Source organism: Anabrus simplex, chromosome 3, assembly GCF_040414725.1.
Source record: "Anabrus simplex isolate iqAnaSimp1 chromosome 3, ASM4041472v1, whole genome shotgun sequence".
Lineage (NCBI taxonomy): Eukaryota > Metazoa > Arthropoda > Insecta > Orthoptera > Tettigoniidae > Anabrus > Anabrus simplex.
In genome coordinates, this window is record NC_090267.1 from 342,224,028 (window position 1) to 342,368,206 (window position 144,179).

The 144,179-nt window shown below is 40.3% G+C and overlaps 1 protein-coding gene and 1 long non-coding RNA gene across 2 annotated transcripts; both read right to left on the reverse strand.

Moving 5' to 3' along the window:
- Positions 1–34,203: 34,203 nt before the first annotated feature.
- On the reverse strand, positions 34,204–81,565 carry LOC136867314 (uncharacterized). The gene is made up of 8 exons (XM_068226702.1): positions 81,518–81,565; positions 78,320–78,401; positions 62,324–62,376; positions 57,833–57,914; positions 49,260–49,312; positions 41,891–42,047; positions 39,180–39,247; positions 34,204–34,383 (listed from the first exon to the last, which is right to left on the reverse strand). The coding sequence occupies exons 1-8, from the start codon at positions 81,554–81,556 to the stop codon at positions 34,336–34,338; spliced, it is 582 nt and encodes a 193-aa protein (XP_068082803.1). The 5' UTR covers positions 81,557–81,565; the 3' UTR covers positions 34,204–34,335.
- A 6,033-nt stretch (positions 81,566–87,598) lies between these two features.
- Positions 87,599–99,934, reverse strand: LOC137498913 (uncharacterized). The gene is made up of 3 exons (XR_011017933.1): positions 99,853–99,934; positions 90,742–90,794; positions 87,599–87,680 (listed from the first exon to the last, which is right to left on the reverse strand). It is a non-coding gene; the product is annotated as an uncharacterized lncRNA (long non-coding RNA).
- Between the last annotated feature and the right edge of the window lie 44,245 nt (positions 99,935–144,179).

Consider the following 144,179-nt stretch of genomic DNA (forward strand, 5'->3'; position numbering starts at 1 on the left):
AAGATGTAGATACACTCATTTTAAAAATCACCCCCCTTTTCACACCCCCCATATTTGGATTTTCCAAAAAAGAAAAAAAAAATCTTGTTTATTTTTAAAGCAGATCCCAAATACCAACTTTCAGGGCTGTAATATCTTCAGGTTCTGAAATAAAAGTAGCCTCATTAAAGGCATTCAACACATTTTTCACCCTTTTCCACCCTTGTTACAGTATAAGGATTTTCCGAAAACAAAAAGGTACGTTTATCTTTATTTCTGAGGGAGATTCTAAATACCAATTTTTACACCTATAAGCTTTAAAGGTTTTGAGATATAGATACACTCATTTTAAAAATTCACCCCCTTTTCACCCCCCCCCCCCCCATTAATTGGATTTTCCGAAAACAAAAAATACGTGTTTCTTTATTTTTAAAGGAGATCCCAAACACCAATTTTCAGGTCTATAATATCTTAAGTTTCTGAGATATAAGTATCCTCTTGAAAGGCATTCAACCCGTTTTTCCCCCGTTTTCACCCCTCCTAATGGGATTTTCTGAAAACAAAAAAATACGCGTTTCTTTATTTTTAATGAAGATTCTAAATACCAATTTTTACATCTGTAAACTTTCAAAGTTTTGAGATATAGATACACTCATTTTAAAAATTAACCCCCTTTTCACCCTCCCATTAATCGGATTTTCCAAAAATAAAAAAATACGTGTTTCTTTATTTTTAGAAGAGATCAAAAGTACAAATTTTCAGGTCTGTAATATGTTCAGTTTCTGAGATATACTTGTAAGTACCGGTATCCTGATTAAAGGCATTCAACCCTTTTATCACCTTTTTTCACCCCTCCTATTGGGATTTTCTGAAAACAAAAAAATACGTGTTTCCTTATTTTTAAAGACGGTTTTAAATACTAATGTTTACGTCTGTAAACTATTAAAGTTTTGAGATATAGATTCAATCATTTTAAAATTTCACCCCCCTTTTCACCCCCTTAGCGATGGAATATCCAAAAATCCTCTCTTAGCGAGCACCTACATCTTAATATGAATGTATCCCCAAAATTTCATTTCATTTTGTCCAGTAGTTTTGGCTCGGCGATGATGAATCAGTCAGTCAGTCAGTCAGTCAGTCAGTCAGGACAAGTTATTTTATATATATAGATGAGTTAAATTTAACTCGAGCATGACGCGCATGTGGAATGAGAGAGATTTGAAGGAGGGTCGACGAAATAAAGTGAATGATTGATGTGCGATATCATTGGAGAATAATTCATTGGGAGTTGTACATTGAATGATATGATGCAATCTTCGAAAAAGTCCCGATGATATATTATTGAGGTAATAGTATTGATGCTCGTCATGCATGCGGATTTAATGGCGGTGATGATAGAACAATAACTTAGGCATTGTTAGGTGATCTTCTTGATGATGTTTTCGAAAAATACTGAGATTAACAATGTGATAGTCGTCAAATACGATAACCTAGGACTTAATGTTAGCGAGTTATACGCAGATGTGAAGGGGTGGAATAGAATCTTCGATACTGAATGACACCATGCAGAAGTGAACCATGTCGCAGTTGAAATGGGTAAATCTTATTTAACGCAATGCGTAGCTTGATTTCCTGCTAATGATATTCTTATAGTAGCCCACAGAATTGGTAGTTAGCATTAGACGTAGATTTTTAACGATTCTCATAGGGGACACTAGAGGTTGCGGAGTCATTGGAATTCTTGACAATTTATTATTCTTGATGACATCATTTTAGAAAGTGTATTGGCTAGATGCAGCTCTTACAGACTTCCAGATGATGCTGGTTACTAATATCACTACGTAATCTTAATATTTAAAGATCGACCACAGTTTATTTATGTTTCTTTGATCGTACGGTTGGTATAAGAGACAACGTTGTAAGCATGTCATTGGAGCACTCAAGTTGTTTTATTAGATTTTACTGAATCATGTGATGATTTCAAGAAATGACGTAATATTGAAAGGCATGAATTTTTGGGGGTCAACGAATAAAAGGGCCAAAGAATAAATACTTCAAATATTATTTGTTAACCAGCAAGTAAATGATATAAATAATGGAATCTGTAACATTAAATTTAAGCTTTCAGCAATTTTTATGTTGGTTTCCTTATCTTTTGATGGAATCGTTGGATCTTTGAATTTAATGTTAATAATATTGCCAACATATTTTGATTGTATTTTGAAAGCTTTTTATTATGATTCATCGTAACCAAACACATTAATTTGGCTATTTACAGTCAATGATCATGTTCAATTTTAACTAGCTGTCCAGTCATGTTGCTATTTCTATTGTTTTTCAATAAAGTTTCGTTAAAAATGACATTCATTAAAACGGAATATCCTTCCAGAGTAAAAATAATTCTCGGAATTCTTATTTATAGGCTAAGTTCAGTATAATAGTATGGCATAGACTTAAGTAGTTGTAGGATATGCGGTCTCGTACGTCAATAACATATCAAAGTTTAACGGTGTGAAAATGTCGAACTTGCACGTCCCTTGAGTAGAGTTTCTTGCATCTCCGCATGACACCAACCGTGGCATAGTATGATAACTTGAACCCTAAATCAGAAATTCATGAAAGGTCACAATACAGAGATGGGTCCATTAGGACTGCCTTGGTTGTAAGGACTATTAAAAGGGATATGGAAGAAAAAGAATCTCCCAAATGATCGAAGGTGTCTAATAATCTCATTATACGAGACAGGTAATAACAAGGAATGTAACAACTACAGATAAATACACACTTCATATTTAATCAAGTTATTCGACAGTACATTGCAAGGAAGACTGAGGATGGAAGTATATAAGAAAATGGAGCACAAATCTCACAGGGAGTAACCGGGAATTGAACCACGGAAGCCTGCGGTGAGAGGCCCGGGCGCTACCACCTGAGCCACGGAAGCTTCTTTTCTCAAAACAACTATTCACTAATTCACTTGATACTCCTTAACACTGCGACTGCGAATATCCAGTTTCGCGCAAGTAAGATGTCTTAAATGAAATTACAGTTCACTGGTCTTTAAAACTTAAGATGTGTATCTGATATTGATGTAGATCTAGAACCAAAGTTCTGATCATATTCACACTTCTTCACAGCATGCACACTATATGACGGTGCACCCTCCTCATCTCATTCTCACAACAATTTTATTATTGTTCAATGAAAGCCAATCAGTTTTTAAAAAGTATTCATGTCTCCCATCATTACCACTTCCTTGCCCTCTATGCACCGATCTAGTTCCTCCAAAACACTCCTAAACACTCTTCTTCTAATGTGCGTACTTCTTCCTCTTTATCTGTTTAACCCCCAGGGTCGGTTTTTCCCTCGGACTTAGCGAGGGATCCCACCTCTACCGCCTCAAGGACAGTGTCCTGAAGCTTGAGACTTGAATTATTGGGTCGGGGGATACAACTGAGGAGGATGACCAGAACCTCGTCCAGGCTGCCTCACCTGCTATGCTGAACAGGGGCCTTGTGGGGGATGGGAAGACTGGAAGGGATAGACAAGGAAGTGGGAAGGAAGCGGCCGTGGCCTTAACTTAGGTACCATCCCGGCATTTGCCTGGAGGAGAAGTGGGAAACCACGGAAAACCACTTCCAGGATGGCTGAGGTGGGAATAGAACCAACCCCTACTCAGTTGACCTCTCGAGGCTGATTGGACCCCGTTCCAGTCCTCGTACCAATTTTCAAATTTCGTGGCAGAGCCGGTTTTCGAACCCGGGCCTCCGGGGATGGCAGCTAATCATACTAACCACTACACCACAGAGGGCAGACCATAGATTAGTTACGTGTTCATTCCAGGTCAGATTCTCATTGATGCAGATTCCAAGATTAGTTACATTTTTAAGCCGGTAGAGCAATGCCATTGATGATGATTGGAGGAGGTTTGATACTGCTTATTACATGTAATAATTTAGAGTTCCCTATGATAACAGTTTGCGTTTAACGAGGATTTAGGATTAAGTGGTTTTTTTAGAATACGAGGTAAGCCTTTCAATATCTGAATTAATATGCTGAACTATTTCATGTAAATTATTTGTGGTGGTGTGTTTGTATATCTGCAGATCTTCAGCATATAAGTGGTAGTTACAATACTGAAGTGTGGAGGATATGTGATTAATATGCAAGACGAACAATAGGGGCCCTATAACAGACCCTTGAAGGACACCGGATGATTTTGCAGCCTATTGGAATCATTGATTTTTTACCACTACGCACTGGCGACGATTTCAAGGTACGACTTAAAAAAAATTAGAGCTATCGGGCCGATATGCAGAGAGCGGAGCTTGGATAATTTGCCGTGTCAAACGCACTACTACAGTCAAGAAGTGTATTCCAGCTACCTATTCTGGATCGGTCAAAACTGGCTACAAACTGCCAGGGGCTGAATCCGGGCCTCTTAGACTAGAGAACAAAGTGTAAAAACATGCCCCCAAAGCAGAGAGACAATAACGTAGAGCTGAAATCAATTTAAATTAATTAGGTTTATTAACATAAACTTGGAGAGAAAAGGTTTTAATATAGGCATAAAACAAATGAATGGGGAATAGAGGAAGTCAAATCCTCACATACATGTTTTGTAAAGATACTCCAATCACAATCAAACCGCTTGACTTATTAACCTGAAACTTATAGAATATTACACCGTCGCAGCTGAGGTATCATATACTGTGATACAATTACTTTTATTTATTACCGGACAGTGGCAATTAAAACGCGATCCAAAGTATTCCTTTCCTAACGATCATTTGGAATCATGAGGTGAAAGTGACAGCTTTCACACAATAAAATTAACTCAGCTCCCCAAACGAGGTCAAGGTTTTTTTTTTTTTGTCAAAAAAGGAAACATGGCTCCCAATAATCTCCAATGAGATTGCATCCCCAGAAATCAAAGACGCCAGTGAACCAAGGCTGGCAGGAAAGAAAACAAATATGGAACGCAAGGAGGTAAGAAAGGAGTTGCCATAGTTACGGAAACAAATAAACATGAGTCAATAAAGTAAGTAAAAGGAGAGCAAAATCCCGAAATAAACATATTAATCGGCTGAGGAGGCCGGAAACAATAACGAGATACGAAAAGAATAATGACAAAGCAAATACCATGAAATAATGAAAAGTAACACAGGTCCGATAACCACTCCACAACCATTCACACTCAGAGATCAAACATGCGAAGGAGGATGGATAAAAAAATATAATACCAAGACACGTTTCGACAAGAATCGTAATAGCATGACATCAATCAGTCAACGGCTCATGAGCTCGATCCGAGAGCACAGATCAGATACCTGGGTCGCCGCAAAGAGGCCTGGCTCACCCAGTCAAAACACATAACAAATAACTTAACACGCCGCGTGTCACGCATTCATATCGCACACATCACAGCGAACATGATTCGTACAGTATCAGCGTTAAACCATAATGCAGAACATAAGCTCGAGCCAAACGTCGAAGACGTAGAGAAATAGACGGTCTCCAATCAAAAACTAGAAACAAACTCATCACACACACGTATAGTCGGATCGGCGCTACCTTTCGCTCTATGTAGGAACGATTACATAACAAGCAGACATGAAGAGAAAGGAAGGACAGTGAGATAAGTCTGCAGTAGGGATGGCAACGATATATCGGTTTTTACGAAATACCGATATTTTCCTTTCGATTTATCGGTATATCGATACCGATATTTTGATTCAATTTATCGCATAGTATGTCGGTTTTTCCATAAATGTATCGTTTTTCTTCGAATTATTATTTTCATAAATACATCCGCACTAGAGAACGCCGATAATTCTTCAAGAGATGGTGCTAGTGAAGGTGGAATTGCAACCTGGAAATATCCAATTTAATCAATACCTTGCTCTGAGCCTCTGATAGGCTGGACTATAATTCGAATAAAAACGATGGAATATGTAACACCGTTGCCTACGTGGTTAGGCCTACTCATGGCAGTTTACACAGCGCGAAATACGTTCTAGTTCCAGAGTCGCCGCTAGACTTCGTGTTAGCCCTCCATTGTTTAACAACACAGACGTATAAGGAAAGTGTGGAGCAAAAAGGTAAGTTAGTGAGTTTTTAGGTGAGATAAGCCGTAAAATTAATTATAAGAGGCGTTGATTTGTGTATTCAGCTTGGGGTAAGTATATGGTTTATATTTAAACGTAAGATTAAGAAAATAGAAGCCTCCGTGACTCAGGTAGCAGCGCGCCAGCCTCACACCGCTGGGTTTCGTGGTTCAAGTCCCGATCACTCCATGTGAGATTTGTGCTGGACAAAGCAGAGGCAGGACAGGTTTCTCTCCGGATACTCCGGTTTCCCTGTCATCTTTCATTCCAGCAACACTCTCCACTATCCTTTCATTTCATCTGTCAGTCATTAATCATTGCCCCAGAGAAGTGCGACAGGCTTCGGCAGCCGACACAGTTCCCATCCTCACCGCTAGTTGGAGCCTCATTCGTTCCAATCCTGACCCGGTCAAATGACTAAACAAGCTGAGGATTTAAATTAAGAGAATATTTTATACTTATTGATAAATATACAAGAGCCGAGAGAGAGTTTATTGTCAACATTATATTCGCATGATGTTTATTGCGCGTGATAAACAATGGTTTATTGCTGTGTACCATTCTCTCAAAGTAAACTTCAGAAAGGTAGTGGCATTTCTTTCCACGAGCAAATGTAGAACTACGAGAAAAATGGGTCAAAGTTATATCATGTCGGGGTGACGAGAAGAATAGCATGTGGCAACCTTCCTCGAAGTCTGTAGTATGTAGTGAATATTTTGAAAGCACATGCTTTAACATTTCTACTAAAACTAGCCGCAATCAATGCTAACACTTTTTTCAGGGCATCCATCGTATTTGTATGGCAAGACTAGGCTATGTACTACTACTAAACTGTTCTCATTCCTCACTTGAAGGAGGAGGTGGGCCTCTTAGACGGTGACGCCGTCTCTCAGGCCGGGAGATTTGTCACGTTGAAGGAGATGCTCGGAGAATGTGAGGGGGTTGGTGGCCGTGGCCTATACTAGGAATTGTTCCGGCATTCGCCTTAGTGGCCACTTGTGGACCGAGACGCACTCTGCATTCATCGACGTAGGTTATGTGAATACTGCAGTGTTTTAAAATATACTATGGAGTATTTTAATTTTTATTAGGACGTGAACTTTCCGGTTGCAATTATACTACCTGATTCGTAATACCTCATTTTGAATTACTGGGTGATACATTTATATTCCTTCATTAAACGTCATAGAAATATCACTTTCCTACTCAAAACGCAATGTTTATATTTGTAATGTGCTTTTATGTGCAAGTTATTCTGATAATGCAAATTGGAATCGTGCTGAGGAATGGAGGAAAAACCTGGCATCCAGCGGCGCTTTGAACTGCTGCTTCTCTGCCAATTTAGTACTTGAAGAGACCGTGCATGCAGGGGCCTTTACTTATCTCGTAGGCAACGATAACACCTAGGGACGTTCCGATATACCGTACTAAAATATCGATATGTCCTTTGATATCGACATACCGGTATTATCCTACCAGGACGAATAGAAATGAATAGTGTGACGACTCCCTCTGAATCACATGTTAACAGACACGGTGTACATGTTCTCCGCCACCTGCAGCGCTGCTGTCGGTAAAAGGGCCAAGTACGCGCGCTTTTCGTCGGCTTACTGTGGAAGTGTGCAAACAGTTTGTGGTCTTTTTCAGTAGTTTTATACATTCTCCAGTAAGTGCAAAATAGCTGGCATTAACTTTTCATGAACTGAAAAGTGAGAAGTAGGATGTATACTTTGACATATGCTTCAATTTAATACCGCATGTAAATATGCCTACAACTTGCAATGTCCCGGGTTGTAATTCGGGTTACAATAAACATTCGAATGATAAGAGTCATTTTTGTTTCACCCCCAAAAGATCCCACCCTGTTCTCAAAGTGGTCGAAGGCTATCCCACGTCAACATCTGCCTTAAAGTGATAGTAGCTGGTTGTCAAAGAGAATGCCAAAATCACAAGTACATCTCAGGAAAAAAAATTACAGCACGCTTACCTTTGATCAGCCACAATTATCTTTTTTTTTTTTTTGCTAGTTGCTCTACGTCGCACCGACACAGATAGGTCTTATAGCAACGATAGGATAGGAAAGGCCTAGGAGTTGGAAGGAAGCAGCCGTGGCCTTAATTAAGGTACAGCCCCAGAATTTGCCTGGTGTGAAAATGGGAAACCACGGAAAACCATCTTCAGGGCTGCCGACAGTGGGATTCGAAGCCACTATCTCCCAGATGCAAGCTCACAGCCGCGTGCCCCTAACCGCACAGCCAACTAGCTCGGTCCACCATTATCAAGTTGGGAAGATGAACAAATAGCTCCTTTCACCAGTTCAAAAATTAATGTCATTCATCAGTTCTGTAGGTATATTGTTAAACATGCAAGCGAAGTGATAGGCTGTACAACATGTATTGGTTCTATGCAAAACAATACAGAGGAGGACCTAACAAGTCTAAAATAATACTTTAACGCATCCAACTATCTAATTTATCCATCGAGTGAATTATTATTGACGTTTTCTCATGTAGAGGAAGTTGTTGTGAGAAATATTAGTGTATAAGAAGCATATGGGGTGAAATATTTCAAGAATGCCTGGATAGTTTACCTTCAATTACTGTTTCTTATAGACTTGGGTGCTGTACTAAGCATGCTCAGGACTTGGTACCAAAATTAATTTTTCATTACATACGATGCCGATTTTATTTCCGAACAAAAGAAGAACGGAAAGAAATGCAAGCTTGTACGACCACAAAACATACCCGGAAAATGTCCAAGGTGTCCAGTTAACTGACTGATGGGGTGAAGTGCTGATAAGATTCATTAATTTGAGCATGTTAATATATAATTTAACTTAAATAGTTATGTAGGAATTACATATGCATGACATAACGGTACGTAACATAATTTGGGTGCCTGCAGAGTTTTAATATGCTTATATTACGTAGCATGTACACTAACAGTTGAACATGTGTATTTTTAAGGTTATAATTAATAATTGCAACTGAGTTTGATTTCGTGGTGAATTCATGAAATATGACTTAGCTCTGTGCACACATACCCGTTTGAGATATTCGTTAAGACACTGACGAACCAATTTCAGAAGTAATGTCATTAAATCATTACTAAATGTAAAATATTTCCTCCGAATTTGTCACATATTACTTTCAAAACAAGGAACACTATAATCCTAATTTGCACGAAACACAGATCGCACATAAACACAGTCAACGGTGAGTAAAGAGAATGCACATTCCTGAAACATAACAATAATAAATACACGGTTTTAAATAATGTATTTAAACGATAAATTCCGAATTAAGTCACATCAGATCTTCTTCTTCTTCTTCTTCTTGAAAGGTGTGGTTGGACTCATGTGTTATCGTCCAGTCACGAAAACATTAATTACTTAACACTGACACATGTATCACTCGTATTGTACTTTAAAAAGTAATTGATAGAAAAAAAAAAGGAAAAAAAAAACATTCTATAGGAGTCACACAAGAAACGATGATAACATATAGACAGAGGGTAAAGAGATTTATATCCTACCAAAATTATGATAAACATTTTGCAATGGAAGAGAGAGCATAAAGAGACTGTCAGAGGATTATAATATAATATGTGCTTCATCAAGAAACTGATTTATGCTGTTCACAAGAGTAGGAGTTAGAGAGGATAATAAACACGAAATACTTGTGGGGAAGGGGATGCCCATGTTAAGCAAAGAGGATAGGAAGCGCTGGCGGGGAACATCAAAAGCAGGACATTGTAACAGAAGATGATTACTGTCAGTATCAGACAAGCCACAAGCACAGGAAGTTGGGGGAGGAAGATGAAAACGATTTTTATATTGGGGAGTAAGGGCATGATTAAAACGTAGACGTATAATAGATGTGATATGGCGTCGAGAGTACGTACCATAATAAAACCACGGTTTAAGAGGAATAACAGGTTGTAATTGATGATAAAAACATCCCTTTTCTCGTGACGTTTCATTCCAATCGGACTGCCAATGTTGATATGCTATATCCCGCACTTCATGAATGAGATCAGAAGGGGGGATCGCAAGAAAAAGAGAGGGGGATTGTTGTGATGCTCGTTTAGCTGCCTGATCAGCAGTCTCATTCCCCATGATACCAGAGTGACTGGGAACCCAAACTAGAGTTATATAAACACCAGAACGAGTAAGGATATATAAGAGATACTTAACGCTATATAAGTACCAATTAGGGGAAGAGAGAGGCGAGCATAAGGCATGCAGAACATTTTGTGCATCCGTGAAAATCGTAACCTTATCATAAGCATGTGACCTGATGGTAATGAGGGCTTGTCGAATAGCAAACAATTCGGCGGTAAAAACAGAAAAGGCAGAAGGGAGGGAAAACTCAGAGAGAGTATATGGTTGGGGGATATAAAAGGCTGCTCCAACGCCGTGTGCTGATTTTGATCCGTCAGTAAAAATGCTTACTTCCCTTATGTAGAGGGAAAGTCGCATACGTTTAGTTGCAAGAGGGGAAAGAGGAGTAGAATGTGTTAGACAAGAAAATGATTCAGAAGAAGATATAATTACTTGAGGACAAAAGGACTGACTGTCATAAGGGATAGAGTATAAAGGCAATGTGGGTAAACGGAGGAGCTCATCTTCTCATGGTATAAGAGAACGAAATGCGGTATATAAAGCAGGGACACGGTTTCCACGGGGAGATTTGGAAGAATAATAAGAATGTAAAAGTCGTAGCTTGGGGATAAGCTGAGACCGGGTGACAGTAAAATGTTTGAGGACATACTTAGCGGCTATAGTCTGTCGCCGAATCTTTAAAGGCTGTTCACCGGCTTCTATTAATAAGGCATTGGTTGGTGTAGTTTTAAGTGCTCCTAAACAGACACGTAGTGCGCGGTATTGTATTGTATTTAAACGTGCAAGGGTAGTAGCAGAAGCGGTGTCGATAAAAAGAGCACAATAATCTAGCAAGGATCGAATAGTTGCTCTGTAAAGGAGAATAGCTGTAACGGGGTCAGCGCCCCAACTTCGACGGGTGATCGTACGTAAAATAGAAATAAAACGATCAGTTTTACGTTGAAGAGAGACCACATAAGGAGACCATGATAATTTGTGGTCCAATATGACTCCAAGGTAGGGATGCTGATTAACAAAGGGGATAGTAAGACGATCAAGAAGGAGAGGAGAACGGTTAGGTGCGCGAGTATGGGTAAATAGGATTGCAGCACATTTGGAAGGCGAGAGTGAGAAACCATGTTCATGTAACCAGAGAGCAACCTCATGAAGGACACATTCTATTTTTCTCCTACACACATCAACACTATCATGTGATACGTATAAAACATAGTCGTCTGCGTAAGCTAAAACTCGTGCGTTCTTTGTAATTATACGTTCTAAATCTCGCATATAAAGCGCAAAGAGGATACCGCTTAGTATATCACCCTGTGGGACTCCATGCGAAACGTGTCTTCCTGGAAACGGGGGGAAGGGGGATTTGAGAATGAGAGTGCGAGAAGTATATAGGCGTTCTAATAGAGAAATAAAAGCAGAGGGAAAGCCAAGCGAATCAAGGCACGACCATAATAGATGTAAAGGAACGGAATCATAAGCGCCTTGAATATCAAGAAAAACAGTAATAGTGCTATGTTTACGATGTCTAGCTAGTAGGAGATCAGTCAACAAAATATTGAGTGGATCTTGTGTGCTACGTCCTTTAAAAAAGGCATACTGATATTTAGGAAGGATCTGATGTTTCTCCATAACCCAGAGAAGACGCCGTAGTAGAATTTTTTGAAAGAGTTTCCTAACACAGGAACTTAAAACAATGCCATGATAACTTAAAGGAGAAGAGGGATCTTTTCCAGGTTTAAGAATTGGGACTAAATGAAAGTTGTTCCACTGTGCCGGTACCTGTAAGGTGAGAAGGATATTATTAAAAAGAGAAAGTAAGACAAGAAGACCGGTATGGGGTAAAAGTCGGAGCATAGTGTAAGTGATACTATCAGGACCAGGAGATGAACTACGAACTACTTGTAAAACGGACTGTAATTCGGACAGTTGGATGGGTTGAAGTAAAACAGAAAATTGGGGGGATATGGGACGGAAAGAAGAAAAGGGAGGCGGAATTGTGAAGTCAGGTGTTATAGTATATAGAAAAGAAAGAAGGACATTAGGCAGAATAATCGAATGCGCAGGGTGTACGGAAGTAACACGGGTAAGTGCGCGAATGGCGTTCCAAAGGGATGTTGCAGATACGCGATGATTAAGAGAGGAGATGAAGGCCTTCCAAGACTCGCGTCTCTTTGCATTAAATATGCGTTTGATACATGCATTATGACGCTTCAATGTTAAATAATTAGCTAGTGTCATATTCTTACGATACAATTTAAATAAAGCTGTTCGCCGCAGTATTAACTTGTGACATTCGTCGTCCCACCAATGTATTTTCTGATAAGGACGGGGGCAGAGGGAGGGGATAAATTTGAATGGATGGAAAGTCTCAACATATGAGGAGAGAATGCGTAGAAGGGTAGGATAGTCTAAGGTATTGGGCGTGTATTGAAGGAAATGGGTGTGAAGGAAACTACAATACGATTGTTTATCAAAATTTCGGAAAGAGCGAATATTACTGAGCTGAGAGGGTGGGGATGAGGAAAAGGGTGGTTTACAAACACCAAAAGAAATAATAATAGGGAAATGATCACTCAGATGAGTGTCACTGAGTATATGCCACACGGTATTAGGAGTCATGTGGTCATGGCAGAGCGAAAGATCAACAGAACTAGGGGGTGAACCTGGAGGGGTGAGTCGAGTTGGGGACCCGTCATTTAAAAGGGTAAAGTGATGGGATTGAGTTGCCGTAAGAAAATTTGTCCCTTTAGATGTATCTTTAGAACTACCCCAGGCAGTATGGGAACAATTAAAATCACCAAAGAGAAAAACATTGTCTATGGAATCAAATTGGGTAAGGAAGCGGGACCAGTGAGAGGTAGAGATATAAACATCAGGAGGACAATACACATTGATGAAATATATATTTCGCACGATAATACCTAAAGCAAGAGTATTTGGAATGCAATGCGTCAGAGGAAAGGGGACATATGGAATAGACTTATGAATAAAAATGGCAAGGCCTTCACTTCCATTAGTATCAAGGCGTTCGACTCGAAAATCAGGAAGATGAAAAAGGGTGTTTGCATAAAACCACGTTTCTTGTATTATAATGATGTTAGCACATGTTTCCTGAATTAACAGTTGAAGTTCATGTTTTTTATGAAAAAGACTTCTAGCGTTCCACTGCAAAACGCGTATCATATAGGGTAAGGATATGAGCGATGCGATCTCGTAGTTGATAAATTACCGGTGAAATGGGAGACTCTCCTCCCACATTCTGAAGAAGCAAGAATAAGATTTGTTGGATTTCTTGATGTACTTGGTTTCTTTGTATTAACAGTTGAGAGTCGTGGGATCGGGGCGGGTAACTAGGACCCGAAGTAGAGGGAGGTGATGCTGTGGGAAGAGAAGATGGTGTTGTAGCAGGCGGAGGAGAAGAAAATGGAACCCGGCCCGTAGAACCAGGGTCAGGGCGTACCAAGGCAAGATAACCAGTTCTATCATAACCCGGAGTCAAAGGCGGAGGGGCAGATTTCTGGATTACTTGTGTAAATTTACGTTTTCTAGAAAAATCTTGAACAGGGGAAGAAGAGACTTGTTCTGGTACCAGGGGGGGAAAATCCTGGGGGTGTTGAGACGGATGATAATGAGGGAGGGAAGTCTTGTTCTTAGCATCTTGAAATGAGATATGTTCCGTGCTCATGACCTTCTTTATCTCTTGTTGGTATTTGTGTTCCGGACAAGTTATTGCTCCCGTTGGATGTGGGCCTTTGCAATACACACATTTTGCAATTTGAGATGTACAATGATCGGTGGCGTGCTCCATTGAGCACTTTCCGCAGCGTGCTACCTGTGCACGACATTGGGCCTGTGTATGACCATATCGGAGGCATTTTCTGCAAAGAACAGGGGAAAAAATGAAAGGCTCAACATGCAAGTAGACTTGGAAAAGAGACACTTGTGTAGGCAACTTTTGGGCTCGAAAAGTAATTTTAATTGACCCAGTGGGGACATAACCAACACCATCATTGGAAACAATGCGACGATTGAGACGTTGTACTGCTTTAACCGGTACGGTTGAAGTAAGATAAAGCCGAATGTCGTCTTCAGAAAGGTTCTTATCCACATCTCGAATAATCCCCACACGAAAAATATTAGATGACGGGATGTATGCCTTAAGATGTAGAGATGTGAGCAGAGGGTGGCACAGAAAATCGTTGGCTTGGCCCGCATTATTAAAAATTATTTGTAGGCGATTACGACCTTTACGGGAGATAGACTGGACGGGAATATTACGTTCATAAAAATGTCTCCCAAGGGCCATAGGATGGAGTTGCCCTAAATTTTTGTTTTCCAGAGATTCAACGTACACAATATAAGGTCCAAGGTGTGAATGGGAATACTGTTCACGTTCCATAGGCGGCAGTACATTGACACCATTAGAATTAGAATTTTGTGATAATAGTGAGTCTGTCAAAATTGATTGAGTTGCCAGGTTTCCAGAAGATTCGTCTTGCATCCGAACTTCTTCCTCCTGCGCAACAACTAACTTATCTCCTAACAAAAGGCTTTCACCTCCACTGGAGGCAGCCATAATAACACACGGCACTAGCACTTAAACAAGAAAAAAGAATCCTCACAACCAAATACTGAAAACACGTAGCACACGACTAAGCGTATCGTAATGTGTAAGTATTAGGTAGCGACTGGAGGCACAAAGTTCTTCAAAATATACCAGTAAATAAACTTCAAACTATTTGCTGAAGTTCAAACAACACCTCTCACGGTTGCCAAGGAAAACAATGACACATCAGATCTCATTTAAAATCACATGTTCATTGACAGCTGATCCCTCTTTACCTACACCAGCGCCGCGTAGTGTAGGAACATACCAAACAGCAGAAGTCGTCACACTACGTACTTCTATTCGTCCTGATCCTACTATCAAAACAAAATATCGATATATCTCGATATCAATTTCTTTCAAGATACAAGGATTTGAAATTATATTGAAGTTCTATAAAACGGGGACCACAGCAGTTCCAAGAAAAACAAGATAATTAAGAGAATCAAATATAATGATCAAAATATTTTGTGTAAAATGGTATCAGCAGTAAAGTACAAAACATCAAAACCTAATTCAACCATGAATTCTAACACCTTAAGTGTCTGAGTTAATGTTATTCACCAGTAAAAAAAGACCAATGGCATCTTTATTCCCAGAATGCAATAATAAAGCCATAAATACTTGCACGGTAGATGCTGCATCATATTCTTAACTATTTCCGGCCATTCCTACTAATTTACGAGTTTTGTACGGACTTCATAAAGCATTACTGACACTATTTTTTCACTCTCTTTACAGGTGCACTAAAAAGCTTATTATCCAGGATCTATGCCTCGACTGCTGGCGCCTATTGACATAAGCACCGCCGTCTCGATCCTCTTATACTGCCTGCTCTATGCCACTAGCATAACACAGGAAGGCGTGACTACCAATATTTCTCCAGGTCGCCGTAAGAGTGCAGCAGTAGACGCACAATATTCGCTGTGATTGTGGGTGTAGCACCGTGTTATTGGTGCATGAATGTATATGAAAACCTGAGTTATTTCGTACAGTGAGTAAGCGTGTCTGGTCACTTCCGTTCGTACAAGAGTTATTTTGTATAGAACTGTGAAATGAATTAATCATGTTATGCTTACAGATACTTCAAAAGTGATTTTAAGGTATCGGTACTTGTTTCTTTCCGTTTGTGCAAGGTACCGGTATATGTTTCGTAGAAGTGAAACTTCAGATTTTCCCCCGAAATATTCAACTGTTGTGTACCATTTTGCCAATCTCGCCAAGGTGGTTCGCAGCCATAAAAGATACGACTCCTTGAAATACCGTCTAGAAGGGAATTAAGAGAAAATCGTCTGTCGGCTCTATCTAGGCAAGGACCTAATAAAGGAAGTAGGCAATTGGATATCCTCAGATTACTCTCGCACCTGTGCCTTTACACCGTATTACAGAAGGTGATGGAGCATCCGCGGCTCAGGCAGCAGCGTGACAGCCTCTCACCGCTGGGTTCTGTGGTTCAAGTTCCGGTCACTCCATGTGAGATTTGTGTTGGGCAAAGCGGAGGCGGGACAGGTTTTTCTCCGGATACTCCGGTTTTCCCTGTCATATTTCATTCCAGCAACACTCTCGAATATCATTTCATTTCATCTGTCATTCATTAATCATTGCCCGGAGGAGTGCGACAGGATTCGGCAGCCGGCACAATTCCTATCCTCGCTGCCAGATGGGGGCTTCATTCATTCCATTCCTGACCCGGTCGAATGATTGGAAACAGGCTGCGGATTTTTTCAGAAGGTGATTAAAGCCGTGGAGGATAGTGGATTCCTTGTGATAAGAATTGTGACGGACAATTCCAAAACAAACGTCTTCCTGTTTAGACATTTTGGACAAACTCAGATATCCAGACGATAATATTCCAATCGAACTAGAAACAGGAAATCAAATCCTAATTTGCGGGTACTAGAGAGGATGGAGTGTGACATTTGCGTCAGCAACATCTCACTGCCTAGAGCTTCGACACCGCTAAATGGAACCAGGACAGAGGAGGAGTTCGATACCCAAAACCTTGTTTTGTTGCTCTGGTGAAGTATCTGCAGGAGTTCGTTTAAGCTGCTGTGCCCTATTGTCGAAGTTCTTCAAAAGTACGAGTGTAATACGAGGACTTGCGACGTCTTCCCTTTCAGAACACCGGGCGAGTTGGCCGTGTGGTTAGGAGCGCGCAGCTGTGGGCTTGCATCCGGGAGATAGTAGGTTCGAACCCCACTGTCGGCAGCCCTGAAGATGGTTCTCCGTGGTTTCCCATTTTCACACCAGGCAAATGCTGGGGCTGTACCTTAATTAAGGCCACGGCCGCTTCCTTGCCACTCCTAGTCCTTTCCTGTCCCATCGTAGCCATAAGACCTACCGTGTCGGTGCAACGTAAAACGAATAGCAAATAAAAACCTTTTAGAATGTGTTTTATTACAGCGTGAGGTCAAAGAATATCAGCAAACTGTTAGTGATATTATCCTAACCAAGTTCGTAAGACCTCTGTTATTTGATATTTGTTATTTGGCAAGAACACAAAAAGTACGATACCACTCCAACCCTTCGTCCAGGAAAATCTTTTAATTGTGCATGAAGAGGCCAACTGTGACTTCATACCGGTAATATTGCCGATATTTAATATTACTTATGTAATTTACGAGCTTTAGTGAACATAAGACCATGCTGCATAGTGTTTTGTAGGCTGTCGTCATTAGAATAAGATTAGAACATTGTGCGTCTATGTCTGCCATCTAGCGGAGAAATTTTGCCGCAGCAAAAAGCCTCGCATAGAGCAGGCAGTATAGGAGGATCGAGACGGCGGTGGACATAAGGATATCTTGTGGCTGAGGGTCAATGAAAATTTGTGTTTCGGATTCCAGTCGATAAACTCAACCAACCAGTCGCGTGCACAGGCAGAATACCAATATTGATATATATGCATTGAGGTCTGATGATATTGTTATTGGTCTTGGACTCCTGGGTTATCATTAACGATATATCGATATCGTTTGAATATACCGATATATTATGTGCAATAAATATCGATTATCTAAAATAAGTTTTCAATATATCGGTATTTTTAGAAAAATTGCCATCCCTAGTCTGCAGCAAAATAATAAAAGGATAACGCAATAAACAGGGATCTCACAGAAAACTAACTAGCATAACTATGCCAAGCCAAGAAAGGATACGTGGGACAAATACCTCGAAATTGCAGAAGTCATATTCATCGAATCTAAGTAAGTAGTCATATTCATTGACTCTAAACTAAGAGAGCCATACAAGATAAAGTTAGAAAGTCTTTGTAGAATCATTTGTAAGAGGTGAAAGACATCTCGCAGACCAACGTCTCAATCTTTCCTTCAAAAGTCGTTATATTCAGAAGAACAGAGATAGCTCGAATCAAAGATAAGCTATAAAGAAATGCTTTAGCAATCCTCCGTTACATGAGGTGCCATCTGTCTAATCGGGACGAACTACACGTCAAGTCAGACATAGAGAACACTTAATTTATTTCGTGTGGCTATTTCTAGTCGGGTGCAGCCCTTGTAAGGCAGATCCTCCGATGAGGGTGGGCGGCATCTGTTATGTGTACGTAACTGCGTGTTATTGTGGTGGAATGTAGTGTTATATGTGGTGTGTGAGTTGCAGGGATGTTGGGGACAGCACAAACACCCAGCCCCCGGGCAATTGGAATTAACCAATGGAGGTTAAAATCCCCGACCCGGCCGGGAATCGAACCCGGGACCCGAAGGCCAGTAGGCTGACCATTCAGCCAACGAGCCGGACTATAGAGAACACTAAACAGCCATAACGGACTGATCTATGGCATCGTAAAGGAAACGATATCTTGTAAAGTATAGAAGTAAGATGTGGAGGTTTTGAGGTGCGGCTCAGGTGTCAGTATCGTCACCTGCCGTTTGTCCATTGCTAGTCTTATGTGATCAGTTACCCGAAGAAGGGAAGTCGTAGTACTGTGTCTCTTTCTGAAGCCAGATTGCAATGGGTCAAGGAGAGAATGACTGGTTAAGAATTTTACTAGCTGCTCGTGTACAACTCGTTCAAGAACTTTCGAGAGAGGGGGAAGGAACGAAATAGGCCGCTAATCAGATGGCGTATTTGCTGTGGTTTTCTTTATTATTGGGGTTACTAGAGCATCCTTTCATTGCCCTGTGGTTAGATGGTAGTTTACAATGTGAGTAATGATTAGCAGGCTATTGGGATTTTATCTACTCCCTATTACTTTTGACTTAACTGAATTCAAAAAATACGCTTTACATATTTTAAACTGACAGGCTGAAAAGAGAAATTATGTTCATTTTCTGTAGGATCGCTAATTCTTTTATTTAGGTGGATATGATTTTGAGGCTGAGGTTCGTTACGAAGTGAGAGTTTAGTGTATCAAGAGATATAGTTGGCACACGAGGCTCCTTACATTTTCCAATTCTCATAGCTCGAAGTTGGTTCCAGGTGTCACGTGCATTTAGGTTCCTTGTTAGTCTTTTAATGTGATTACATTTGCTATTGCGAATTAATTGGTTTCTTCTGTTACGTAAAAGAAGATTCTGTTCAAAATCTATCTCATTATTAATTGTTTCCTTGTATCGGCGGAATATAGCGTCATGGCGAGCCATTGTTGCTTGTATATCGCTAGTGAATCAAGGTTCAGGCGAGCGAGGATTTTAGCATGGCTAACTGGAGCATGCTTGTCATATGAGTAGAGAGTTAAAAACTTTCACTCTCATGTCTGCGTCGTGTAGTTGCTTTATGTCTTCCCAAGGTAAGCTGTGCACATCATTTTGGAGTTGGAGATCGATATTTATTAAATACCTATAACTAAAATATTTAGCTTTGTACTTTTTTACACGTAGAGTGTAGCACTAGTAAATTAAGTCATCATCATCATCTGTTTACCCTCCAGGTTCGGTTTTTCCCTCGGACTTAGTGAAGGGATCCCACCTCTACCGCCTCAAGGGCAGTGTCCTGGAGCTTCAGACTCTTGGTCGGGGGATACAACTGGGGAGTATGACCAGTACCTCGCCCAGGTGGCCTCACCTGCTACGCTGAACAGGGGCCTTGTGGAGGGATGGGAAGATTGGAAGGGATAGGCAAGGAAGAGGGAAGGAAGCGGCGTGGCCTTAAGTTAGGTACCATCCCGGCATTCGCCCGGAGGAGAAGTGGGAAACCACGGAAAACCACTTCCAGGATGGCTGAGGTGGGAATCGAACCCACCTCTACCCAGCTGACCTCCCGAGGCTGAGTGGACCCCGTTCCAGCCCTCGTACCACTTTCCAAATTTCGTGGCAGAGCCGGGAATCGAACCCGGGCCTCCGGGGGTGGCAGCTAATCACGCTAACCACTACACCACAGAGGCGGACGTAAATTAAGTCATGCGTTGATATTGTAACGGATTTCTAAAAATTGATTCCAATAACTAATGAATTAAAGTTACTAAACCATATTACGAGCTAACTGACGACAGATTAAGATCATTGATAAATTGTCATTAACGACTTGAAATTAATTTATGGAAGTATAAACTCAGATGAATTTAATTTTGAAGCTGAATAATTTTTCAAGTAATTTGACTCAGAATTGCCAGATTGTGCTGAAAGTCACACCAATTTTCACTGGACAATTCCCACGTGCGTTAATGCATTAACAATAGAAGTGCTACATTCAGCACAGAAATACGAGTTAATATACTTTTTAGAAGACTTGTTGTGTGAATAAGCCTAAATTAAATAAGGACTAGTCACGATTACTCAGAGTTATTGGAGTTCGTTAATTGACTTTCGTTGATACTCTACTATCGTGTACGAGGTTAGAAATTCTCCAGCATCGGAAATTTGTACATAAAATAGTTGAGAGATCAGATTTGTGTAAAGATTCTGACGAGATGAAATGAAATGTCGTATGGCTTTTAGTGGCGGGATATCCCAGAAGGGGTTCGGCTCGCCAAGTGCAGGTCTTTCTATCTGACGCCCGTAGGCGACCTGTGAGTCGTGATGAGGATGAAATGACGATGAATACAACACATACACCCAGCCCCCGTGCCATTGGAATCAATCAATTAAGGTTAAAATCCCCGACTCGGCCGGGAATTGAACCCGGGACCCTCTGAACAGAAGGCCAGTACGCTGACCGTTCAGCCAACGAGTCGGACTCTGACGAGATAATTCAGCAGGAGTTATAACTCGATGGTAACCCACCTATTTATTTGTTTCTCATTTTTCAGAAAATGAATGAGAGGTTTATTTCTTTTACTATTTTATTAACTCTTCCAAGCGATGTGAGTCAAGAGGACTTTACTTTTATTTCGATTTTTGTTGTTAATTAAATGAAAGTGGGAGTATAAGACATTTCTAAGGACTTACATGATTCAAATATCAAGAAAGAAAGTTTGTGTAGTTTCGTGAATCTATTTCTGAAACGGTATTAGTTTAATAAATTTCACTTTTATGTGTACTCTGTGTCATTTTCTATACACATTCCAAATCCCGGAACATATAAAAATCTTCTCATTTTGGAATCGCTGCTAACACAAACGGTCCACCACCGGATTCCTTGTGTTTAGTGGTTGGGTTCAGGTTAGTTTTGGGACCCTTTTATGATAATGGAGGAGTCATTCTTCATCACTGTGGGCCAGACCAGCCTTTGAATACGGAAGAGACTTCAGATGCTCTAAGTGTTGCGCAATAGAGGCTTCAAGTCGAAAAGTGGAATATTTTATTTCAGCTGAAATTTTGTTGCGATTAATAGCGACTATGTCTATGTGACGATTGTTATCACCATCTGGCATTCAATGGACTTCCTCAGTGCCAATCCAGCCCGTTGATGATCAGTTGTCACGCGTAATTACGTTTCTGACACTGATAAGAAGCTTTATATTTGGGCTGGCTTAATGTACATACATTTTCACTTCGCCATACCGGCTCCTTGTATAAGAATACGACATCCGAATGTCAAACACAACATAGGCAATTCTTACTTGTTTTTGGATAAATGTTTAATGCCTCAAAAACTGTTCATATAACTTCAGCACAGCTCAAAAATTAGAATGCTGTACGCAGTGAATAGTAGTCCGTTTGCAGAATGTGATAGGATTTTAACAATGAATAATTTTCCTCAAGATAGGAAAGTAAGATGTATTTTAGACAACAACAAATAGAACTGTTAAGATTTTAATGTATTGTTTGATTGATATTTTATTTTAAGGTTTTGTGTATTGCAAATTCGAGCAGTCCGCCTCTATTGTGTAGTGGTTAGCGTGATTAGCTTCCACCCCTGGTGGACCGGGTTCGATTCCCGGCTGTTCCACTAAAATTGAAAAATGGTGGGACAGAAATGGGTCCGGGCCAATGACCTCGATGTTAGGCCCCTTTAAACAACAAGCATCATAATCAGAAATGGGGTCCACGCAGCCTCAGAACGTCAACCGAGTAGAGGGAGGATCGATTCCCACCTCAGCCATCCTCGAAGTGGTTTTCTGTGGTTTCCCACTTCTTCTACAGGCAAATGCCGGACTGGTATCAAACATCTCCTTAGGGATTTTGACATTTTTTACTATCGGTGAAGAGGAGAATAGATGTATTTCTCGAAATATGTACGAGGGTGTTATGAATTAAATTAGTAAGCAGTATATACTAAATGCATAATCAATTGTATTGACAGGTGGACCTTTATTAGCCTGTTTCTCACAGGTTTGTGAATTAATAATAGTCAATAGGCCTACTGATCCACCAGGAACCGAAAATGGTTAAGTTCACCAGTAATGATGATCTTTATCACATCTGTTGAATCTTGTGTGGAATTAGTGTAGGAATCAGAAGAGTGGTTCAATTTTAAGCAATTAATTGAACCATCTGATAGGGAGGGTAATTTCATGGAAGAAACATTTTGTAATTTCTTTGAGATATTATAGGTGAGTAGTATTTTCTGGATAAAGAGATATGAGAGGCGTGAGAAGCTGTTGGATTTCTGAAATTATCGAAGCAATTGATTTCCAGCTTCATTATTATTGATTGAATTGATTATAAAGAGAACTGAATTATGGATGGAAATGGCATGAGTTTGTGTAGGCAAAAGTTCTATACAGTAGTTTAATCATCGTTATTCAGAATTTGGAAGCTTATTTGAATAATGCATAATTATTTATCTTTTGTTATAGTATTACAAACGGGAAAACTTCTATAGATTTGATATTTTGAGGGTAAGAACTGAAACTGTTAGTGGTTTTATGGGCAGAATTTTTGTAGATTTTGTGAAGGAAATTGTTGTATATTATTGTGTGGATGAATGTTATTAGAGTACAGATATTGTTTGGGATTAATTTTCAGTTGGATTTGTGTCAGTACGTGTAGTTGAATTTATAACAGATTCAGTATTTACTGTAACAGGAAGATCAATCTAGACTGATTGATGAGAAGTAGGACAAGTGGGTACGGTAAAATTGTGGACTGCCGATAAGTCTGTAATAGATGGATGGAGGTGATTTAGTACAAAACAAACCCAATGGCACAACAGTCCTGAATGGCCATGGCCTACCAAGCGACCGTTGCTGAGTCTGAAGGCCTGCAGATTATGAAGTATCCTGTGGTCAGCACGACGAATCCTCTCGGCCGTTATTCTTAGCTTCCTAGACCGGGGCCGCCATCTCACCGTTAGATAGCTCCTCAATTATAATCACGTAGGCTGAGCATACATCTAAACAGCCTTCAGATCCAGGTAAAAATTCTTGATCTGGTCGGGAATCGAACACGGGTCTTCCGGGTAAGAGGCAGGCGCACTACCGCGGGGCCGGCGGTTATTTAGTATAGTAATAAATTATTCTTTATAATCGTTGTCGGTGGGGTTTAGGATGACTAAATGTTTTACTGTATCTTCAATTTAATTATTTTGATCCAAAACTGGTGCAAGAATATAAGGTAATTCGGCGATCTTTCATTGCATTTCCAGAAATGGGAGTTGGTGGAAAAATAATAAAAGCGTCTGCGTTAGTGGTACATGAGGCAGTACAGAATGGATTATCTACTACGGATATATTTAATTGTTCAGAAAGAAGACAAAGAGGACTGGAATCTGTATATTCAAGAAGAAATTTTGAAGAAGGAGACTTAAGTTGTAACATGATATTACCGAGAGTTTGTTCCCAGTTATGAACGTAAGAATCGTCACTGCATATTTATCGAATAAATATAAGGAATATGCTGGAATATTGGATGATTTCGGAAGAAAATAACAACTGATTAGTTTTCCCATAACTGAGCCCAATATTTCAGGTCCTAATGTGTTTTGAACGGCCGTACCAGTATACGCCTGTTATGTCGTTATGTCCATGTGTAGTGATGGTACAGTAGCAGAGTATAGGGCTTGTTGAATCTGTTTCATACCGCAGGCCAACACATGTTGTTGTGCACTTCCCCTGAAAGGTTGGCAAGTAGGGGAGGTTGACTCACGAGCCAGGCCACTTACTGTACTCAAAAACCGGTCTAAGGTAAGTACTCTGTGTGAAAAGTACACAGAATCCTTACAGTGACGCCGAAGATCCGTACCAGCACATACATGCGAATCAACTGTTGGTAGTTGTGTGTGGTGTATAAGATGTCAATGGCATTACTCAGTGATCCAAGCTGACAAAATGAAAGGACATAGTTAATGAGTACATGAAAAATGGGCGCAACAGTTCTGTGCTGTTATTGCGACAGTCTACGATGAATTTCTGACAATAGACAATGCGAGTTGTCTATGCTTATTCATAAAATGTTCAGGTCAATGAAAGGACGGTGGACACTGAAAGAAAATGCTATAAGTAATTAGTAAAATTGTTATTAATGAGACAAATTTCAAAAACCGTAGTTGCATCCATGCATGAACATTGCTCGAAGAAAAAGAGCTAATGTGAATTGCCACCGAGTATTTGTAATAGAAGGCCTACCGAGCTCGATAGCTGCAGTCGCTTAAGTGCGGCCAGTATCCAGTATTCGGGAGATAGTAGGTTCGAACCCCGCTGTCGGCAGCCCTGAATGAGGTTTTCCGTGGTTTCCTATTTTCACACCAGGCAAATGCTGGGGCTGTACCTTACTTAAGGCCACGGCCGCTTCCTTCCCACTCCTAGCCCTTCCCTGTCTCATAGTCGCCATAAGACCTATCTGTGTCGGTGCGACGTAAAGCAACTAGCAAAAAAATATAGAAGGCCTACTATTCTTCTTCGTCTTAATCTGTTTACCCTCCGCGGTTGGTTTTCCCTCGGACTCAGCGACGGATCTCACCTCTACCGCCTCAAGGGAAGTGTCCTGGAGCTTGAGACTCTAGGTCGGGGATACGACTGGGGAGAATGACCAGTACCTCTCCCCGGTGGACTCACCTGCTATGCTGAACAGGGGCCGTGCGGGGGGATGGGAAGATTGGAAGTGATGGACAAGGAAGAAGGAATGAAGCGGCCGTGGCCTTAAGTTAGGTACCACCCCGGCATTTGCCTGGAGGAGAAGTGCGAAACCACGGAAAACCACTTCCAGAATGTCTGACGTGGGAATCGAATCCACCTCTACTCATTTGACCTCCCGAGGCTGAGTGGACCCAGTTCCAGCCCTCGTACCACTTTCCGAATTTCTCGGCAAAGCCGGGAATCGAACCTGGACCTCCGGGGGTGGCAGCCAATCACACTAACAACTACACCACAGAGGCGGACAGAAGGCTTATTACTGGACAATAAGTGCCGATAGGTAAAATGACGACTGTAATTGACCCGTTTAATTAGAACTTCCGTAATAATAATGTTACAACTACTACTACAACTACTACTACTTCTACAAATAATAATAATAATAATAATAATAATAATAATAATAATAATAATAATAATAATAATAATAATAATAATAATAATAATAATAATAATAATAATAATAATTGTACCGGGCGGTACACCTCCACTCCGCTAATTTAAAATGTTCGCCAGTTGAAACTCCTCTGCTGGAGGAAGTCTGAACTTTATTGATGGTATTAATTTTCTACTTTCTCAGAAGATGTCACTACCTGTAAATTTCGGAGTTTTAGAACTGTGTCATTTTTGATGTGGTTTTGTTTTGCTTGAAGTAAGAAGTGTGAACTTTCTCTTCTAGAGGACACCACTGAAAAACTACAATAGTACACCCTAGTGGGAAGAAAAATAACTGTTCTTTGGAGAAAATTTTATTTCAAAAGTTTGTTCTTTGTTAAATTTCTTTCTGTTATTGTTTAAGTTGGCTGTATACCCCTCTCTTTCCCCTTGTTTTGCATTTGACCAATCTCGAATTTCTGTTATTAATTTCTGACCAATCATTGGTATCTTCCCCCAACTTGAATATGTTTCTGTACCCTAGCCAATAAAAAGTTTGTGGGAGGGTGTTTTCTTTCCCCTAACACCTAGAACCTTCCGCGAGAGGATATAAACTGCTGATTTTTGGGTCTCCGGGCCACTTCTGTTCCATCTTTCAGTGTATAAAGTACATAGCAGGAGGCGGGAAGCGCCTCTTTCCTCGGCAGCGGTCAGCAATAAGGTAATGGCCGATTAATAAATTCTTTCTTTGCTAGCTCAGCAGTTTAACTTTCGGGGCGGGTTCGAAGCGTTCCACTATGTAACCTTTTCCTAAAATGTAACTACTCTTTTCATCTATTCTCTTGTAATGCTACATTCTGGGATAGAGAGTGCTAACCCTCTCGAGCTCCCACTCATATTGTTTTGAGGTGAACTTACTTTTCTCAACCTATTCTTCGTTAATGTAAAACAAATCGTTCTCTTCTTAAGTCACCTCTTTAGTATGGGATCAGCCCTTGTATTAACGGCCTAGCGCCAAGTAGGTCTTAATCAAAGTGTATTAGGAGTGCAAGTTCGCCTCCTCTCAAATTGTTATTTTAGAGGTCATTTAATTAACATTCTTTTCGTTTAATAGACCTCAGTAGATTGGGTATTTTACCCCTGTGTTTATGTCCGTTGAGGACAGCTTGAAGGTGGAGTTTGGTGTGGCCTGGGAGAGGCTTAAATTTGAGAGCGAGTGGCTCTTTTGAGTGTGGTATGCCTCGAGGAGGCTTTTCAGTGTAATTCGGAGCAAGGGCTCCTAGGTATGAATGGGGTTTTCTGCCCCTCTGTTAAAACTTGTGTTTGGGGTAAAACTGAGCTGATTGCCCAAACATTGTGAATTCGGGGCGCGAAGCCCAAATCCTATAAATATTGTAACTACCTTATTTGACTTGCTACTCTGTACCTGCCATGCTTGTTACTTATTTATGTTGAAAGAAAAATATAACCTTATTAAATTTTAAATTTAGTTTACATGCACTATAATTTCGTAGCCTGAGATCCATTCACACCCGCACCTTCTTTCACCTCTACCTACCGCTAAAACACGGTAACAATAATAATAATAATAATAATAATAATAATAATAATAATAATAATAATAATAATAATAACGTATTTACGTTCCATTAACTAATTTTCACGGTTTTCGGAGACGCTGAGGTGCCAGAATTATTTACCGCAGTATGTTCTTAATGGAAGTAAATCTACAGACACGAGACTGGCGTATCCGAACTGAGCCGCCATCGAACCTGCCAAGATGGGATCAGAAGACCAGCGCACTATCGTCCCAGCCACTCAGACCGGCATTAGAGCTTAGAGTAAGTTGATCGTGCGGTTAGGGGAGCGGAGCTGTGAGCTTGCATTTTAGAGATAGTGGGTTCGAACTCCATTGTCGGCAGCCGAGAAGATGGTTTTCCATGGTTTCCCATTTTCACACCAGGCACATGTTGTCTGAACCTTTATTAAGGCCTCGAACGCTTTCTTCCCACTTATATCCCTTTTCCGTCCCTTCGTCGCCGTAGGGCCTATTTGTGTCGGTGCGACGTAAAATAATTATCGGTAATTTCGGAGACATGTCCGCATTTATAAGATTAATAATAATTCGGAATTGTTGACAGTTCACTACTTTCTTTAGTGTTTTCTGACAGATTAGGAGCTACGAAGTACGAGTGGGACGGTTAACTTTTATGTTCATAATAATTAGTTATAATAGACTAACACAGTTATTATAATAATAATTATTATTATTATAATTATAATAATGCTAGTGGCTTTACGTCGCACCGACACAGATAGGTCTTATGGCGACAGATATATCTAAGGGCTAGGATCGGGAAAGAAGCAACCGTGGTCTTAATTAATGTAAAGCCCCAGCATTTTCCTGGTGTGAACATGACAAACCACGGAAAACCATCTTTAGGGCTGCCAACAGAGGGGATCGAAGCCATTATGTCCCGAATACTGGACACCGGCCGAACCTTAGAGACTGCTGCTATCAAGCTCGCTGATGATTTAAGAGTGGATTTCTGCCGCTGGTTAAAAGATCAAGTACGCAATCCAGAATTTTTGTCAAGTGTATTAGTTACTCATGAGGAAATTTTTACACAAGGAGTGTTTAATATTTACGTAACTCACTCATGGGCTGTGGAATATCCCCTCTCAGTATACCAAGGCAACTTCTAGCACCGGCTCTCAATTAATATCTGGATGGATGCAGTGGGAGTTCGGTTACTTTGACCAATCGTCCTTTTATTAGCGTTATTTTGCTTTACGACCCACTAACTATTTTAACCGTTTTCTGAGACGCTGAGGTGACGAAATTTAATATCGCAGGAGTTTATTTACGTGCCAGTATTTCTACGACACGACTCTGACGTATTTGTGACCCATCAAATACCATCAGACTAAGCCAAGATTGAACCTGCCAAGTTGGAGGTCGGAAGGTCAGGGCCTCAACCGTCTCAGACACTCAGACCGGTACCAATCACCTTACTTGCATAAATTTGATCGGTGTAGCTTTCCTTATGGTGACGAAGTTACAGCATCATCATTTGCCTGATGTGAACATGGCAAATCACGGAAAACCATCTTCAGAGCTGCCGACAGAGGTATTCGAACCCACTATATCCCACGTATGAACTCTGGAACATCCCCATTCAGTAGGACAAGGCAATTTCCAGCACCGGTTCTGAATTAATATCTCGATGGGTGTAGTTGGTGGTCGGTTATATGGACTTATAATTTTTTATTAATGTTATCTTGCTCCTATAGCTACAGTACGTTACTGGAGCTTTCAGAGGACGTGTCGCTTCGACTACGCCGAACCACGTGGATTTTACACAATGGTGCAGATATTTCCTCAACGGTAGACAGGACGATGTGGAACTATCAATTGCCCAGCCCTTATTCAAGACCTTATTCCAGTGGATTGTTATGTCTGGGGGACATGAAATACAAAGTATATCGAACTGAAGTAACCACTGCGGATGACCTCCGTGAACGTATCTTTTAAGCAGCAGAGGATGTTCTGAACAACACTGGTGTCTTGGCTTGAATGCGTCGCAACTGGATTCGGAGAATTGAAGCCTTCAGAGAAGCCCAGGGTGATCACTGTGAACAATTGCTACAAGTTTCACTTTGGTATGTCAGATGTTATACCATTTCTGCAGCGTATTAACTTAAGAGTACTGTACAGAATCTTTTTTTTTTGCTAGGGGCTTTACGTCTGTACAGAATCGATAAAATATTTTGAGATTCGATAGTTCGATGTTTTCATAAATCCGAGCAGAAAAATTGATGTATCGGTAACAAAATTTATAAATCGAGAGTTTCAGTGCGCGAGTGCCTTGTACGTGACGAAAGCTGAACACAACACACGGATTACGTGCTTGTTAAAACGCTAGACATTGACCATGAACGCAGTTCAGCAGTTCCTCATTCCTATCCTTCACGTGAATGAGTTCATTACGTGTGCTCGAGCGATTTATATTTTGTTTTTTATTCACTGTGAGTTAAAACAGAAGGCACTTTGCATTTTTAAGGGCCGATGACATTAAAACATCAATCGTCAACACCATCATCACCATTATCATTATTATCACATTTAAAAAATTCAATAAAATGCTTGTTTCATATTCATCACTACTGAAATAGGAACTATAAGTTAACATTTAACTGAAGAATGTTGCCTAGAGCGTTTCTCTATTTACAAAAGACAATTTAAAATTTCTTTTAGTGTAAGGCAATCTGTATGTTTTTGTTTTCTAAACTGTTGTGCTGTAATGTTTAACATAGGTAAATTTTTCGTGTACACAGGCGTTTTCGTGTACGTTCCTAAATCCGTGTTTATCTATTCGAGATAGTCTTGTTACCGTCCACCTGGAATTACGGAGCCCCTACTGTATGTTAGTTCATTCTTTTCTACAACAGAGTGTTACTATTACGACTGTACTTCCTACGACCACGCCACTTTTATGTCTGTGTTATTAATGTAAGCCTTGTTCAGCTATATCTTCCATGACTATGTGGGTCTCGTTACATCTTCTTATTCTTATTCTTTTACTGAAGCCTTATGTCTTAACAGATGTATTCCACCGGCATCTTCTTAACTCGCAGTAGCGTAATCTGCTGCGATCTTTTATTAGCACCATCTTAGTAAAATGTAGGATGAAGTTGTGGCAGAATCTTCTTAGATACGTTCGACATCTGTGAATCGTGTGTAATTTGATAACTCATGTTGTACTCATGAAAACGACCGTCGACCTGGCGTTAAGGTTAATAGCTACGTGTCTCCCACGTGTAACCTTGTTTATGTTTATCAGATTTGTTGATGTGTATGTTTGATGTTTGTAAAGAAAACCTGTTTTGTCACACTTCGTCCTCTCGTGCTAACCACAATACGAGGTGACAGCTAACTCATCCTCAAGATCTGTACCTGGTTCTCGTCTCACGCATAGTAATTTGTAGTTAACTACTGCGACCGATATTGCCTCACGTGACGTAAATTTCATCTCGTTTCCTCCTAAACCACGCATATTTTAATATTTTATTCGACCTCTTTCAGCTCTTAATGGTCTAATAATAATAATAGTAATAATAATAATAATTGCTTTACGTCCCACTAACTAATTTTAAGGTTTTCGGAGACACTGAGGTGCCGGAATTCAGTCCCGCAGGAGTTCTTGTTATGTACCAGTAAGTCTACCGACACGTGGCTGACCTATTTGAGCACCTTCAAATACCACTAGAGTGGGCCAGGTTCGAACCTGCGAAGTTGGAGTCAAAAGGCCGGCACCTCAACCGTCTGAGCCACTCAGCCCGGCAGGAATCACGAAATGTAACTACATTTAATTTATTCACTTGTATATCATGTCCATTATTCGTTTGAAACAAAACGTTCGATGTGCTTCGATAATTCAATTCCGATGGTATTAATTTGTGAATTCTATCTCATGCATGCTTTCGTCGGCGTAAGGAACTGCCTTCTTTCCTCTACCTTTACGCAATGCACAACGGGGAACGTACCGTATTTCACGTCCCGGCGCGCCTATCCCAACCAATAATTATACCACAGGCTCGTACAGGTCCCGCATCGACACAGGTTTTCAAGTCACAGATATCCCAATCTCCTAAAGGACGTAACAGCAAATGAACCAGTATTAACGCTGACAATTCGATACATATCCAGGGTCCGAAACAGATGACTAGGGTTGTATGAAGCCTCGAAGACGGAAACTAAATACTAACAACAACAAAACCAGTCTAACGTAACACGGTATAACACTGGTAGCAGCCTTCAGCTGTTATCGTAGTTCAGTTGCTCGTAAACATAAAACCAGTTTGGTATGTACCTTTATTACGTAACATCTCGTGGTATTGCACGGATAGCGTTCAGCTGTTACAGTAGTAAATTTGCTCTTAAACATAAACAGTTTGGCACGGATGGCGCGTGACTTGCCTGTTATCAAAGGAAAGCTATTCATTCCAAAGGACAAGGCATACTACCTATTCTAAAAAACATCTTATCCCTTTGCTTTGTTCACGAAAATAACTTGCGAGGATTACTAAAAGTTTGATATATAGTGGTTCGTCACATCGTTCTCTGTTGCTGCACGTATACCCCTAACATTCTGTATATGAGATTACCAAGTATTGAGAAAAAATTATTTTTAGATTAATGACTGGCTAAGTAAGTGTGCTCTGGCTGGCTTGCTGAGCTGGCCCGCTAGTAAGGGAGACTCGGCTGGACTCGCTCAGTGTTGTAAATATTAGCCATGCGACTTTATTAGCTCAAGATGGCAGAATTACTGCATCATTCGATATCGAGGTCACACATTGGTCCTTCCTCTTTGCAAAGAGATATTGAAAAACTATCATCGCGTGCCTTGTCCAGATATTCCTTTCGTATGTACCTTCGTGTTTTTGCTACGCACCCCAGCCCAGGTACGGTACTGAAATTACAGACTATGTTATGTCAAAACAATAAAATATAACATGAGCGCATGTGTTATTTACCCAGTCGTGTAAGTGAGCTCACTGCACGTAGAGTGAACATTTAGACCTCAGTAAGCTGCTGCATCAGTCTTTTGGAGAATGAGACAAATGAGCGCAGCTTGAGGAGAATCAGCTCCTGCTACTCGCCTAACATTGTCACGTACCGTTACCAAAGGCTTCACGGCATTAACGAGAATAGTGTTCCTGTTAAAACTTATTTATGAAAGGAAGTAAAACAGAACTAAATCAAGCTTAGGAATTCTCATAAACAAACAGAATAATATTTAAAAATAAATTAAAATGGAAATTTGGACGAAAGCCCGTTTCCTCTAGTTTTTATTTAATTCTAATATTATAGCTACATTTTAGCAAGAAAGGGGAAAACAGAATTAATTTTAGCTACAAATACATTTCTCTAAAACATTATGAAATTCTTACCATGGTAAGTAGCTTATTCGATGTACAGTTATGTTCATAAAAACAGAAGGCCTTGGAAGACTAGAGATAGGAACTTCATATTCACATGACATGTTCATTGGTATGTTCAGCAGAAACGATTAGAATTTCAGTCACCTAGGTTCAGCGTGTGTCCTGTTGCCTAGTAGGTACTGGATCCTCCATGGGCACTGAGAACATTTTCCACGCGTGATGGCATCGACGCGTATAATGTGCAAAAGTCGTACTGGGGTTTAGCCATCCATGCTGCATTCACCTTTTTCCACAGTTCCTCTTTGGTGGTTGGCAGTGGGTCACAGCGCCGCTCCCGTCGTTTCACCTTATTCCACATCTTTGATTGGAGACAAGTATGTGATAGGGCAGACCAGGGCAACAGTCTGACATCCTGTGACAACAAGAAGGCACGTGTTCTTGCAGCAACATGTGGTCGCGCAATGTCCTGCTGAAATATGGCGTTTGGGGTGTCGTGCAGAAAGGGCATGGCTACGGGTCGCAGGATGTCATACACGTAGGTCATACTGGTCACAGTGCCCTGCGATTTGTGGTTGTACTCAATAGCACCCCACACCATAAGGCCTTGAGTTGGCGCTGTATGTCTGCGGCGAACCGAAATGCGGCCATCATTTTAAAACAAACAGAACCTGGATTCGTCCGAAAACACTATCTGCTGCCATTTCTGTTCGCAGTGACATCGTTCCATACACCATAGTAGTCTAGCATGTAAATGAACATTAGTCAAAGGTAGGGGGAAAAGTGGACGAGGCGCCGTTAACCCAGACCGTAATAAACAGTGACGGACTGTCACTCCTGATAGTGTACGATGTGTTACATTGTCCCACAGTTGCGCCAGAGCCGAGGAGGACGCAGACCTGTACTGCAATGCCATTCGTATCAGGTGTCGACCTTCTCGGGGGGTTGCTCTTGATGGTGCGACCAGACCCATCTCGTCGTGTTCTACGGCCTTCTATGAACCATTCTGTACACACCCTTTGCACTGCCGACACACTTCGTTCCACACGAGCAGCAATTTCCCGGATGGATGCATTACGTTCTCTCTGCGCCCTCTTCCGAACCTACACATTTGACGGTACGATTATCGCATACGTCTGCGGGGCATCCTGCACATCTGCTCAAGACACACTGTTCCATTACCTTCGGTTTATAGTGACAACGAGAGCCGCAGGCAATTTTTTAACATTCGGCGGTGGTGCGCCGAGATATCAATGTAGACCTTGAATCTGAGGGATGATTCAAATGCTAACTATTTCTTCAGAACATACTAATACACATGTGCTGTGAATATGAACTTCCTATCTCTAGTTTTTCAAGGTGTTCTGGTTTTTATGATCATGAGTGTCGTTATTTTTCTGTATATTCGATGTTCTTCTTGCTTATCAACTAGTTTCCCTATTTCTAGAAGCAGGTTTTCGGGTATAAGTGAGGTAAGGCCTACCATGAAATTCGCATGCGATCTGTTAACGTAAATTGTGAATTCATTTAATTTTTTAATAATATTTATTTGGTAGTTCACCTTCCGTGCACCCAACATTTATTGTACATTTTGTAGGGTCATAGTGTCTATGTGTAGCCGTACTTACTGATTAAACAGGAGTCTGAATAATTAGTAATGTCTGACTCATTTCATTTCATGCATTGTCATAAACATATTTATTCACATTCAGGATACATTGGTTTTGGTTAATTAAAAATATTCATAAGAATTAAGATGTTTTGCCAGGATCTCTTCCGTATTTTCGTCTCAGGATGCACGTTAATTCCTCGAGCATTCAACTTCTGGTCTGATCACAAGGCTGAAGCTCTGAAACACATCAGAAATTATATAATTTATTTATTTGTCATAAGTCTGTTCAGAGTTCTCCTCCACATTCAACTGACACTATGCATGAGCTGAATAAATGAATGGCTGCATGAATGAATGAATGAATGATTACCTGACTGAATTGTATACAGTATATGCTTGCATGAATGAATAAACACTTCACTCCCAATCACAGGTATCCTCCAACTGGAAAGAGAGCCTTCTACAAATCAGCTTAAGCGTGTTCAAGCTAGACTGTTCCATTTTTACAATAGGGCTAAGGACCTATTGTCTCTAAAACTGAAGGATGATCACACTAAGAGAGCTAGTAATATAATGGAACACCTTTCTAACATGTCTAATCGGGTTAGTCAATTGTTGTTCGGGACGGCTAGTGCTAAAGATGATCATGTTCAAACTGTCACCTTAACAACAGAAGAGGACTCTACTAGGCCTGCTGGGAGTAGGAAATCGGCAGTTACACAAGAAAGGTCTGCCCCATCGGAACAAGTATCTGTGCATCTAAAACAAGTTTCACCTTTCTTTATTAGCAATGCAGCTTTTGAACCCCCTCCAACTCCAATGCCGTCCCCTATTATTTAGCCTGGTTTTAGCAGGTTCATCCCGCTAGCCATGTTGCTTAAGGGAATATCCTAATTTTTGGTAAATTCTACTAATGAGGTGATTTCTTTTTGAGGAATCCTTGTTGAATTTCAAGATCACGCTTTGGTGTTCGCTCTGTCTCATTCTCAAATTCTACAAATTATTTACCCATACTCCGTGGGCTTCCTTTCAGATAAAATTGTGAAGGCAGTAGCCGATAGATCTTCTATAGAAGACTTCCATGCTCTTCTCTTGGTTAACTTCATTCCAGCTAGATCAATGCCATCTCTAATACAGAAGTACTATCTCCGACTCTAAAGGTTGGCCGAGAATTTGGCCAATTTCATCCAAGACGTAAGATTTTATATGCGGGTATTCGTTCTTGATTTTTCCGAAGATCAAATCGTACAAACCATTGTTGAAAGAATTTGTCCATCATACAGATCGTACTTATGTTTTGCTCCTCGACCTCATACCTTCTCCGAACTTGAGGCAAGAGCAGAGTCAGCTCTGTCTTATTCCAATCATACACCACAGCGAATTTATCTACAGTTAGTCGACTGTCGCATACGCAGAAATCTGCCTTACACTTTATTCTGAAATACGAATTACAAGTAAGCATAACAATGAAGTAAAATATGTGATAATATTGTATCACGCAGTGAGAAGGGAAACTTATGGAACGCAGTCGAATTTTCTGAACTTCCAGAATTGTGATCATTGCCATGTAATACACCAACATTGTTTAGCATACGATAAATCGCGTTCAATTAACATTCAATTAAGTTTTTAAAAAGTGTATTAATTGATAACTGTCCAACGCTAATCTAATCTCACATAGGAATTTATTGTCTCCCCTTGAAGGAGTTGAACACATGAGGTTTCATGTAGGTGAGGTTAATACTCCCTTTCAATGTGTCTCAATTACCGTCTCTTTTTTAGAAGTGTTAAAATGGTCGAGGTACATTCACCAAAAAATAAACATGTAGATGTTCATTTTGTGTTCAGAACACAAGAGATTGTATGCTGTCTGTTCAGATCTTTCCGTTCACTACAAAATACATGTATATTTGAAATGTATGAAGAAGGTAAGATAACAACAGTCAATGTATGTTCTGAACGCAAATGTAGGTTGTATGCACTGAAAGTTTTGAGGCGTGCAACCTTCTTGCTCTTGGTAGAGGGATACATGCTGTCCGTTCCCCACCACGCACAATGCATTTCCGGTCCTCTCCCCTTCGCACACACAGCTGAGACAGGTTTGACCTGCACAGTTTTGCGACGGGAACGCCAGCGTCTCAACCGTCCGAGCCATTCAGCCTGACAAGGTAAGGTAGGTGGTGGTATACAGTGTCTAATCACTAGATTGTGCGTGCTAGAAAAGCCTTGATTAAATTCCAAGCCTCTCAACAGTCTGTCGGATGGGGACGTAAAGCCTAGTGCAGACTTCTCAATGCTATACGACAAGAGAACGGTTTTACACTCTCCCTTCCAAATATCATGTATCATGTCATTCATTTTAACTTCCCTAACGTCAGGAAGGGCATCCGATTATAGAATAATCCATCTTAACAGATTCATCACACCGCAAACCCAACACCGTACAGAAACGGATATCTTCCCTGGCGCCAGGAAGAGCATCCGGTTATAAAAACTGGTCTTGAACTTGTTATCTTCCCCGGTGAGGTTGACGTCAGGAAGGACATCCGGTCATAAAAAATACATTAGATCCACCTCCTCCTTACCACACCCTCCACCTCATTCATTCACTGTGCCCCCTCTTCTTCTTTATCTAGCAAAAGGTTAAAATGAAAAAGGTAATTGTAAAATGCTGAACTCAAGGCTCTCGTCTTATCAGAAGGTAAAAGGACAAAAGGACTCCTCCACACCGCGCCCTCCAGTTTGATGAGATAACAATAACGTAAGTATAACAGTCGTGAAAATGTTTAAAATCAAATCAAAATGGTAACTGCTTTTTTCGTAAGTTTAATGAATATTTCTTGTACTCATCGCCTAATTCTGTTTGCTAAACGGGGTGATAAGTGACATGTAAATAAGGATAACTTGTAATGATAATTATTTAATTAAGATTCCGTTTAATCAAACCAAAGTAAACATCTATATCATTTTTAAATCAAATGTGTGATAAAACCCAAGTTTCTAAAATGAAAAAAAACAGGATATATTATTGTTATGAAGATATGCAAAAGATGATGCAGGTAATAGATTGCTCTAGAGTCTAACAGCTGCCCTGGGTTCAATTCCCAACAACATACCATCAGATAGCGCATCAACTGTAATGTTAATTACTAAAATTATTGCGGTGTAGCGGTTAATGTGATTAGCTGCAACGACCGGAGGCCCGGGTTCAATTCCCAACAACATACCATCAGATAGCATATCAAATGTAATGTTAATTACTAAAATTATTGCAAGTAGTTGTTAATGTGATTAGCTGCCACGACCGGAGCTCCAGGTTCAATTCCCGATAACATACTATCAGATAGCACATCGATTTTAATGTTAATTACTATATTATGATTCCGTTTAATCATAATATTTTTTTCACCGCTGATCAGCCCGAAGGCCTGCAGATTACGAGATGTCATGTGGGTGCATGCACGATGACTTCATAATTATGTCTCCCGCGTGACAGTGCTGTTATCCGCAGTGGGGCGCGGTTGCGTGAACTGATCGTCATTTTGCTTTCAACATGACTATCGCAATTCGACATAACTTCACAAGTCTCCCGCATGATTGCGCTGTTATCCGCAGGGGCGCACGGTTGCGCAAACTGATCGTCATTTTGCTTTCAACATGACAATCGTAATTCGATAGTCATTTCGACAGATATTTACTTCCCAAGTCTCCCGCATGACAGCGATGTTATCCGCAGGACGGGTGCGTGCGCACCTCCCTTTCTACACTACGCGGTTCCCCAATCCACGTCATTCCCCCAGCCGCAAAACGATGCAATGAAAGGCGATGCACAATGCGAGAAAACTTTGTCACTCACTCGCAAGAGAGAGGTGGCCGTGCCTGGATTCTTAGCCCGGCAATATTTTTGGTAGAGGACCACCAAGGCGATGGATCTCTAGGGGGAGAGAGAGAGAGAGCGAGAGAGCAATCTCTCATCACCGATCCACCCCCCTATTTTTGGTAGGGATGGAGGAGAGGACACTCTCCACCCACCCAAAATAAAACCTAGGTTCCCTAACCCAACCCAATGAGGTTAGGTTAGTGTACGTGGTTACAAGTTAAGTTAGATATCATTATAACGTCATGACCTTACTACGTGAGGTTAGGCCTACGCACGTACGTAAGGTTTGACATCATAATTATGTACCTACGTACGTACGTAAGGGTCATTGCCGTGACGTCATTGACTAGAGGTCAATGACCTTGCCAGGGGCCAATGACCTCGAGAGAAAATTCTGACTCAGCGCTGACTCAGCACCCATTGTTTTAGAACCGGCCTTGCCCTACTACTGATGTCATATTATAATTATAATTTTCAGCCAGTTTTAAATGCTTTTAGGTAACGTCAATTGTGGTACAACATATTAGGGTCTATTTTACTTATTATTCCACAAAGGAGTTGTGTTACGAAAATATTGCAGACTTTGGGCTGGGAAGATTTGGAAGTAAGGAGACGAGATACTCGACTACGTGGTATGTTTCGAGCTGACAGTGGTGAACTGGCGTGGAGAGATATTAGTAGTAGAATAAATTTGAGTGGAGCGGTCAAAAGTAGGAGAGATCATTTTATGAAGGTAAATTTGGAATTCAAGGGGACAGATTGGGGCAAATATTCATTTATAGGAAGTGGAGTAAGGGATTGGTATAAATTATCAAGGAAAATGTTCGATAAATTTCCAAGTTCATTGAAAATATTTAAGAAAAAAGCTAGATGAACAATTGATAGAGCATCTGCCACCTGGGCGACAGGCCTACATGCATCATTGATTGATTGATTGATTGATTGATTGATTGATTGATTGATTGATTGATTGATTGATTGATTGATTGATTGATTGATTGATTATAGTTGTTATTCAAACAATATGCTACCTCTTATTCACTAATTGTGCATATCTTGTGACCTACGATCATTACACTCGAAATTATAAGTGAAATATTGAATTGTCCATCTGTGTTTGTTATCCAGGACTAAAAAATGAATTCGTACTCACCTTATCAAGGACAAATTGACGCCCAAAATTGGCCAATATGCAGGGATCATCCGTCTTGAGTTTTGACGCTGAAATGCATAAAGTCAGAGAGCATATTAAGATCATACTGGACACGGCGTTGAATTCATTTAATATTTTCATAAATTGAAGAGTAAAATTGAATCCTACAGGCCATAGGGAAGAGAGAAATGCTTTCATGAAAACACTCAAAGAGTTTTTGTATTTCTGTGACATACTTCCGAAGATATTTCTCTTAATTCAAGATAATGTTTTCGTGATTGTCATTTTAAGAGGAGAAGATGATTATCACCTTTCTTCAAACTAATCTTACAAGGGAAGGGTCACACCTTCCATGCCAAAACCTAACTTGAATGGTGACATAATCAATATCCTAGGAGAAGAACAGATGCACAGATTTGTCCTCCTGTTTCTACTACAAGCCCACGGACTAAACGTATGAATTACGGGTATAACATAACAACAGGAAAGTGAAATTCGTCGCCCTCGCTATGGGCAAGCCAGCAGCGGCTCGGCGAGCAGAAAACCGTGAGACACGGTTCAAACAGCTCGCCAGTGATTAAAGATGTACATCTGCGCCGTGTTACCGTCTGAAAACGTAGGATTCCAGCACTGAATTCAGGGCCCTGTCGTGGAATCAGTCAGCTAATTATTCATTGTTTCTCAATACAGTTAGGGAATTGGTAATTAATTAATTAATTCATTTATTCATACACTCATGTAGATAATCGTAGGCGTGGCCCTTGCATGTGGAATGGCGATCCGCCTGTGCAAAGGGCACTATTTTAGATAGGGAATCATAGCCAATTAATTCATTCATTCATTAATTCATACACTTATGTAAGGCTATAACCGAAGTAGGACGGGATAGGACGGGCCTATCCCAATCGAATATGTAGAGTGATCTAAATGCAACAGAGAAAGAAGAATAGGGAGGGGGCACATGAGGTGCGGGATTTCCGCTTACGTGTGCCTCGCAGAAATTAGGGAATGGTGAGAAATTAGTGTTTGACAGCTATTAGATCAGGTGGGGTCTTCTGTTTGGGCCTCAAGGGAAAGGGCCGGACGTGTTATCCTTGGGAAGGTGGCTCCTTTTTCTCACCAGGGATGGATAACACGACCGGGCAGTAGTCATGCATAATCCCATCCATGCATTCATCCTGCCAACCGAATGCTCTCTCCTCAGTTGGTGGCTATCCGTAACTGGGAGGGAAGTGTTCATTCATTTATTCATGCATGCATGACAATATTATTCGGTCATGGAATCATTAAAAAAAAAACCTCATTCATGCATTTATGTACACCTATGTATAGTGTCTGTGAAAATGGAGGAGAACTCTGTACAGACTTATGATAAATAAATAAATTATTCATTGCATGTGACCTTCTTGTAGGACACGGATGAAGTCACCAAAGGTTCAAGGTACGTTTCGAGCCCCACTGTCGGCAGCCCTGAAGATGGTTTTCCGTGGTTTCCCATTTTCACGCCAGGCAAATGCCGCCGCTTCCTTCCCATTTCTGGGCCTTTCCTATCCCATCGTCGCCATAAGACGTATCTGTGTCGGTGCGACGTAAAGCAAATAGCAAAAAAAAAAAAAAAAAAAAGGTACGTTTCGGCACTAAAAGTGTGACAATTCCCCAGCCAGGAGAGAAACAAGAGTCGTGATTCGTCGCTGAAGGTATCATTGAATGAGAAATGCCTTTCTTCTTTTCCTACCGATTTGTCACCCACCTGTGGGTTCGTGGGTGCGAACTTTGTCTCATATGTGTTTTGTCCCTGTTTTACAACAGGATGCCCTTCCTGACGCAACCTTATGGAGGGCTGTAGTCTCTACTGCGTTTTCCTGTGGTGGTTTGTACCGTGGTGTGTTGTCGAGCATGAAGAGGGATGTGTTGGGACAAATACAAACACCTAGTCCCCGAGCCACAAGAAATAATCATATGCGTTTAAAATCACCGACCCGGTCGGGAATTGAACCCAAGACCCTCGCAACCGAATGCTTCAATACTCATCATTCAGTCAGTGAGTCTGGCGAATAAGAAAGGCATTTATGGTGTGAAAACAGGTCCAGGTCTAAGTAATGCGCTATTTCCTTAACAACTAAAGGGGCTTACATTTTATGGTTTTCGGAGACACCGATTCTTCCTGACCCTATGTGAAGAAAAAGCAGAGGTCTTGCTTTCGTTCGAATAATCGTCTGGCAAAATTGAAATATTTTTTTAAACATTTTTTTTTGTTTGGGGTTCAATGATCCATGCGTACCGCAATCAGTGGGTATTGCGCAGATTCGAACCACTGCAATATCCTTCCCTGTTTCCCAAATACTGTACCTCAGTCAACTAAGCTATTGGATACTCTCTCGAAGCCGATCGCATAACATACTATACACTTAGCGATGAGACATATTAACGTATAGTATTTATAGTAGAAATAGCTACTCCTCTACCTTCTAGAAACGATTTCCTACAATATTTGTTGTTTACGTGTTATGCGTTGATCCGAAATCGGATCTCAGTGATGTCTACAAGCCAGATACTATGTATACTTCCGTTCCACGGCCAGTACTGTACATGTTTACCCTGATTGGTAGAACTCCGATGGGGCGGATGTTTCGATTTTAGCTAGCGACGAAATTTTATGAGGTTTAGTGTACGTGTACTGTAAAACAATGAATACAGAGTTCAAAACCTACCTTCAGCTAAAAATTCGTTGATAGTTTTCGGACCCTGGGCGAGGAACTTTTCATCATCTTTATGAACGTAGTTGTAAAGTTTCAAAATGTCGTACTCAGAAGCAAATGTGGTTCCATCCATAAGTCCCGCTTTGCTAAAAACGCAGTACTGCAAACACTGTAAAACAACATTTCATTAAGACTGTCTCAAGGCCCAGAACATAAAACATGATAGTCGTCTGTATATTAGTCACATAATACGAGACTAATTTCGCCCCCCCCCCCCCAGTACCTCTTTTATAAACACAAAAAGTAATCATGACAATGCTAATGAAGTTTCATTAGAGGTTTATTAATGTTATTTATATGACAATTCAGTCGTAATTAATTACTGGAAACTGTCTACCTCATGCATGAAGAAATACACTGACTGACAGAGCAAATGCAACACCAAGGAGGAGTGGTTCGAAAGGGATGAAAGTTGGGGAAAAAACAGAGACGGCACTGACAAATAATTGATGTTTATTTCAAACCGATATTCAGGTTACACAATGCGCACGGCATCGACTCAGTAGGATGTAGGACCACCGCGAGCGGCGATGCACGCAGAAACACGTCGAGGTACAGAGTCAATAAGAGTGCGGATGGTGTCCTGAGGGATGGTTCTCCATTCTCTGTCAACCATTTGCCACAGTTGGTCGTCCGTACGAGACTGGGGCACAGTTTGCAAACGGCGTCCAATGAGATCCCACACGTGTTCGATTGGTGAGAGATCCGGAGAGTACGCTGGCAACGGAAGCATATGTACACCTCGTAGAGCCTGTTGGGAGATGCGAGCAGTGTGTGGGCGGGCATTATCCTGCTGAAACAGAGCATTGGGCAGCCCCTGAAGGTACGGGAGTGCCACCGGCCGCAGCACATGCTGCACGTAGCGGTGGGCATTTAACGTGCCTTGAATACGCACTAGAGGTGACGTGGAATCATATGCAATAGCGCCCCAAACCATGATGCCGCGTTGTCTAGCGGTAGGGCGTTCCACAGTTACGGCCGGATTTGACCTTTCTCCACGCCGACGCCACACTCGTCTGCGGTGACTATCACTGACAGAACAGAAGCGTGACTCATCGGAGAACACGACGTTCCGCCATTCCCTCATCCAAGTCGCTCTAGCCCGGCACCATGCCAGGCGTGCACGTCTATGCTGTGGAGTCAATGGTAGTCTTCTGAGCGGACGCCGGGAGTGCAGGCCTCCTTCAACCAATCGACGGGAAATTGTTCTGGTCGATATTGGAACAGCCAGGGTGTCTTGCACATGCTGAAGAATGGCGGTTGACGTGGCGTGCGGGGCTGCCACCGCTTGGTGGCGGATGCGCCGATCCTCGCGTGCTGACGTCACTCGGGCTGCGCCTGGACCCCTCGCACGTGCCACATGTCCCTGCGCCAACCATCTTCGCCACAGGCGCTGCACCGTGGACACATCCCTATGGGTATCGGCTGCGATTTGACGAAGCGACCAACCTGCCCTTCTCAGCCCGATCACCATACCCCTCGTAAAGTCGTCTGTCTGCTGGAAATGCCTCCGTTGACGGCGGCCTGGCATTCTTAGCTATACACGTGTCCTGTGGCACACGACAACACGTTCTACAATGACTGTCGGCTGAGAAATCACGGTACGAAGTGGGCCATTCGCCAACGCCGTGTCCCATTTATCGTTCGCTACGTGCGCAGCACAGCGGCGCATTTCACATCATGAGCATACCTCAGTGACGTCAGTCTACCCTGCAATTGGCATAAAGTTCTGACCACTCCTTCTTGGTGTTGCATTTGCTCTGTCAGTCAGTGTATTATCGGTTCAATTTAATGGAATGGGGTCGATTTCACGGTAGGAAGTCGAAAAACGAAGAACCAATACATCCAATTCCCGGCAAAAAACAGCTTTGTAACCACCCTATCTCACTTATTACTGCGTTTATACTAATAATAATAATAATAATAATAATAATAATAATAGAATAATAATTAATAATAATAATTTTACGATCCGCGAACTACATTTTCAGTTTACGGAGACACCAAAGTGCTGGTAATTTGTCCCACAGTAGTTCCTTTAAGTGCCGGTAAATCTATCGACACGGGAATGGCATATATGAACATCTTTAGATGCCACGGCCTGATTGTGATCGGAGGTCTAACCCGCCAACTAGGGCTCAGGAGGCAACGTTTCTTCCGTCTGAGCCCCTCAACCTGACAAGCCATAGTAAATAGAAACCTTTACTTTCCATACCTCCAGTTGTGTTGAGAAAGTGCTTGGGCACGACTTTATTTACAGTAGTCTATTTGTCGTCAATTTAGATCACATTAAAGGACTTACGCCGCAGCAGAAGTGAATTCTGAACTGAGCTGGAAGGGGGTTCAATTTCTTTCCTTTTAAGTATACTTATTTGAACTCTACACATCCCGTTACATATTACAAACTTATTATAATATTTAATGGACAAACCTAATATCAATGATGGACCAGTCCAAAGAAATGAATACATTGCTAGTCACGGTGCAATGCATAGGTTGCTAGTACCCTAACGGGTGCAGTAAATGGCAACAGCTAGAAACTATAGGACTGCGTTGCATTTGTTGCTCGATTGTTGTTGACCGTCATACTGCAGTGTCTTGTTGGAGGAGATTATTAGTCTCTGTACCTTATATTTTTCTTCATGACCTTCGACGTCCAATTCCATATTACATCAGAATTTACATATGAATTTCTCCGGGGAACCAACGTATCTGCAAAATTACATAGAGGAAATCTGTCATCCACTAGTTGCTCGCTCTCCTCAGTTTTTCCCTAAAAGCACGATACGATTTACATAGCTATATCCTGAAACTATCCATTCTATGGGTAACCATTGGTTGCATGTATTTTGCTATATTATGTCCTGTTCCTGGTGGGGTATTTTAGTTGAATGATTGTTTCGAAAATCCTTCTTTGAGCAGGAAGTTGCAGAGCTTCTTTACTTGGTCAAAGTAGCCATCTAAAATTTGTTTACGCGAAAAATGTTCAACAATAGCTACATTTTTCCTGCAACACATTTGGTGGCTTCTCGAATATTTGAACCTTCTCCCAGTTTACTAAACTCTTAATGAAAGGATTCTCCTCTCACATGTATTGCCTTCATAATGCGTTTGAAGAAGGGTAAACTACATTTCAGTTCAACTGCATACAGCCCCAACCTGTCAAGATGTTCCTTAAAATTTAATTGTTGCCTTCTCACTCTGAGTCGAAAGCCTTTCCTATGAGCTGACAGACATCATGCAAAGCAGCTAGTATTTGTGTTTTGTACCATATTTTATATAAGGCGTGTTTACAAGGTAAATGTTCAACGCTATTTCGCCTTCGTGAGATATTTTCTGTAAACTGTAAGCGAAACGATTCAATTTTGTTCCATTTTGTCGCATAGGCTATGTTCTTCCAGAATGTGAAACCTAAGGTTTTTACTCTGCACGCATTTAGTAAAAGTATTGCTCGCCCTCACGGAGAAGCTCATCTATGGAGTTAAGAATGTCCGGTTTAGTACCTATGCACTGGTGTATAAATTGTTGGTTAGCAGATTCGGGTCAAGTAGCAGTGAGTTTGCTTTCACTCTCAGCAGTCTTCAAGGTGTTTTCTGTACTTTCTCATTTTCACAACAGGCAAGCTTACTTCAGCCGACGGTCACCTCTTTCCCAATCCCAGCACGGTTCTTTCCAGTAGTCACCATAAGACCTAGCTGAATTGGTCTGATATTGTACAAATATTGAAAAGTGTCTTTCGCTGAGTATGAGTGGATCTCTCTGAATATGAAGGTCTACCATGGTACCTCGGGATATGAAATTCGCGGCTAATTGTGAGGAAAATGAACATGGAGAATTTTCTGTGAACACGAGGGTTGTAGACCACGAACGTTCAGTGTTCCATTGATGAATCTGACTTGTACTGCTCGTCTGTTAGGTCGGATCATTCTTCCACCGCCCCAATTCGTTCTAGACACTGTAGGGCTTACCGGAGAGCCTTGAATATTATAGCCTATCGTCCGGTACCAGTCTTGAGCGTCGAGTATGAATAATGTTATAATGTTATCCTCTGATCGCGCATTTCACTAGTGTGTGAATTAAATTGAGAACTTGAGGCTAGTCAGAGTGCGACCTGACGCTAACGAGGTAGGGAGCGAAAATCACTCGCGATTGTTGAGTTGCAATTTATGTGGACGCGATCGCCGTGTAGATTACAAAATGTGGTAATCGTCAATTATACTGTACGGTCCAGCATATTCATGTTGAATCGTAGAGTTCAAAAATGAGTTTCTGATTGCTGTCGGTAAACGTTTACAATCTGCAGCTGTGCGAGAAGTATAGGAGCCTGGAAACAATGTCCCTTATCACAGCAGGCAGTCTTCAAGAGTGACGGTGAAATCTTTATATCCAGCTACAGTTCGCAACAATATAACGCAATGCATGAAGACAGGAGTAGAGAATTGTTTGTGTATTCTACACATTAGTAGCTAAACCGTCGATGACGTGAAATGAACTTTGTTAAGAATATCGTTATCCTCAATCCATTTTTGCAAAGCCTTGACCTGCCAAAAATATAAAATCATTTACTGAAGTTAATGTGTGCTTCCAGGCGCGATGATCCTCTACGCTTCGGTTGACATCTATGGTAGGTTCTATCACGGTATCTTCCCAACGGGTCAACCAGGAGAAGACAATACGCCGGTACGTGCGGGAAAAAGACATCACGAAGAAATTGTGCCCTGATACGTTTCGCGATCAGGCCGGGATTTCAAGAGCACTTGATAAAGGTTTTGAGACTACAAAGTACGCTGGTTTGTTCGACAAGTGGCCTATGTTAACCATAGCAAACACAGCTCCCGTTGACATATTTACAGTGTCTAAACGGGCTGAAATTATGATATGTTGTTAGGCAAGTCGCTTGTAACTGGAACATCAAGTGGTCGTAATTGACAATGGCATATACACTTTGTGTATTTGTAATCTACACGTTAATTCCTTCACATGAACAAGAGATTACTTAATTAACGTGTTACGTCCAACTAACCACTCATAGAGTTTCCGGAGTCACCGAAGTGCAGGAATTTTCTCCCCAAGGAGTTCTTTCACGTGCCGGTAAATCTACCGATATAAGGCCGACGTATTCATATACAACCGGACTGAGCAAGGATCGAACCTGCCAAATTGAAGACAAAAGGCCAGCGCCCTACGGTATGAGCTACTCAGCTTGGCACAACTTATTCGCAATCAGAATCGCAACTTGCACGAACAACCTCCTACACGCCGGAGATTAGTCCTTCGTCCTCTTACGTTTGAGAACTTTAGCCTCGTAGTTTTCTAATGTAGTAATTAGTAGATTACTGTTTTCCCTCATTATATAATTTGGCAGTCAGACGATGGGATTGGAAATGGCTAGAAATGCGAAGGAAGCGGCCGTGGCCTTAATTACGGTACAGCACCAGGATTCGCCTGGTGTGAAAATGGAAAAACCACGGAAGAGCCCGGGAAACCATCTTCAGGGCTGCCGACAGGGGGTTTCGAACCCACTATCTCCGAATACAAACGGATAGTTGCGCGACCCAAACCGCGCAGCACCGGGCGAGTTGGCCGTGCGGTTAGGAGCGCGCAGGTGTGAGCTTGCATGCGGGAGATAGTGGGTTCGAATCCCACTGTCGGCAGCCCTGAAGATGGTTTTCCGTGGTTTCCCATTTTCAGACCAGGCAAATGCTAGGGTTGTACCCTAATTAAGGCCACGGCCGCTTCCTTCCAACTCCTAGCCCTTTCCTATCCCATCGTCACCGAAAGACCTGTCTGTGTCAGTGCGACGTAAAGCCAATTGTAAAAAAAATCGAATATTATCTGTTGCTTCGGAATTTAATTCAAATCAGACACCGAACCCTCATTTAAATTTAGAGGAATTTTGAATGTATTGTGCAATTCTCAACTACTGGGTAGCAAAACATCGACTATTCCTGTCCATGTTACTGATATAGCATGAAGCCCTAAATTAAAGCATTTTTCTACGATATGTCCTAAATATTTTTCTAGTTCCCCGGGATGATCGATCAAAAATGCATCTTGACACTTGTGTTGATTTGTTGAAGCACACCAATGATTTCATTAATAATTGAAAGTTGTTCTCAGTTTATTATGAGTAGCATGTCAGCTAAATCAAAATTGAAAATTAGCACTTTAGTATGGCTCGGAGGATCGCCTCCCTTCACTAACTACCTGAGTGGGAGAGGTTAACAGATTTAGTGTTAAAATTACGACTCAGAGAAAAAGCCTTTTAGGTTTCTTCATCATCATTTATGGCAAGCAAATGTGGGGAGAGCTACAAAGAGACAGTAACATTGCGAAGAATAGCTTCTTGTCGACTAAGAGACTCTGCAACTTCAACACAATACAGACCGGAGCAGCTGATCAGAGACACGTCCGACTGCGCATGCATGCTTGCCCACTTGCAACTCCTCTCTCACGTCCTATTCCCCAGCGCTACCACTATCCAGGTGGCCTTGATGTACTGGCAAGCACTTAGGAGAATAAGAACGATACATTATTATTTAATAATTTAAAAATATAGGCAAGAATGTTTACGCTTTTAAAGACACGTTGCTTACGTCATAATACTTTACGATGTCAATCGATTCAGCCGTTTTCACAAAATCGATATAAAAAAAATCAGCCTAGGATTTTAGTATATATTGGTAATAATAATAGTAATAATAATAATAATAATAATAATAATAATAATAATAATAATAATAATAATAATAAGTAACAAACCTGGTATTGGAGATCTTGTACCATACCTAGGTAACAATTAAGTGCAAGCGTCCTCCGATTGCGGACACGCAAATGAAGTGTACAGGAAAGGTCTGATTTATGGTGCAAGGCTGTTTTCACTGTGTAGTATTAGGGTTAATAGGTTGTAGAATCTTTGTGCGGGCGATGGTTGAAGGTCTTTACTTGTGCAGGCGATATATGTCCCCTCGGTTAAGAGTGACACTCGGAACCATCCGATGACTTCTTCGATGTAACTCCCCCACTCGAGCCTGCCGTGCCACGTCCCCAATAGTGCCGCATGACACTTATTAACATACATTTGATTGCCCACTGTTGGAACCAAGGTTCAAGTGTGGGGAGGCTGTTCTAGAGGTATCATGGATGCCTCCAACAGGGTCGCGTTTCGGTCGGTAACAACAAAGTACAAGAGGAGTTCAACATTCAGGGGCTCGGCGTGTCCAATTGAAACACCGTACAGACACATTCTGTACTGCTGTATAGCACAAGGAATACTCAATCAGGTAACAAGTGGTAGAAAGTACAACTCTTCTCTACTTACATTCTGGGTCTGGGTAGTCAGCACCTGCAGCGTGGCCACCTTCTCCACATCCGCTAAAACAGACAAAAGCTTGACATTTATATCGAGTAGAACTTACAGGGTTTTATCGCTCGAGGCTACATATCGTACAATCTGAGACAGATATTTTGGCGGTGATGAGATAGGAAATGGCTAGGACCGGGAAGGAAGTGTCTGTGGTCTCAAATAAAGTACAGCCTCAACATTTGCATCATGTGAAAATGGGAAACTAGAGAAAACTATCTTCAGAGCTGCTGAGAGTATGATGCGAACCCAACGTTTTCCGAATGCAAATGCAAGCTAACAGCTACTCGGTTAGACCAACGCGCCCCACTCGCTTCGTACTATTTAGTACATATGCTCCATACATACTGGTATATACTTAGAATGTTGAGAAATGAATTTGGCAGATATTTATACGATATTAACTTTACATAAACAGTAAATCATAAAAAAGAAGACAGAAGGGCAATGGATCAAGGAAATCCAAGAGGACCTTAAAACAGTTAGACTCGAAATTATAGATGCAGAAAACAGGAATAAAATTACCACCCTTTTTAAAAATCACAAATTTTCAACTGTAATGACGCACAGAAAATTTGCAGAAATATAAGACGAATTAAGAACACTGTGATCAGAACGGATGAAGAAGTACTGGATAGATAATAAGAATCAAACAGTACAACCTTCAAATAAAAAGTGTACATGGTAATTTCAAGTGGTCCAATGTGGCCAATAAAGTTAATATAATGAACAATCAAAATTATTAAGGGAAGATTTTCGTTAATCCTCTGTATGTGGTGAATTGTCCACGCCAATCGACTTCCTTACTATATGGCAAGTGGACAGGATTGCTGTTTTCTGTAATTCTCCGTATGTTAGAGGGTGGAGATTAAGTGCCTCCATGCTTCTGCACAGTTCCTAATCACTGACCGAATATTATTATTATTATTATTATTATTATTATTATTATTATTATTATTATTATTATTATTATTATTATTATGTCCGACTCGTTGGCTGGATGGTCAGCGTACTGGCCTTTGTTTCAGAGGGTCCCGGGTTCAATTCCCGGCCGGGTCGGGGATTTTAACCTTCATTGGTTAATTCCAATGGCCCGGGGGCTGGGTGTTTGTGCTGTCCCCAACACCCCTGCAACTTACACACCACACATAACACTATCCTTCACCACAATAACACGCAGTTACCTACACATGGCAGATGCCGCCCACCCTCATCGGAGGGTCTGCCTTACAAGGGCTGCACTCGGCTAGAAATAGCCACGCATAATTATTATTATTATTATTATTATTATCATTATTATTATTATTATTATTATTATTATTATTATTATTATTATTATTATTATTATTATTATTATTATTATTATTATTATTATTATATTTTACATAAATATGAGGGCTGGTTTGAGGTTCACTCAGCCTACACGAGAACATTTGATGAGCTATCTGCGAGATAGTGGCCACGGTCTAGAAATCTAAGAATAACGAACGAGAGGATTCGTGGTACTTACCACGCCTTACCTCATTATTTGCATGACGCCGGACTGGGCAGCGGTCGCTTGGTAGGCCCAGGGCCGTTAGATTTGTTTTTTGTATAAATACATTGCAAGGCCGTTAAAATACGGCAAATAATTTTTAAAAATGATCTAGTTACAGTGTTGTTGCCAATATCATACGAAAATGCCTTTAAACATTAACAATAATGTTACTGGTTTTAAGTTCCACAATCTTTTAACAGATTTCGGAGACACCAGGTGCCGGAATTTTTCCCCGAATGTGATCCTGTAGGAGCCAGTAAATTCACCGGCAGGAAGCTGACGTATTTCAGCACCCATCAAGTATCACCGGACTGTCCCAGGACCGAACCCGCCAAGTTAGGTTCAGGCCAGCTCTCTATCGTCTGAGCTACTCAGACCGACCTATGTTAACAAAGCAGATGCTCAATGAACAGGGTGATTTATACAAGCTGAGTGGTTTTCAAAACGACCCAATTCCCGTCTGATAGCTGACAGGAAGGTGTGATTGCTTTCTGAAATTGAAGAAATTCTGGAAGATTCTCTTACCAACATTTGCCAACATTACGCAAGTAATTCGTTGTTAGGCGTCAATTGATCCTTCAGTTTTGCTAGTTGCTGTCTACCTTGTTGATTTGCCGTGCATTCATTAAAGATGCACTGAACATTCCTCAGCGCGTGTTTAGAGTAAAAAGTGTTGCATTACGAAGTCTATCGCAATTACAGTACATAAAACGCGTTCAGGTGAGAGTATAGTGTGTACGATCCTTCTAAGAGAGATATTATACTGGCTATAGTTAGAAAATTGGAAACAACTGGGTCTTCGTTGAGCGAGTCTGACAAACATCACACATCTGGTTTAGCAGAAGTGGCGGAAGTTGTCTTCTTCTCGGATACCATTATCACGCACCGGCACAAGGACATTTCTCTGTAATTTGTCGAGCAGCTACAGAGCAATGAACGCAGGTTATTTATGTCAACACTGTGCGACTTGCCACACATCGACTGATTCTCATGCTATTGCTTCTTTAAGGACAAATTAATCTATACTCATTTCTGGCCACCACGATCACCAGACTAAACGACACCAAATTATTTCTCGTGATGTTGTTTCTAGGATAAAATGTATCGAAATCGACCACGAAAAATAGAAGTTTTGAAGACCAACATCATGATTGAAATCAATGGAATAGGCAAGAAAATGCTAGAGCGAGCTGACAGAAGGGTGGATCGACGGGTGTGTCAGCATGAAGATGGAGGTCATTTCAAAAACCTTCTGTGATGGTAAGTAAATCTCCCACAGATGTTTCATATTTGGGTAGTATTTGCATCTTCCTATCTGCTACCAGACATAAATGGCGTCGTTTTCAATTCTGCACGTTTTCTATGAATCGACCTATATGAAAAAGCAAGTAATAATTATATGAATTTTGATTGATACTTTCACTGTCTGGAATATTAGATATGATGACATTTTTTGCCTGTTACATTTGAAGCGTTTCACAACATCTAAATGGTTTTCACGAAAATTACAGCCGAAACAATGTGTGTGTCATTACTTGTTTACACACCCAAAATTTCTGTATCTGCTATTAACATGTGCCATATGAACTGTATATCCAGGCTAGCCGTTCATTGAAAGCACCATGTGCCGCAACGATAGCAGAGTTATCTGCATCCTCAGACCGACACCTGATCGTGGTGATTTAATGTTAATATGTGGAGGTGATAAATATGTCGCCTTATTTTATTGACTTCGGCAAGAGTTGAGTATCGTCGCCACGTTTATTTTGGCAGCGTAGTTCCTGTGTCAGTATTTTAGTACTGTGTTGAAAAAGTGATTTCATTAGTACAACGTTGCGATACGCTGTGGAAAGTACTCATCTGTCAATGGGAGTTGGTTCAGTTAATTCATTCATGCCCTGGCGTCCGTTTTCCAGACAAGGATACATCAGTCTCTTAAAACGAATGAAACTACGCAACACATCTGAGGTCGATATTATTTTTGCTATTCCAATACCCACCAAGGTGAATACTTTTGACCCTCAGACCCTTCCAGACAGTGTGTCAATATATGGGGTACGTTGTGAAGTGTGGTGTATCCCCAGGGCGTATACCCTATAATAGTTTACGAATCGGACACAATAGTAAAAGCTGTCGATCTCAAGCTAGGTGCAACAACAGTGGTGTGTTGCATGCTCCAAGCTCCGGATCGCTGCTTCAGCCTACGTGCGTACACCAAGAAGGTAAACAAAACGCACTAAGTAAACAGTACCTTGAGTATTATAAACGACTATATATCAACGAGATTTCGGCCAACTATATCGTACCGTATAAGAAAGCTAAGGAAGTTTTTATGAAGAAACCACACTCTGATATGGTTAAACTATTACCCCTTCGAGATAATATTGTACAACAAGCAGTATAATGTATCCAGCAGAATGGGGCTTTTTATTTCACCAGTTTCAAGCTACAGTACAGTGTACTGTATAGTGAAGCTTGGGGATGTGCTTTTACAGACCGCGCAGCGACAGCCATTCAAGATATGATGGACGACCACCATTCCGTTATTCTCAACGACGACAGTCCTACCCTTATATCTCACCTTGGGTATCGACCTTCGGCAGTGGATATAACTCTCTGTTCTTCAGCAGTTTCTGTTAACTTTTGTCTCACTGTTTCAAAACGTATCATAATACTTCCCTGGCAGCAAGAACGAATGTTCTTCCCAAGTAAAAGAAGCCTAAGTGAGTCTCTAGGTTAAGTCCCCATCGCCATTTTCATTATCTTTGGAAGAAAAGGCCATCATCAGTACCATGAAGTACGGTACATGATTCGAAATACACTTTTTTCTCTACAGTAATAAAATAACAAATAATAGAACAATTTCACCTGCTGTGCAAAACTTAAGGACGAAAGCAACTTTCGCATGTTGTGTCAGTGTCAAGTAATATAGCTCGATGAAACGTGAACCAAACATAGGAAGAAATGATACAGTATTAAACAGTAGGCAACTGAAAGGAATATGCGATGAAACGAACAAATATGACACTTCTATTCAGAAACAGTAAATTACGCTGAGTCACTGCGACTCATGATGGTTCCCTAGACATCACAAAATAAAGGGCATGATTCTTAAAATAGTGTATGATCATCGGGGACGGCGATGCATGCTCAACAACGTGTCCCCATCCTGGTCAAAGATTCGTCAGAAGAACTTGTGGCAGGCCTGTCCATTCGCCGAATATCCACTCTCTCCAACAGCTGCTACACTTGCGCTGTTCGATGCGGTCGTGCATTGTCATGAATTAAAATGAAATCAGGGCCGAATTCACCCCAGGAAAGACGCACATTGGGAAGGAGTACACTGCACATAATAACGTTGACAGGTGAGTGTACCCCGTTCAAAGATTTGGAGGTCGGTACGCCCATGCAACATCATGTTTCCCCACATCATAACAATTGTACCACCAAAATGATAATGTTTGACAATGTTCCTGGGTGCATTACATGTTCCCACCTCTCGCCAGATGAGGGTTCGTCTGGAATCACTACTCAGATTGAATCTGCTCTCATCTGGGAAGAGCAAGCGGCCCAACTTCTATACAGACCTGATGTTCTTGGCACCATCGCATACGGTGTCGCCGATGTGTCAACGGAACACAACTTAATGGTCGTCAAGCAAACAGACCACCCTCATACAGTCACCATGCCACTGTGGAGTGCGACTGCGTGCTTCGCAGTCCTGTTAAATATGGTTGCAAGTCACTCACTGCTTGACGTGGGTCTCTTCGTACCTGTTGCACAATGTAGCGGTCATTAGCTGCTGTATTTGACCGTGGTCGACCCTCTCCTCTCTTTCCCGCAGCAGTGCCTGTGGTCCGGAGTGCTCCCCATGCAAGAGAAACAACACTGTGGACAATACCAAATCCTGAGCTACACTCGTCCCACTTCGTCCTCCTTCCAGTTTCCCCGATGATTCTTCTCCGTATGAAGTCATCCAAATATTGCCGCCGTGCCATGTTCTGATGAATAACACCACCACAGCGCACAGTAACAGCTCGCTGATCAATCACACTCTCTTGTCCCGTTCCTTCAAATGCCTCTCTTTGTGGGACCAGTCCATTTGGCGCCATAGTCGCGCTGACTTCACGCCAGGTTTCTATGCAAGTTTGCAGACCTCCGGCAACAAGTTACAGCCCATTCATGCATTTCCAACCTGTAGTTGATATGTTATGTTGCTTTATTTATCTCGTCCTTAAGTTTTACACAGCAGTGTATTTACCATTTTAAGTTATTGATATCTTGATTGTGGGCACCATTAAAACGAATAAGAACCTCAATCACAGTAGTATAGTAAACACTCGTCATCCGTTGAAGGTTATGAATTACCTTTTCGATGTCATACACTTATCAGCGTATAATATTCGTATTTTATTATAGACATTTCAGCTTTAGATACCAAATATTAACATAACTGTTTGCAACCTGTAGTCTAGGATATTTAATATAAATTAAAAGATTCCTGCAGTGCCCTATTTTAAACGCTTTGTACGTTCATGTGAAATGTTAGTAATCTATTTACATGTATGGTATGATCTTGCCACAGTAAATAACTTCATGGACTTCAGAATGTAGGCAGCCGCGCACTTATAATTCTCCCCATCACCCCTCAAAATAGCCTCCTTTGGCCACCGTACTAGTTTGTCAACATTAGCACAGCATTTCAGAGCATTGCTGAGTGATATTGGCAGAAACTTCCATTACGGATGCTCTTCTGGGAGTGATGACATCATCGGCGGAATGAAATCTTTACTTTCAATTCCGCTCCTCCTGGTCAAGCACAAAGCGAAGTGCAGGGGATTTGTCGTGTAGCAATAGCCAGTTCTTCCCACTAGTGATGGGATATTCGAGTCATTTTATTGAATCTATCCGATTCCGTTGACTTTACTTAATTGGTACAATGACCCGATGCACGGCACATTTTAGTCACCGTTCCTATTACATCGTGTGTACTGGTAGATAACAGCAACAATACTCAATGCTCACTTGTACTATCTGTCCTTCATTATATCAACTGCTTCCTTATGCATGTCATTCAGGCTCAGGTTGAGGTTTCGCCTGCAGCTACCTGTTCGCATAACGTTTTATTGTTGCAAGGCCTCCCCTTACGGTGACAAATCCATTAAACAGTGTACAGAATTAGAAGAAAGATATCCGTCCACGGGCAATCGGTGATCTCGTGATTATATGAATTATTGTGCAATGATGAGATATACGAACTGAGAGAGTGCAGAGCAGCTCTTACACATGTAAAATATATATTTCTGAGTCATCATGGTCTTGACTCATAGTCATAGTTGAGGCTATAGAGTTGAGTTGAATTAACTCTCGAATGTCAACTTAATTATAATACCAAGATTCATTAACCCAATAAATAGAAGAACCTATAATTAAACTGTGTATGTATGTTGGGTATTCAGTCCGAAGGCTGGTTTGATCCCCTGCAGCTTCGCCAACAGCTGTCATCAATAGCCTAGGCGTCACTGAAGAGGCGTACTAGGGAAATGAGGGGTGAGGTAGTTTCCCGTTGCTTTCCTCACCGAGCCAGCCGTTGCTATTACATATCAGTCTGCCAAGCCCACTGAAATGCATGCACCAACCGACCCTATGAGTGATATTTTCACACCATTCATAACAGGGACTGGCTGCATAAGGAATGGTATTACTAGCATCACTCATACCTCAGTCACTTTCATATTGTCAAAGCCAAGGATGAGACCAAGACAGGTCAATGAAAGTAACAAATTTGATATAGCCCATACCAAAAGACATAGTGCACTGTAACCACCACATCTTGCCGGCAAAGGCATATAATTAAACTATCTACTTCGAAATTATTATCTAAGTTAGTTTATAACAATGCAAATGAATGAAACTATTATTTAAACCTCCTTGTTAATGGAAATCCAATTGAGTGTACTATTTGCTGAGCTGAGAATTAGAGTCCGTAATAAAGCCAAAGCGTACGATTATTTCAGTTAGCTTTGACTTTTTATGTCACGTTTGCCGCGGAACATTGGCTCCTCGCCAATGTGCAGGGTTCCCATAATAACGGTGTGTGTGTGTTTTGTGGCTCACTATTCCCAGAGTGCGCCACTCGGCACTCGCGTACCGTCAGCCCATTAGTGCTGTGATTCGATTCACTCGGACCGTTGAATGAATCGATGCACTGCTTCGATTCATACACTCAGTAGCCAACACTACTTCCCACACTACGGCTTAGGACGCCTACGACGAATTCAAATTTGTAGACGGTCGTTCTTCTTTACAGTTGCTCCTGGTGAATGAACACCATCAGCTCAATTTCCTGTTGGTCAAACAGTTCAAGCATCAGCTTGCTTTTTGCCCTGTAATGTGAAATAGGCACGATTTTGATTTTATCACCTGAAACGCGTCGCTTAGCGGACATGCCTAATTGTGTTCAGACTGCGAAATTATTGCATCCTGCTGCTCGTGATTGTATCCACACTTCACAACAAGCACAGAGCGAAGTGCAGGGTCGCCGTCGTCGTCGTTGTCGTCATTGTGTAACGCTAGACAGTTCTTTCCACCACACCCAGTCGCGTAGACCATGAAAGGTCGCCTTCTTGCTGTCCTTTTTTACACTTGATCCTTTTTTCTGCTTGTGCTACATGAACGCAACAACCTCTTAATGGGACGAGCGAAATACTGTCACCGAACCATCCCAAGGTGCAACCTATCCGCTGTAGATCACCACAGCGACACTGTGTCTAATGACAGTACTACGTATACAATATGGAGTTGATCTAATAAATCGCACTGAGGACGCTCTTCAGTAGGATGAAACATGTATGTATTGTAATGTATTAAAACTAAAGAGTATTGAAAAGAGGGTCAACATCTAACTCAATGATCAAGTCATTTATTCATCGGCAAGATGAAGATTAAAATGTTGCTGTTAAAATTATTTTACAGTATTAACTATATAACTTACCATCACTTGCTCCTACGTACTTCCTACACTCCTTCAAAAGTGGCTGTTGGAAATGGGCGAAGACCTTCACAAATTCAGTTGCCTGTGAAATAATATCAACATCTGTAAATGTTCTCTTTCTTCGAAATATTACAGTACACGATTGGTTATTACATCTATTTTTCCTCAGCAGTGTTAAATGTACAAACTGCGGAAAGGAGGTAACTTTAATATTGATTACAAAACCTAGACAATTCCTGTATACTTAATTCTATAATCTATTATTTTGCCAGACAGTTGGCACAAAACTTTTTTATATTCTCTTTACGTCGCACCGACGTAATAAAGCCACATGCATACGATTATTTCAGTTCTCCATGACCTTCTATGACTCTTTTGCAGCGGAACATAGGCTCCTCGCCAATGTCCTGTGTTCCCATGATAACAGTGTGTGTGTTGTGGCTCACTGATCTCAGAGTGCGCCGCTCGACACTCGCGAACCGTGAGCTCGCTGCTGCTGTGATTCGATTCATTCGGACAGTTGAATGAAACGATGCACTGCTTCGAAGCATACACTCAGCAGCCAACACTACTTCCCACACCACGGCTTAGGACGCCTACAACGAATTTGTAGACGGTCGTTCTCCTTTACAGTTGCTCCTTGTAAATGAGCACGATCATCTCAATTTTCTATTAGTCAAGCGACGATGGGATAGGAAATGCCTAGGAATGGGAGGAAGCTGCCATGGCCTTTATTCAGGTACAGCCCCATCATTTGCCTGGTGTGAAATCGGTAAACCATGGAAAAACATATTCAGGGCTGCCGACAGGGGAATTCGAACACACTACCTTCCGAATGAAAACGAATAGCTACGTAACCCAAAGAGCGAAGCCACTTACTCGGTGCATTCCTTGTAACTCTTGCAACTTTATAATGTCACTCTCTTGACATGCAACATTTACGTGGCCTTGGCTCAAAACTGGCTGAGGTAAATAGAGACCTTCACGTCCCTTGAGGTTTATTGATCATGACACAAAGAGCGAAGCGAATTGGGAATTGATTCCTCTTGAAAGAAAATGGAAGTGTTTTATCGGATGTTTAGTCAATTCGAGTGTATAAAGCCTGCCCAGCTTTATCTTCACTTGCTATTTCCAAATCTAAACAATTTTCGCAGATTCTTTTTACAATAAAGCCTTAATGTGGTTCTGTTTAGGAGCCATTGGGAAGTGTCCAGATTACTATGGCTTCATATGTAGAAAAATAATGTATGAAGGCAAATCATTATTTCCAATGGATTCAAGAATTATGTAGGAAATTTGAGAAGCTAGCTTTCATCTTTAGTATTAATTCGTTGACGGAAGTGTATGGTTTTGACCTTCCGGGTATAAGCCTAACGGTTTTTAAATTAATTAATTAATTAAGAATTCTATCTTTCTAGAAATGATGACATCTTTCGGAAAAGTGAACGTTTTGCTTTAAATTCCAATCACGGTACTCTCATGTGCTGAATTTCTGGTTGGTAATTCAATAACATTTAATTAATCACAATCTACAGAGGGGTAGTCCCTGTTACTGATCTCTTAAAAAGAAATCGGCGAATTTCATTCATTTTTTATGGGTTTGCCAGCATATTTGTATGTAAACGGCGTATTTTTAAGAAGGATCAAAGCGGGTATTTAATAGTTATAAATAAATAATTATTTGAAGCTAAGCAGGCTGCTAAACAGGCGAATCCTTTATGAAACCTACCCCAAGAATAATAACATACCCACCAGAAGGAATTAAATATCGTTACCTATTATATTTTAGAAGACCATTCAAGCACATTAAAAAAATGACAATTTGCCATTGATGTTTCATGCCATAGTGAGCAGTACTAATCGAATATTATCAGCTGCTTTGGAATTTAATTTAAATCAGACACCGAACTCTCATTTCAATTTAGAAGAATTTTGAATGTAATGTGCACTGCTCAACTACTGTGTAGCAAAACAACGACAATTTCTGCCTATGTTACTGATATAGCATGAAGCCCTAAATTAAAGCACTTTTCTAATATGTATCCTAAATATTTTTTCTATTGCCCCGATATCATCGATGAAAAATGCATTCATTTTATCGGTCTGTTCCCCTTCACTTTCCCTACACTTACCACGGCGTCAATGTCCACCTCACTAAAGATGATTTTCATTTTTCCTTGTATAACGTCAATGACTATGTATATAATATATATCTTCGTCTCTGTTCCTTCTTCCTGCACCCCATATATAAAAAGACGTTTCCTCATCCTATCCTGGCTGATGACTGCTGACTCTCTCTCTTCAAAATCACCACCTCCTCTTCCAGGCTTTTGACTTTTTCTCTTAACCCTTGAATCTCTTTCTCGCTCCTCCTGCCTTTGTCTCCACCTTCGCCGTAATATTTTTCATCCCTTCTCTGAATACCTCTTCTCCCTTGATCGCAGCCTCCAACTTCTCTATTACCCCATCACTATGGGCGTTGCTCCTTTAACACCTCCCTAATCTTCTCCATACCTTCCCAGTTCAAGTTTCCGGCTGAGGCAGGGTTCACTTCCACCCCGCACCCCCGATCACCAGCAGCACCGCTACCACCGCCGCCACCAATAGCACCTCTCCAATCTTCCCTTTTCCTTCCTTTCTTGCCGTCTGCCCCGTGGTTGCCTTCCACCTCCTCATCGCTCCCGATAGTCGCCGGTACTGCTCCACTCCCACCAGGACTGTCCGCACTCGCTACTCCACACTTCTACTCCTGTCTCTTGCTTGTGTTGTTTTGTTAAAGCACGTCAATGATTTCATTAATAATTAATTGAAAGTTGTTCCTAGTTTATTATGAGCAGCATGTCATCTAAATCAAACTTGAAAATTAGCACATTAGTATGACTCGGAGGATCGCTTCACTTCGCTAATTAACGGAATGGACTTTCATTAATAATTGAATGTTGTTCCTGGTTTGTTATCAGTACCATGTCGACCGAATCAAAACTGAAAATTAGCACATCAGTATGACATGGAGTGTCGACTCACATCACTAACTACCCATACCTGAGTGGGAGAAGTTCACAGACTTAGTGTTAAAATTATAACACAGAGAAAAAGGTTTTTACGGTTCTTCACCATCATTTCAAGCTAGCAAATATAATGAGAGCTACAAAGAGACAGTAACATTGCGAAGAATAGCTTCTTATCGACTAAGAGACTCTGCAACTTCAACACAACACAGACTGGCGCAGCTGATCAGAAACACGTCCGAATGCGCATGCATGCTTGCCCACTTCCAAATCTTTTCTCAAGTGGTATTCCTCAGCCCTGCCACAATCCAGGTGGCCTTGAACTACTGGCGAGCGCTTGGAAGAATAAGAAAGATATATTCTTCTCTAATAATTTAAAAATATACGGCAAGAATTGTTTACGCTTTTAAAGACACATTGCAACTCTACAGTCCATGTGCTTAGGTCATAATACTTTACGATGTCAATCGATTCAGCTATTTTCTCATAAATCGATGTAACAAAAATAGCATAGTGTTTTAAATGTATAGATAATAATAATAATAATAATAATAATAATAATAATAATAATAATAATAATAATAATAATAATAAAGCAAAATACCTGGCTTTGGAGATCTTGTACCATACCCAGGTAAAAATTTAGTGCTGGTGTCCTCCGATAGCGGACATGCAAATGAAGTGTACAGAAGGAGCATGATTTCTGTTGCAAGCCCACTTTCACTGTGTAATTTTCCGGGGAATAGGTTGTACAATCTTTATGTGGGCGATGGTTGAAGGTTTCTTTCTGTGCAGGCGATATACGACGGGCTGAATGGCCAAGGCGGTAAGGGCGTGCTTGGTTCGCCCGGAACGACGTGGGTTCGAATCCGCGTCAGGAAGTCGTGAAATTTAAGAAACGAGATTTCCACTTCCGGAGGTGCATATGCCCCTGAGGTTCACCCAGCCTACACCAAAAATAAGTACCAGGTTAATTACTGGGGGCAAAGGCGGCCGGGCGTAGAGCTAACCACTCTACCCCATCACGCCAAGGTTAACAATGGTGGAATCCTTTACTTTTCACTACTCCAAAGGCCTTCATGGAGTTGACTTTGCTTTGCTTTGCAGGCGATACACGAGTCCACGGACAAGAGTGACACTCGGGACCATCCCATGACTTCTTCGACGTAACTCCCACCCCGAGCCTGACTTGTATCGTTCCCAATAGTGTCGCATGACACTTAGAAACATATTAACATAAGTTTGATTGTCCACTGTTGGAACCAAGGTTCAGGTGTGGAGAGGCTGTTCTAGAGGTAACACGGATGCTTCCAACAGGGTCGCGTTTCGGTCGGTAACGACAAAGTACAAAAGGAGTTCAACATTCGGGGGCTTGGCGTGTCCAATTGAAACACCGTGCAGACACATACTGCACTGCTGAATAGCACAAGGAATACTCAAATGAGGTAACAAGTGATAGACAGTACAACTCTTCTCTACTTACATTGTAGCTCTCGGTGGTAAACACCTCCATCGTGGACACCTTCTCCACATCCGCTAAAACAGACAAAAACTTGACATTTATATCAAGTAAAACATATACAGGGGTTTTATCGCTCGAGGCTATATATCGTACAATCTGAGACAGATATTTTGGCGGTGATGGGATAGGAAATGGCTAGGACCTGGAAGGGAGAGTCTGTGGTCTTAAATAAAGTACAGCCTCAACATTAGCCTCATGTGAAAATGGGAAACTACAGAAAACTCTCTTCAGAGCTGCTGAGAGTAAGATGCGAACCCAACGATTTCCAAATGCAAATGCAAGCTGACAGTTAACCACTTAGACCAACACGCCCCACTCTCTCCGTACTATTTATTACATATGCACATATGCTCTATACACGATGGTACAGTATATACATACAATTTCGAAAAATGAATTTGGCAGATATTTATACGATATTTACTATAGGCTACATAAACGGTCAATCATAAAGTAGGATGTTCCGTCAACTAGTGATGAGAAATCTGGGAAAGAAGACAGGAGGGCACTGGATCAAAGAAATTCAAGAGGATCTCAAAACAGTCAGACTCGAAATTACAGATGAAGGGACAAGAAAAAAATTACCACCCTTATTAAGAATCACAAATATTCAATTGTAATGAAGCACGGAAGGCCTGTAGAGACTTCAGACGAATTAACAACACGGTGATCAGAACGGGTGAAGTAGTACTCGTCAGATAAGAAGAATCAAACAGTACAACCTTCAAAGAAAGATTGTACATGGAAGACTCAATGGATCCAAAAGGGCCAATAAAGATATAATAATGAACAATGAAAGTTATTAGTAGAAGATTTTAATTAGTCCTCTGTATATGGTGAATGGTCCATGCCAATTGACTTCCTTACTATATGACAAGTGGCCAAATTTGCTGCTTTATGTAATTCCTTGTAAGTGAGAGGGTGGAGATTAAGTGCCTCCATGCTTCTGTGCAGTTTCTAATCACTGATGGAATTATTATTATTATTATTATTATTATTATTATTATTATTATTATTATTATTATTATTATATCGATAACACTCTTGTTGATTGAAGACTGACACCTGATCAAGGTGTTTTAATGTTAATATGTGGAAGTGATAAGTATGTTGCCTTATTTTATTTACTTCGGCAAGATTTGAGTATCGATGCACGTTTATTTCGGCAGCGTAGTTTCTGTGTCAGTATTTCAGTACTGCGTTGCTTAAAAAGTGATCTTTTCATTAGAACAACGTATTTTACTGTGATACGCTGTGCGAAGTATCCATCGGTCAATAGGAATTGGTTCCATTTAATTCTTTCGTGTCCTGGCGTCCTTGTTCCAGACAAGGGTACACCAGTCTCTTAAAATTCATGAAGCTACGCAACACATCTGCGGTCGATATAACAATTGCTGTTCCAATACGGACCAGAGTGAATACCTTAGACCCTCAAACTCTTCCAGACAGTGTGTCAAGTTGTGAAGTGCGGTTTGGCAACAGTGCGTATTCCCTACAATAGTTAACGCCTCGGACACATTAGTAAAAGCTGTCGATCTCAAGCTAGGTGCAACAACAGTGGTGTGTTGCATGCTCCAAGCTCCGGATCACTGCTTCATCCTACGTGCGTACACCAAGAAGGTCAATATAACCCACTAAGTAAACAGTACCTTCAGTATTATAAACGATTAGAGATCAACGACATTTCGGCCAGGTATATCTTACCGTATAAGGAAGCTAAGGAAGTTTTTATGAAGAAACCACACTCTGATGTGGTTAAACCATTATTACCCCTTCAAGATAATATTGTACATGCCGCATTATAATTTGTCCAGCAGAATGGGGGTTTTAATTTCACCAATTTGAACCTACAGTACATATATATTATGCGGAGACCGTAACGCGTATAGTGTAGGTTGGGGATGTGCTTTTACAGACCGTGCTGCGACAGCCCTTCAAGATATGATGGACGAGGTCCATTCCATTATTCTCAAAGACGACAGTCCTACCCTCATATCTCGCCATAGACATCGAAATTCGGCAGTGGATGTAACTATCTGCACTTCGGCAATTGCTGTTAACCTATCCCTCACTGTTTCAAAACGTATCATGATACTACCCTGGCAGCAAGAACGAATGTTCTTCCCAAGTACAAGAAGCCTAAGTGAGCCTCTAGGTTAAATCCCCTTCGTTAATTTCATTACTTTTAGAAGATAAGGCAATTATTAATACCATGGAGCACGGTATATGGTTCTAAATACACTTTGATACTCTACAGTATAATATCTGACAATAGCACAATTTTACTTGCTGTGGTAAACTTAACTTTCTCATGTTGTATCAGTGTCAAGTAACATAGGTCCAAGAAACTTGAACCATACATAGTATGAACAGCTACAGTATGGAGCAGTAGGCAACTGAAAGGAATATGCGATGAAACGAACAGATATGACACTTTTATTCAGAGACAATAAATTACACTGAGTCACTGCATTTCATGATGGTCCGCTGGACATCACAAAAGAAGGGACATGGTTATTAAAATGATGTTTGTTCACCGCGGACGGCGATGCATGCTCTACAATGTGTTATCCCGGCCACAAGATTGGTAAAGCGTTCTTGTTTTAGAGCGTTCCATCCTTTCACCCACGCGGTTGAGAACTGCTGGATGGTCGTTGGTGTATGGATGTCTGCAAACATGTCCCACACGTCAGCGATGGGATTTAAGTCGGGGAACGGGCAGGCCAGTCCATTCGCCGAATATCCACTCTCTCCAACAGCTGCTACACTTGCGCTGTTCGATGCGGTCGTGCATTTCCATGAATAAAAATGAAATCAGGGCCGAATTTACCCCAGGAAAGACGCACATTGGGAAGGAGTACCCTGCACACAATAATGTTGACTGGTGAGTGTACCACGTTCAAGGGTTTGGAAGTCGGTACGCCCACACCATAACACTTATACCACCAAAATGATAATGTTTGACAATGTTCCTGGGTACATTACGTGTTCCCACCTCTCGCCAGATGAGGGTTCATCTGGAGTCACTATTCAGTCTGAATCTGCTCTCATCTGGGAAGAGCAAGCGACCCAACTTCTATCCAGACCTGATGCTCTTGGCACCATCGCATACGGTGTCACCAATGTGCGAGTGTCAACGGAACACAACGTAAAGGTCGTAGGGCAAACAGACCACCCTCATGCAGTCACCATGACACCGTGAAGTGCGGCTGCGTGTCTTGCAGTCCTGGTAAATATGGTTGCAATGCACTCGCTGATTGACGTGCTCTTCGTGCTTGTTGCACAACGTAGCGGTCATTAGCTGCTGTATTTGACCGTGGTCGACCCTCTCCTCTCCTTTCCGCAGCAGTGCCTGCGGTCCGGAATGCCCTCCATGCACGTGTAACAATATTGTGAACAATAAAACTCCTGAGCTACACTAGTCCCACTTCGTCCTCCTTCCAGTTTCCCCGATGACTCTTCCCAGTGTGAAGTCATCCAAACGTTATCTCCGTGCCATGTTTTAATGTATAGCACCACCACTGTTCATCGTAACAGCTCGCTGATCAATCACACTGTCTTGTCCCATTCCTTAAAATGCTTCGTTTTTGGAAACAGTCCCATTTGGCGCCATAGTCGCCTTGACCTAACGCCAGGCTTCTATGCTCGTTTGGAGACCTCTGGCAACAAGTTACAACACTTTCATGCATTTCCACCGTGTAGTTGATATATTATGTTGGTTTATCTATCTCGTCCCTACGTATTACACAGCAGTGTATTTATCTTGATTTTGGGTACCATTAAAACAAATAAAAACCTCAATGACAGTAGTATAGTAAACGTTCGTCATCCTTTGAAGGTTATGAATTGTCTTTTCAATGTCATATACTTATCAGAGTATTATAATCCAAATTTTAAAATTGACATTTCAGCTTTAGATGCAAAATATGAACATAATTGTTTAAAACATTTAGACTAGGATATTGAAGAGAAATTGAAAGATTCTTTCAATTCCCTATTTTAAATGTTCTTTTACGTTCATATGAAATGTTAGTAATCTATTTACGTCTATGGTATGATCCTGCCACAGTAAATAAATTCAGGGACGAGTGAGCAGTGTGTACGCAGCCACACAACACAGTGTTCACTTACACATCTCCGCATCGTCCCTCAAAACAGCCTCCGTTGGCCACCGTACAAGTTTGTCAACATTAGTACAGCATTTCAGAGCATTGTTCAGTGATATTGGAAGAAAAATACTTTACAGATTCTCTTGTGACAGTGATGACATCATCGGCGGAATTAAATCTTTATTTTCAATTCCGTTCTTCTTGGTCAAGCACAAAGCGAAGTGCAGGGGCTTTGTCGTGTAGCAATAGGCAGTTCTTCCTACTAGTGATGGGACATTCGATTCATTTTATTGAATCTATCCGATTCCGTTCACGTTACTTAATTGGTACAATGATCCGATACACGGCACATTTTAGTCACCGTTCCTATTACATCCGGTGTACTGGTAGATAACAGCAACAACACTCAATGCTCACTGCTCCTATCTGGTCTTTATTCCATCAACTGCTTCCTTATGCATGTCATTCAGGCTTAGGTTGATTTCACCTGCAGCTACCTGTACGCAAAAAGTTTTGTTGTTACAAGGCCTCCCATGACAGTGACAACTCCATTAAACAGTGTACAGAATTTGAATAAAATATTCCGTCCCCGGGCAATCGGTGATCTCGTGATTCTGTGACTTAATTATTGTGCAATGATGCGATATACGAATTGAGAGAATGCTGAGCAGTTCTTCCCAATATAAAAAAGATATTTCTGAGTGATCATGGTAATGACTCATAGTCTAGTGAGAGCTGTAGTGTTTAGTTGAATTAACACTCGAATGTCAACTATTTATTCATTTATTTATTATCCATGAAAAAAGCCCAAGTTTGTCTAGCATATTTGGGCTGTAGGTTATAACTAGTTACCTTAAATATTACAAATATATAAAACAAAATTTTTGAAGTGAGTGATTACACACACAATTAATTAAACTGGGAGAAATGTATAACTATCCTTAATTTTTTTCTAAAATAAACTGCATAAATTTAAAACAATCTTTCAAACATCAAATCTTGTGAAATATCCTAAAAATAGGTTTAACAAACATTACTGTACAACAATTTAAGTGTTGTTCCAAAATATATCTAGCTTTGCTGAAGAACGGACCATTAAAAATAAGATGAGTTGCAGTTTCTTCATCTCCACAACCACAACAATTCTACTAAGTTTGGATTTATTTCGGTTGTCCTTCAGAAATCTGTGGGAGATGGGCATCACAAATGGCTGTGATCTCATCTGTTAAATTATCGACTACTTGGTCAAGTTCTTCTGATGTTGCGCATTTCTTTATTTTTTCAGAGACGTTTGCTAGTCTTGTTTTAACTGAGCGTTGAAAATGAGATCATTTGACATTTTTGGTTTTGTATTATCGAGTTAAACACTTTGAGGTAGTTGGCATAATCCTATACGGATTAGATTCCAATTTTATTTCTATAAGTCTATGATCAGAAAATGTTGTTGTACTTCTTACAGTCCACTCCGGATTAAACTGAAAAAATGCAGAGCTACAAGTACTCACATTAATGTAACTTTCATAATCACCACGGACATATGTAGGCTCATCTCCATTATTAAGAATGAAAAAGTTATTACTACAACAGAAATCGTAAAATAGCTTGCCACGTTTGGCTGTGACGGGACTGCTCCATGCTGCATGTTTAGCATTTATATCAGCAGTTATGAGAAGAGGTTTCCCTTTTAATTCCGAGCATATAATTTGGAGCTCGTCCAGTGATATCCCAATGTCGATTGCAGAATCAAGATAAACATTACATACATATACCTCCTTGCTGTCGAAATTGATGCAGAGAAGAACTCTGTCAGGGTTACAGTACTGCATTAACTGAAGGCTGTTTTGATATCTTGTGATGATGGCAGCTCGAACTCTTTCTTCTTGATTACTATCTACAAAGTGATTTATATAACTGCCATGTCCGAAACCCATAATCTTGTTTTTCCTGTTATTGGGTTCCTGAATGCAAAGCAAATTTATATCCTCCTGTGTAACACTCTTATAGTTTGAATTAAATATAAGTTTATGCGTTGGTACGATTGATTTATGCAAATTTTGGTGATAAATATTCAGTTTAGGCATAATTAATTTTGGATTTAATAATATCTACTACTTTCATATATATTGGACATGTGAATGATGTTGCAGGGTGATTAGTATTTATTAGAACGTGTTGTTGTCATGTAATCTGTTTCTGATTGTGTAACTTGCAGTTGATGGATTCTGTTTGTTTTTTAGGACAAACCTTTAAGTCATGTGATTCAGAACAATTAGAACATCTTAGCTGTTCTTTACAGTCGGAAGAAAAATGACCATAACCAGAACATCTCTAACAACGAATCACAGATACATATTCATTAACACTGCACCGGGTATAACCTACGAGGTATGTAGAGTTTTTCACTAGTTATTATAGCCTGAAAAAGCTTAGGAGTAACCTCAATTATTGCACACTTACTCTTGCCAGTTCTTGACCTTCTAATTACATGCTTAATTATGTCTTGCTTGTCCTCTTCCATACTGTCTTAACATGAGGATTCTGGTTTAATAATGCATCTACGAGTTCCTCTTCAATAAATTTTACATCAATGCCATGGATAATAATTTTGGGGTTCTTCCTTAAAGGTATTTTTTCACATAATTTAGAACTAGATATTTCAATAGTTTGTACAAGTGTTACACATCCTTCTTTATTCTTTAATTCCATGATTATACCTCTGTTTCTGGTTTTCTTAAAGTTGTTGATTCCAATGTTAATTGAGGTAGGTTTTGTTGTAGCCTGTACCAATTTCAGGGTCTGTTCTGAATCTTTAATATCACTATCCTCCATTGGTGACATCATCACGACATTTTTAGTTTGTACATTAATGTCTTGCCGTGGTTTGGGGAGTTCAACAGCACTAGAATATGTTTTAGTTTGATTGAGTGAATTTGTGAGGTTAGAGTATTGTTTACCTTTGTCAGTTCTTCATTATAAACATCAAGAATCTGTTTAATACTATTCACTGAAGATAAAACCTTATCACACATGTTTTTATTTGCTCTTTTATCCGTATTTAACACTGTTAGAATAAAATGTATCTCTTTTTCAGCAGAGCTAAAGAGCTCTGTGATGTTTACACTCACTACCATCTAGATCATCCCTCGAATGTCAACTAAGTTATAATACCAATATTCATTAACCCAATAAATAAAAGAACCTATAATTAGCCTATCTACTTCGGAATTATGGTTTAACTTCATTTATAACACTGCAAAATGAATCAAATATTATTTAAACCTCCTTGTTAATGGAAATCCAATTGAGTGTACTATTTGCTGAGCTGAGAATTAGAGTCCGTAATAAAGCCAAAGTGTACGATTATTTCAGTTAGCCATGACTTTTTATGTCCCGTTTGCAGCGGAACATCGGCTCCTCGCCAATGTCCAGGATTCCCATAATAACAGTGTGTGTGTTGTAGCTCACTGATCCCAGAGTGCGCCACTCGGCAATCGCGTACCAGTCAGCTCGCTGCTGCTGTGATTCGATTCACTCGGACTGCGAATGAATCGATGCACTGCTTCGAAGCAATACACTCAGTAGCCAACACTACTTCCCACACCACGGTTTAGGACGCCTACGACGAATTCAATTTTGTAGACGGTCGTTCTTCTTTACAGTTGCTCCTTGTGAATGAACTCGATCAGCTCAATTTCCTGTTGGTCAAACAGTTCAAGCATCAGCTTCCTTTTTGCCCTGTAATGACGATAGGCACGATTTTGATTTTATCGCCTGAAACGCTTCCTTTAGCGGACATGCGTAATTGTGTTCAGACTGCGAAATTATTGCATCCTGTTGCTCGTGAATTTATCCACACTTCAGAACAAGCACAGAGAGAAGTGCAGGGTCGACGTCGTCGTCGTTGTCGTCATTGTGTAACGCTAACCAGTTCTTACCACGAAACTCAGTCGCGTAGGCGGTGAATGATCGCCTTCCTGCTGTCCTTTTTTTTACACTTGATCCTTCTTTTCTGCTTGTGCTACCTGAACGCAACAGTCTCTTACTGCGAAGAGCGAAGTACTGTCACCGAACCATCCCAAGGTGCAACCTTTCCGCTATAGACCAACACAGTGATACTGTGTCTTATGACAGTATTACGTATACAATATTGGGTTGATCTAATAAAACGCACTGAGGAAGCTCTTCAGTGGGCTGAAAAATTTATGTGTGGTATTGTGAAAATGAAAACCTACAACCTGTTTTCCAGTCATTGACCGGGTCAGGGATGGAATGAATGGAGCAGATATAGGCTATTAGTACGATGGGTTCGCCACTCCCAAAGTGATTTATGTACGACTGACAGATGCTATGAAATGAGAGTGTAGAATGTTGCTGGAATTAAAGATGATAGGGAAAACCGGAGTACCCGTGGAAAAACCTGTCCCGCCTCCGCTTTGTCCAGCACAAATCTCACATGGAGTGACCGGGATTTGAACCACGGTATCCAGCGTGAGAGGCCGACGCGCTGACGTCTGAGCCACGGAGACTCCTATAGTAATGTATTAAAACTACAAAGTATTGATAAGCGGGTCAACAGGTAACTTAATGATGAAGTCATCTATTCATCGCCAAGATGAGAATTAAGATGTAGCTGTTAAAATGGTTTTATAGTATTAACTATATAACTTACCATCACTTGTTCCTATGTACTTCCCACTCTCGTCCGCAAGTGGCCTTATGGATTGATTGAAGTTCTCCACATAGTTAGCATCCTGTGAAATTATATCAACATCTGTAAATGTTCTCTTTCTGCGTAATATTACAGTACAGGATTGGTTATTACATCTATTCTTCTCAGCAGTGTTAAATGTACAAACTGCGGAAAGGAGGTAACTTTAATATTGATTGCAAAACCTAGACAATTCCTGACTACTTAATTAATTAATCTATTACTTTGCCGCTCAATTGGCACAACACTTTTTCTTGCTATTTCCTTCAGGTCGAACCGACACAGATAGGTCTTATGGCGACGATGGAATAGGAAAGGCCTAGGAGTGGGAAGGAGGAAGCCACGTCACTAATTAATGTACAGCCACAACATGTGCCTGATGTGAAAATGGGAAACCAAGGAAGAACATCTTCGGGGTTGCCGATAGTGGAGTTCGAACACACTATCTCCCGAAAGCAAACGGATAGCTACGTGACTCAAACCACGCAGCCACTTATTCGGTGCATTCCTTGTATAGTTACCTTTTTTCACTCTTGCAACTTTACCACATCGCTCTCTTGATATTCTCAATTTACGTGGCCATGGCTGAAAACTGGCTAACGTAAAGAGACCTTCACGTCCCTTGAGGTTTATTGAACGTGATTTTAAAAAACGGCGAAGCGAATGGAAACTGATGCCTCTTGAAAGAAAATGGAAATGTTTTTTTCTGATGTTAAATCAATTCGAGTGTATTAAAGCCTGCCCAGCTTTATCTTAACTTACTATTTCCAAATCTAAACAATTTTCGCACATACTTCTTACAATAAAGCCTTAATGTGGTTCCGTTTAGGAGCCGTTGGGAAACGTTTAGTTTTCTATGGTTCCATATATGGGATAAGGATGTGTGAAATCAAACCATTATTTCTAATGCATTCAAGAATTATGTAGGAAATTTAAGTAGCTACCTTTCATCCTTAATATTAATCCGTTGAAGGAAGTGTATGGTTTTGAACTTCCTGTTATAAGCCCAGCGATTTTCAAATTATTTAATTAATAATTCTAACTTTCTATAAAATTATGACATCTTTCGGAGATGTGAACGTTTTGCTTTTAAACTCCAATCACGATACTATCATGTGCTGAATTTCTGGTTGGTAGTTCAATAACATTCAATTCATCACAATAGTGATGGGTAGTCCCTGTTACTGATGTCTTGAAAATAAATCAGTGAATTTCATGTATTTGTTTGTGCGCTTCCAGCATATTATTATGTAAGCGAAGTATTTTTAAGAAGGTTCAAAGTGGGTATTTAATACATTTATATATAAATAATTACTTGGTGCTAAGCATTTTGCAAAAAAGGCAAAAGCTTTATGAAATCTACCCAAAGAATAATAATATCCCCAACTGAAAGAATGATATGTCGTTACCTATTATATTTTAGAAGACGATTCACGCACGTTAAAGAATGATAATTTGCCATTGGGGTTTCATGCCATATTGAGCCGTGCTAATCGAATATTATCAGCTGCTTTTCAATTTAATTTAAATCAGACACCGAACCCTCATTTAAATTTAGATTAATTTTGAATGTATTGTGCAATGCTCAACTACTGGGTAGCAAAACATCGATTATTTCTGTCCATGTTACTGGTATAGCATGAAGCCCTAAATTAAAGCATTTTTCTAATATATGTCCTAAATAACCTAGCTCGATAGCTGCAGTCGCTTAAGTGCGGCCAGTATCCAATATTCGGGAAATAGTAGGTTCGAACCCCACTGTCGGCAGCCCTGAAAATTGTTTTCCGTGGTTTCCCATTTTCACACCAGGCAAATGCTAGGGTTGTGCTTTAATTAAGGCCACGGCCGCTTCCTTCTCACTCTTAGCCCTTCCCTGCCCCATCGTCGCCACAAGACCTATCTGTGTCGGTGCGACGTAAAGCAAGTAGCAAAAAAAATGTCCTAAATATGTTTCTAGTGCCCCAGGATGATCGATCAATAATGCATTATTGACACTTGTGTTGATTTGTTGAAGCACGTCAATGATTTCATTAATAATTGAATGTTGTTCCTAATTATGTGTAGCATGTCAGCTAAATCTAAATTGAAAATTAGCACATTAGTATGGCTCGGAGGATCGCCTCACTTCACTAACTAACGGAATGGAATTTCATTAATAATTGAACGTTGTTCTTGGTTTGCTATCAGTGCCATGACGCCAAAATTAAAATTAAAAATTAGCACATTAGTATGTCACGGAGGGTCGTCTCACTTCGCTAACTACCTGAGTGGAGAAGATAACAGATTTTGTATTAAAATTACGACACGGGGAAAAAGCCTTTTAGGTCTCTTCATCATCATTTCCAGCAAGAAAATATGGGGAGAGCTACAAAGCGACAGTAACATTGAGAAAAATAGCTTCTTGTCGACTAAGAGACTCTGCAACGTCAACACAACACAGACTGGAACAGCTGATCAGAGACACGTCCGACTGTTGCATGAATGATTGCCCAATTCCAACTCCTCTCTCACGTCGTATTCCTCAGCGCTACAACAATCCAGGTGGCCTTGAAGTACTGGCGAGCACATTGGAAAATAAGAATAATATATTATCCTCTAATAATTAAAAATTTACGGCAAGTAGGTTTACGCTTTTAAAGACACATTGCTTACGTCATAATACTTTACGATGTCAATCGATTAAACCGTTTTCAGAAAATCGATGTAAATTCAGCCTAGTATTTCAAATATATAGATAATAATAATAATAATAATAATAATAATAATAATAATAATAATAATAATAATAATAATAATAATAAAGAAAACAAGCATCATACCCGGTGCTGTATAGGCTTGTGGGCTTATGCTGTGTCAAGAAAATAAGGTGAACTTCTTTACGTTTCGCAGAGAACTGTGCTCTGCGTCCTCAGAAGAAATCTCGACTGTCCACCTGAAAGGCTTCCTAAACAATGATGGGCCGTGAAAGCATCAACGGCAACATACCCGGTTTTGGAGATCCTGTACCATACCCAGAAAACAATTAAGTGCTAGCGTCCTCCGATATCACACACAAATGTGAAGTGTACAGGAAGAGCCTGATTTCTCTTGTAAGGCTGTTTTCACTGTGTAATATTAGGGTTAATAGGTTGTAGAATCTTTGTGCGGGCGATGGTTGAGGGTCTTTACTTGTGCAGGCGATATATGTGTCCTCGGTCAAGAGTGACACTCGGGACGATCCGGTGACTTCATCGATGTAACTCCCCCACTCGAGCCTGCCTTGTCTCGTTCCCAATAATGTCGCATGACATTTCTTAACTTATTAACACAAGTTTGATTGTCCACTGTTGGAACCAAGGTTCAAGGGTGGAGAGACTGTTCTGGAGGTATCATGGATGTTTCCAACAGGAACGCGTTTCAGGCAGTAACAACAAGATGCAAGAGGAGTTCAACATTCGGGGGCTTGGTGTGTCCAATTGAAATACAGTACAGACACATGGCTGTAATGCTGTATAGCACAAGGAATATTCAAATGAGGTAACAAGTGATAAAAAGTACAAGTCTCCTCTACTTACATTCTGGCTCTCGGTGGTAAACACCTCTATCGTGGACACCTTCTCCACATCCGCTAAAACAGACAAAAACTCGGCATTTATATCGAGTAGAACTTACAGTTTTTTATCGCTCGAGTCTATATATCGTACAATCTCACACAGATATTTTGGCGGTGATGGGATAGGAAATTGCTAGGACCGGGAAGGAAGAGTCCGTGGTCTCAAATCATGTACAGCCTCAACATTTGCATCATGTGAAAATGGGAAAATACAGCAAACTATCTTCAGAGCTGCTGAGAGTAAGATGCGAACCCAACGTTTTCCAAATGCAAATTCAAGCTGACAGTTAACCGCTTAGACCAACGCGCCCCTCTCTCTCCGTGCTATTTATTACATATGAACGTATGCTCTATACACGATGGTACAGTATATACATACAATTTTGAAAAATGAAATTGGCAGATATTTATACGATATATACTATAGGCTACATAAACTGTCAATCATAAAACAGGATGTTAAGTCAACTAGTGATGCGAAATCCGGAAAGAAAGACAGGAGGGCATTGGATCAAAGAAATTCAAAAGGATCTCAAAACAGTTAGACTCGAAATTATAGATGAAGGCAAAAAGAACAAAATTACCTCCCTTATTACGAATCATAAATTTTCATTTTTAATGAAGCACGGAAGGCCTGTAGAATTTCAGACGAATTTACAACACGGTGATCAGGGCGGATGAAGAAGTACTGGGCAGATAAGAAGAATCGAACAGTACAACCTTCAAAGAAAGATTGTACATGGAAGACTCAAGGGGTCCAATATGGCAAATAAAGTTATAAAAATGAACAATGAAAATTATTAGTAGGAGATTTCCATTAGTGCTCTTTATATGGTGAATGGCCCATGCCAAAGGAATTCCTTACTATAGGACAAGTGGCCAATTTTGCTGCTTTATGTAATTCTTTGTAAGTGAGAGGGTGGAGATTAAGTGTCTCAATTCTTCTGTGCAGTTTCTAATCAATGATGGAATTATTATTATTATTATTATTATTATTATTATTATTATTATTATTATTATTATTATTATATCTATAACTTTGTTGATTGAAGACCGACACCTGATCGTGGTGTTTTAATGTTATTATAAGTGATAAATATGTCTCCTTATTTTATTGACTTCGGCAAGAGTTGAGTATCGATGCCACGTTTATTTTGGCAGCGCAGTATCTGTGTCAGTATTTCAGTACTGCGTTGTTTAAAAAGTTATCTTTTCATTAGAAAAACGTATTGTTATTGTGATATGCTGTGGGAAGTATTCATCGGTCAATGGGAGTTGGTTCCATTTAATTCATTCATGTCCTGGCGTCCGTCTTCCAGATAAGGATACACTGAGTTACTGCGACTCATGATGGTCCCCTGGACATCACAAAAGGAGGGACATGGTTATTAAAATGATGTGTGATCACCGCGGACGGCGATGCATGTTCTACAACATGTTATCCATTAAAACATTTAGACTAGGATATTGACGAGAAATTGAAAGATTCCTTCAATTCCCTATATAAATGTTATTTTACATTCATATGAAATGTTAGTAATCCATTTACGTCAAAGTTATGAACCTGCCGCAATAAATAAATTCATGGACGAGTGAGCAGTGTGTACGCAGCCAAACAACACAGTGTTCACTTACACATCTCCCCATCGCCCCTCAAAATAGCCTCCGTTGGCCACGGTACAAGTTTGTCAAACTTAGTACAGCATTTCAGAGCATTGTTGAGTGATATAGGCAGAAAAATCATTTACGGAATCTCTTGTGACAGCGATGACATCACCGGCGGAATGAAATCTTTATTTTCAATTCCATTCTTCTTGGTCAAGCACAAAGCGAAGTGCAGGGGCTTTGTCGTGTAGCAATAGCCAGTTCTTCCCACTAGTGATGGGATATTCGGTTCATTTTATTTAATATATCCGATTCCGAACACGTTAATTAATTGATACAATGATCCGATACACGGGAAATTTTAGTTACCGTTTCTATTGCATCGGGTGTACTGGTAAATAACAGCAACAACACTCAATGCTCACTGTCCTTATCTGGTCTTCATTCTGTCAACTGCTTCCTTATGCATGTCATCGAGGCTTCAGTTTGAGGTTTCACCTGCAGCTACCTGTTCGCATCACGTTTTGTTGTTACAAGGCCTCCCCTAACGGTGACAAATCTATTAAACAGTGCACAGAATTAGAAGAAAGATATCCGCCACGGGCAATCGGCGATCTCGTTATTCTATGACTTAATTATTCTGCAATGATGCGATATCTGAACTGAGAGTGTGCAGAGCAGCTTTTACCATAGTGATCATTGTCATGGCTCATAGTCATAGTGGAGGCTATACAGTTTAGTTGAATTAACTCTCGAATGTCAACCAAGTTATAATACCAAGATTCATTAACCCAATAAATAGAAGAACCTGTAATTATCCTATTACTTCGGAATTATGGTTTAACTTTGTTTATAACACTGCAAAATGAATGAAATGTTATTTATACCTCCTTTTTAATGGAAACCCAGCTGAGTGTACTATTTGCTGAGCTGAGAGTTAGAGTCCGTAATAAAGCCACAAGCGTACGATTATTTCAGTTAGCCATGACTTTCTATGTCCCGTTGGCAGCGGAACATCGGCTCCTCGCCAATGTCCAGGGTTCTCTTAATAACAGTGTGTGTGTTGTGGCTCACTGATCCAAGAGTGCGCCACTCGGCATTCGCGTACCGTGAGCTCGCTGCTGTTGTGATTCGATTCACTCCGACTGCGAATGAATCGATGCACTGCTTCGAAGCAATACACTCAGAAGCCAACACTACTTCCCACACCACGGCGTATGACGCCTACGACGAATTCAATTTTGTAGACGGTCGTTCTTCTTAACAGTTGCTCCTTGTGAACGAACTCGATCAGCTCAATTTCCTGTTGGTCAAACAGTTCAAGCAACCACTTGCTTTTTGCCCCGTAACGACGATAGGCACGATTTTTATTTTATCACCTGAAACGCTTCGCTTCGCGGACATGCTCAATTGTGTTCAGTCTGCGAAATTATTACATCCTGCTTCTATCCACACTTCACAACAAGCACAGAGAGAAGTGCAGGGTCGACGTCGTCGTCGTTGTCGTCATTGTGTAACGCTAGACAGTTCTCCCCACGACACTCAGTCGCGCAGACGGTGAATGATCGCCTTCTTGCTCTCATTTCTTACACTTGAACCTTTTTTTTATGCTTGTGCTACATGACCGCAACAGCCTCTTACTGCGACGAGCGAAGGACTGTCACCGAACCATCCCAAGGTGCAACCTATCCGCTCTAGAGCACCACAGTAACACTGGGTCTAATGGCAGTACTACATATACAATATGGGGTTGATCTAATAAATCGCACTGAGGAAGCTCTTAAGTGGGGTTAAATATGTATGTATAGTATTGTAATAAAGCTAAGAAGAATTGAAAAGCGGGTCAACAGCTAACTTAATGATGAAGTCGTCTATTCATCGACAAGATGAGAATTAAGCTGTTGCTGTTAAAATTGTTTTACAGTATTAACTACATAACTTACCATCACTTGCTCCTATGTACTTCCCACTCTCCTCCGCAGGTGGCCGTATGGATTGATCGAAGTTCTCCACATAGTCAGCAGCCTGTGAAATTATATCAACATCTGTAAATGTTCTCTTTCTGCGTAATATTACAGTACAGGATTGGTTATAACATCTATTTCTTCTCAGTGCTGTGAAATGTACAAACTGGAGAATGGAGGTAACTTTAATATTGATTACAAAACCTAGGCAATTCATGACTACTTAATTAATTAATCTATTAATTTGCCGCACAATTGGCACAACATTTTTCTTGCTATTTCCTTCAGGTCGCACCGACTCAGATAGGTCTTGTGGAGACGATGGTATACAAAAGGCCTAGGAATGTGAAGGAGTCTGCCATGGCCCTAATTAATGTACAGCCCCAACATTTGCCTGATGTGAAAATGGGAAACCATGGAAAAACATCTTCGGGGTTGGCGACAGTGGAGTTCGAACCCACTACCTCCCGAAAGCAAACGGATAGCTACGTGACTCAAACCACGCAGCCACTTATTCGGTGCATTCCTTGTATAGTTATTTTTTTCACTCTTGCAACTTTATCATATCGCTCTCTTGACATGCAACATTTACGTTGCCATGGCTAAAAACAGGCTGACGGAAAGAGACATTCAAAGAGACCTTCACGTCCCTTGAGGGTTATTGAACGTGATTTTAAAAACGGTGAGCGAATTGGAAATTGATGCCTCTTGAAAGAAAATGGAAGTGCTTTTTGCGGATGTTAAATCAATTCGAGTGTATTAAAGCCTGCCCAGCTTCATCTTCACTTACTATTTCTAAATCTAAACAATTTTCGCACATACTTCTTACAATAAAGCCTTAATGTGGTTCCGTTTAGGAGCCGTTGGGAAACGTTCAGTTTTCTATGCTCCATATGTGGGATAAGAATGTGTGAAGTCAAACCATTATTTCTAATGCATTCAAGAATTATGTAGGAAATTTAAGTAGCTACCTTTCATCCTTAATATTAATCCGTTGAAGGAAGTGTATGGTTTTGAACTTCCAGTTATAAGCCCAGCGATTTTCGAAGTATTTAATAATTCGAACTTTCTATAAAATTATGACATCTTTCGGAGATGTGAACGTTTTGCTTTTAAACTTCAATCACGAAATTATCATGTGCTGAATTTCTGCCTGTTAGTTCAATAACATTTAATTCATGACAATCTACAGAGAGGTAGTCCCCGTTACCGATCCCTTGAAAATAAATCAGCGAATTTCATTTATTTTTGTGGGTTTTCTAGCATATTTGTATGTAAGCGAAGTATTCTTATGAAGGGTCAAAATGGATATTTAATACATTTATATATATGTGTGTAATTAAATGGTGCTAAGCATTTTTCAAAAAAGGCAAAAGCTTTATGAAATCTGGCCAAAGAATAATAATAATAATAATGATAATAATAATAATAATAATAATAATAGTAATAATAATCGAATATTATCAGCTGCTTTTTAATTTAATTTAAATCAGACACCGACCTCTCATTTAAATTTAGAGGAATTTTGAATGTATTGTTCAATGCTCAACTACTGGGTAGCAAAACATCGACTATTTCTGTCCATGTTACTGATATAGCATGAACCCTAAATTAAAGCATTTTATATAAAATATTTTTAAAGTGCCCCGGGATGGTCGATCAAAAATGCATTTCTTGACATTTGTGTTGATTTGTTGAAGCACGTCAATGATTTCATTAATAATTGAAAGTTGTTTCCATTTTATTATGAGTAGCTTGTCAGCTAAATCAAAATTGAAAATTAGCACATCAGTATGGCCTGAAGGATCGCCTCACTTCGCTAACTAACGGAATGGAATTTCATTAATAATTGAAAGTTGTTCTTGGTTTGTTATCAGTACCATGACGCCAAAATCAAAATTAAATATTAGCACATTAGTATGACGCGGAGGGTCGACTCACTACGCTAACTATCTGAGTGGGAGAAGTAAACAGTATTAAAATTACGACTCGCAGAATAAGCCTTTTAGGTTTCTTCATCAACATTTAAAGCAAGCAAATATGGGGAGAGCTACAAAGAGACAGTAACATTGCGAAGAATAGCTTCTTGTCGACTAGGAGACTCTGCAACTTGAACACATCACAGACTGGAGCGGCTGATCAGAGACACGTCCGACTGCGCATGCATGCTTGCCCAATTCCAACTCCTCTCTCTCGTCGTATTCCTCAGCGCTACCACAATCCAGGTGGCCTTGATGTACTGGCGAGCACATTGGGGAATAAGAATGATACATTATTCTTTAATAATTTAAAAATATACGGCAAGAAGTTTTGCGCTTTACACATTGCAACTCCACAGTCCATGAGCTTACGTCATAATACTTTACGATGTCAATCGATGTGAAATCAGCCTAGTATTTTAAATGTGTGGATAATAATAATAATAATAATAATAATAATAATCAAGCATCATATCCGGTGCTGTATAGGCTTGTGGGCTTATGCCGTGTCAAGAAAATAAGGTGAAATTATTTACGTTTCGCAGAAAACTGTGCTCTGCGTCCTCGGAAGAAATCTCGACTGTCCACCTGAAAGGCTTCCTAAACAATGACGGGCCGTGAAAGCATCAACGGCAACATACCCGGTTTTGTAGATCCTGTAGCATACCCAGGTAACAATTAAGTGCTAGCGTCCTTCGATAGCGGACACACAAATGTGAAGTGTACAGGAACAGCCTGATTTCTGTTGTAAGGCTGTTTCCACTGTGTAATATTAGGGGGAATAGGATGTAGAATCTTGTGCGATCGATGGTTGATGTTTTTTACTTGTGCAGGCGATATATGTGTCCTCGGTCAAGAGTGACACTCGGGACCATCCGGTGACTTCTTCGATGTAACTCCCCCACTCGAGCCTGCCTTGTCTCGTTCCCAATAATGTCACATGACATTTATTAACTTATTAACACCAGTTTGATTGTCAACTGTTGGAACCAAGATTCAAGGGTGGAGAGGCTGTTCGGATGCCTCCAACAGGGTCGCGTTTCAGACAGTTACAACAAGATGCAAGAGGAGTTCAACATTCGGGGGCTTGGCATGTCCAATTGAAACACCGTACAGACACATACTGTACTGCTGAATAGCACAAAGAATATTCAAATGAGGTAACAAGTGATATAAAGTACAAGTCTCCTCTACTTACATTCTGGCTCTCGGTGGTCAACACCTCCATCGTGGACATCTTCTCCACATCCGCTAGAACAGACAAGAGCTTGACATTTATATCGAGTAGAACTTACAGGGTTTTTTTATCGCTGCAGGCTACATATCGTACAATCTCAGACAGATATTTTGGCGGTGATGGGATAGGAAATGGCTAGGACCGGGAAGGAAGAGTCTGTGGTCTAAAATAAAGTACAGCCTCAAAATTAGCCTCATGTGAAAATGGGAAACAACGGGAAAATATCTTCAGAGCTGCTGAGAGTATGGTGCGTACCCAACGTTTTCCGAATGCAATTGCAAGCTGACAGTTAACCGCTTAGACCAACGCGCCCCACTCTCTCCGTACTATTTATTACATATGCACATATGCTCTATGTACGATGGTATATAACATACAACATACAATTTTGAAAAACGAATTGGCAGATATTTATACGATATTTACTGTAGGCTACATAAACTGTCAATCATAAAACAGGATGTTCCGTCAACTAGTGATGAGAAATCTGGGAAGAAAGACAGGAGGGCACTGGATCAAAGAAATTCAAAAGGATCTCAAAACAGTTAGACTCGAAATTATAGATGAAGGGAAAAAGAACAATATTACCACCCTTATTATGAATCATAAATTTTCATTTTTAATGAAGCACAGAAGGCCTGTAGAATTTCAGACGAATTAACAACACGGTGATCAGGACGGATGAAGAAGTACTGGGCAGATAAGAAGAATCGAACAGTACAACCTTCAAAGAAAGATTGTACATGGAAGACTCAAGGGGTCCAATATGGCAAATAAAGTTATAATAATGAACAATGAAAATTATTAGTAGAAGATTTTCATTAGTGCTCTTTATATGGTGAATGGCCCATGCCAATAGAATTCCTTACTATAGGACAAGTGGCCAATTTTGCTGCTTTATGTAATTCTTTGTAAGTGAGAGGGTGGAGATTAAGTGTCTCAATTCTACTGTGCGGTTTCTAATCACTGATGGAATTATTATTATTACTATTATTATTATTATTATTATTATTATTATTATTATTATTATTATATCAATAACATTGTTGATTGAAGAACGACACCTGATCGTGGTGTTTTAATGTTATTATAAGTGATAAATATGTCTCCTTATTTTATTGACTTCGGTAAGAGTTGAGTATCGATGCCACTTTTATTTTGGCAGCGCAGTATCTGTGTCAGTATTTCAGTACTGCGTTGTTTCAAAAGTGATCTTTTCATTAGAGAACGTATTGTTATTGTGTTATGCTGTGGGAAGTAATCATCGGTCAATGGGAGTTGGTTCAATTTAATTCATTCATGTCCTGGCGTCCGTCTTCCAGATAAGGATACGCCAGTCTCTTAAAATTCAAGAAGCTACGCAACACATCTGCGGTCGATATTACAATTGAAGTTCAAATACGGACCAGAGTGAATACCTTATACCTTTAGACACTTCGAGACAGTGTGTCAAGTTGTGAAGTGCTGTGTGGCAACAGTGCGTATTCCCTATAATAGTTGCCGCCTCGGACACATTAGTAAAAGCTGTCGATCTCAAGCTAGGTACAACAACAGTGGTGTGTTGCTTGTTCCAAGCTCCTGATCACTGCTTCAGCCTACGTGCGTACACCAAGAACGTCAATATAACGCACTATGTAAACAGTACCTTGAGTATTATAAACGATTAGAGATCAACGAGATTTCGGCCAGGTATATCTTACCGTATAAGGAAGCTAAAGAACTTTTTATGAAGAAACCACACTCTGATGTGGTTAAACCATTACCCCTTCGAGATAATATTGTGCATCCCGCATTATAATTTGTCCAGCAGAATGGGGGTTTTTATTTCACCAATTTGAACCTACAGTACATATTTATTATGTGAACACTTTAACGCCTACAGTATAGGTTGGGGATGTGCTGTGACAGCCCTTCAAGGTATGGTGGACGACCTTCTTACCGTTATTCTCAACGATGACCGTCCTACCCTCATATCTCGCCCTAGACATCGATCTTCGGCCGTGGATATAACTATCTGCACTTTCTCTCACCGTTTCAAAACGTATCATAATACTTCCCTGGCAGCAATAACTAATGTTCTTCCCAAGTACAAGAAGCCTAAGTGAGCCTCTAGGTTAAATCCACTAAGTTAATTTCATTACTTTAAAAGAAACTACAATTTTCAGTGCCATGAAGCACGCTACATGGTTCGAAATACACTTTGTTACTCTGCAGTAATAAAATAGTAAACAATAGCACAATTTTTCTTGCTGTGCAAAACTTAAGGAAGAAAGCACCTTTCTCATGTTGTATCAGTGTCAAGTAACATAGGTCCATGGAACTTGAGTCATAGATAGTATGTACTGCTACAGTATGGAACAGTAGGCAACTGAAAGGAATATGCGGTGAAACGAACAGATATGACACTTTTATTCAGAGACGATAAATTACACTGAGACACTGCGACTCATGATGGTCCCCTGGACATCACAAAAGAAGGGACATGGTTATTAAAATGATGTGTGATCACCGCGGACGGCGATGCATGCTCTACAACATGTTATCCTGGCCACAAGATTGGTAAAGCGTTCTTGTTTTAGAGGGTTCCATCCTTCCACCAGCGCGGTTGAGAACTGCTGGATGGTCGTTGGTGTATGGATGTCTGCCAAACATGTCCCACACGTGAGCGATGGGATTTAAGTCGGGGAACGGGCAAGCCTGTCCATTCGCCGAATAACCAATCTCTCCAACAGCTGCTACACTTGCGCTGTTCGATGCGGTCGTGCATTGTCAAGAATAAAAATGAAATCAGGCCCGAATCCACCCCAGGAAAGACGCACATTCGGAAGGAGTACCCTGCACTCAATAACGTTGACTGGTGAGTGTACACCGTTCAAAGATTTGGAAGTCGGTACGCCCATGCAACCTCATGGTTCTCCACACCATAACATTTGTACCACCAAAATGATTATGTTTGACAATGTTCCTGGGTGCACTACGTGTTTCCACGTCTCGCCAGATGAGGCTTCGTCTGGAATTATGACTCAGACGGAATCTGCTCTCATATGAGAAGTCACGTGACCCAACTGCTATTCTATCCTGACCTGATGCCCTTGTCGCCATCGCATACGGTGCCGCCGATGTGCGAGTGTAAACGGAACACAACATAAAGTTCGTCGGGCAAACAGACCACCCTCATGCAGTCACCATGCCACTTTGGAGTGAGACTGCGTGTCTTACAGTCCTGTGAAATGTGGTTGCAATTCACCCGCTGTTTGACGTGGGTCTCTTCGTGAGTGTTGCACAATGTAGCTGTCATTAGCTGCTGTATTTGACCATGGTGGATCCTCTCCTCTCCTTCCCGCAGCAGTGCCTGCGGTCCGGAATGCTCTCCATGCACGTGAAATAATATTGTGGACTATATCAACTCCTGGGCTACACTCGTCCAACTTCGTCCTCTTTCCAGTTTCTCCGATGATTCTTCCCCGTGTGAAGTCATCCAAACGTTATCTCCGGGCCATGTTGTAATGAATTACACCAACACAGCGCTGATCAATACACTGTCTTGTCCCATTTCTTAAAATGCTTCGTTTTGTGGGATCAGTCCCATTTGGCCCCAGAGTCGCGTTCACGAAATGCCAGGCACCTATGCACGTTTGGAGACCTCTGGCAACATGCTACAGCACCTTCGTTCATTTCCAGCGTGTAGTTGATATGTTATGTTGCTTTATCTATCTCGTCCTTACGTTTTACACAGCAGTGTATTTACCATTATAAGTTGTTGATATCTTGATTTTGGATACCATTAAAACAAATAAAAACCTCAATCACAGTAGTATAGTAAACATTCGTCATCCGTTGAAGGTTATGAATTATCTTTTAAATGTCATACACTTATCAGCGTATAATAATCCAAATTTTTAAGATATCAAATACGAACATAACTGTTTAAAACATTTAGACTAGGATATTGACGAGAAATTGAAAGATTCTTTCAATTCCCTATATAAATGTTATTTTACATTCATGTGAATTGTTAGTAATCCATTTACGTCAATATTATGATCCTGCCGCAGTAAATAAATTCTTGGTCGGGTGAGCAGAGTGTACGCACACAGTGTCCACTTACACATCTCCCCATCGCCCCTCAAAATAGCCTCCGTTGGCCACCGTACAAGTTTGGCAAACTTAGTACAGCATTTCAGAGCATTGTTGAGTGATATTGGCAGAAAAATCATTTACGGAATCTGTTGTGACAGCGATGACATCATCGGCGGAATGAAATCTTTATTTTCAATTCCATTCTTCTTGGTCAAGCACAAAGCGAAGTGCTGTGGCTTTGTCGTGTAGCAATAGCCAGTTCTTCCTGCTAGTGATGGAATATTCGATTCATTTTATTGAATCTATCCGATTCCGTTCACGTTACTTAATTGGTACAATATTCCGATGCACGGCACATTTTTGTCACCGTTCCTATTACATCGGGTGTACTGGTAGATAACAGCAACAATACTCAATGCTCACTGCTCCTATCTGGTCTTTATTCCATCAACTGCTTCCATATGCATGTCATCCACGCTTCAGGTTGAGGTTTCACTGCAGCTACCAGTTCGCATAACGTTTTATTGTTACAAGGCCTCCCCTTACGGTGATAAATCCATTAAACAGTGTACAGAATTAGAAGAAAGATATCCGTCCACGGGCAATCGGCGATCTCGTGATTATGACTTAATTATTGTGCAATGACGCGATATACGAACTGAGAGAGTGCAGAGCAGCTCTTACCAACGTAAAACATATACTTCTGAGCGATCATGGCCATGGCTCATAGTCATAGTGGAGGCTATAACAGTTTAGTTGAATTAACTCTCGAATGTCAACTAAGTTATAATACCAATATTCATTAACCCAATACATAGAAGAACTTGTAATTAGGCTATTACTTTGGAATAATGGTTTATCTTCGTTTATAACACTGCAAAATGAATGAAATATTATTTAAACCTCTTTGTTAATGGAAATCCAAGTGAGTGTAATATTTGCTGAGCTGAAAGTTAGAGTCCGTAATAAAGCCACAAGCGTACGATTCTTTCACTTAGCCATGACTTTCTATGTCCCATTTGCAGCGGAACATTGGCTCTTCGCCAATGCCCAGGGTTCTCATTATAACAGTGTGTGTGTGTGTTGTAGCTCACTGATCCAAGAGTGCGCCACTCGGTAATCGCGTACCGTCAGCTCGCTGCTGTTGTGATTCGATGCACTCGGAGTGCGAATGAATCGATGCACTGCTTCGAAGCAATACACACAGAAGCCAACACTACTTCCCACACTACGGTTTAGGACGCCTACGACGAATTCAATTTTGTAGACGGTCGTTCTTCTTAACAGTTACTCCTTGTGAACAAACTCGATCAGCTCAATTTCCTGTTGGTCAAACAGTTCAAGCATCAGCTTGCTTTTTGTCCCGTAACGACGATAATCACGATTTTGATTTTATCGCCTGAAACGCTTCGCTTAGCAGACATGGCTAATTGTGTTCAGACTGCGAAATTATTACATCCTGCTTTTATCCACACTTCACAACAAGCACAGAGAGAAGTGCAGGGTCGACGTCGTCGTCGTTGTCGTCATTGTGTAACGCTACACAGTTCTTTCCACGACACTCAGTCGCGTAGACGGTGAATGATCGCCTTCTTGCTGTCCTTTTTTACACTTGATCCTTTTTTTCTGCTTGTGCTACATGAACGCAACAATCTCTTAATGGGACGAGCGAAGTACTGTCACCGAACCATCCCAAAGTGCAACCTATCCGCTGTAGAGCTACACAGTGACACTGTGTCTAATGACAGTATTACGTATACATTATGGGTTTGATCTAATAAATCGCACTGAGGAAGCTCTTCAATGGGGTTAAATAGGTATGTATAGTATTGTATTAAAACTAAGAAGAATTGAAATGCGGGTCAACAGCTAACTTAATGATGAAGTCATCTATTCATCGACAAGATGAGAATTAAGCTGTTGCTGTTAAAGTTATTTTACAGTATTAACTACATAACTTACCATCACTGGCTCCTATGTACTTCCCACTCTCCTCCGCAGGTGGCCGTATGAATTGATCGAAGTTCTCCACAATGTCAGCAGCCTGTGAAATTATATCAACATCTGTAAATGTTCTCTTTCTGAGTAATATTACAGTACAGGATTGGTTATTACATCTATTTTTTCTCAGCAGTGTGAAATGCACAAACTGCGGAAAGAAGTAACTTTAATATTGATTGCAAAACCTAGACAATTCTTGAATACTTAATTAATTAATCTATTACTTTACCGCACAATTGGCACAACACTTTTTCTTGCTGTTTCCTCTAGGTCGCACCGACACAGATAGGTCTTATGGCGACGATGGAATAGGAAAGGCCCAGGAGTGGGAAGGACGCTGCCATGGCCCTAATTAATGTACAGCCCCAACTTTTGCCTGATGTGAAAATGGGAAACCATGCAAGAACATATTCGGGCTTGCCGACAGTGGAGTTCGAACCCTCTATCTCCCGAAAGCAAACGGACAGCTTCGTGACTCAAACCACGCAGCCACTTATTCGGTGCATTACTTGTATAGTTACCTTTTTTCACTCTTGCAACTTTACCATATCGCTCTCTTGACATTCTCAATTTACGTGGCCATGGCTGAAAACTGGCTAACGTAAAGAGACCTTCACGTCCCTTGAAGTTTATTGAACTTGATTTTAAAAAATGGCGAAGCGAATGGAAACTGATGCCTCTTGAAAGAAAATGGAAATGCTTTTGCGGATGTTAAATCAATTCGAGTGTATTAAAGCCTGCCCAGCTTTATCTTCACTTAATATTTCCAAATTTAAACAATTTTAGCACATAATTCTTACAATAAAGCCCTGATGTTGTTCCTTTTAGGAGCCGTTGGGAAACGTTCAGTTTTCTATGCTCCACATGTGGGATAAGGATGTGTGAAGTCCAACCATTATTTCCAATGCATTCAAGAATTATGTAGGAAATTTAAGTAGCTGTCTTTCATCTTGAATATTAATCCTTTGAGAGAAGTATATGATTTTAAACTTCCTGTTATAAGCCCAGCGATTTTCAAATTTTTTAATTAATAATTCCAACCTTCTAGAGAATGATGACATCTTTCGGAGAAGTGAACGTTTTGCTTTAAATTTCAATTACGAAATTATCATATGCTGAATTTCTGGCTGGTAGGTCAATAACATTTAATTCATCACAATAGTGATGGGTAGTCCCTGTTAGCGATCTCTTGAAAAGAAATTTCGTTTATTTTTATTGGTTTTCCAGCATATTTTTTATGTAATCGAAGTATTTTTAAGAAGGGTCAAAGTGGGTATTTAATACATTTATATACAGTATATGCAATTAATTGGTGCTAAGCTTTGGCAAAAAAATCAAAAGCTTTATGAAATCAACTCAAAGGATAATAATATCCCCACCAGAAGGAATTAAATGTCCTTACCTATTATATTTTAGGAGACGATTCACGCACGTTAAAGAATGACATTTTGCCATTGGGGTTTCATGCCATATTGAGCCGTGCTAATCGAATATTATCAGCTACTTTTTAATTTTATTTAAGTCGGACACCGAAGTCTCATTTAAATTTAGAGGAATTTTGAATGTATTGTGCAATGTTCAACTACTGGGTAGCAAAACATCGACTATTATTGTCTATGTTACTGATATAACATCAACTAAATCAAAATTGAAAATTAGGACATTAGTATGGCTCGAAGGATCGCCTCACTTCGCTAACTAACGGAATGGAATTTCATTAATAATTGAACGTTGTTCTTGGGTTTGTTATCAGTACCATGATGCCAAAATCAAAATTACATATTAGCACATTAGTATGAAACGGAGGGTCGACTTACTTCGCTAACTACCTGAGTGGGAGAAGTTAACAGATTTAGTGTTAAAATTACGACTCAGAGAAAAAGTCTTTTAGATTTCTTCATCAACATTTCAAGCAAGCAGATATGGGGAGAGCTACAAAGAGACAGTAACATTGCGAAAAATAGCTTCTTGTCGACTAAGAGACTCTGCAACTTGAACACAACACAGACCGAAGCAGCTGATCAGAGACATGTCCGACTGGGCATGCATGCTTGCCCAATTCCAACTCCTCTCTCACGTCGCATTCCTCAGCGCTACCACAATCCAGGTGGCCTTGATGTACTGGCGAGCACTATGGAGAATAAGAATTATATATTATTCTTTAATATTTTAAAAATATACGGCAAGAAGTTTTACGCTCTAAAGACACATTGCAACTCCACAGTCCAGGATTTTACGTCATAAGACTTTACGATGTCAATGGAGTCAGACGCTTTCATAAAATCGATGTAAAAATCGGCCTAGTATTTTAAATAGATGATAATAATAATAATAATAATAATAATAATATTAATAATAATAATATTAATAATAATACTAATAAATAAGCATCATACCAGGTGCTGTATAGGCTTGTGGGCTTATGCCGTGTCAAGAAAGTAAGGTGAAATTCTTTACGTTTCGCAGAGAACTGTGCTCTGCGTCCTCATAAGAAATCTCAACTGTCCACCTGAAAGGCTTCCTAAACAATGAGGGGCCGTGAAAGCATCAACGGCAACATACTCGGTTTTGTAGATCCTGTAGCATACCCAGGTAACAATTAAGTGCTAGCGTCCTGCGATAACGGACACACAAATGTGAAGTGTACAGGAAGAGCCTGTTTTCTGTTGTAAGGCTATTTTCACTGTGTAATATTAGGGGGAATAGGATGTAGAATCTTTGTGCGGGCGATGGTTGATGTTCTTTACTTGTCCTCGGTCAAGAGTGACACTCGGAACCATCCGATGACTTCTTCGATGTAACTCCCCCACTCGAGCCTGCCTTGTCGGGTTCACAATAGTGTCGCATGACATTTCTTAACTTAGTAACACAAGTTTGATTGTCCACTGTTGGAACCAAGGTTCAAGTGTGCAGAGGCTGTTCTGGAGGTATCATGGATGCCTCCAACAGGGTCGCGTTTCAGTAACAACAAGATACAAGAGGAGTTCAACATTCGGGGCTTGGCGTGTCCAATTGAAACACCGTACAGACACATACTGTACTGCTGAATAGCACAAGGAATACTCAAATCAGGTAACAAGTGGTAGAATGTCTCCTCTACTTACATTCTGGCCCTGGGTGGTCAACTCCTCCATCGTGGACACCTTCTCCACATCCGCTAAAACAGACATAATCTTGGTATTTATATCGAGTAGAACTTACAGGGTTTTATCGCTCAAGGCTACATATCGTACAATCTGAGACAGATATTTTGGCGGTGATGGGATAGGAAATATCTAGGATTGGGAAGAAAATGTCTGTGGCCTTAAATAAAGTACAGCCACAACATTTGTCTCATGTGAAAATGGGAAACTACAGAAAACTATCTTCAGAGCTGTTGAGAGTAAGATGCGAACCCAACGTTCTCCGATTGCAAATGCAAGCTAACTGCTACTCGGTTAGACCAACGCACCCCACTCTCTCCATACGATTTAGTACATATGCACATATGCTCCATACATGATGGTATATACATGCAAATTTGAAAAATAATTTTGGCAGATATTTATACGATATTTACTATACATAAATAGTCAATCATAAAACAGGATTTTACGAAAACTAGTGATGAGAAACCTGGGAAGGAAGACAGGAGAGCACTGGATCAAAGAAATTGAAGAAGATCTCAATATAGTTAGACTCGAAATTACAGATGCAGGGACCGGGCGAGTTGGCCGTGCGCGTAGAGGCGAGTGGCTGTGAGCTTGCATCCGGGAGATAGTAGGCTCGAATCCCACTATCGGCAGCCCTGAAGATGGTTTTCCGTGGTTTCCCATTTTCACACCAGGCAAATGCTGGGGTTGTACCTTAATTAAGGCCACGGCCGCTTCCTTCCAACTCCTAGGCCCTTCCTATCCCATCGTCGCTGTAAGACCTACCTGTGTCGGTGCGATGTAAAGCCCCTAGCAAAAAAAATAAAAAAAATACAACAGATGCAGGGAACAAGAATGAAGTTACCACCCCTCTTCAGAATCACAAATTTTTCACTGTAATGAAACGCAGAAGGCCTGTAGATATTTCAGACTAATTTAAGAACACTGTGATCAGAACGGATGAAGAAGTACTCGGCAGATACGAAGAATTAAACAGTACAACCTTCAAGAAAAGAGTGTACATGAAGACTGAAGTAGTCCAATTCAACCAAAAAAGTTAATAATAATGAACAATCCAAATTATCAGTAGAAGATTTCCGTTAGTCCTCTGTATATGGTGAATTGTCTATGCCAATGGACTTCCTTGCTATATGGCAGGTGGCCCGGATAGCTGCCTTGTCTAGTTCTCTGTAAGTGAAAGTGTGGAGATTAAGTGTCTCAATACTTCGCTCACTGATGGAATGATTATTAATATTATTATTATTATTATTATTATTATTATTATTATTATTATCATTAAAAATATTATTATATCGATAACACTCTTGTTGATTGAAGTATATTCGGATCGATTTCTGGCGAGGTCAGGAAATTTTACTTAAACTGGGGCTGGTTTGAGGTTCACTTAGTCTACATGAGGACAGTTGATGAGATATCTGCGAGATAGTGGCCACGATCTAGAAACAATGAACGCAGGTTATTTCCATCAAGACATTGCGACTTAACACACGTCAACTGGGTCTCTTTCTACTGCTTCTCTAAGGACTGAATAATCTGTAATAATTTCTGGCCACCAAGATCATCAGACTTAACGACACCACATTATTTCCCGTGGTGTTATTTCTACGATAAAATGTATCGAAATCGACCACGAACAGTGGAGATTTGAAGACCAACATCATGATTGATATCAATGGAATAGGCAAGGAAATATTACAGTGGGCTGGCAGAAGGATAGATCGACGGGTGTGTCACCATGAAGATTGAGGTCATTTCCAACATCTTCTGTGATGGTAAGTAAATCTCCCACAGCTTTTTCACAATTGAAAAGTATTTGCGTCTTCCTGTCGGTTTCCAGATATATATGGCATCGTTTTCAATTCTACACGTTTTCTATGAATCGCCCTATATAACAGAGCAACTAATATTTATATTAATGTTGTTTAGATTGATGCTTTTACTGACTTAAATATTGAATATGACGATATTTTGTGCCTGTTACATCTAAAGCGTTTCACAAACATCCAAATGGTTTTCACAGAATTTACAGACGAAACAAAGTGTGTGCCATTCCATGTTTTATGTACTCAAAATGTCTGTATCTGCCATTAACATGTGTCATATGTACTGTATATACAGGGCGATGATCCCACAACGTGCCACCACCATAGCAGAGTTATCTGCATCCTCAGACCGACACTTGTTCGAGGAGATTTAATGTTAATATGTGGAAGTGACAAATATGTCGCCTTATTATATTGACATCGGCAAGAGTAAAGTATCGTTGCCATCGCTCTAATGTAAATACGTTTATTTTGGCAACATAATTTCTCTGTCAATATTTCACTACTGTGTTCTTAAAAAAAAGATGTTTTTATTACAACAACGTATTTTCAATGTGATACGCTGTAACAAGTATTCATCTGACAATGGGAGTTGGTTGCAGTTAATTCATTCATGTTCCTGAGTCCGACTTCCAGCCAATGATACACCAGTCCCTTAAAATTCATGAAGGTACGCAACACATCTGTGGTCGATATTACAATTGCTGTTCAAATACTTTACACCCTCAGACTCTTTCAGACAGTGTGTCATTATATGGGGTAGGTTGTGAAGTGTGGTGTGGCGCCAGTGCGTATTCCCTACAATAGTTTACCCCGCGGACACATTAGTAAAAGCTGTCGATCTCAACCTACGTGTAACGTCAGTGGTGTGTTGCATGCTCCAAGCTCCGGATCACTGCTTCAGCCTACGTGCGTACACCAAGAAGGTCAATATAACGCACTAAGTAAACAGTACCTTGAGTATTATGAACGATTAGAGATCAACGAGATTTCGGCCAAGTATATATCACCGTATAAGGAAGCTAAGGAAGTTTTTGTGAAGAAACCACACCCTGATGTGGTTAAACCATTACCTCTTAGAGATAATATCGTACATCACGAATTATAATTTATCCATCACAATGAGGCTACAGTACATATATATTATGTGGAGACCTTAACGCTTGGGGATGTGCTTTTACAGACCGTGCTGCGACAGCCCTTCAAGATATGATGGACGACCACCACCACGTCGTCTCAGCGACGACAGTCCTACCCTTATATCTCACCGTGGACATCGACCTTCGGCAGTGGATAAAACTATCTGTTCTTTGGCAATTGCTGTTAACCTTTCTCCCACTGTTTCAAAACGTATCATGTAATACATCCCTGGCAGCAAGAACGAATGCTCTCCCCAAGTACAAGAAGGCTAAGTGAGGCTCTAGGTTAAATCCCATTCGTTGTTTTTATTATTTTTAGAAGAGAAGACAATTATCAATACCATGAAGCACGGCACATGGTTAAAATACACTTTGTTTCTCTACAGTTCTAATAAAACAAATAATAGCACATTTTCCCTGCTGTGCAAAACTAAGGCACGAAAGGCACTTTCGCATGTTGTGTCACTGTCAAGTAACATAGGCAACATGTTACTGCACTTTCATTTATTTATATTAATTTATATGTTATGTTGCTTTATCTATCACGTCCTTAAGTTTTGGTTTAGTGCCATTTCGTCCAGGTGCCTTTTCGTCCAGCAACAAATTTCCTTGAAAAACGTGCCATTTCGTCCAGACGAAATGTTGACAAGGGTTGAGGCAGTGCAGGTAGTCGGAGGTCAATGACCCCTATGCTTACGTGCACAACCACAGGTTGTGGAATATCCACAACTGGTTGTGGGATTTCCCACCCACCCCTGCTCTGAAATTCCATTCTTCCCCTCCCCACCATTTTTTATGAACAGAGACTTTATTCGTCGAATGATCTCTATGAATTAACATCTTTGTTAAATATGGAGTTTTCAGCCACCACAAGGGGCCAACCTAGTTTATTATTTAACGGGTATCGGTATACGGTTAAGAATGAGAAAAAGTACGGTGAAGTTGTGTGGCGTTGTGCTAACCGTTCCTCTAGTGGAAGAGTGTTAACTATAAACCGTGAAATTATTAAAGAAGAGATCCATAATACGTGTGTTTCTGATGTGGCTGCACAAGAAGTCCACAAGGCTATGGCACAGGGAAAGAAGACAGCCCGCGAAGAAACTGATAAATCCATTTCACAGGTAGGTTTATATTTTTATTAGTGACAATAGTTACGCCCCAGACTCTAGGACTCCGCCCCACTGGCTTTTAAATGGGCATATATTAATTTAAATTGAGTTTCAACTCCTTGCAAATCCTGAGGCTGAAGAGGCTCGACAGACAGACAGACAGACAGACAGACAGACAGACAGACAGACAGACAGACAGACAGACAGAAATTGATATAAAGTTCGATTCGGCTTGTACGATGTGTAATAAATGAAATTATGCCAAAATTTCACTATTCCAAGTAATGTACAGACAGAACTCTTATTTTATTTATATAGATAGATACTTCCTTTTGGTTTCAGATTTTTGACGACGAATTCAAACCTCTTCTACAATCCTGATTGGAACTAGTTACCAGAATTCCTCAGTTATATAACTGCAAGTCTACTCTGCATAGACAGCGAAGGGATGCTCAGGGAATTCAGGCTGAACCCAGTCATCGAGATGAAGGTGAGTTGGATTCAGAAAGTTTGAAGAAGGCAGATGGAAATAATTTCTTACTAGCTGACGACTGTGATGGTGAGCGGAAACTTATATTTGCCAGTTCCATAGGAAAAATTGCATTAAAAGATAATAAGAATGTTTTCATGGACGGCACCTTTAAGAGTGTTAGCAAACAATTTTCTCAGTTGTACACCATCCATGTAGATTTAGGAAGCACTGTGGAAGAAACAAACGTAACCCCCGTAGTTTTTGGATTACTTCCTGATAAGAGAAAGTCAATTTACATTCGCCTGTTTAACGCCATTCTTCGGGTGATTCCAGACTGGTCCCCTGAGACAGTAAACGCAGATTTCGAAGCTGGAGTTATCGTGGCAATCAACAATGTATTTCCTGCTGCAGAATTTCATGGTTGCGTTTTTCATATTTCACAAAGTCTATGGAGGAATGTACAAAACCTTGGGTTTGCCAAAGATTATAACACATGCCAGGGAATACGAGACTCCGTGAGAATGTGCGCTGCTCTGGCCTTTTTAAAGACGAAAGATGTGGGGGAAGGCTGGCTACACATCCACAGTGTTGCTGTAGCACATGAGAAACTCAATGAGTTCTTTGACCATTTCATTGACCAGCGGTTATTATAAAACCCTCATTTCTCAACTGATGCATGGAACCGGCAGGCGACATCGTACCAACAACGCTATGGAAGGATGGAACCATCGCTTGAATGCAATCGTAGGCAAACCACACCCTCGAATAAAACACCTAATTATGATACTAAAGAAAGAATCACAATATTCTGACACGAAAATCATCAGGGTTGACTTAAATTTAGAAGGTCTAAAGAGGAGAAACAAGTACATTGTAATGGACAACAGAATAGAAAGAGCCATTGAAAAATTGAAGAAGTCACGAGACATTTAAAAGTTTTTGAGGAACATCTTCTACATAATTAAAATGGATTAAGAGGAACAAAAAAGTTACCGGTTTGCATCATCGGACAACGCATAAGCTGCTGCATATATTGTACACACTGTATATATTTGTAAATATCAATCAATCAATCAATCAATCAATCAATCAATCAATCAATCAATCAATCAATCAATCAATCAATCAATCAATCAATCAATACTGATCTGCATTTAGGGCAGTCGTCCAGGTGGCAGATTACCTATCAGTTATTTTCCTAGCCTTTTCTTAAAAGATTCAATGACATTGGAAATTTATTGAACATCTTCCCTTCCTATAAATTAATATTTGCCACAATTTGTCCTCTCGAATTCCAACTTTATCTTCATATTGTGATCTTTCCTACTTTTAAAGACACCACTCAAACATATTCGTCTACTAATGTCCTTCCACGCCATTTTTCCGCTAACAGCTCGGAACATACCACTTAGGCGAGCAGCTCGTGTTCTTTCTCCCAGTTCTTACTAGCCCAAACTTTGCAACATAGACACATAGACATAAAATTTGACAAGGCTGAAAGGCCGCTTTTGCATTGCCAGATTTGGTTTGTGTTTTTATCAAACCTTTGTAGTAATGTGAAAATTGGCTGAACGTGACTTCATAGCAGTCTCGAGAAACGCAGTTAATAGTGAGTATATTATCCTATATTTAATTCCGTTAGGAAATTTTGTCCGGTGAACTACCTTTTTATTATATGTCCGATTTTGATGACTGAGGTGTCAAATTAAAGAGAACATTCCCTAGATGTTTCGAAAGGACATGATTTCCCTAAATTTCCTTAGGGTAACCTCCCCAAAGCCCTTCAAAAGCCCATGTAATTTTAATGAATAAACAAATATTCCGGCTTGATATATGATAACATTTATTTAAACAGAGGTTTCACTAATGCAAATTTGGATATATTTTAATTATCACCTGATTTGTGAAAATATTTCATTTTATTATCACTATGTTGTCTACATTATAAGCATTTCATTGTAAAATATAGTTGGCTAGTGGCAAACGAGCGGAGCGAGTAACGTCCATTATTGCAAACATAAAAAATTACTTATTTCTAACAAGGAACGCAATGAAATGAAACAGTTATTGTATACCTGTCAAACTGTCATTCATAGGTCTTAGGAAGAAATAGCACTGGTTGGCTGGTAGAGAGTTAACCACCTTCCTCTCTTCGTGGAATTTGGACGAAATGGCACCTGGACGAAATGGCACGACACGTAAGTTTTACACAGCAGTGTATTTACCATTTTAAGTTAATGATATATTAATTGTAGGGACCATTAAATCAATAAAAATCTCAATCACTGTAGTATAGTGAACACTCGTCATCCGTTGAAGGTTATGAATTACCTTTTGGATGTCATACACTTATGAGCGTATAATACTCGTAAGTTTATAATAGATATTTCAACTTTAGATACCAAATATTAACATAACTGTTTGCAACCTGTAGTCTAGGATATTTAATAGAAATTAAAAGATTCCTTCAGTGCCTTTTTAAACGCTTTGTTACATTCATATGAAATGTTAGTAATATATTTACGAATATGGTATGATCCTGCCACAGTAAATAACTTCATGGACGGGTGCCAGGAGTGTAGGCAGCCAAAAAACACTGTGATCACTTACATATCTCCCCGTCGTCCCTCAAAATAGCCTTCGCTGGCCATCGTACAAGTTTGTCAACATTAGTACAACATTTCAGATCATAGCTGAATTATATTGGCAAAAACATCCCTTGCGTGTGCTTTTGTGGCAGTGATGACATCATCGGTGGAATGAAATCTTTACTTTCAATTCCGCTAATATTCGTCGTGTAGCAACAGCCAGTTATTCCCACTAGTGATGGGATATTCTATTCATTTTACTGAGTCGATCCGATTCCGTTCACGTTACTTAATTGATACAATGATCCGATACACGGCACATTTTAGTTACCGTCCCTATTACATCGGGTGTACTGGTAAATAACAGCAACAATACTCAATGCTCACTTATCCTATCTGGTCTTTATTCCATCAACTGCTTCCTTATGCATGTCATCCAGGATTCTGGTTGAGGTTTCACCTGCTGCTACCAGTTCAAATAAAGTTTCGTTGTTACAAGGCCTCCCATGACAGTGAAACTCCATTAAACAGTGTACAGAATTAGAAGAATATCCGTCCACGGGCAATCGGTGATCTCGTGATTCTGTGACTTAATTATTGTGCAATTATGCGATATACGAGTTGAGAGAATGTTGAGCAGTTCTTCCCAATATAAAAAAGATATTTCTCAGTGATCATGGTAATGACTCATACTCATAGTGGACGGTATACAGTTTAGTTCAATTAACTCTCGAATATCAACTAAGTTATAATACCAAGATTCATTAACCCAATAAATAGAATAACCTGTAATTAGCCAATCTACTTCGGAATTGTGGTTTAACTTCGTTTATAACACTGCAAAATGAATCAAATATTATTTAAACCTCCTTGTTAATGGAAACCCAGTTGAGTGTACTATTTGCTGAGCTGAGAGTTAGAGTCCGTAATAAAGCCACAAGAGTACGATTCTTTCAGTTAGCCATGATTTTTTATGTCCCGTTCGTAGCGGAACATCGGCTCCTCGCCAATGTCCAGGGTTCCCATCATAACAGTGTGTGTGTTGTGGCTCACTGATCCCAGAGTGCGCCACTCGGCACTCGCGTATCGTCAGCTCGTTACTGCTGTGATTCGATTCATTCGGACCGTTGAATGAATCGATGCACTGCTTCGAAGCAATACACTCAGTAGCCAACACTACTTCCCACACCACGGCTCATGACGCCTACGACGAATTCAATTTTGTAGACGGTCGTTCTTCTTTACAGTTGCTCGTTGTGAATGAACTCGATCAGCTCAACTTCCTGTTGGTCAAACAGTTCAAGCATCAGCTTGCTTTTTGCCCTGTAATGACGATAGGCACGATTTTGATTTTATCACCTGAAACGCGTCGCTTAGCGGACATGCCTAATTGTGCTCAGACTGCGAAATTATTACATCCTGCTGCTCGTGATTTTATCCACACTTCACAACAAGCACACAGAGAAGTGCAGGGTCGCCGTCGTCGTCGTTGTCGTCATTGTGTAACGCTAGACACTTCTTCCCACCACACTCAGTCGCGTAGACCATGAAAGGTCGCCTTCTTGCTGTCCCTTTTTTACACTTGATCCTTTTTTTCTGCTTGTGCTACATGAACGCAACAGCCTCTTAATCGGACGAGCGAAGTACTGTCACCGCACCATCCCAAGGTGCAACTTATCCGCTGTAGAGCACCACACCGACACTGTGTCTAATGACAGTAGTACGTATACAATATGGGGTTGATCTAATAAATCGCACTGAGGAAGCTCTTCAGTGGGCTGAAACATGTATGGATAGTAATGTATTAAAACTAAAAAGTATTGAAAAGCGGGTCAACAGGTAACTTAATGATGAAGTCATCTATTCATCGGCAAGATGAGGATTAAGGTGTTGCTGTTAAAATTATTTTACAGTATTAACTATATCACTTACCATCACTTGCTCCTACGTGCTTCCTACAGTCCTCCAGAAGTGGCCGTATTAATTGATAGAAGTTCTCCACAAGGTTAGGAGCCTGTGAAAGTATATCAACATGTGTAAATTTCCTCTTTCTACGAAATATTACAGTACAGGTTTGGTTATTACATCTATTTCTCCTCAGTGGTGTGAAATGTACAGACTGCGGAAAGGAGGTAACTTTAATATCGGTTACAAAACCTGGACACTTCCTGACTACTTAATTCTATAATCTCTTTCTTTGCCGGACAATTGGCACAACACGTTTAGAAGTACGTACGTTTGAGTGACTCGGAAAACTAGTAAGGATTATTGTGAGAGTTGCATTTGATTGAATTAATGGTTATTTTTTACAAAGAGAATGTTTCATTGCTGATCAGAAAGGCGACTCACTACTGAAGTCAGATTTTGTCACCGCCTTGTGAGTTCTGAATGGGAACAAGGCGCCAGGAGTTGATACTCTCCCGTTAGAATTACTGTGTACCGTGGGAGAAACAGTCATATCAATATAATTTAGCATATAATAGGTGTGAGACAATAATTTTCTACGTTCTGATTCCAAACAGCCAACCATCGCGTAATTACATGATTCTCCCTTCCACTCTGTCACCTCAGGTTCTACGTCAAGCCATTGAACTGATAAATAGAAGCCTTGACTCAGTACACAAAACCCAGTACTTGAGTTACCTTTAAAATAACATTTTGGAACTGCTACTGAAACACCGCAATTTCAACTCAGTCATCAATCATGGAAATCTGTTCAGTGGTTGTAGTACAATGTATGGTCGCCTATGTCGCGTGCTGCTTAGCTGCCACCCTCGGAGGCTCCGGTCCGATACCCGATACTGCCAGATACTTAAGGGCTGCTATATGATTAAAATGATGTAAAATGATACATATCGCCTCCATTTTTGTGAACGCATGAAAAGAGTTGCACCACGAGGAGTGAGGACATGAGTTTACATTCTTAGCAATATTTATTTATTTATTTATTTATTTATTTATTTATTTATTTATTTATTTATTTATTTATTTATTTATTTATTTATTTATTTATTTATTTATTTATTTTATTTATTTATTTATTTGTATACTGAAACATCACTCTAAGAGGAACAATTCTGTTTTACTAAGGTCCTGGCGTAATGAAGAATAGATTGAAGATTAAGCCACCTACCGACATCTCGTAATTTTGTATACATTACGGAATTATACATGAGAACCATATAAACCATGTGACCTGGCCGCGGTGGGGAGGCTTGCCAGTCCAAATCAAGCAGATAACCGAACCATAGGTGCAACCATATCTGTCGAGAGACGGCTCATGGAAAGGGGGGATCGCAGCCTTTCGAAATCTGCAAGGACCGTATTCTAGATGATTGACTGACATGGCTTTGTAATTGTATCGGATGTACAACCACCCGACGCATTTCAATTAAGCGCCTTGAAGAATGCCATTTGAAATAAAAAACCTTGCAACAAATAGTACAAGAAGTTTGAACATTTCTCAACAGATGTCGTTACTGTAAACTTATGTTGAGCCCTCTGGGGTCAAGATGAACTATTAAAATTCAAGATAAATTTTTTATGTTAAGGTTTTCTAAATTGAATTGTTTATACTTTGTTTTCGGTGTGCTAAAGTTTACAACACTTCATCTCTCCCCGCCAACTTAACATGTTGGCCAATGAAAAATTGTGTACGTTTCTTTTCCTGCCAATCAGAACTTTCTGGTATTTTATTTGATTATCCACTGAAAATTGGGGGTGCGCCAGTGCCTTAGCCCAGAGTTTTCTGGAACTTTCCCCTCGGCTATAAAAGCTGGTACATTTTCGGACCAGGTTGACATAGTGATCACTTCAGCTTAGAGTGCGTTCATAACGGAGGCCGGGGCCACATCATCCATCTTCGGTAGCTCAAGGTGATGGCATATCCCATTTAAAATCTGATAGTCTTCTAAAGCTAGCTCAAGGGGAAGGGTTCAAATCTTCAGTAATAAAACTTTATTTTCTAAAAAAATAAATTCCAAACTCTAAATGTAAATTTCAAACAAGCCGAAAGACCTTAACGGGAATTAGGGAATAGATAGAGAGTGAGGTACCCTCTCGTATTCCCTATCAACTTGATTTTGAGGTGACTATGATTTTGTAACCTTTTCTATCTTGTAATTTCTGTAACTTAAATCTTTTTTCTCCGTCTAGTCACCTCTGTAGTATAGGCTTAGCCTCTGTAACGTCGGGCCATAAGCCCAAATAGGGTTCTGGTGATTTTCAAAGGAGTGCCTCCTCACCATTTTGAGTTTTGGGCCGGTAACTGTAACCTTTAGTTTCTAACAAAGGCCTTATAGAATGGGTACTTGTTACATTCTATTTCATTCTTTTAATATTGAAGGTTGAGCCGTTAAGACAGTGAGTACCGTTTGTAGGTTGTGACTGGAAGATGTGACATTTTGAAAACAGATTCCTAAGTGTAAATTTGAATAGCAAAGAGGCTCTTACTAGTGGTGTAAAAGAAAATGGGTATCTGTCTCCTTGACTGTTAATTGAATGGATCAGTAGTGGTCAAGTAACATTTGCTATTCGGTAGCTTGAAGCTCAGATTGTTAATTGGTGATTTGTTGATTATTCTGATTTTTACAACATTGTACCCGAGCTAAAGAGCTAGTTCTGTACCTGAATTGCTGCTTTCTTAGCAAAGTGTAAACTTTAAAATTTTAAAAGAGAAAAATAGAAAGTAATATAGCTCTAATTTTAAAGTTTTAAAGTAATCTTCTGACTGTCCTGCCCGCACCTTCTTTCACCTCTGCGTTCCACACGATCCCCGGAGCAATAATGGCTTAGCTGCATTCATACTGCTACATGGTTAAAACAACGAGAAACTACAGCCGTAACTAACTCCCGAGGACATGCAGCTCTCTCTCTCTATGAATGAATGATGTACTGATGAAGGGTTTCACCCGAGTAAAATATTCCGGAAGTAACACAGACCCACATTCGGATCTCCAGATGGAGACTACACGGGAGGAGTCAATCATCAGGAAAATGAATACTGACATTCTGCGAGTTGAAGCGTGGAATGCTAGAGAAGATTTTATCGTTGTGGTTGTAATAGAATCTGAAAATGGAAATGGATAGACTATTATAGTAGATGTAGTTGGTATACGTGAAGTACCTTGGCAGGAAGAGCAGGATTCTTGGTCAGGCAACTAGGGAATTATCAGCATAAAACCAAACCTGGGAAGTGCAGGAGTTTGTTTAATAGTGAAGTAGAGGACGCGCTGCTCCGCAACATTCGTTATTAATAGGTCAGATAACTCGTCTTGACATGCCTTTCATAGTCATATTGTTCTGCCGCCCTTTCAATAGCTTTATGAACGTTTAATAAGCGTGTTATGTTGTACCGCAGTTCGTAGTCAGAATTCATCCATTCTGAAGCCATCATGCCATTTTTTTGGTTTTATATATATAATAAGAGTTTTGTCTGTACATTGCTCAGAATTTGAAAAGAATGGTATTTCTGTACCGGTCATGTCCACAGTAACAAGGAAATGCACTTTTACTTTTCCGTAATTTCTGTCTGTCTCTCTATATGTATGTATGTATGTATTGAACCCATGACCTTTGTGCCCTAAGAACATTATGCATAAATTAACAATCATTTAAAAGTTGGATTCTTGATAGCATGGATTTGACACGTGACGAGGGGGTGATTACCTTCGGTCCCACGCTCTGGGGTACGTGACGACAGCCACACGTGTCGACGGCGGAAGAATCTCAAGTCATTTTTGTGAACTATTTCAAAGCGCGTGTACATGGCGTGATCCAAGCCAAGTCAAAAAAATATAGTGCCTATCAAAGGAGGTCAATCATCTCACAAATCGAACCCGTATACATTTTAAATGTCCATGAACACTACCGCCAGAAATGTAGCAAGCATGTAGTTACTTTCAAAACTCCTGAAATTACAGTTTAGGTAAGTCAGAAAATTTATAGAAATTTTCTTGGCGGCAAAGGGAGATATCCGAAGAGAGGGGGTAACTGCTATAAATATGAAGGGACGCCATGACGAAGTCTCCTTCTCCGGCATTTGTGATACAAAGTGGACGAAAAATTGTTGAGCTGCTCTGCGAAATCAAACAACAAAAGTAGACTGAGTTCAACTGCAGAGTTTAGCCATTGTGGTTAGGTCTTGTCTCCATGAGGAGATAGTTTTCTTGAGTGACATAATTGTACCAGATAGGGCGGTCAAAGTACTGAATAAATTCTAATGTGATTAAGTAATTCGTGTGCGGAAATAATTATAGTCCATCGTGTGCGCTCAGCAAACAAGTGAAGAGTATTTTCTTTTTTTTAATGCTTTATTCCAGGAAACCTGAAGAAACATAATGGTTTGTAAAGCCATGAATGTAAAAATGGCTAAATAAAATGCCAGGGTCGCAGGTGAGCCCTATGACGAACAGTGGTGTGACTACATGAGGTAGGTGACTTTCCATCTTACTACCTCTTATATCTTGTCTCATGATCTCTAAAAGTATATTTGAATGGGGATATACGACGCAGTGGTCACCCCTACTAAGTTTTGTAAATGTGAGAATACGACTAAAAGAGTCATTTGTTTCATTTTCCACTTGGATAAATTGTTGAAGTCTTGCGAGTGCCGTATAATGTTGTAAAAGTTATTGAATAGGGTTTCGAAGTGATATCACGTACATTGTAGATCGTCATCCGTGTGAGTGTACTGCCTATATTTTGTGATGTCAAATTCAGATGTTCATTCGACGTAAAATTTTTCTGTCTGCAATTTGAGGTTAATAATGTAGAAATCCATGGTTACTCATTTTCAATCGAGTTGAAGCGCGCTGTCGGGTGAGAACCTAGGGTGAAGAATTTGGTCACGGAGAGAAACGTTTTTCTAGGCCCATTTTAAACTGTGTCTGACTGACAATAAAAGATCTAGTAGAATGTTTCAGTCAATTTCTCGTAAAAATCAAGTTATTAAATACGATATCCTTTATGCGAAGTTATTCATGATTAATGCATTGCGCGATATTAGACGTCGAGATTTCTAGTAAGGATTTTATTCCAGTTCTTTGTCGATGATAATTGTGGAGCTGGGAAACAGAGGTTAGTTTTGTTGATATGAGATTTGTGAGTCAGGTTGGACCTGTCATTGAAGCCGAGACATGGAAGCCCGAGGAATGTTTTATATGAGTTGAGACGAGATGTGCGAATCAGGTTAGAGTCCTGTCATTGAAGCCGGGACACGATAGCCCGAGGTATATTTTATAATGTTGGGAATGGAAAGAAATTCATAGAAATCCATAGCGGTATTAATTGGCGACGCGTATAATTAGTGTGGGCATCTTGAAGCATAATCTGTGCATTTTGTTGGTTAGAATATCGTATTTGTTTAATTTTGTCGGCAGAGTTTAAAGAGAGCATTTTGAGAAGCCAGTCAACTGTGAATAAACCAGGTGTTTCATGTTACTGCCAAGCGAACTTGAGGGACGAGAGGCCTCAGCTGTGATAACGGGACAGGCGTGGAATTGAGATTGTACTGTATTCTCGGCCGGGGAAAAACGTTAAAATGCTGGATTTAGTTGAAATTCATAGCCGGTAATGATCTGAGTATTGTGAAGTACTGTAAAATTTGTTTAATTGGGGACGTATTGAACATTTGAAACCATGAACTTCGAGTATAAGGAACAGAGTAACCAGATTCAGGGTTGTCCAAAATATAGAGCGATGGTCGTGATGATTGGTTTGTCTGTGAGGGGTGTGCAAAATTCATAAATGGTATGACAAGATATGACATCGTAATTATATGGCGAGTTGTTTGGTTTGTAGGTAGATTCTTAGGATATCCAAGTGTCAATAACGGTTAGGACTAGATTAGATTTTAAAGTGTGAAATCATGAGACAAGATATATAACTGGACATGAATTATGTAACAATTCTCTTCCAGCCAGACAAACATCACAAGATTGAATTCACATCACAGCTGCGTAGAAATTTGTAAAGAAACCAGAGTCCGCGGAGATAAAATTTGTTGTTCGTTAACATTTCGTCAAATCATTTAAAATTATTTAACTATTAAATTCAGTGAAACCGCATTTTGAAATAACTTTAATCAAGCGAATAACTTGGAGATGCATTCTGGAAATTTTAGTTTGTTTTCTGGGGAATATTAAAATAAAGTAACGATTAAGGGGACATATCCGAAGGAAATGGATTTTCTGCCACAAAGTTTGTGAGCATTGCTATTGTTGTAATTATTGAACTTTTATTGATTGAGCAGTGAAAGTGCTGGGATAGTAAAGTGGAAACTTTGGTCATCAACCGATGTAACTTAATTGTGTTTAGCCTTCAGCCTAGAAACTTGGATGGTCAGGGGGTCATCAACCTCAGTGACTTGGATTAGGGCCATATGCCATTGTAGCATCATTTCCTTGCGGTCATCATCCACAATGACTTTAAAGTAACTTAGAAGATTAGATGTCGGTCCATGACATAGACGCAGGTCACATCGATTCAATTAAGGGTCCATGCCGTAGAACCACTGTGTGGCACACACCGATTGGACGGCCTTAATTATACCCAGAGTCCAGAGTTCGTGTTACGAGGGCTGGACCATAACGAATCACTATGATGGTACATGTGGTCTCACATGGAAGCCGAATTTAAGGATTTCCAGGCTTTCCTTTCTTAAATGATTAATAATTGAGACAATGGTTTCTAGTATGAATGCCCGTCAGGCAGTTACGTTAAAGTCTCACACCAGTGTTCTGACGTTTATGTAAAAATGATTGTGGTGTCCAGTGGACACAATTGACTTCTATGATACCGTTGACATATCAGATTGCTTCAGAATTTTCCTGAATAAATAGGAATCTTTTAAACAGACCTTTCATTCCAGTAGATAGATTAGAATTACTGAACCCTACCTTTACCTCAGCAAGTGACGAAGAACCCGATACGACCCAAGAGACAGATCTCATGAACTTTGCTGATAGGTAAGAAAGGTAGGTATCCCTCAATATGGACCAAAGTGTTCAGTATGTATGTACGTATGTATGTATGTATGTATGTATGTATGTATGTATGTATGTATGTATGTATGTATGTATGTATGTATGTACGTACACGATAGCCCGAGGTATATTTTATAATGTTGGGAATGGAAAGAAATTCATAGAAATCCATAGCGGTATTAATTGGCGACGCGTATAATTAGTGTGGGCATCTTGAAGCATAATCTGTGCATTTTGTTGGTTAGAATATCGTATTTGTTTAATTTTGTCGGCAGAGTCGGGAGATGAGCCGCTACAGTCTAGGCTATAAATTATGTTATTCTCGGTGAGCGAAAGGGTAGTTTAGGGGAAGGCCTTAAATTAAATTCTCAAATAGTTATATTATTAGAGGTCTTATCGATAAATACTACATAACTAAAGTTACATAGCATTAAATTTCCGATCATTTATATCTTATACATTTTTACCTTACCGGCTATGATAACACAGATATTCATGAATTTCGATTTGTGTAGCTAAGTCCATATCAACGCCGAGCCACGAGAAAATGGGTGAGTAGAATTTAATGAAAATCGGCATATAGAGTTGGGGAATAAGGAACTGTAGTCTACGCTATAAACAATTTTATTCACTCTGGATGAAATGGTAGTTTAGGCGTAGGCGCCTAAAATTTAAATTTTAAATACCTGTTATTTGTCCTATAGAAATGTACTACACAACAAAAGTTATAGAGAATACAGTTTCCTATCATTTATGTTTTATTCAGTTTTACCGTAGCGACTATGATAAGAGTAGTATTTCAGAGCCGGAAGAAAACAAAATGTGAAGGCCTACAATATCGAAAGCGCATAACAATAACATTACATTGACCATTGTTTATTGTGATGTTGTTTACCTCTTGTGGTGCCCTCAACTCCGATAGATGGAATTACTGTTGCGTACCGAGTATAACAGCCAGACAATATTGGCGGGAAAGAGCTGGGGAGTTAGAAAACGTTTTTCTTTAGCATGCCATTCCTCTGGTTCATACATTGTCTGATACTGCTGGTACGTAGCACACTGGTACATCATAGTATTCCAGCTATTGGATCCTTACTCTGACGCGCTGTTTTGAATGAGCAGTGTGCACATTTGGCAGAGGTTCACTTGGTAATAGTAGTATAACCTGGTCTAGAATTACAATTTAGGCCTATTCCAAATTATAGCACCACAATTCATTAAATAATTCAAAATTCAACCCTGAAAAGAGTCGTTTCTTAAGAAAAGAATCTTCCTCTTCACTTTTGTTAAATTCTACAGTCATTTTATTCCAAATTAGCAGTGAAGAGGGTTTTCTCCTCTGGCTTGGAGGAAAATTTTCCTTCCAAGTCAGATAGATTTTTCCGCCGCCAGTGTAGTGAAATGAGATTTTCCGACTCATAGGTTACTCCTAGGAAACATATTAGTAGAAGGGCATAGATTTGCCCTGGGACTCTCAACTATTCGACCAACCACCCCCGTCCCCGCGCCGCCAAAAAAGACTAGGAATATTCACGGATCACGGCTGTCTGCGGCTTGGTCATTCCAGCTCTGGAGCTTTGAACTGTTAGATCGGAAGCTAAGTACTGTTCGTTAAAGGTGAGAAAATATGTGGTTTTCCATTTGAGCGAGTATTTTATATGATAATATTGGTTTTAATCCCTACATTCCTACTGACGTTTTTTTAATGGCCTAAGTTAACTGTAGTTACGAAAGCCAAATGGACAGCCTTTCTGAGAATCCCGTAACAAAGCACGGTACATCAGCTAGTCTATCCATATATTCGCCTCTATATCCTGCATTTCTTGATGTAAAGCTTGGTAGTGTGAAGTAGAAAGCAATTCTGTATATAATAGTTGTCTTGTGAGTTCATAAATTACTCTCGAAGTAGCGTTATTTGCTAGGCAGATAAATTTAAAGATGCATGGCCTTCATTCTAATGCAGCTAGGTTATCCCTCGACAGGTGTTCCTGGATAACGTCTAAGGCGTATGTCATGACGGGGTTCGTTTGTAAGTAGATTTTTTCTCTTAGCAGCATGTTAGTTATTAGAACGCTCTGCCATCTGTTGAATATATTTGGTAGCTACGAAAGGTCACAGAATCATAATATCTAGCAGAGAGTATTCTTCCGCGATCAGAGGAAAAATTTACTCTCTGGTTTGACATGTAGTAATTGAACACGGCTGTATGCAATGATATTACTAAGAATGAAAATCACAAATATCAGAATACTAGCAAATGTACCCGTGCTTCGCTACGGTATACTACATGGTATACGGATATCGAAGTAAATTACTGTACACGAAGAGAATAAGAATCTTTAAATTGCATGTCTCTTGGCGTTAATCCTAGAAAGAGAATGGGGAGGTCCGCAGACGTTGTTTCCAATGTAAAGTGCGAGTTGCGGAATTGTGATGATAACGACAGGTCCACTTATCTACCGCAATTCACTATACGTAACGTTAGTCACATCTTGATGGATAAATTTGTTTATAATCGGGGGCACCCTTGTAAAGGGGCACCTATACCTAATGATAAAGAGAATCAGGTAAAAGAGTTTTGAAAAAAATGCACGCTCCCTTGCCTTCTGCTAGTCAAATCGAGAATGGAATTATTCATTACAATGGTACACAGGCGTTGGAGGAGGACCCAATTCCTACTGCCAGTTAAAGTCGGTGTGGGGAGTACTGATTACAACAGCAGACGCCCTCTTGCTGACAGTCACCATTGATTTGTAAAGTATTAATTACAATGTCAGACACACCCCTTCTCGATCGCTACAAATCGACTTGAACGAATAAATTTAGATCGACATACGGAAGTATATGCATGTTCACCTTCATTTACAGAATAACTGCTGCTAAACGGTGCATCATATCGAAACACGGATTGTACGAAAAGACGCTTCTGGCGTCATTTAGCGATCTAAATGGCTGGCCCTATGATATTTCCTCGTATCTCATCTATTTAAAGGTAAAATTGTTTTAGAAACGTTGAATAGCGTGAATTTTTTTAAAGGTTTTCACACCCGGGAAACTGGAGATGGTTTAGGATGATGATGATGTTTTCACACAGTGAATTACTTTTCAAATACATATGCGACAGCTTCAATCATAGAACTTGGCTCACATATGGCTACTGGGTAGGCCAATATTCGTGTAGAATTTGATGATTCCATCCTTCCTATAAGTGAATCCAACCATCAGTTATACGTGTGCAAAGTGCAAAATGTACATAAATCCAGAAATAGAGCCAAATTTAACGTATAAGTGATAGAGATACGACAAAAAGTCATAGGACCAAAGTTGTAGATCACTCAAAATTGAACGCCATCCGTTTTGTGATACGACTTACCGTTTAGCCACCAAATACCTCGAAAGGAAGGACTGCACCGTCATTAAAATTGCCTCCATATTTCGATATTTTACGGGGGTAAAAAATAAAATTTTTAAACATCTCTAAATTTTCCGTCGATTACAGGCAAAAAGCTATAATTATGCCAAATTTCTATTTTCTAACTCGACTTGGAGATTGTGTTGCGATTATGATATAGGCAGGGGGTTAAAAATTAGGACTTACAGGAAACTTTTAAACCCATGAAACCTATAGGTTATCGTTTTGGATAAATATCACTGATTGTGTTCTTATGCAGATTTTAAACTCCCAGCGTGTCCCCCTCAGTGAGGTTTGAGAATTTTAGAATTTTCTAGGGATCCTGAAGTCATCAGCATGTTTGGTACCAAGTTTTAAGATTCTAAGATGTCTAGAAAGGTCTAAGTAACTCACGGTTTTTTTCATTTTATGCCTTAATTTATATATATATTACAGTATACATAGATCGCGCCAAACTGACTACAATTTATTAATATGGATTATATTTCACCCGCTTCCCTAGTGGTTCTAGGGGCGTCTTACTCCCACAGTATGCTTTCCAGGTAGTAAGTCATACTTGAAAGTCATACTGGAACATACACACGTCCGTTATATCGGTCATTTTTTACTAAAATGTTTTCACCCTTTCTCACCCCTATGCCAAAGGGGGCTGAAGTTGGACTTTAAAAATCCGGAATGTTACTGTTCATCTCAGCGACCCGGAAAACTATGGATTCAGCAGTATATTCGATTATTATTATGTCTCACTCCCCCCTCCCCCTCCCAAAAGGGGCTAAACTTTGAGTTTTTAAAAACTCGTGAGTGTTACTTTTCATCTAAGCGACCCCGAAAACTATGGTTTCGACACTATTTTCGATTATTTTTATATCTCAAACCGCCTCGCCCGCCACCACAAAGGGGGATGAATTTTTACTTTTAAATATCCGGACTCTCACTATTCCTCTCAGCGACCCCGACAACTATGGATTCAACACTATTATTGATTATTTTTATATATCACTCTTCCATTGCCCCACACCACGAAGGGGGCTGAACTTTAAAAAAAGTCCGGAGTGTCACTATTCATCTCAGCGACCCCAGGAAGAATGGATTCGACACCACTTCCGATGATCTAAGCCACCTCGCCCCCCCCCCCGCCCCTCCCCGCTAAGGGTTCCTGGAGTGTCTTACCACCACGTGGTTTGTCTCCTGATACTAAAAATTCGAAGTGTACAATTCACCTCGGCGACCCCGAAAGCTATGTATTCGACACTTTGTTCGATTAATTTTATATATCACTCCCTCCTCGCCCCCATTCCAAAGTAGGGTGAACTTGGACTTATAAAATATCCGGTGTCTCACTATTCATCTCAGCGACCCTGACAACTATGGATTCGACACTATTTTCTATTAATTTTATATATCACTCCTCCATCGCCCCCCATCACGAAGAGGGCTGAACTTGGGCATTGATAAATTCTGGAGTGTTGCTATTCATTTCAGCGAGCTCAAAAAGTATGGATTTAACACTACGTTCGATGATATTTTTATCTCACCCCCTCGCCCCACCCCGCCCCTAAGCATTCTTGGCGTGTCCTACCCCCACGTGGTTTGCCTCCTGATACTAAAAATCCGAAGTGTACAATTATTCGGCGACCCCGAAAACTATGTATTCGACAGTATTTTCGATTAATTTTTATATATCACTCTTCCTCGCCCCCATCCCAAAGTAGGGAGAACTTGGACTTATAAAATATCCGGAGTCTCACTATTCATCTCTGCGACCCTGATAACTATAGATTCGACACTATTTTCGATTATTTTTATAACCACTTTCCCATCGCCCCCTACCACGAAGGGGGCTGAACTTGGACTTTAAAAAATTCCGGAGTAACACTATTCGTCACGGCGACCACGAAAAATACGGATTCAACACTACTTTCGATTATTTTTATATCTCAGCCCCCTCGCCCACCCCCTGCCCCTAACGGTTCCTGGGTGTATTACCCCCACATGGTTTGTCTCCTGATACTAAAAATCCAGAAAGTCACTATTCATCTCAGCGACCCGGAAAACTATGGATTCGACACTATTTTCTAATATTTTTATATATTACTCCTCCATCGACCTCCACCCCAAAGGGGGCTGAATTTGGACATTTAAAAAAAATGGAGTGTCACTATTAATTTCAGCGAGCCCGAAAAGTATAGATTTGACACTACTTTCGATTATCTTAATATCTCAACACCTCGTCCCCCGCCCTAAGGGTTGCTGGGTTGTCTTACCCCCACGTGGTTTGTCTCCTGATACTAAAAATCCGGAGTGTACAATTCACCTCGGCGACCCTGAAAACTATGTATTCGACACTATTTTCGTTTCATTTTATATATCACTCCCCCCTCGTCCCACCAAAGGGGGCATAACTTGGACTTTAAAAAGTTCCGGTGTGTCACTATTCATTTCAGCGATCCCGAAAAGTATGGATTCGACACTATTTTCGTTAATTGTATATCTGACCCCCTCGCCCACCCCCTGCCCCTAAGGGTTCCTGGGCTGTCTTACCCCCACATGTTTTGTCTCCTGATACTGAAAATCCAGAGTGTACAATTCACCTCGGCGACCCCAAAAACTTTGTATTCGACACTATTTTCGTGTAATTTATATATCACTCCCCCCTCGCCCCCACCCCAAAGGGAGCTGAACTTGGACTTTAAAAAAATCCGGAGTGTCACTATTCATCTCAGCGACTCGGAAAAGTATCGATTCGACACTATTTTCGTTAATTTTTATATCTGACCCCCCTCGCCCCCATCCCTAAGGGTTCCTAGGCTGTCTTACCCCCTCGTGGTTTGTCTCCTGATACTAAAAATCCGGAGTGTACCATTCACCTCCTCGACCCCGAAAACTATGTATTCGACACTATTTTCGTTTAATTTTTATATCACTCCCCCCACGCACCCAACCCAAAGGGGGCTGAACGTGGACTTTAAAAAATCGGGAGTGTCATTATTTATCTCAGCGACCCCGAAAACTGTGGATTCGACACATTTTTCGATTCGTTTTTTAATTGAAACCCCTGACTGACTCCCCCACACCTAAGGGAGCTACGGATGGCTTAACCTCACAGTGCTCGTCTCCAGATAGTAAGTCATAAGTGTACCAAGTTTGGTTGAAATTGCTCCACTGGTTTAGGAGAAAATGTATCATTTACACACATGCATCTATTTTTATATTAATAGAAGATAGAAGGTAGAAGGTAGAAGATAGAAGATAGATTAATGGAAGCAACCTGCTAAGCGCAGACTGTATTGCGAGTTAGGGTAAGCTATCACCTGCAATTATTGGAGTGATCATTTAATGATTTCATTTTATGACTGCTCGAAGTTGGATGAACATGGAGACATATCAATGTGTCATGATTCACCGGCAGCTGATTACGGAGAGAATAAAAGAAAAATGAAGCAAATAGGTCCAGTAGAACGGACGGACGGATTTGCCAAATAGTAAACCATTTTATTATATAGATAGACAGATAATAAAATAGGGCCGCGCGTAAGCTACTATGACCAGAATAGTGAGCGAATTATTGCTGTCAATGTAGATACCAAGCCTATGCCCACCACAATAGTGCAGGTCTATATGTCTGCCAGTTCAGCAGATCATGAAGAAATCGATAGAATATATGAAAAGAGAAAAAATTTCATACAATATGTAAAAAGAAAAAAGAATCTAATTTTGATGAGAGACTGGAATGTAGTGGTAGTCCAAGGAAGAGAAGGAAATGCGGTAGGAGTATTTGAACTGGGACGAAAGAATGAAAGAGGAAGTCGACTAGTTGAATTCTGCAGTTATCATGATTTAATCCTTGCTAATACTTGGTTCAAACATCGCCCTGTAATATGACAGCACTAATACACCAGCTCATTCGTTCGGTCACTGATGTAAACGAGCGAACAAGGCTTAGTTAACAGTCCACGTTCTTGGAGCGCTGAGAAGCTGACATTGGTCTGCTTGACGAGAATCGCTCAGTGATCATTCCTGACAGTTCCGGTGTAATTGGAGCCAGTGTTTATCTACTTTGCTTTGTTTCCTTGTTCGTGGACAGTTTTGATGTTTATGTGCATAATAAGTTTGATGTAAGAGCAAAAGCAGATCGGGAAATAGTATTTCGTTTCATGAATTTCCATTCAACGAGCAACAACGTCAAGAATGGCTACAAGTTATTTCAAGAAAGGACTTATCACCCATTTCAACTCGAGGTCATCGAAACTATAAGTTTGCTGCAGCGAGTAAATCAAAACTTTCGCGCTAGGTACGAAATATGAACTATGAGACTGGAATAACACACTTAGTAACGGAGCGCCTCGTAGCAGAAAGTCAGCGCTTAAATAAAGCAGAGATATTGTGTTCATTGGTAGTCGATGAAATGTTTGTCAAACAGCAGATGTTGTATGACAAGAAATTCGATACCTTCTTTGCGCAGAAAGACACTTCCAGGTTGAGCACATTAAAAAAAGCTACTCATTCCGTGGTTTCCCAATTTTACACCAGGCAAATTCTGGGGCTGTACCTTAACTAAGGCCACGGACGCTTCCTTCCAACTCCTAGGCCTTTCCTATCCCATCGTCGCCATAAGACCTATCTGTGTCGGTGCGACGTAAAGCCCCTAGCAAAAAAAAAAACTACTCAAGATGACTATCATGCACTCCAAAGTAGTAATCCAGTTACCATGGTCAATAACCCTCTCTGTTTTTTATTTCAGGTCTGAATACAAAATCCAGGCTACTAACAGCATGTTTCTTCACTAGGAGGCGTTCAGGCCCACAGCTACATACTTTAACATTCATAACAATAAAGGAATTTGCAGATTCCAGTTTTTTTCGTGTTGCGCATTGTGACTGACAATCATAAGACTAATGTCAGCATAATGAGAGATATGTTTCCTTCAAAAGACATTAAATTGAAGATCTGTCATCCTGTTGCTAGTGAAAAGACTCTTTTCCTTCCTTGCGACAAATGCGTCATTCTGGAAAACTGAAACAATTCTTTAATAGAAAAATCTATGCTTGATGGTTCCCGAAATGTATGTAATGACTTTATCAAGAAACTGTATCAGAACCGATCAAAATAGAATGCGAAACCGGTTGCTTTCGTTACACGCAAACACATCAAACAGTCTTAACTTTGACAAAAGAAGATTATGCGACGCGCGAATGATATTTTCGCGATTGAAGAAAAGCCGCTCTAGAATATTTAAATGTCATAGAAGTCATAAAAATGCGCATTATTTTGTTAAATCAGGTGCCACTATCAAATAAATTTTATCAATAAGGAAACGGCTCGACATACATGATGCCAGTAGCACAAATGTAGCCACATCGCAGCCGAACAAGATATGTTACTTCAGCTTGGATGAAGAGAAAATGCAGTGGCTCAAAAATGGTTTTCCCGAGTATCCGAAGGAAGTTAAGATCGCCAGTGAGAAAGCCGAAAAGCAATTCCTTATCGAGAAGACGTACGACGCCATTCCGTTACCCACTTCATCAACAGTGGATTGTGTCCAGTAACTCCTTCAGGCAGGATTTCATTATGTCCTGACCCGAGCATTCAATAGTGACACTATAGGGATGTTTTTAGCGCTCTAGGGCAAATCTCAGACAGCAATTATATGCTTTCATCTTCTGTCTCAACCACCTTTTGAAGATGGTAATCTTGGCTAATCCTGCGAGCAGTACCGTGGAGGTGGAGTCTGGCACTTCTATGACAGGAAATGCCAAAGAGAATCTACCATATACATTCCAAGGTCAGTGTAATTCAGCATATTTACCAGATCAAGACACATGCATCCTTGAGGATCTGCTCAAGTCCCCTGGTAAATTACTTTTATCCCTACGGTAGCTAATGTTTAAAGGGGTACGTAGTACAATAACTGTTTCTTCACAATTGGTGTGAGGCCCTATTTAAAATCCGACAATTTTCTCTTTTAGCTCTGGGATACCCATCTAGGAAGTTAGCCTGTCTGTCGTATATAGGAGGTTTTCTTGTTCGAAAAACACACCTGAAAACCAAGTGTGATAGCTGCTTGATTCTTTTTACAAGACCAAGGTGTTCAATACTGTTCTTGGGCTTGATTTATAAAAGGGTTGAAAACAGCAGGCTGGAATATCAATATGGTTTGCTACTGTGGATTTTGAAGTTATTCATGATTTTGTATTGAAAGTACAACCAATTGTGCATAAAAATCCTGGTGCGTCTGTGTGTGTGACCATTTAGTGCCTTCAATGGCCCTGTAATCGGACTTCACATTTATTGAGTGAAATTATTTGCTAGTGTGCTATTACTGTATTCTTAAATAACATAGCCTCATCAACAAGAGATATCATTGAAAGTCCGAAATATTTGAACGCCAAAACGCGAAATCCTTAAAATGAATATAGAGTTACGTGAGATTTACTTCTTTCCTATAGCATTTACGACCATTAACATTATTTTGTATGATTTTTCCTCTGCGGACGGTCACACTATGCACTGATTTTATATTAAGCTGTAAGGTGTGATTCAAATACTTTTATGGAGTGACTGGCATTATTTAAAGAGAAAATACCATACATGTGCTGTAGTGAACAATCGTGTTTCAATTCCAGCGATAAAGACCACGACGGTCACAACAGGAACTAGGCCCATATCGCCTATGGCGCTGTATTGGGAAGCCGTATTAACGTAGTCTCAATGGCTGAATGGTCAGCGTAGAGGCCTTCTGTTCAGACGGTTCCGGGTTCGATTCACGGCCGGGTCGGGGATTTTAATCGCCTCTGATTAATTTTCCTGGCCCGGAGACTGGGTGTTTGCGTTTGTCCCAACACTTTACTCCTCATATTCAGACAACACACTACACTACCAACCACCATAGAAACACGCTTACTTCCCGCCATATAGAGTTGGCGTCAGGAAGGGCATCCGGCCATGAAACAGTGCCAAATCCACATGTGCGACAAAGTTCGCACCCGCGACACCATAGGTGTGAGAAAGGCGGCAGAAAAAAAGATTAACGCAGTCGTAGTAGGGGGTGATGTTTCAAACAACACAAACGAAGGCCGTATACGTGGACGAGACCTACGGACCTGGAAGATATCAAAATAGACTTATTTATGATTAATCAGAGATTCAGAAACCATGTGTTGAATTGCAAGACATTCCCAGGACCAGACGTGGACTCTGGCCGCAAAGTGGTGGTCATGAAATGTCATCTGAAGTTGAAGAAATTGAAGGAAAGAAGGAATGCAAGAAGATGGGATCTAGGTAAATTGAAATAAAAGAATGTAAGGGGTTGTTTCAAGAAACATGTTGCACAAGGATTAAATGAAAAGGCTGCAGGAGATACAACAGTGGACTGAAATTAAATGGCGTATGGCTTTTAGTGCCGGGAGTGTCCGAGGGTAAGTTCGGCTCGCCAGATGCAGGTCTTTTGATTTAACGCCCGTATGCGACCTGCGAGTCGTGAAGACGATTAAGATATTATGAAGACGGCTCATACACCCATGTCCCGTGCCAACGAAATTAACCAATGATGGTTAAATTTCTTGACCCTGCCGGGAATCGCACCCGGGAACCCTGTGACCAAAGGCCAGCACGCTAACCATTTAGACATGGAGGCAGACACAATAGATGAAGAGTGGACAGTCGTGAACAATTAGATCAGTAAGGCTACTGAGGAAAGACCCGATAGACGACGGTGAAAATACAAGAATGTAAATAATGAGGAGGGCAAAAAAAATACAGGTGGTTAAAGAATGAAGTGGGTATAATGTGCAGGCCAGCTAAAGAAGAATGACTAAAACAGAAGTGAGAGGATGTTGAACGTTGTATGGTTGTAGGAAAGGTATATGTCCCTGTTTATGGCACATTAAATAAAATAAATATGAAGAGATTCAGAACAAAGATAAGAAGTTGAGAAAGAAAGTAACGATTAGAGTGAAATAATATTGATAAACAAATTATTAAGGCAGAACGTAAGATCAAAAGAACATAATTGGCATTCTGCGAAGTCATCCAACAGATGTAAGTAGAGAAAGAAAGAAGGAAGGAAGGAAAGAAAGGCTTGCGACAGAGAAGTAAGTGGTATGGTATGGTGTGGTGGCTAGTGGGTATATGTAAAAACAATGTTCATGGAGAGAAACATGACGAAAATCGTTGTTTACTCTGTGGAGAAACAGTAGAAGGCGCGCATTAATTGACAGAATATTGGGAGAAATATCTCGGTAAGGAATTTACAACAAAACAAAAAGAGAAAGAATTCCACACAATTTTAGAATTATTAAACAACTAGTGGAATGCTCCGCGAAGAACAGATTTTTTCTGTATTTGAAAAATATATGCCAAAAGAAAATAAGAGAAAATAAACTAAGTACTAAGGAAAATAATGAAGGGTAGGATACACGTTCGTCCTAGATTATGTAGCATTATATACCTTAAAGTGTAGGACGTAAAAATTAAGAAGGTTTTAATAACAACGTTATTTGTTTTTTACATTACACTAACTACTTTTACGGCTTTCGGACACGCCGAGGTGCCGCAATTTAATCCCGCAAAAGTTCTTTTACGTGCCTGTAAATCTACCAACACGAGGCTGATGTATTTGAGCACCTTCATATACCACCGGAGTGAGCCAGAACTTCTTCTTAAGACGCCGTCTCTGATCGGATGTTGGCGATCCACGTATCTAGCTCTGATCTTGACAGCGCAGAAAGGAACGCCACTTCTGAAATACAGCAGTGTTATTTTCGGAGATCTTTCAGCCATGAATTTCTTCTTCTCCAAACAGATCTCCTCCCCTGTATCTTTCCTCAGATAATAAGCTGTAATAACTGATACCTCTCACCTCTCATGATATGTCCTGAACCTGCCAAATTGGGGTCAGAATGCCAGCGCCCCTACTGTCTGAGCCGCTCAGCCCGGCATAAAAAAGTGTGATAATGTGTAGAGTGATATCAACACTATTAGCTTTATAACATTTAATGTAGTAATAGAGACAAAGTCTCCCTCGGTGGTGTAGTGGTTACTGTGGTTACTTGCCACCCCTGGAGGCCCAGGTTCGATTTCCGGCTCTGCCATGAATTTGGAACGTGGTACGAGGACTAGAACGGGGTCCACTCAGCATCGGGAGATCCAATGAGTAGGTGGGGGGGGGGGGTCTATTCCCAATTCAGCCATCCTCGAAGTGGTTTTCGGTGGTTTCCCAATCCTCCTCCACGGCCACTTCCTTCCCTCTTACCTGCTCACCTCTTCCAATCTCCCCATTCTCAACAAGGTCCCTGTTCAGCATATCAGGTGAGACGGCCAAAGGACTCCCCCAGTTGTATCCCCGACTAAATGTCTCACGCTCCAGGACACAGCGCTTGAGGCACTAGAGGTGGGATATCTTGCCGAGACCGAGGAAAGCCAACCCTGGACCGTGAACGGATTAAGAAAGAAAGAAATAGAGACATACCTGTAACAAGGAAAATCTAATGAATGAATCAAATAAATGAATTGTAATAAATAAAGGCCCTCCCCAGTTGCAGGTGATCCAGAGGTGGAGAATGAGAGTGTTCTATGAAGGTTTTTGTACCGTTCAGCGGCTCAAGTACGGTTCTGAAACTATACCCGTATTCTAGGTCAAAAGGTGACTCTAACATTGCCCAGTGCAGTAGTAGCTGTAGACAAGACTCAACACCGCGCGTCAGAGAACTCATTACTTCAGGTTCTCACAACAGAGCAGACAATAAATCAAAATGAGGGGTTTGGATCAGCCGAAAGCCTATAAAAGGCATCTCATGCCTGCCTGAAACGCTCATAAATTTAATATACTGAATAAAATAATAATAATAATAATAATAATAATAATAATAATTAATAATAATAATAATAATAATAATAATAATAATCACAATAACATAAATAATCGGAAAGGCCTGGTGCAGATGTTTCGAGTTGACGCCCTCGAGACGAACTGCGTGTCTATGAAGACGAATTGTAACTGAAGACAAAACAAAAACCCAGCCCGCAAGCCAAAGGAAAGTTTGATGGAAGTTAAAATTCCCATCCCGGCCTGGAATAGAACCAGGAACCTCTTGGACCAAAGACCAGCACGCTAACCATTTAGCCGTGGAGCCGGAATTATTATTATTATTATTATTATTATTATTATTATTATTATTATTATTATTATTAAGGTAACTCAGGGAGATCCCGACATGAGGGAGAACTCGACACTTTTAAGCTTAGCGCCTCTGGTATCCACATTATTGCACAGGTCAAACTTGCAACTACATTTACTGGAGCCGTATGGTTTTGTGCTCATGGTCATCCTGTTAGCTGAAGATTATCACTATAAATACAAGACATATGAACAATTGAAGGTGAGTAAGTAAGTGATATATGATTTAAAAGTAACTTGCTATAATATGATGAGCAGGTTGTGTAAGGAAATAGGTAGATATGCGATACTTTTAAGATAATGTTTTAGGTTAGGCACACTAAGCAAGTTTCGGAGAAGCGGTCATGTCATTCCCAAATCGCCAAACCTTCAGCTTGGTAAGTGTTGCGACCTCTTGCCTGCCAATGAAACTCGGGGGGATCTAGACACGACAAGCTGGGAGATCTCGACAGTGTCGAGATCTCCCTGAATCTCTAAACCGGGATACATCTTGAGGACATGGTTTAATGGTGCGTTAATACTACAGTTTAGTAGGAGTAATAAATGCTGACAATGTAGTGTATTAGGATATTTATAATAGTTTTGTAATGCGACACTTTTATAATAATATTTGTATTGTTAAGTTAAACTCAAATTACGAAGTTTGGATACTGATGATAAAGTAGCAGTTTCGCATTAATAGTTTTGCATCCAAATGGTTAAAGGTGGAGAATGCCACGGAAATATGTGTACAAAGGTCTGCTTGGACGATGGAATGCAGAAGATATGGCTGCTGCTATTAAGGACGTGAAAGAAAATGGAACTACTTTAGCAACAGCTGCGAAGTATTTCAGAATTCTAAGGAATACACTCAGATCCAGAATACTATCTGGTATATCTACCAATAGAAAACTGGAAAAAGGAGCAACAATTGACAAAGCTATGGAGGACCAGTTAGTCAACCATCTTTTTCATCTGGATTCTAAAGGGTTTGGGCGAACAGTGACCGACTTACGAGAACTGGCTTTTAGGTTCACTCAGAGGAATGGTGTTAAGAAGCATATTAAAAAAACAAAAGGCAATGGTTGGATCTGACGGGGTTTTTCAAGAGCCTGGTAATATTTTCAATGTCAATGAAACTGGTGCTCAACTCATATTTAAGGCAGGGAAGATGATCAGTGAAAAAGGAAAGAAAATCGTGTTTCATAGCTCCACGGCAGAAAAGGGATCTATGGTAACAGTAATGGTGTGTGGTAATGCTATCCCACCCTTTGTTATAATGAAAGGGGTAAGGCAAAGATACACTCCAAAGGAATGCCCAGTGTATCAGGTGTTAAAACGTCCGAATCAGTGTATATGACCACTGAGGTATTTTCATTATTCCTTGATCACCTAAACCGTTACAAACCTCGGGGCAGGATTCGGTTCATAATCGACGTACACTGAACGCACTGCACAGATCCGGATGTGCTTGATAAGGCATCAGCTTTATGAATAGAGACGTATTGCTTCCCGCCCCACCCGCCACGGTGACTTCAAAGGATTATCGGGAAAATTTAAATAGGAAACGCAAAAATGAAAAGAACCTTCAAACCGAAGGACAACAACGAGAACTCGTCGTGCGCAACGGGGAAGCTAGTTTCTTAAGCAGTCTTCGTTGCTCTGAGAATTACTGCGCAGTATGTGACGACAACCGTAACGAGGCATGGGTCCAATGTAGTGTAGAATGCAGGAAATGGTTCCACGAGATGTGTGTGGAAAATCGAAACGATGAGCAGTTTATATGTACCCACTGTGTACCATAGTTGCGTAAGTATTCGGAGGTCCTACCTAGTGTCAGGTTCTCCCTAAGTGCGGGAGAAGTGGGCATTATTGCATCCTTTATTTATTTGATACTTTAACATGTTAGGAAATGTTATTTTTTCCATAAATAATAGAAAACATAAACTAACTGTGTACAAAATCACCTGGGAAATAATTGAAATATTTTACAAATAAAGCATGATCAAAATAACAGTTTTTTGCTTAGCGTGCCGAGATATCCCTAAATTACTATATTATTATTATTATTATTATTATTATTATTATTATTATTATTATTATTATTATTATTTAAGGTATTAATAATCCTCCGAATTTTTAATTAATCCCGTTTCTCATATTTTATTCTCCTTTCGATTTCTTGTGAGTACCACTCAAAAAGCTGTTGTTTTAACCACAACAATAATCTATAATACAATGGAATCACTTACAGCGTACTGGCACAGGAGTGCCAAGAATATGGGAAGTGTCCATGCGTTCACCATTACTGACGATGTGTCTAACTTCTTAGAAAGACCCTGGAGTACACCTTCCACATTGTTATTCATTTATACAAACAGTAGTAGGAGGTAACAATTAGCCAAGGACAGGAAATGTTATTCATAGTATCTTAAAGATATCACTACAGTACTTACGTACTGCATATGTTAAATATTCCAGGTCAATTTACGATAAGGATGCTGATATGTAGAAATCACCTTGCACTTTCTTATTACATACTTTTTTACAGTTCCAACTTGCGTCATTTAAATGCGATTTTATTATCACACTAGCTGGTGTACCCACGCTTCGCTACGGAATTCTGCATTGCATACGGAATTCTAGTGGACACGTTGTGAGCAAGATTGTATTAAATTACATAGCCCTCGACGTTACCCTAGAAACGCGACGGGGAAGTCACCACACATCCTTTCTCATATGAAAACTGAGTTAGGGAATTTTCACTGTAATTGTAGACCCGCTTGTATACCATAAGTCACAATCAGGTTGGGGAGTTTTCATTATAATGGTAGACACTCACTTTTCACCTGCCTTTTTACATCCTCAGAAAGACTGTCTTAGTGGTTTTCCCAACAGAAGTGAACATACATTAAAATGACGTCAGTAGGAATGGCGCGATTAAAAGCAATGCTTTCATATGAAATAGTCGATCAAATGAAACACCACACATTTTCTCACATTAAACTAACAGGACTACACTGCCGATCTAACAGTCCAAAGTTCCAGAGTTGGAATGACCAAGCCGCCGACAGCCGTGATTCGTGAACACTCTTCGTCTTTTCCGGCGGGGAGAGGGTCGAATAGTGAAGACTCTCAGGGCATAAGCTATGCCCTTTTACTAATCTGTTTCCTAGGAGTACTCGATGAGTCCGAAAATATCAGTTCACTACATTAGCGGTAGAGAAACCTATCTGAAATGGAGGCAAATTTTTCCTCCAAGCCAAAGGAGAAACCCCCTCTTCACTGATAATTTGGAATAAAATGAATGTAGAATTTAATAAAAGTGAAGAGGAAGAAACTTTTCTTAAGAAACGGCTCTTTTCGGGGTTGAATTTTGAGAAATTTAATGAATTGTGGTGCTATAATCTGGAATAGGCCTGGGCCTAAATTGTTATTCTAGACCAGGCCATGCTACTACTACTAAGTCAGCCTCTGCCTTAAGTATGCACACTGCTCATTCAAAACAGTGTGTCAGAGTAGGGATCGAGTAACTGGAACACTATGAAGAACCAGTGTGTTACGTACCAGCTGTATCAGAAATATATGAACCAGTGGAATGGCATGCTAAAGAAGAGAGTTTTCTAACTCCCCGGCTATTTCCCGCCAATATTCAGTCAGGCTATTATACTCGGTATACAACAGTAATCCCATCTATCGGAATTGAGAGGCAGCATAAGAGACAAACAATGGTCAGTGTAATGTTATTGTTGATCAATGTTATAAGCTTTCGATATTGTAGGCCTTCACATTTAGTTTTCTTCCGACTTGGAAATACCACTCGTCGTAGTCGGTATGGTAAAACTGAATCAAACACAAATGATCGGAAATTGTATTCTCTGTAACTTTTGTTATGTAGTACTTTTCGATAGGACCAAAAACATAGGTACCGTATTTAAAAATCAAATTTTAGGCGCCTTCCCCTAAACTACAGTTTTATGCAGAGTGAATACAATTGTTTATAGCTTAGACTGCCGTTTCATATTCCCCGACTCTATATACCAATTTTTATTAAAATCTGTTAACCTATTTTCTCGTGGCTCGGCGTCGATATGGACTTAGCAACAAAAATACAAATTCATGAATATCTGTGTTATCGTAGCCGGTACGGTAAAAATTTATAAGATATAACTGGTCGGAAATTTAATTATATATAACTTTGGTTATGCAGTATTGATCGATACGATCACTAATAATAAATATTTGAGAATTACATTTTAGGCCTTCTCCTAAACTACCATTTCATTCAGCGTGAATAACATTATTTATAGCCTAGATTGTAGTGGCTCGTTCTCCAACTTTGTATACCAGTTTTCAATGAGGTAGGACCAGTATGGCGTAAATATTTAAGAACTAAATTTTAGGCCTTCCCCTAAACTACCAATTCACTCAGCATGAATAAACTTATTTACAACCTAGATTGTAGCGACTTATTTCCGACTTTGCACACCAATTTTTATTAAGATAGGGCCTCTAATAACACAAATATTTGAAAATTAAATTTTAGGCCTTCCCCTAAACTACCCTTTCTAACAGCGTGAATAAAATTATTTATGGCTTAAATTGTAGCGAATTATTCCCCGACTTTGCATACCGATTTTCATTAAATTCTCTTAAGCCGTTTTCTAGTGGTGCGTGTACAGACAGACAGACAGACAGACAGACAGACAGACAGACAGACAGACAGACAGACAGACAGACAGACAGAAATTACGGAAAAGTAAAAAGTGCATTTTCTTGCTACTGTGGACATGACCGATACAGAAATACCATCCTTTTCAAATTCTGAGCAATGTACAGACAAAACTAATTTTATATATATACTAGCAGAAGTACCCGTTCTTCGTACGGGTTATCAGAAACTGGCTTTAGTTACTCATACTATCGGTGTGACTGACTTCATTAGATATTTATATCACTGTTGTATTTACTTAAGTACGTAGAAATTATTTGTCATGTTTGGAATTATTATGTATCTTCTTCTTCTTTTCTTCATGGGGACCTCTAAATATTAGATCCTAATTAGCGTCGACTTCTAAGATCTTTTGCTACCATGTTTTTCCTTCATTCCCACCTAGATATACCTGCTCCCTTCACTTCCGCTAGATAGTACCACAAATAAAAATATTATTGAATGTATTTGTTTGATCCAACATTTCATAACTATTACAAATGATCAAGGAAATTCGCGATGCATAAAAGAAACTACTATAATTGTGTCCAGTATATAGGTTGTTTTCATGGTTACAATGATCGTAAAAGTGGACCAAAATATCGGCACTAATAACATCAGTGATCCTACTACTCCATGATTTGATAGAAAATAGTTTAAACTATAGGTAATAGTCTCAGCAAAATGCTGAAACCTAAGCCAGTATGTAAAACCTGAGGCCCGTCGGCAACCGCTGGTCGCTGTACTACGGTGAACTCCGGGGCTATTATTTTTATACTTCACCCCCTTTCCATCCCCGCCCAAAGGAGTGCTATGAGAGTTTTACACAACAGTTTACTTTTTCCAGATAGTAAATCATATGTGAATCAATTTCGGTTGGCAGCTATGCCCAAACGTACATGCATAATCTAGGTGCTGTAGAATCCTGGAGCTGACGTTGCCATGGTTATGGCCTTCGTTTCTTTATCAGATTCCTAGAGCAGAGGTAGTGTGGTTCCAATATCTCCATAACGGTTGGTTTTAGGGCCTTAAAACATGGTCTTCGGGCCCGAAGGGTTGCCGAGTTTTGTTCTTTGCGTCAAGGGGCTTAAAATGAGCTTTGTTTCGTCCTTGTACGACAAATTCGATTTCGCCTCTTTAAGCCTATTATTTTAATATTTTATATCTCCCCTGTCATCCACCACCCCCCTCGGATTGTTTTGAAAATAAAATACAGCCCATGTTACTCACTGGCAATGTAGCTTTCTATAGGTGAAGTAATTTTTAAAATCGGTTCAGTAGTTTTTGAGTCTATCTGTTACATACAAATTTTTTCTCTTTATACCGATAATACTGTATTAGTACAGAAGAATAGGTTACATCCCTACACATACGGTTGCCGTCAGGAAGGGCATCCAGCCGTAAAACAGGGTCAAATCCACATGTGCGACACACTTCGCACCCGCAACACCGCAGGTGTGGGTAAAGCAATAGAAGAAGAAGATACTCTTTTTAAAAATTAACCCGCTTTTTTATTCTTCCCCCACCCCCTTAAGTGGATTTTCCAAAAAGAGTGTGTTCATTTTTAAAGGAGATTCCAAGTACCTATTTTAAAGTCTGTAACATCTTCATTTTTTGAGATATATGTATCCTCATATAAATAATTCAACTCCTTCCTCACTTCTTTTCACACACACACACACACACACACACACACACACACACACACACCCTTAAGTGGATTTTCGGAAAACGAATATTTGTGTTCTTTTTTTTTAAAGGGGTTTCCAAATATCAATTTTCAGGTGTGTAACATGTTAGGTTTTTGTGATTTATTGTAGACTAGCAACTGTACCCGTGCTTCGCTACGGTATTCTGCATTGTATACGAATATTGAAGTAAATACTGTACATGCAGTAAATAAGATTGTTTTAAAATAGCATGTCTCTTAGCGTTATCCGAGAAACAGCATGGAGAGGTCCCCATACGTTGTTTCCAATGTAAATTACTTGTTACGGATTTGTGATGATAACGACAGGCTCACTTGCCTACTGCCATTCACAATCGAATTGGAAAGTTTACATTATAATTGCAGCCCCATTGCCTACTGCGCGGTCACAATCGATTTGGGGAGTTTCCATTACAATGGCAGCCCCCTTTCCTACTTCCAGACATATTACAAATTGAGGAGTTTTTATTATAATGGCAGGAAACTTCCCTACAACCAGTCAAAATTGAGTTGTGCAGTTATCATAATAATGACAGGCCCCTTTTCCAACTGCCAGCCAGCTTACTGCCAGTCACACCAAGTTGTTGAGTTTCCATCAAAATAGCAGGCTAGTATGCCTAATGCCAGTCACACTTTAGATGGGTACATCTGTTTATAACTACGGGAACGCTTGCCTACAGCCAAACACAATCGGGTAAGAGGAGTTTTGAACAAAACTGCATGCTCCCTTGCCTTCTGCAAGTCAAATCGAGAAGTGAATTATTCATTACAATGGTAGGCCTGCCTTTTTAATGCCAGTTACACAGGAATTGGAGAAGGACCCCATTCCTACTGCCAGTCAAAGTCGGTGTGGGGAGTACTGATTACAATAGCAGACACACCCTTTCTCGATCGCTACAAAATCGACATCATTGAATATATATAGTTCGACATACGAAAGTATGTGCTTGTTTACAATATTGCAGACCTTCGTTTACAGATTAACTACTGCTAAACTGTACATCATATCGAGAAAGGATTGTACCATAAGACGCCGGATTTAGCGGCCTAAAATGCTAAATCTATTCATGGGTCAGATTGAGTTAGAAACGTGGAATAGGGTAAAATTTGTGTAAGATTATCTCACATTGCATTGCTTTTCGGATAATTAAGTGACAGCTACATACATAGCATTTGGCTCATATATGGCTACTGGGTGGACCAATTTTCGTGTAGGGTTTGATGATTCTATCTTTCCTATAAGTGATGGAAGGTGTGAATTATGTATGTGAAAAGTCCAAATTTACTTAACATCGAGAAATAGAGAAAAATCAAACGTAAAAGGGATAGAAATACGACAAAATGTCGTAAGACTAAGGTTGTAGATCACTCCAAATTGAACGGGGATTGTGCCATCCGTTATGTGATAATACATCCCGAAGGTCTGCAATATCATTAAAATTGCCTCCATTTTTCGATGTTCTTCGGGATAAAAAGGGAAAAATTTAAAGATCTTGGAAGTTTTCCGTCCGTTACAGGCTGAAACGTAGAATTTTGCCAAATTTCAATATCCTTCTTCGACTGGCAGATTATGCCGCAATCTGGGTTTTCGGTGAGGAGTGTAAAAATTAGGACTTTCAAGAAACTAAACCAAAAAATATGCAGATGGACATTATTACCCCTTCAACGTGTAGCTGTACGAAAATTTCGCCAAAATAGTCAATGTACAGGCACACAGTCGTTACGATTTTATTTACATGGATAGATAAGGAACCTGCTCCACGTAGAACACCTTTTGGGCTATATCCGCTGGACTTAACCTGAAAAACGGACCGTTTATGATATATCCCTTATTAATCCTCCTGTCGAAAAAATGCACATGAAAAAATGTTTTAGAGATGGAATTCCATCACGTTTGGACGATTTCCAGTCAGGTTGGTCTTGTACTGTATATATTGTGTAAGAGTAAAATCACCATTTCGGTTCCCTATAAACCGCCAGTCCATTCCGGGAACATGAAATTTTATTGACGATTAACACCTACCGTTGGACAGGTGGGTGTTAATGTAAAGTTCGGCTCAAATATCTTCAGTAGTTTTCAAGTTGTAAAAAATACACTTTACACGCACCCCCTCCTGAGTTAAGTCCGGTGGGACTTGTACCGGAAAACGGTCCGTTAATGATATCTCCCTTATTAATCCTCGTATTGAAATGATGCACATGAGGAAAAAGGCTTAGAAATTAATTTCCATTAAGGCAGGTAAATTTACATTAAGTTTGGTTGTGTATATTTTGTGGGAATGTAAAATCACGGTTTCGGTTTCGTATAATCCCCCAGTCAATTCAGGGATTTAGAAACAATATTTGCCCTAAAACCTACCAAAGGACAGATGGAATCTAAATATCAAGTTTGTTGGAAATATATCCAGTAGTTTCCAAGTTATAGACAAGCAGACAAACAAACAAACAGACAGACACCAGAACTGAATACACTGACTGACAGAGCAAATGCAACACCAAGAAGGAGTAGTTCGAAAGGGATGAAAGATGGGGAAAAAACAGAGACGGCACAGACGAATAATTGATGTTTATTTCAAACCGATATGCAGGTTACACAATGCGCACGGCATCGACTCAGTAGGATGTAGGACCACCGCGAGCGGCGATGCACGCAGAAACACGTCGAGGTACAGAGTCAATAAGAGTGCGGATGGTGTCCTGAGGGATGGTTCTCCATTCTCTGTCAACCATTTGCCACAGTTGGTCGTCCGTACGAGGCTGGGGCAGAGTTTGCAAACGGCGTCCAATGAGATCCCACACGTGTTCGATTGGTGAGAGATCCGGAGAGTACGCTGGCAACGGAAGCATCTGTACACCTCGTAGAGCCTGTTGGGAGATGCGAGCAGTGTGTGGGCGGGCATTATCCTGCTGAAACAGAGCCGTGGGCAGCCCCTGAAGGTACGGGAGTGCCACCGGCCGCAGCACATGCTGCACGTAGCGGTGGGCATTTAACGTGCCTTGAATACGCACTAGAGGTGACGTGGAATCATACGCAATATCGCCCCAAACCATGATGCCGCGTTGTCTAGCGGTAGGGCGCTCCACAGTTACTGCTGGATTTGACCTTTCTCCACGCCGACGCCACACACGTCTGCGGTGACTATCACTGACAGAACAGAAGCGTGACTCATAGGAGAACACGACGTTCCGCCATTCCCTCATCCAAGTCTCTCTAGCCCGGCACCATGCCAGGCGTGCACGTCTATGCTGTGGAGTCAATGGTAGTCTTGTGAGCGGACGCCGGGAGTGCAGGCCTCCTTCAACCAATCGACGGGAAATTGTTCTGGTCGATATTGGAACAGCCAGGGTGTCTTGCACATGCTGAAGAATGGCGGTTGACGTGGCGTGCGGGGCTGCCACCGCTTGGCGGCGGATGCGCCGATCCTCGCGTGCTGACGTCACTCGGGCTGCGCCTGGACCCCTCGCACGTGCCACATGTCCCTGCGCCAACCATCTTCGCCACAGGCGCTGCACCGTGGACACATCCCTATGGGTATCGGCTGCGATTTGACGAAGCGACCAACCTGCCCTTCTCAGCCCGATCACCATACCCCTCGTAAAGTCGTCTGTCTGCTGGAAATGCCTCCGTTGACGGCGGCCTGGCATTCTTAGCTATACACGTGTCCTGTGGCACACGACAACACGTTCTACAATGACTGTCTGCTGAGAAATCACGGTACGAAGTGGGCCATTCGCCAACGCCGTGTCCCATTTATCGGTCGCTACGTGCGCAGCACAGCGGAGCATTTCACATCATGAGCATACCTCAGTGACGTCAGTCTACCCTGCAATTGGCATAAAGTTCTGACCACTCCTTCTTGGTGTTGCATTTGCTCTGTCAGTCAGTGTATATGCAGATGGTCATTATTACACCTAAAACGGATAACTGTACAGAAATTTCGCCAAAATTGTCAATGTACAGACACACTCTAGAAGTGCAGAACTTCATTTCGATAGTTACTGCTTTGAAACTGTACGACGTATCTACAAACGGACTTCACCATTCACCCCTTTCAGTGCTCTACATGGTTGGTCCTATGACATCTTCTCGTATCTCCTATATTTATGGGTTAGATTGAGTTAGTCATTGAATGGGGTGAAATTTTGTACAGTTTTCACATACTACTTTATATTTTTGATACTCATGTGACAGCTAGAATCATAAAATTTGGCTATAACATGGCCAATGGTCATGCCAATGTGCGTGCTGAATGTCATGATTCAACCTTTCCTATAAGTGTGCCAAATGATAAAATATACGTGTAAAAGTACAAAATCAACTTGAAATCGAGAAATACGGCTGTATTTAACGCATTAGGAATAGAAATACTACGAAAAGTCATAGGAAAAAAGTTGTAGATCTCTCCAAAAGTGAAATGCCATTTGCTTTCTGACTTGTGTTACGACTTACTGATTAGCCACCAATTACCCCGAAACGAAGGTTTGCACCGTCGTTAAAATTGCATCCATATTTTGGAGTTTCCCTGGGCCAAAAGTTATACATTTGCATAGCTTAGAATATTTCCTCAAAGAAAAGAGTGTCCAGCATTCGGGATTAGCACTCGCATACATACGTGGTAATTAAGGAAGAAAATAATACAGTTTAGTAAGTTAAAATTAATAGAAAATGGATTGTAACTGAGGACATCCGGATGACGACAAGTATGTAAATACCAAGTGAATGTATTGGAAAATCAAATGCTGCTCAATAAATTATGCCGGTGTGAGTTATGGATATTAAATTAAATTTCGTGTGGCTATTTCTAGCCGGGTGCAGCCCTTGTAAGGCAGACCCTCTGATAAGGGTGGACGGCATCTGCCATTTGTAGGTAACTGCGTGTTATTGTGGTGGAGGATCGTGTTATGTGTGGAGTGTGAGTTGCAGGGATTTTGGGGACAGCACGAACACCCAGCCCCCGAGCTACTGGAATTAACCAATGAAGGTTAAATTCCCCGACCCGGCCGGGAATCGAACCCCGGACCCTCTGAACCGAAGGCCAGTACGCTGACCATTGAGCCAACGAGTCGGACAGTTATGGATATAAGAAAGCGGTAACCGGAGAGACATTTAGGCGCAGGGATTCTTAGGTAATCAGATAAGAAAATGAATATTTGTGTTATTACTTAAGCTATTCGAGGATGGTTATAACCTCCAATGATATTCCGCCAATATCCCACAGAATGGCCGATTGACGACTCTCTTGCTTTCTACCCAAGGAACAACCATGAATTTAAAGGAATGATGAGAAAAATGGCAATACGTTACTTCCCTGCTGGCAAGCAGTCAGAGACGTTGCCATGGTAACACATATATTCGTTGTCGGTCCGTCGGTCACTTAATGCAGAGCATGGTATCGGCAGAAAATAGTAAATGTCTCCGTCATTTGAAGAGTAAGGTAAATTATGAACATAACGAAAGTTATTTATAATGAAGAGACTTTCACATACGGTCCACAGAGTTTACAGAAAATCAACAGTATAAGAGAAAATGGAGGAAAACCGTTCTGGTTTTCCTATAAAACCCCCGTCTTTTCAAAGACTTTAAAATTATATGCATATCGAATCCTTCCCCGGGATGAGTATACTCTAAATGTGAAGTTTGGTTGAGATCTATCCAACCGTTTCGACGTGATGGTGGAACAGACAAACAGGCAGAAAAACAGACACGAAAAGTAAAAACCACCGATTCGGTCTTGAGTTGACCTAAAGCGGATAAATATTTGAAAATTTGGCAAAACAAAAGGAATTACAGACAGCGGACCCCCTACAACTTTATTTATAAGATAATTTCGCTGCTGTAGAATCCTGGAGCTGACGTTGCCATGGTTACGGCAGTTCATTACTTTATCCGAATCATAGAGCAGGGGTAGTGTGGTGCCAATATCTCCGTAACGGTTGGTTTTAGGGCCATAAAACACGGTTTTCGGGCCCATAGGGCTTACCGAGTTTTGTTCTTTGCGTCAAGAGGATTAAATTGAACTTTGTCTCGTCCTTATACGACAAATTCTACATTTTCCCTATATTAGCCTATTATTTTTATATCAACCCCCCCCCCCCCGCGCTTCCCACCTCGAATTGTTTTGAAAATAAAATACAGCCCATGTTACTAACTGGCAATGTAGCTTTCTATAGGTGAAGTAATTTTTAAAATCGGTTCAGTAGTTTTTGAGTCTATTCGTTACAAACAAAGTTTTCCTCTTTTTTTTTTTTTTTTGCTAGGGGCTTTACGTCGCACCGACACAGATAGGTTTTATGGCGACGATGGGAGAGGAAAGGCCTAGGAGTTGGAAGGAAGCGGCCGTGGCCTTAATTAAGGTACAGCCCCAGCATTTGCCTGGTGTGAAAATGGGAAACCACGGAAAACCATCTTCAGGGCTGCCGATAGTGGGATTCGAACCTACTATCTCCCGGATGCAAGCTCACAGCCGCGTGCCTCTACGCGTAGGGCCAACTCGCCCGGTTTTTTTCATCATATTAGTATAGAATATAGATTTTAGCATAACCGTGTCATATACAATAGCCATACGTTACATATCACATTTTACTGTCACATTTATAGACATTGTTAATGTATAAAAGAATACTTTAATGAGATTTCATTTCTTACTCGCATGTACCCGCGGCTTCACCCGCGTTTATTAATTCAACAGGTAGATATTTTAAACCATTTGTTTAAAAGCAAAAATATATTAACACACTCTGTTTTTACATAAATAGCATTAATTACATTATTTTATGTTTAAAAATATTGTTACATCCAATACTTATGATGTACCGGGTTGGTGGGTGGTACAAATAATATTAAAGCAATACAACAGAGCTTCCGGATAAACTATATTTTTGTCCTACCATTTGGAGCTGATATGTACAGTGTGTTTGTCTTTCCAACCCACGTGCAGTTGACCATAAGAGAAGCACCGTTTCCGATGATCGAGTCCTACAACTTCAAGCGATTGCCCTTGTACCTTATTTATGCACATATATAAACTCAAACAAAGGGGAGAACTGCAGATGACTAAACTGAAACGGGATATCCGAGAGGATTATTTGAATTTGAATTCGAGGAATGAATACTACGCCCGCGGCATGTCCAGTCATCATGGTGTCTTCAATAATATTCAGCACCAGTTTCTTGACTGAGAGTCATATTCCGTTGCAGAGGGAAGGAGGATTCATATTCCTGGGAACGATAATCGGTGCCTCAAACATCCAATCCAAGATGTATTGATACAGAAACGTGATGTCGTTATATATCATCATTTGCACTTTTCTTGCACCTCAGTGTCCTGTGCTTACTGCTTACGCCTATGCACTTACATCAAAATGTATTACTTCATGCGACATGAAATTCACTAAGGAACACAGTCTATACAATGTAACTTGTCGGAAACCGCGATCTTCACTGTAACTCTGCGCGTCGCTAACACTCGCACCGCTTTCCAGCACCTTTGTGACAGGGATTAAAGAAAGAAATTATAACACACACGAGGTATCGGTGGAAGGTTTAGACACGGCTGAGACAACAAACCTGAATATATCACAGTATACTTTGGAGGTCTTTGATGAGTAGACTAGTGGCAGGACTACCACATCTTGCTATTTTCCATTTACATTCTTGTAAGTAGCTTCTGACGGAAGTCAGAGATGCCTTGTCGTTGGTTTGAAGGTAAGAAAGATACCCCATACTAAACCAAGTCAGAGCATGTCGATGATCACGTCTGCTAATGTCCAAAGTCAATACTGCACGATACACATCGTTCGGGTTTCTGGATCCCGTCAACCTGTGGAACGCTACTCTGAGCCACTGCCAAATGTCCTTGACGGCTCCACAACTAGTCAGTCTATGAAACTGAGTGTCAATTACCGCGCATTCCTTGCATAGCGGCGATTGTGTCCTTCGGTGGCGGAATTTCTTTTCTTCTGTCGGAAGTAACTCGTTTATAACCTTATAGCTAGCTACTTTCCATTCTAAGGGGATGCAAGACATTTGGAAAGTGGTCCAAATATTAGTCCAATTGTAATTGGGGTATTTGACCATGATGTGTGGAAGATGATCATGCTTCTGTAGCAATTTATTATAAAGTAGTTTAACAGTGGGGATATTATGGTCAGAAAGTTGCAAGCTGTACAAAGCCTGAAGAAACGATTTAAAACAAGACGAGTGAAGGTAATGATTATTTTCCACAAGGGGGGGAAAACTGGACTGCTCTAGCGTGGTCTGAAGACGAATACTGCACCATTTCTCTGATCAGGAGAGCTTTGCATTTTTCGGAGACTGCTATGAGGCCTAATCCCCCTTGGTCAATTGGTTTCCTCAGTTGTGGTCTGGCTATACGAAAGGATATCCTCTCCATAAGTAATATCCATACAAAGTTCTATCCGTTGGGCAATTCTTTCAGGCATCGGTAAAATTTGTGCTGTGTACCATAGTTTCGACAGGGCAAACAAGTTGATGTGCCATACTTTTTGTATTATATTGAGGTTCCTGCTGAGGTGCATCGATAGGGTGGAGCGCACCTTTTGAGTAATAGTAGTCCAGTTTAAATCGACTATTTCTTCAATGTTTGTGGTAAAGATGATCCCTAGTATTTTAACTCGCTCTTTGGTTGGTATTCATAAGTTGTTTTTTATTGATTGATGTTCATTTATTTTTGGGTTGGAAATATTTTTCTTTTCTTTTCGCCAGTTTTTAATCCAACCAATCAACAATTTCTGTGATTAATTTCCCGCCTATCACAGGTTTCTTACTCGATTTTGAGTGTAACTGTTAAATTCACCAATAAAGTGAGAGGGTGTGGCTGGTTTATTCATGAAAGGTCTCGAACTTTCCCCTAGGGTTTATAAACTGCGGATTTTCTCGTCTCTTGGCCATTTCATCGTCATCTAACTAAGTGTGTGTGTCAAGCAGGAGGCGGAAGGAGCCTCTTTCACCGGGCAGCAGTTCTTCAGCAAGGTGATGGCCATCTAATATCTTAATTTTTTTGCTAGCTCCACAGTTTAACCCGAGGGAAAGGTTCGAAACTTTAACTATGTAACCAGCTTCTTTAAAATGTAAATCTCCTTTCGGCTCATGTAAAAATGTCATAAATCTTTAACTGTAAATCGGGGATACAGAGTGATGTACCAGTAAAAGAGCCCGACTTTAAGATTTATTTTCAACGCAAGCATGGAATAGTTCTCAGGGCTAAACTGGGTGAATAATAGCTAGGGCTTGGTACAGGAGGCAGGGTCCTATCTACAAGAAAAATTTGAATCTGATTTGATAAGAGTTTATTCATATAATGCATGTTAAATTGCACATCACCTCATGGTAGATAGGGGTTGTCTTCCACATTGTCCTTTAAATGGCCCGGGTCTCCAGCTCACCAGGCCGCACCGGCTGGAACACGTTCCAGAAGTTGCCCAAGTACTCCATCAAGATGCGGACGGACCATCCAGGTTGGCTGCACGGAATACGCCTCAAGTTCCCGATGCTCGTGATGACCTCCGCTGGTTCCTGACGATGTTGGGGGTAGTCACATTACCCAAGTACAATGAGGTTGATAGAATCAATGCAAACTCCGAAAATGTGCTCTTCATCACTCGCATAATAAATCAAAGTTCATGAAAACCTTGAGTAATTAGTTTTCTCACCACTAGTAAAATCACGAGACAAAGTTCATAAAGACTTTCAAGAATCCACTCTTTAACACTCATGGAAGTGACAAGTTCGTGGTCATGAAGACTTTCAATAATGTTGTAGTTCATCAATAAAAAAGATACAAGTCTTTAAGTAATCACTGGCAAAGATCACAAGTCTATGCTCATGGAAACTTCGAATAAATTTAGAGTTCATCACTCGTGAATATTACAAGTCTTTGAATAATCACTGGCGAAAAGTTAGAGTCCATCACTGCTAAATATGACAAGTCTTTGAATAATAACTGGCGAAAAGTTAAAGTCCATCATTGTTAAATATGACAAGTATTTAAATAATCACTGGCGAAAAGTTTGAGTACACCACTGCTAAATATGACAAGTCTTTGAATAATCATTGGCGAAAAATTAAAGTCCAACACTGGTAAATATGACAAGTCTTTAAATAATCACTGGCGAAAAGTTAAAGTCCAGTACTGGTAAATATGACAAGTCTTTAAATAATCACTGGCGAAAAGTTCAAATCCAACACTGCTAAATATTACAAGTCTTATTGGCGAAAAATTAGAGTTCAACACTCGTAAATACTTGGAAAAATTCAGAGTTCCTCAACACTCGTAAATATTGCAAGTCCCATTTATAAAGACTTAGAAGAATTCAGAGTTCCTCAGTGAGACTATAACCATACGAAGATAGCTTCCGACGATAATGGCAGCGAGTAGGGCCACGTTAACTACTCGACTGTCACTGATAGACTGAGATATCAGGCTATATTGAGCCCTCCTTATATTTGGTTAGGGGACATTTCGTCACCATGAAGCTGGTTATCTCCTGAATCCCTCGACGGATTTTCTTGAAATTCAAGCATTGCGACGTTTATGTAATTCCCTTTAAGATGACATGTTGATCAAGTCGCTACCACAATTATTATAGGAGTTTTAATTTTTTTCTCCATCGAATGTTCCGGAAGGTGTGACGCTTCAATCTGGAACATACGAGTTCAGGCTAGCTGCATGTGGCATGACAGGCGGGTGATCTAACTAGCCCCTAAGGCTACGTTACGCATACAGCTGTTCTCAGCTTGCTCGCTCGTCTTGCTGAATGTAAACAAACGAGGCTTGCACGGAGTAATACGCGTGGTGATAAAATACGATCAACTCTCCGAAAAATATGCATGTACAGGTCGTAATCGGTACAATACCCTCTCGAGCTCCCCTTCATCTTGATTTGAGGTGACTACGTTTATTGCTATTTTTCATTCTGTAATGTGGTAAATTACTTTCTTATACGAGTCACCTCAATAGTTTGGAAATAGCCCATGTTTCATCAGCCTAGTGCCCCTTAGGTTTTAAGAATGCATATTTAGGAGTGCAAATATTCGCCTCCATTCAATTTGTGTTTCGGGCCATTTACTTAACCTGTTTCTTTCCGCAACGGCCCAATAGGTTGGGTACAAGATACCCCTGTTTCAAATTTGTACATAGTGCCTTGTAAGGGCTGTGATTAGTAGATTTTCATTTAATGTTGCCTTGGGTAGGCTTGGAAGAACTCAGAGCACGTTCCTATTTTCTATTGTGGTAAAAGTGCCTCTGGGAGGCTTGATATAGTGTGTTGGGAGCAAGCGCTCCATGTATTGAGGGATTTCTGCCCTTGTGTAAATTTGTGCTCATTGTAAATTTGAGCTGAGAACTCAAAAATTGTAAAACTAGGTGCTGGCAGCCCAAGAGAGTTAAAGTACTGTAATCTTGGATTTTTCTGTTTTTGTCATTGTTATCCCACTAAGTGAGAATTTGTTAACTTGTTGCTTTTCAAAAATATAACCTTCCATTTCAGTTTTAAATTATTTCTTGACATTGTAGTTAGACCCATTCACCCCGGCACCTTCTTTCATCTCCGCGTTCCACGAGTAACCCTGTAATAAAAATAATATTAATAATAATAATAATATTAATAATAATAAATCGAATACTGACAATAATATCTCTCACTTCTGACTACAGTGCGAGGATGTGATATATGTACTATCACAAAGTGCCTCATTAATTAACGTCCATTTTCATTTTTATATATTTATATATAGATCGTTCCAGACCGACTTGCTTTTATATGTATAGATGACGGATAAGCACGAGCAAAGTGCAGACCTTCACTTTGAGATTCACTACTCCTAAACGGTACATCATATTAACATATAGTTTGCGCCATCAGACTCCCCTCGTATCCTTCTATATGTTAGTTTCTAAACCATTTTCCCACATATCCAATATTCATGGGTTAAATTGAGTTCGAAAATTTGAATAGCGTGAAATTTTGGTACCTTTTTAAAGCTTTACATTATTTTTTGCATCCTTATGTATAAGCTATAATCATGAAATTTGCTCCACAATGGCCTTCGATTGTGCCAATGTGAGAACCAAACTTAATGACTCTATCCTTCCTATAAGTGTGTCAAACACAAAAATATATACTTCTAAAAATCACCAAATTTACGAACAGTCCAGAAATACAGCAAAATCTAACGTATAAAGGAGAGAGAGACGACAAAATGTCATAGGACTAAAGTTGTAGATCACTCTAAATTGAACGGAGACTGTGCCATCCGTTTTGTGATACGAGTTACCGTTTAGCCAACAAATACCTCAAAAGGAATGTCTGCACAGTTATTAAAATTGCCTCCATATTTCGATATCTTTGGTGGTAAAAAGTGAAAAATTTGATCATCTTGGAATTTTTCCGTCGGTTACGGGCTAAAAGATATAATTTCACTAAATTTCAATTTTCTATCTCGTCTGGCAGTTTGTGCCGCCATCTTGATTTGGGGGGGAAGGGGGATAAAAGTTAGGAAAATCCTCAAAGTTTTTTAAGCCCACGAAACCTATAGGTTGTCGCTTAGGATAAATTATACGACAGTGTTCTTGTGCTCAGCCCAAAATTTGAAGCCCCTTCAGGGAATTTTGAGAATTTTCTATTTTTCTAGGGATCCTAGGGTCATCAACTTCTACGGTACCAAGTTTCAAATTTCTGAGATTCCTGGAAGTTCCTCATTAATTCATGCATATTTTCATTTTCATATATTTATATTTAGATCGCTCCACACCGACTTGTTTAGGTATATAGATATAGATTAATCATAAGATTTTCATTTCACTACTAAGGGAAACTTTGTAGAGCTACTTATTTATCTCAGAACTTGATATTTTGACTTGTGCCACTGTCGCAGCCCATGAGTAAAGTGAGGATTTCTTGATACCTGTTTATCTTTTGCGTTTGAGAGTTCATTTTTGTTGCCAATTGCTTTTTGTGGTGCCGGGCTGAGCGGCTCAGATGGCTGAGGCGCTGGCCTTTCAAACCCAACTTGGCAGGTTCAAACCTAGTTCAGTCCGGTGGTATTTGAAGATGCTCAAATTCGCTAGACTCGTGTCGATAGATTTAATGGCACGCAAAAGAAATCCTGCAAGGCAGAATTCAGGCACCTCGGCGTTTCCGAGAACCGTAAAAGTAATTAGTGAGACGTAAAACAATAACATTATTATTGCTGTTTTTTGTTAGTGATTCATAGAAGTTTGATATTCAGGTTCTTACTTTGTTTTCTCCATAATGGTCCTAAAGGCTATGTGTCAATCTCTATACTGTACCCGTCAACCTCCCGAGTCCCAGACTAGCATTTAACTCAGGGGTGTCGGTTCATTATTTAAGTCATCTAAAATATAAATATAGAGGCATCAGTGAACACGAGAATGAACGGTGCAACTAAAAGTAAAAATGGGGAAAGCTCGATTGTAACATGAATTTAAGTACTCCATGATAGGACTAGGAATTGACATTTAAATTTAAAAAGGGCATAACATCTAACTACAATAAAAAGATTATGAGAATGGTTTCCTTTGAAATAACTGCCAGAAGGAGCAGTTTATTGCGCCATCCGGCGCGCTGAATTTTGATACATTTGATAACAACAATTAATTTGACAACACGTTAAAACAAATCACTTGCTTCACCACAAGTGGTGACAATATGCTGATGATCTTCATCCTGGAAAAGAATTACAGTTGTGGGGTATAATTCACTGATCGATCGCATGAGGATCGAACCTATGTCCGTAGGACTCGAGAGCCCGAGGATAAACCATGTTTATTGTCGGCTTCTCGATTTAAATTAGATGAAGCACCTCCGACTATCTACATTTCCCTGAGGTCGGCACTCGGGATGGGAAACGTTATAATGATTTCGGGAAGTGTAATCACGAACGGGTTCTATTTTATATCCAGCTGATGCCATGCCACTGGAATTAACATCCACAAATTATTTACACACGAGCTGAATACTTCCCAACTCGGCCACATGGTCTCAGTAGGTTAATGTCTGGATGAGATACCATGAGGAGTAGTGGGGATTGCCGGCCGATGACCTCCACTCACCCCGCAGGCGAAAATAAACAAACCAGGTATTACGGCCAATTGACTCACGCATGAGCCAGCTAGTTACGAGAAAACCATGATTATTACTCCGATGAAATCGCAAGCTGAATGATGTCATCGTCAAAACTTTAATTCATTATTATTACTATTATTATTATTATTATTATTATTATTATTATTATTATTATTATTATTATTATTATTCGATGATTCCTGACACCGCCACGTTTTAATATGATCCTAATTATTACGGGACGCAAGACACCATTGCGACGAACTCGCAGACACCGATGGTAGACTACAGACTGTGATGTACCAATTGATAGGAGAGCTGCAGCCTATAAAGCATGGTACGCAGATAAAACAGAAGATAAATTTGAGACATACAAGGAGGTACGCGAACAGACAGCAAAGATCCTCCGGCAAGCCAAAAAGAATCAAATATCTGAAGAAATTCGAAATATTGACACGGAATTTAAGAAGAACAATACTAGAACCTTTTATAGGACCTTTAAAGAGCACATACATGGATATCAACCATCTACCATGGGATTTCGAAGGGAAGATGGAAAATTGGCAGTGAATAAGAATGAAAATTGTGAGATATTAGCTATTTATTTTGAGAAATTGTTGAACTGTGAAAAACCTAAAAATAAATGGCCAAAAGAGGATCCAAAGCAACGGAATGAAAACTCAATACCCCCTGACGAAAAAGAACTCCGTGAAATAATTACAGACTTAAAGAACAACAAAGCTGCAGGGGAAGACTCTGTCACAGCAGAGATGGTGAAAAGTGGTGGAGAAATCGCAATAACAATTTTAAGGCGAGAAATGGAAAAAATATGGGAAATGGAGGTAATCCCTGAAGATTGGAAAAATGCTATCATTCATCCTCTACACAAAAAAGGTGATAGAGCAGATCCTAACAACTACCGCGGCATTTCTATCACACCTGTAACTTATAAGACACTCTCTAAAGCACTACAGAGGAGACTTGTGGAACAAGTGGATCATCAACTAGGCGAGTATCAAGTGGGATTTAGGAAGGGAAGATCGTGCGTTGATCAAATCTGGAGTCTGAAACGTGTACTAGAGAATCATCTCTCAAAGGATCTGGTAGTCGTTTTTGTAGACTTTAAAAAGGCGTATGATTCAGTCGACAGGGAAATGCTATTCAATATATTAGTGGAATTTAGAATTGACGCCAAAACAACAGCAATTATTAAGCAGACTTTAACTGGGACACGTTCGAAAGTTAAGTTCATGGGAGAGAACTCCAAGCAGTTCGAAATTAAAACAGGAGTCAGGCAGGGTGAGGGATTGTCACCAATTCTTTTCAACTGTGTGTTGGAGAAGATTATCCGGGAATAGGAAAAAGAACTGGACAGAAAAGGATTACTTAACCAAGTATACATTGGAGGGTCAAAAAGTGGTGTCATGATTAATTGCCTTGCCTTTGCTGATGACGTTGCGCTGCTATCTAGGAATACTGACACAGCAATAGAACAGCAGAATGTACTAAAACTACAAGCAGAAAAAGCAGGACTACAGATTTCTTTCGAAAAAACTAAATATATAACAAACATCAAAACAGCCCCTCGGTACCTGAAGACAGAACACGGTAAAATAGAAAGAGTTGATAGCTTTAAGTATTTGGGTGAAATAGTGCAATTGAAAACAAATGAAAGAGAAGCAAACAACACCAGACGGGAGAAAATGGCTGCGGCTTTTCGTAGGACATATCCTGTATGCAAGAAGAAAACCATCTCCAGACGAGCTAAACTAAGGCACTACAATACAGTGATTAAAACGGAATGTCTGTATGCTAGTGAATGCCTCCAAATGACAGGAAAAGCGGGACTGAGAGAAGCTGAGAAATTTGAAAGAAAGATCCTTCGCAAAATAATGGGTCCAAAGATTGTGGATGGACAGTATAGGCTGCGAGGAAGGGAAGAACTTTACCGAGACAATGAAAGGCTAACTGAGTCCATGAGAAAACGGAGCCTTAAATTCTATGGGCATTTATTTAGAATGGATGAGAAGAGACTAACGAAAAGGATTTTCACAATACTAGACAGCAGACTAAAGTGTCGGACAAATGGTTCAGGGAGGTGAGAAAGGATCTCAGACAGGTGGGACTAAATTCGGAAGACATCTCAAACCGAACAAAGTTTAGGTCAGTGATCGACAGATTTCAGGGATTCCATGACGAACCAAAACTTAACCGTGGGTGGACGGACGAAAGAAGACAGGCTGCCAGAGAGAGGATGCTGAAGTTCTGGGCTGTGAGGAAGGCTTCTAGAAACATGTAATTGTTATCTAACGTGGTCTCTAATGGCCGTAAACGAATATACCGGGTGGTACAGCTGCCCCTATTTTTTCCCGAATATATGCAACCAGCTAGGACGTAAATGCCTCTTAGTCCCATCTTGCGCAACACCTTACAGCAATGTTATGTGCAGTTAACCCGATGTAGACTTCTCCGCACAATGGAAAAATGGTACAAGAGGCAGTAAGTGAGGTCCATCTCAAAAACACTGTACCATTTAATGTAGAGCGGTGTCCAATACTCTACTAATTTTTACGAAATGTTACTATACTGTACAAACCATAAACACGTATATAGCTGTCGGTAGAGAATTGCGCACCTGATTGGTCCAAGAGGCCATTTTCTTTTGATAGAAAGGGCGGTCGTGGTATCATAGAAAACGTGATAGGGTAAGACCAATTACAGACATGTCAATGCACCACCATTTTGTACAGTCTCATCACATCGAAATTGATAGAAACGTGTTTTGCACTGTAGTTTATAATCTGTGGCACGCAAATGCTGTACAGCAGATGTGATAGCTTACGCCATGTAATTACTACCGTTAGAGCGATCAAAACAGGCATAAAACGGGACCATAAGGCTGTAACTCATCAGTAACTTGACGAAGCGGGAACTTCCGCTCTCCTCGTGAATACAGAGTTACAAGGATGGCGCTTTTACGTTGCAAATAGCTGCGCGGAATTACGTATGGAAGACGTACCTCGATAGGTTACTTGAAGCAGGAAGGGTTCCAACCATTCTTGAGTCATGCATTTTTTTAATGTCATTTCGTATTCGCCTAGGCATCGTTCACGAAGACCTTTCTGAAGTCTCCGATATTCTTCTACGGAAGTTATAATAAACAGGTATCATAAATATCGCCGTCC

Coding starts and splice junctions, on each gene's coding strand:
- LOC136867314 (XM_068226702.1), bottom strand. CDS start 81,556: ATGTCCACGATGGAGGTGTTGACCACCGAGAGCCAGAAT. Junction 57,915..62,323: donor TTACCACCGAGAGCTACAAT/GTAAGTAGAGAA, acceptor ATTATTTCACAG/GCAACTGAATTTGTGAAGGT. Junction 39,248..41,890: donor CAACGAATTTTTAGCTGAAG/GTAGGTTTTGAA, acceptor TATGCATTTCAG/CGTCAAAACTCAAGACGGAT.